The 144,179-nt window shown below is 36.1% G+C and overlaps 2 protein-coding genes across 7 annotated transcripts; one reads left to right on the top strand and one right to left on the bottom strand.

The window, feature by feature from the left end:
- Window positions 1–27,669: 27,669 nt before the first annotated feature.
- On the top strand, window positions 27,670–108,862 carry TEX9 (testis expressed 9). 4 transcript variants are annotated; one of them, XM_082733841.1, is made up of 12 exons: window positions 27,670–27,844; window positions 27,948–28,039; window positions 35,654–35,717; window positions 37,638–37,717; window positions 43,293–43,338; window positions 44,305–44,387; window positions 46,052–46,230; window positions 49,060–49,142; window positions 49,552–49,725; window positions 62,937–63,071; window positions 91,307–91,441; window positions 92,303–92,717. In XM_082733841.1, the coding sequence occupies exons 1-12, from the start codon at window positions 27,776–27,778 to the stop codon at window positions 92,378–92,380; spliced, it is 1,218 nt and encodes a 405-aa protein (XP_082589967.1). In that variant the 5' UTR covers window positions 27,670–27,775; the 3' UTR covers window positions 92,381–92,717. The 4 variants fall into 4 exon arrangements, with proteins under 4 accessions (XP_082589967.1, XP_082589970.1, XP_082589968.1 ...); XM_082733844.1 differs by lacking the exon at window positions 92,303–92,717 and adding an exon at window positions 108,539–108,862 and having other exon boundaries at window positions 27,683–27,844; XM_082733842.1 differs by lacking the exons at window positions 62,937–63,071; window positions 92,303–92,717 and adding an exon at window positions 108,539–108,862 and having other exon boundaries at window positions 27,683–27,844.
- MNS1 (meiosis specific nuclear structural 1) lies at window positions 91,201–132,231 on the bottom strand. Of its 3 annotated transcripts, none has more exons than XM_082733835.1 (11): window positions 132,132–132,231; window positions 131,072–131,293; window positions 118,464–118,591; window positions 109,704–109,806; window positions 107,164–107,393; window positions 106,159–106,375; window positions 105,950–106,057; window positions 99,929–100,186; window positions 94,525–94,650; window positions 93,085–93,192; window positions 91,201–91,363 (listed from the first exon to the last, which is right to left on the bottom strand). In XM_082733835.1, the coding sequence occupies exons 1-10, from the start codon at window positions 132,132–132,134 to the stop codon at window positions 93,100–93,102; spliced, it is 1,488 nt and encodes a 495-aa protein (XP_082589961.1). In that variant the 5' UTR covers window positions 132,135–132,231; the 3' UTR covers window positions 91,201–91,363; window positions 93,085–93,099. The 3 variants fall into 3 exon arrangements, with proteins under 3 accessions (XP_082589961.1, XP_082589963.1, XP_082589962.1); XM_082733837.1 differs by having other exon boundaries at window positions 118,464–118,656; window positions 132,132–132,225; XM_082733836.1 differs by lacking the exon at window positions 131,072–131,293 and having other exon boundaries at window positions 132,132–132,217.
- Window positions 132,232–144,179: the final 11,948 nt, after the last annotated feature.

Genomic DNA, 144,179 nt, shown 5'->3' with positions numbered 1-144,179 from the left:
TTAAGAATAGTTAAGACATTAACTCCTCACAGAAATCCACTATTGCTTTCATCTCCTTCAGACTGAAAGTTGGTTAGCTACATGAGAGTTGATTAGTTGTCTCTCCTCTGGGCTTTCAGAGGAACTTGTGTCAAATTTGCTTATAGTACTTATATTTTAATGAAGTTACTGATGTATGTATTTATTTTTCAACTGACTATAAGAATTTGAGCTCAAGGAACCTATTTATCTTTATATTCCTGTGTGTTGTACAAGATCTGGTGCATAAGATAGCTATTTTTCAAAAATTCTGCATTAATAAGATATATTATGCATCTTATAGCACTGTGTCATACTACATAGTTAGATAGATAGAAATAGATAGATAGAGGTAGAGATATATACACACATACAATTGACTCTTAAACAACAGGGGGACTAGGGGTGTCAACTCCCCACATAGTCTAAAATCTGCATGTAACTTTTGACACCCCCCCACATATTTAAATACTAATAGCCTACTATTGACTGGATGCCTTACTAACATGAATAGTCATTAAAATATATGTTGTATGTTATAGGTATTACATATTGTATTTTATAATAAAGTAAGCTAGAGAAAAAATGTTATTAAGAAAATCATAAGAGGGCACCTGGGTGGCTCAGTGGGTTAAAGCCTCTGCCTTTGGCTCAGGTCATGATCCCAGGGTCCTGGGATTGAGCCCCACATCAGGCTCTCTGCTCAGCAGGGAGCCTGATTCCTCCTCTCTCTCTGCCTACTTAATATCTCTGTCTGTCAAATAAATAAATAAAATCTTCAAAAAAAGAAAAAATCATAAGGAAGTGAAAATACATTTACAATACTCTACTGTGTGTGTGTGTGTGTGTGTGTGTGTAGATACACAGATCTACCTATCTATACATATAATGGCTTATCAGTACAGAATGTTCTGTTTTACTTATCAGCACACACACACACACACACACACACACACACACACAGAGTTGGTCCTTGAACAACACGGGTTTCACCTGCATGGGTGTACTTCTACATGGATTATTTTCAACCAGTATACTGGAAATTGGTTAGAGATTTGTGACAAGTTGAAAAAACTTGCAGACAGACCACATAGTTTTGAAATGTTGAAAAAATTAAGCAAAAGGCATGTTATGAGTGCATCAAACATATGTAGATGGTAGTCCATTTTATCAGTTACTACCATAAAATATACTGTCATTTACTACCATAAAATATCTATTATTTACCACCATATACACAAATCTATTATAAGAAGTTAAAGGTTATCAGAATCTATGTATACATTTACAGAGTGTACATGGCACCATTCACTGTTAACAAACTTAAGAAGCAGTATTAAATCATAACTTCATAAAATTGACTGTAGTACATAGTGTACTACTGTAATAATCTCATAGCCACCTCCTGTTGTTGGTACAGTGAACTCAGATGTTGGTAGTATTTGCTTAAAATGCCATGTGATGCTAATCATCTCTGTGTGAGCAGTTTGTCTCTCCAGTAAGCTGCATATTACAGCAAAAAATGACCTGTGGTTCTCACATATTTTTCATTGCGTTTAGTGCAATACATAGACCTTAAGTAATACCATGGGACCCAGACAAAGTGTCACTAGTGGTACTGAAAGTCCTTCTAAGAAACAGAGGGAAGTGATGACAATACAAGAAAAAGTTGAGCTCCTTGATATGTACCATAGATTGAGGTCTGCAGCTGTGGTTGCTCACCATTTCAAAATAAATTAATCCAGCACTGAGGATCATTGTAAGAAAAGAAAAGGAAATGCATGAAACCATCAGTGAAGCTATACCAGCAGGTGCAAAAACCTTGCAATTTTTGCAAAATACTTTTTAATCTCATATTGAAGGTGCAGCATTGGTATAAGAAAAGCATACCTATAGTGGCGCCTGGGTTAAAGCTTCTGACTTCTGCTCAGGTCATGATCTCAGGGTCCTGGGATCAAGCCCCGCATCAGGCTGTCTGCTCAACAGGGAGCATGCTTCCTCCTCTCTCTCTGTGCCTACTTGTGATCTCTCTCTGTGTGTCAAATAAATAAATAAATAAAATCTTAAAAAAAAAAGCATACCTATAGACTCTGATGTAATTCAGGAAAAAACAATCATTATGTGACAACTTGAAGCAAAAGGAAGGTGAATGTTTTAAATCTGGAGAATTTAATGCCAGCAAAAGATGGTTTTATAATTCTAGAAAGAGGTTTAATTTTTTAAAATTAAAATTAAAGGAGGAGCAACTTCTGCCAAACAAGAGGCACAAGAGAAGTTCACATATACTATTAAGTATACTATTAAGAAAATCATTGAGAAGAAAGGATATCTGCCTGAACAGATTTTTAATGCAGATGAAAGTGCCCTGCCCTAGAAAAAAAATGCCATGAAGGACATTTATTGGTAATGAGGAGAAGTGAACACTGAGATTTATAGCAGGAAGGGATAGGCTAACTCTACTATTTTGTGCAATGCAATCAGATTTACGATGGGGACTATTCTCATCTGCAGAGCTGCGAATCCCAAACCTTGAAGGGAAAAAGTAAACACCAGCTACCAGTCTTTTGCTTGTATAACAAGAGGGTCTAGACAATGAGAACACTATTTCTTTTTTTTTTTTTTTTAAGATTTTATTCATTCATTTGACAAACAGATCACAAGTAGGCAGAGAGGCAGGCAGAGAGAGGGAGGAGGAAGCAGGCTTCCCACTGAATAGAGAGCCCTTTGCAGAGCTCGATCCCAGGACCCTGGGACCATGACCTGAGCCAAAGGCAGCGGTCCAATCCACTGAACCACCCAGGCACCTCAAGAACACTATTTCTTGATTGATACATCAGTGCTTTGTCCCTGAAGTCAGGAGGTACCTTACCAGTAAGGAACACTCTTTCAAAGTTTTTTTTGATAGTGGACAAGGCCCCTGGTCCTCCCAGAACCCCAAAAATTCAACACTGAAGGTGTCAAATTGTTTACTTGCCCCCAAATACAATATCTCTAATTCGGTCTGTAGATCAGAGGGTCATAAGGACATTTAAGGGTATTACACATGGTCCTCTATAGAAAGGAATGTCAAAGTCTTTGAAGAGACTGATAGAATATTATGAAAGCCTCAAGGATCACACCATTGAAAATACCATCATTTATAGAAAAGCTGTGAAAAATCATCAAGCCTTAAATAATAAATCCCTGTTGTAGAAGCTTTCCAGATGCAGTACATGACTTCACAAGGATTACAACAGAACCAATCAAGGAAATTATGGAGATTGTGGATATGGGGTGGGGGGAAAGGTGTGGGGGTGATGGATTTCAAGATATGGACCTTAGAGAAATTCAAAAGCTAATAGACACTTCACCAGAGGAATTAACAGAAAACCACTTGATGGAGACAAGTATTTCCAAGCCAGTGCCGGATGATGAGGGAGATGTAGGAGAAGTGGTGTCAGAGAATAAACTGATATTAGAGAATGTGGGAGAAGAAGAAGAAGAGCACTTTGGCTTCTTCTACAACATGGGCCTTTCTATGATACAGACACTGAAACTAAAGCAAATGGTGGAAGAATTCGTACCATATAGAAACATTGGAGAGAAATGAAAAAAAAAAAGGTCAGACAGAAATTACAATGTATTTCCATAAAATCACAGCAAATGTGTCCCCTCCCACCTCCTGCACTTCTTTCCCCTCTGCCACCACTGAGACAACAACCAACCCTTCATCTTCCTCCTTAGTCCACTCAGTGTGAAGATGATGATGATGAAGACCTTTATGATGATCCACGTCCACTTAAAGAATAGTAATAATCATTATGCTGTAAATTCAATAAACTTTTCTGTTGTGTATGTGTCCTCATATGAAAACCTAATAATTATATGACAAGAACTGTGTGAGACGTTTTTGTGTTACCATTACCACTGTTGCCCAAGATTTCATCATGTAGAACATTCCATATGAGACTGGTATGGAAGTGGATGGCCTATACACACATAAGTGTAAGATAAGTGATAGTTAACATAAAATTAATCATGTGTTTGTTCTCTTACTGTTTTATAACTTTACTTTCAAAGATTTACATTACCATACACTATGCCTCTCTCTCTCTCATAGTTGGAGAAGCTGCATATCAGCCAATCATTGTTGGTAATTGTTTTTTGTTGTTGCTGTTGTTGTTTTAATGTAGCAACATGGGGACACCTGGGTGGCTCAGTTGGTTAGGCCACTGCCTTCGGGTCAGGTCATGATCCCAGGGTCCTGGGATCAAGCCCTGCATTGGGCTTCTTGCTCAGTGGGGAGCCTGCTTCTCTCTTTGCTTCTGCCTGCCACTCTGCCTGGTTATGGGTGCACTCTCTCTCTCTCTCTGACAAATACATAAAATCTTAAAAAAATAAAATAAAATGTAGCAACTTTTCTAATACACTGTCGTGAATGGGACTGTAATACATGTATGTCATAAAAATTTTATAACAATTTATTCATTAATGTATAGTTTAGGCTGCCATGAAGCAGTCATATTGCTGCTTCTTCATAATCAAAGCATGAATCATTATCCCTGTAAATAAATACAAATTTTTTTTATATTATCTTTTTCAGTAGTCATGTCTAGTGATAGCAACATGTGTAACATCTACAGTGTTTAATAATAAATAAGACACTATCAGTGTAGGTACTGACAGAAATGAAAAAGAAGTCATTTTATTAATAGACATTATAAACGTATGGTATTGATAACTACAGTACAGTACTGTAAATGTTTTTTCCTTTTGATTTTCTTAATAACATTTTCTTTTCTCTAGCTTACTTTATTGTAAGAATACATTATATAGTACATATAGCATACAAAATGTGTGTTAATTGACTGTTTATGTTACTGGTAACACTTTCAGTCAATAGTAGGGCATTAGTAGTTAAGTTTTGGGGGAGTCAAAAGTTATACACAGATTTTCAACTTTGAAAGTTATACACAGATTTTCAACTTTGTGAGAGATTGTTGCCTCTAACCTCCACATTGTTCAATGGTCAACTGTGTGTTTGTATATAATTTATACATAAATTTTTATACATATATAATTTATATATACATTATTTTTGTGATTCTCCTCATGTTGGTAAGTGTGTAGTGTCCAGATATTCAAACCAGAGTCCAAGAGGACATGTCCAATATAACTCTTAAGCTTAGTAATCTTAGGAAGGTTATGGAGACAAAAATGTTCCAGAACCAGCAGTGGGAATGACAAAACTAGAACTGTTACAGAATCTATCCTGTCCAGCAGTCATTAGTGGCAGGGGTCAGAGAAGAAGGCAGCCACATTATGGATCTATAGGTGCCTGGAGTTTTCTCATTCCATTCACACCAGCCAATTCAAAATTCTATTCACTTAGTCTGGAATAACCTTAAAACTAAATGAGTCTGACCTTTAATCTAGTGATCTTCAATGATTAAAGTTTACTCTGCTAGGGGACACATCAATCCTGGTCCCACAAATGTCATAAATTTTATTCATTTCATTAGGCCTTGAACCTGTATTGGTCCTTAAAAGGTCCCTAAATAGAGTGAAAATACCCATGGGAAGGGTAATAGTTTAAAAGTTAAAAGAAGTTAATAGTTAAAGATAGTTAATTAATTGATATCTAGCTGATGCCAAGATCAGGCAAAAATGGACATAGGACTTCTTGGTTCTTTCCACAGTTTGGTGACCGTGGCCATTGCTGCTATAAACATTGGGGTACAGATGGCCCTTCTTTTCACTACATCTGTATCTTTGGGGTAAATACCCAGGAGTGCAATTGCAGGGTCATAGGGAAGTTCATTTGTATGTCTTCATTGGAGAAAGGTCTGTTCATATCTTCAGCCCATTTTTTGATATGGTTGTCTGTTTTATATGTGTTGAGTTTGAGGAGTTCTTTATAGATCCTGGATATCAATCTTTTGTCGGTACTGTCATTTGCAAATATCTTCTCCCATTCTGCGGGTTGCCTCTTTGTTTTCTTGACTGTTTCCTTTGCTGTGCAGAAGCCTTTGATTTTGATGAAGTCCCAAAAGTTTATTTTCGCTTTTGTTTCCTTTGCCTTTGGAGACATATCTTGAAAGAAGTTGCTGTGGCTGATATAGAAGAGGTTACTGCCTATGTTCTCCTCTAGGATTCTGATGGATTCCTGTCTCACGTTGAGGTCTTTTATCCATTTTGAGTTTCTCTTTGTGTATGGTGTAAGAGAATGGTTGAGTTTTATTCTTCTACATACAGCTGTCCAGTTTTCCCAGCACCATTTATTGAAGAGACTGTCTTTTTTCCACTGTATATTTTTTACTGTTTTGTCAAGATTATTTGGATAAGGAAGATGTGGTCCATATACACTATGGAGTAATATGCCTCCATCAGAAAGGATGAATATGCAACTTTCATAGCAACATGGACGGGACTGGAAGAGATTATGCTGAGTGAAATAAGTCAAGCAGAGAAAGTCAATTTTCATATGGTTTCACTTATTTGTGGAGCATAACAAATAGCATGGAGGACATGGGGAGATAGAGAGGAGAAGGGAGTTGGGGGAAATTGGAAGGGGAGGTGAACCATGAGAGACTATGGACTCTGAAAAACAATCTGAGGGGTTTGAAGTGGTGGGGGGGGGTTGGGAGGTTGGGGTACCAGGTGGTGGGTATTATAGAGGGCACAGATTGCATGGAGCACTGGGTGTGGTGCAAAAATAATGAATACTGTTATGCTGAAAATAAATAAAAAATAAATTTTAAAAAATGGACATAGGAGAAATGTATATAATTGTTGAATCATTATATTATATACCCAAAACTAATATAATGTTGTATGTTAATTATTCTTAGATAAAACAATTCTGAGTATAGCATGTATGGCAATGGAGTGGGTATGATGGAAGAACAGAAACTATAAAACATTTCCATAGCTTTATGGAGGGTCACTATTTGAGAAGATCATTAGTCAATTTTCCCTTCATAGGATTCCAAATCCAAGACACTTAGGGTACAATGAATTTTTTTCCTCTCTTTGATAAAAAGATGAAAATCATTTGTGGTTGTAGATCATGATTCGTGAGTAAGTCTTATTGATGAACAGGACACCATTGGTGCAAAGTAACTGAAATTTATGCCAGGTTGCAGTTTATTATCTCCTGTAAAGGACAAAGAAAGACCTGCTGAATAATCTGTCTCAAATGAGATAATGGAGTTAGGATAGCACATATCACTGTTGAACATTTCATCCCAAAAAGTAATTATAAGAGGATTTAATTTTGAAGCAATATAATTTCTGATGTGACAACAAATATGTTTACTGCTTTCCAGTAACCTGATATAAAGTATGATATGGTAAGAATACTAAAAACAGAAATAATAAACAAAAATAGAAGGGCCATCAACCTCTGCATTGCCAAAGGAAGAGTAAATTATTTTTTTTAAATATTTTATTTATTTATTTGACAGAGAGAAATCACAAGTAGATGGAGAGGCAGGCAGAGAGAGAGAGAGAGAGGGAAGCAGGCGATGTGGGACTCGATCTCAGGACTCTGAGATCATGACCTGAGCCGAAGGCAGCAGCTTAACCCACTGAGCCACCCAGGTGCCCAAGAGTAAATTATTTTTAAAAGTTTATACTAATGAAAGACACATGGCAAAGCTTGAAACAGAAATGCAGCAATCAACATCTGGGTATGCCTTTTACACCCAGTTATTCAACATTTTCCAACTCACTCCTGTCAGATTCTTTTTAAACCTATGCATGCTAACTTCTTGGAAATCAAGTTCATTCCCCAAAGTATTGAAGTTGCTTCCTTTTCAATCTTGTCCACATTAGAATAGCTTTAAGCTCTACTACAGGGATACATTCAGACCAAGAGCTTCGTTACATACTTACCATAAATCCTCTCCTATTCATCTCAAGTACTAAGGAGGATAACAATAGTGTCTAAAGTGACTTAGAGAAATCTAAAGAAAGCATTTTAAAATACCTCCCCTTGGTACTTTAGCTGAAGAAAAAAAAATTCTGAATTAAAGAAATACATGATGCCAAATAACATAGCAGTTCTTTCACATGTAGGATATTATTAATCCAAACTTTGTGACTAATTCAAAATGATTTTATGAAACTGGAAAAATTTTTTAAAAAATCTGATTTATTCATTTGAGAGAAAGTAAAAGAGAGCACCCCACTAGCAGGGCTGGGTGGCAGATGGAGGGAGAGGGAGAACCAGTTCTCTGCAGAGCAGGGAGCCCAATGCAGGACTCCATCCCAGGACTCTTTTAAGCACACTAATTCCATTCATGAGGGCTCCACTCTCATGACTTCGTGTAATCCTAGTTACTCCCAAAGATTTCACCTCCTAAATACCATCACATTGAGGGGGACAATTTCAATATATGAATTCTGGGAGGACACAAACAGTCCATAGTAAATATATCGATGAACGCCACAATCTCTTCTGTAATATTCCTAATGTGTGTTTTCATTTGACCTCTGTGTGAATGCTTATAAAGTGATGAAGAATTAACTAGCCTACAAGACAGTCCATTTTAACAATATGATTATGAGGCCTCAGAGAGGAAGGACCTAAATGTACAAAACTATGAACTGTAGAGTGTTTAAAAATAATCATACCTATAGACCACATACTGGGTCACAAATCAGGGCTCAACTGATACCAAAAGATTGAGATTATTCCCTGTATTCTCAGACCACAATGCTTTGAAACTGGAACTCAACCACAAGAAAAAGTTTGGAAGGAATTCAAACACTTGGAAGCTAAAGACCATCCTGCTCTAGAATGTTTGGGTCAACCAGGAAATCAAAAAAGAACTTAAACAATTTATGGAAACCAAAGAGAATGAAGACACTTTATTTCAAAACCACAGCAAAGGTGGTCCTAAGGGAGAAATACATAACCATGCAAGTCTTACTCAAAAAAATTGAAAAATCCCAAATACACCTACCCTCTTTACACCTTAACGAACTGGAAAAATCAACAACAAATTAAGCCAACCCCATGCCCATGAAGGGAAATAATCAAGATCAGAGCAGAGAACAATGAGTTAGAAACTAGAGATACAGTAGAACACATCAACGAAAGTAGAAGCTGATTTTTTGAAAGAATAAGATCAATAAACCATGGGCCAAACTAATCCAAAAGAAAAAAGAGAGGAACCAAATTAATAAAATTATGAATGAAAGGGGAGAGGTCAGGACTAACACCAAGGAAATAGAAACAATCATCAGAAATTATCATCAATAGTTATATGCCAATAAGTTAAGAAATCTAGAAGGAATGGATGCATTCCTGAAAACCTATAAACTTCCAAGACTGAATCAGGAAGAAATTGACAACCTAAATAGACCAATATCTAGTAACAAGATTGAAGCAGTAACCAAAAACCTCCCAAAAAAGAAGAGCCCAGGACCTGATAGATTCCTCGGGAAAATCTACCAAGCATTCAAAGAAAAAATAATACCTATTCTCCTCAAGCTTTTCAAAACATAGAAACAGAAGAAGAACTTACAGACTCTTTCTATGAAGCCAACATTGCCCTGTTCCCCAAACCAGGCAAAGACCCCATCAAAAAGGAGAATCTCAGACCCATATCCCTGAAGAATATGGATGCCAAGATTCTCAAAAAGATCCTAGCTAATAGGATCCAACAGCACATTAAAAGGATTGTCCACCATGACCAGGTGGGATTTATCCCTGGGATGTAGGTGCAGTTCAACATACACAAATCAATCCATGTGATAGAACAAATCAATAAGAAAAAAGAGAAGAACCACATGGTCCTCTCAATTGATGCAGAAAAAGTATTTCACAAGATATAGAATCCATTCGTGATTAAAAAGATGCAAAGTATAGAGATAGAGAGAACATTCCTTAACTTCATAAAATCTAGCTATGAAAAACCCACAGCAAATATCATCCTCAGTGGGGAAAAGCTGACAGCCTTCCCTTTGAGATCAGGAACACGGCAAGGATGTTCACTGTCGCCACTGTTGTTCGACATCGTACGGGAAGTCCTAGCAACAGCAATCAGACAACAAAAAGAAATAAAAGGTATTCAAATTGACAAAGAAGATGTCAAACTCTCTCTCTTTGCAGATGACATGATACTTTTTATGGAAAACCCAAAAGACTCCACCCCCAAACTCCTAGAACTCATACAGCAATTCAGTAATGTGACAGGATACAAAACTCAATGCATAGAAATCAGCTGCTTTCTTATACAATAACAATGAAAATATAGAAAGGGTAATTAGAGAATCAATTCCATTTTCTATAGCACCAAGAACCATAAGATACCTTGGAATAAACCTAACCAAATAGGTAAAGTATCTGTACTCAAAGAACTACAGAACACTAATGAAAGAAATTGAAGAAGACACAAAAAGATGGAAGACCATTCCATGCTCTTTGATTGGAAGAATAAACATTGTTAAAATGTCTATACTGCCTAGAACAATCAATACTTGCAGTGCTATCCCAATCAAAATTCCACCAGTATTTTTCAAAGAGCTGGAACAAATGATCCTAAAATTTGTATGGAACCAGAAGACACCCTAAATTGCTAAGGAAATGTTTAAAAAGAAAAACAAAACTGGGGGCATCACGTTGCCTGATTTCAAGTTTTACTACAAAGTTGTGATCACCAAGACAGCATGGTACTGGCATAAAAACAGACACATAGACCAGTGGAACAGAGTAGAGAGTCCAGATATGGACCCACAACTCTATAGTCAAATAATCTTTGACAAAGCAAGACAAAATATACAGTGTAAAAAAGACAGTCTCTTCAATAAATGGTGCTGGGAAAACTGGACAGCTATATGTAGAAGAATGAAACTTGACCATTTTCTTACACCGTACACAAAGATAAACTTGAAATGGACAAAAGACCTCAACGTGAGGCAGGAATCTATCAAAATCCTAGAGGAGAACATAGGCAGTAAATCGGCGACAGCAACTTCTTTCAAGATATGTCTCCAAAGGCAAAGGAAACAAAAGTGAAAAGGAACTTTTGGGGCTTCCATCAAGGTCAAAAGCTTCTGCACAGCAAAGGAAACAGTCAATAAAACAAAGAGGCAACCCACGGAATGGGAGAAGATACTCACAAATGACACTACAGACAAAGGGCTGATAGCCAAGATCTATAAAGAACTCCTCAAACTCAACACTCAAAAAATGGATAATCACGTCAAAAAATGGGCAGAAGACATGAACAGACACTTCTCCAAAGGAGACGTACAAATGGCTAAGAGACACATTAAATAATGTTCTCCATAATTAGCCATCAGGGAGATTCAAATCAAAACCACATTGAGATACCACCTTACACCAGTTAGAATGGTCAAAATTAACAAGACAGTAAACAAGTGTTGTAGAGGAGTGGAGAAAGGGGAACCCTCTTACACTGTTGGTGGGAATGCCGGTTGGTGCAGCCACTTTGGAAAACAGTGTGGAGATTCCTCAAAAAATTAAAAATAGAGCTACTCGATGACCCTGCAATTGCACTCCTGGGTATTTACCCCAAAGATACAGATGTAGTGAAAAGAAGGGCCATCTGTACCCCAATGTTCATAGCAGCAATGGCTGTAGTCACCAAACTGTGGAAAGAGCCAAGATGCCCTTCAACAGACAAATGGATAAAGAAGATATGGTCCATATATACAATGGAATATTATGCCTCCATCAGAAAGGATGAATACCCAACTTTTGTATCAACATGGACCAGCCCGGAGGAGATTATGCTGAGTGAAATAAGTCAAGCAGAGAAAGTCATTTTTATATGGTTTCACTTACTTGTGGAGCATAAGGAATAACATGGAGGACATTAGGAGAAGGAAAGGAAAACTGAATTGGGGAAATCAGAGGGTCAGATGAACCATGAGAGACTGTGGACGCTGAGAAACAAACTGAGGGTTTTGGAAGGGAGTGGGGTGAGTGGATGGGTGAGCCTGGTGGTGGGTATTAAGGAGGGCATCTACTGCATGGAGCACTGGGTATGGTGCATAAACAATGAATCTTAGAACACTGGAAAAATAAAATTAAATTAAAAAAATAAAAAATAAAAATAATCATACCTACCACCTATTGATTGTCATAACACTATGATCTGGGTTTTCCTATTTTACAAATAAAGAAATTAAGGCTCAGGGTAGGTAAGTTATTTTCCAAAGATTGCACAGCTATTAGGTGGCAGATCCAGGAAACCTCAGATCTCTCTGAGTCTAAAGAGGATGTTCTTTGCACAATACCATATTGTCTTTTAAAATATACTTTTGTTTCTTTCAAATACTTTAAAGGTCTGGATTACCAAAATAGTTTCTTAGCTAAGACCCCTGCATACACTTTCTCTCCTCCTATTCATTTTATTCACTGCTGTTGGGTGAATTATTCCTTCAGAAAAACTTTTTTAATTATCATACCATTCCCAGTTCCAGAACCTTCAGTGTTTTCTTTTTTTTTTTTTTTTTAAAGATTTTATTTATTTATCAGAGGGAGAGAGAGTGAGCACAAGCAGACAGAGTGGCAGGCAGAGGCAGAGGGAGAAGCAGGCTCCCTGCTGAGCAAGGAGCCCGATGTGGGACTCGATCCCAGGACGCTGGGATCATGACCTGAGCCGAAGGCAGCTGCTTAACCAACTGAGCCACCCAGGTGTCCCCCTTCAGTGTTTTCTGATTAATATTTGCACCTTATTGTTCACTGTGCCCCACCATAGACCTCCGTTCTGGGCATATCAGACTTCTCTTCCTTTCACTCTACATCCACATGATTCTTTTGTTTCTCAGCACTTGCCAAATGTTATAGGTCCCTTATGGACCAGACCAAATGTTTTCTTACCCAGGAAGTTTGTCTTGTTTCTCCGGAATTCTAGGAGTGTTCCCTTCTGGAACTCCTACAGTGTCGATTACATGCTCTAGCCTTTCCTTAATCACATAGTCAATCATATTGTTGTCTTAACTTCTACAATTTTTCAGTCTCATTTCCTCCAACATCATTTTAAACATTTTATGAACTGCTAACACACAGCTTTATATGTAACGGATTTTCCTATCCAGCCTGGTTTTAACCCCTGAAATGGCAGGTATTTTATTGGTACACTTTTTTTGGCTATACACATAACATCAGAATAGGGTTCTTTTCCCCCTTAAACTTTGTATTTTTGTCATTTCTAAGGGTGAAATTTTGATTGTGAAGCATGTTAGAGAAAATACATGATTATCTTGGTTATAAAATTAAAATACTACTCTAATTAAAAATTTTTTGTAGTAAAAACAGAAATGGGGTTGGGTCATAAAACCTAGCTTTAATCCCAAATCTACTGCTTAGGAGCCACATAACCTTGAATGAATTTTTAAATCTCTCTAGAGATTGATTTCCTTATTACTGTAGAATGAAGGGCCTATACCAGATTATGTACTGCCCTAAAATAATATGATTCTGTAGTATAATTTCATCTGAATTTTAAAAATACTTTATTTTAAGTAGATTGGCATTCTGTTCTAGCTAATAATAATGATATCTTAGACACAATTTCCAAGTTGTTTTTGCTTCGTGAATACATTTAACTAAATTCCCGTTAGCTTCCTCCTACCCATCCCCATAAGACTTTTATGTATCCCTATGTACTTATTAGCTCCATACTATTGAATCAACTACAAATATTTATTCAGGTCACACTCAAAGTGATTAACTTTATTGTATAAGGATCCTAATTTCACAACACCCTTTAAATTCCTGTTTGTTTTCACAATGTTTCCGTAGCAAAATGCTATATTTTACACATTTTCATTACTGTGAGACATTATTTCAAAGCAGATGTGGTAGCTACATTAACCATCTAAACATTCCTAATTTTTTTCTCAAATAATTGCAGAATTGAATTATAGAGGACTAGTTGTGACTTTTCAAGTTCCATCCAAAGTAGAATAAATCACAAGCACTGTTTATTTGAAAAATTTATCACAAAGTACATCCCATTTAAAAGTGACACGGGGAGAGACGGTTTGTGCCATCCGTGACTTGACTTGTAGCTGAGTCTAATCACTTAGTAGAAAGCAAGTATTACTGAAAAGCACCAGAAGATTGGTTTTTTCAGGGAAGGACTTGAGGAGATCTCTGTCACATGAGGGATGACATATCAAAGTATGGTGCAACTTTTCAACGAGATCTAATAATTATTGCATATAAACATTGACATAAAGAAGATTTTTAATAAATACTGGTAATGCTCTGCTTTTTCTCAGGAAAAGTTATGGATTTAACACACTCTTGTCTGACTTAATCTCACCTGAATTACACAATATTTGAAGGTAGGGGACAGCTGCTGAAAACTATGTAACAGAGAATAAGGGGTGTGGCTGTGTCTTGTTGCTTGTGCCAGTTGTCAGTCTGTTGAGGAAAAACATCCAGAAATTATATCTCCCTCCCAAAATAGATTATATAACATGTTTAGGGACCCTAGTGAGATGGAAAGAATTTTTTTGATTCTTTTAATTTTTTTGATTCTTTTAATTTTTTTTAAACGTGACTCTCACAAGAAGTTGACTGTTCAGCAGTGATTATTATATAGCATTAGATTAGTCTGTTTCTTAAAGCTTAAATTAAAAAATATTTTTCTGATAATAATTTTAAGGCAAATCATTTTAACAAACAGCTTAGACATCTATATTTATCATAAAATATTAAAAAGATAATCCCTATTTTAGTAACAGTAGCTTTTTCTATAGGTGAAGAAAAAGTGGAAATTCCCTATATGAATGTATGTTATAAAGTTCTTTGATAACAAGCTGGAAAGCACATTTAAAGCCTTTCTAGTAAACTTATAACCAAGAAGAGATAAATTAAGACTAAACTGGTTGTGTAATCCTCCTCTTGTCTTGACTAGACTGGCCTTGTTTTCTTTTTATCCACTTGTAACTACTTTATACATTTTAATGTATATTTGATTTATTTTATTGTTTGCGATAAAATTTTATTGTTTGTTGAGAAGGATTCAGAATATATAAGCTTATTTTAATGAAATTAATGTTCATGCTGTTTTTCATTCTGGTTGTTTACCTTAAAGAAAGTCTGTTGAAAAATGAACAGTCACATCCTAAGGATGCCAAAAAGAAATGTTGAGCTCTGGATATTTTTAATGAAAAAAATGAAACCAGCAATTATTGCTCAATATAGCACTCCTGGGGAAAATATAAAATATAAAATCACATCAGCACTCTAAATTAATAAAAGGCGCTTTTGAAAGATACAATCTATGCCTTAGAAATCATGAATAACAGCTTCTTTATAATTCACCTTAATAGAAAGGGGATCAAATAATTATTAAAAGAAGTTTTTGACCATGATTGAAATGGTGACTAAAGTTACTTATTTAAAAGAAAATCTAATAAAAAGTGGAGAAAAATTCTAACAGAGAGAGATGATGTGGTACAAATTAAAGTGGCATAGATGAAGAAAGCTGGACAAATCAATTCAGTTGGTCAGGCCTAAGCTTTGGGTTTTCAGATTCAAGAGAAGTATACAACCATCCTTTGGCACCAGGCTCCTCCAGCATGCTGTTGGCAGTAATTGCCTTCCACTCATTCCCTTCTAACATGGCTTCTAATTCTTCCACTTCACTGTAAATACCCTTCCTGAGGCCAGTCGCTTCTGTCTGGCCAAATCCAGAGGCCTCTTCTCAGTCTGCCTATAGCTCAGTTTTTCCATGGCATTTCAGATGAGTAACCCCATGTTTGTTTCACCGTTTGAATTCTAAATATTGTAAGAGTAATATGTGTTCTTTGTAGTGAGTTAGAAAATACAGACTTTTTTTTAAGATACTCAATTTCCATAAACATTTTAGTGGAATCGTTTGTTGTTGTTGTTGTTGGGTTTTGTTTTTGTTTTTATTTTCATTTTAGTGGAATCTTTCCTAGCTTTAAATACCATTTATACACTTGGCATATTTGAATCCTGAGTTAGGTTTGTTGGGGTCAGATATAGGAGTCATTCCTTCTTTACTAATCAGATGTCTCTGGCTTTTGCTGCACCTGCTTACAGAAGATAGTACCCACTCTGCAATGTCCTTCAAGTATTTCTGGGGGCTCTTAGGGGGTGTCTTTCCTATATTTACAAACAAGTCTTTTCTTAAAGGTGCCGCTACTGTTCTGTGGGGTATCTAACCTCCCTCCCATCCAGCATCCTGGACTCTGCGGAACACCAACTTTGGCTTTCTAGAGCCCGTGAATTGTAAAAGGTGGGCTGAGCTCGAAAAGTAAAAAATAGACCTGGAAAGTGACTAATCAAAAAATAGTCAAGTTAGTTATACTACTAGATAAAATTGACTAGAAAGCATTATTGAAGATAGATTATTACATAATAATAAAAGGTTTGTTTCACCAAGACTTAAACTTTGTTTGCTTCTCCACATTTAAATTCCAAAACGTCCTCCTTTTTTCACTTTTTAATGTATCTGAAGTCAGAAGGCATCTTGTAGGGGCACCTGGGTGGCTCAGTGGATTAAAGCCTCTGCCTACGGCTCAGGTCATGATCCCAGGGTCCTGGGATCGAGCCCCACATCTGGCTCTCTGCTCAGCGGGGAGCCTGCTTCCTCCTCTCTCTCTGCCTGCCTCTCTGCCTACTTGTGATTTCTATCTGTCAAATAAATAAATAAAATCTTAAAAAAAAAAGGCATCTTGTAGTTAAAGTCAGATTAGCAGCAGAAACAAAAAAGGTTTGCTTATAATTACCATTCATATTAAAAGATGTAGAATTAGGGGGGTGGAGAAAGGGTGGTTGGGATGTGGACATTGGGGAGGGTATGTGCTATGGTGAGTGCTGTCAAGTTTGTAAACCTGGCGATTCACAGACCTACCCCGGGGGCTAATAATATGTTATATGTTAATAAAAAATAAAAAATAAATTTTTAAAGTTGCAGAATGGGTGTCAGAGGCATGAAAGAAAATTCTGGACAAAATAGTGGACCACTCTTAATAAATGCTGCATACCCCACACTGTGATGATATTATATGGAGATAATACTATATGGAGAAGCGTGGACATTGATGACTCTTAGATGAAAAGTAATTCCAATAAGTCAAACCAAATTGGAGGAGTTTTTTGGAATATCTTAACCAATCTTTTTCCCCCCACAGTTTTTTTGAGAAATAATTTACACACAATAAAATTCACCAATTTGTGTAGCTTAATGCGTTTGGGCATTATCTATAGCTATATATCCACTACCACAGTTAGGAACATTTCCAACAATTAAAAGTACCTTGTGGCCCATTCCAGTCAATGCCTTCCTCCCAACTCCAATTTCAGGCAACCATTCATTTGCTTTCAGTCACTTTGGTTTGCTTTTTGCAGAATTTAATATTAAAGGAATTATATAGTATTTAGTCTTTTGTGTTTGATATGTTTTTCATTTGTCTTGGTTAATTATCTAGATTGTTGTGTTATATGGTAACTATTGGTTGAAATTTATAAGTCACATTCAAATTGTTTCTTAGAGGGTATGAAGGAGAAATCAAAGTTAACTCTATTATATGGATTTATAATTACTCCAGGAATACTTTTTAAAAAAATATTACTTCTCCATTTAGTGCCCTTGTACTTTTATTAAAATCTGTTGGTCTGCTCTTGGGCTCTCTTTCCTGTTCCATTGGTCTATATGTCTAGTTTTTTCACCCCCAGTACTACATTGACATTAAGGTAGGACATTACCTGACATTAAGACCACAGTCTTAAGACCACAGTGACATTAAGATCACTGTGGTCTTAATGTCAGGTATTGTGAGTCCTCCAACATTGCTGTTCTTTCTCAAAACTGTTGAGCCTGGTGGTGGGTATTACGGAGGGCATGTATTGCATGGAGCACTGGGTGTGGCGCATAAACAATGAATTTTGGAACACAAAAAATTTTTTTAAAAATTAAAAAAAAAACTTTTGGCTAGTGTAGTTTCTTTGTCATTTCATACAAATTTTATAATCAATTTGTTAATTTTGACAAAAATCTTGCTAGGATGTTGATTGGAAAGAACTGGTATATTCCTAATATTGAGTCTCCTAATCCATGAATTTAGAATATCTTTACATTAAAAAAAAGAATATCTTTACATTTATTTGTTATTCTTTGGTATCTTTCACCAGGGTTTTGCAGTTTTCAGCATATGGATTTTGCACACATAGATTTATACTTAAGCATTTCACGTTCTTTTGGTGCTATTGTAAATAATACTGCATTTCAAAATTCAATTTCCAACTGTTCATTGTTAGTATTTACAACTACAGTTAGTTTTTGTATATCTTACAGCTTTGCTAACATCTCCAAATAGTTCCATGGACTTTTTTGTGTGTAGCTTATTTGGAGTTTTTCAAATAGATAATCGTGTCATCTGTGAATAGAGACAATTTTATTCTCTCCTTTCTGAAACAGATGGATTAATTTACCTTATTGCACAGGTTGGGAGCTTCAGTTCTCCAGTATGATTATGAATGAGTGGTAAGAATGGAAATTCTTGTCTTATTCCTCATATTAGGGGGAAAGCCTTTGCTTTTTGGTCATTAAATATGAAGTTAGATATATATTTTTTTGAGATGCTCTTTATCAGTTGAAGAAGTTCCTTTTTATTCCTAGTTTGATGAGAATGCAATGTTTAGTCTTCCTTTAAAAAAAACTCCACAAATTAGACATTATTATTAATGGGAATTTTAGAGACATTATTTATTTTAGACCTACTACATGTCTACCATTTTATATGCTTACTATTCTTCTGGCATCTCAAAGTGTTCTGGTATGATTTTCTTTCTTCCTGAAGCACATCTTTTAGAAGTTCCTTTAGTATGTGTATGTGGGTGGTGAATCTCTCTGGTGTTATTTATCTGAAAATGTCTCCATTTCCCCCTCACTCCTGCAGTGTAGTATTAGTAGTGAGTGCACAGGTCTAGACGGAAGTTCTTTTTTATCACTTTGAAGATACAATTAAATCCTCTCAGAATATGATTAATGAAGATGAAAATTTCTAACTGTGTAAAAAGAAGAGAGGGCTTATTGTGGAAACTTGAGAAATGAGTCACCTGAGTCTGTCTGGTTGGTTGACTAGAAGTTTTAGTGGTCTGGTTCTACAATTAAAATCTTTGCTCCTCCTTTTTTCCCCAAGATTTTATTTATTTATCTATGTATGCATTTATTTGACAGAGAGAGAGGGAGTGCGGGAGCATAAGTAGGGAGAGCTGCAGGCAGAGGGAGAGGGAGAAGCAGGCTCCCTGCTGAGCAGGGAGTCCTATGCTGGGCTGGATCCCAGGACCTTGGGAACATGACCTGAGCGGAAGGTGGACACTTAACCTACTGAGCCACCCAGGCGCCCCAGAATCTTTGCTTATCCTGATTGTGGTTCCGCACTACTTGGAGGTGGCTGTCTGATTCAAAATAAACACCAGCTTGGTGGTGGTGTTGCCAGTTCTGGATCCCATCTCACTGGCTAGAACTTGCAGGACAGTGACAGCATTTATAGTCATTTGTAGTAATCTCCGATATAGCTGCGGCCCTATATTCTCTTCAGTCTAATCAAAGGGGAATGGTCTAGAAGAATACAGGCAATGAAGGACTCACCCTCTCCTTTGTGTCCTGACACAGCATGCTTACTATTTCTCTCCAGCCTTTACATCCTCTTTCTTTCTCTTTCCACATCCTCTATCTGCTCCACTCAGAAGATAAAAGTTTATCCCACCCCGTTTGAAAATGGGGGCTAGAGAGAAGGCAGCCAATCATTAATGATTAATTGGTGATTAGTCATCCATCAGTACGCCATCCAATTCTCGTTATAATGAGGCTTACTATTCTGGGATTTCACTCATTATTTTACTGTCTTCTGGGTTCCACCATTTCTATTAAAATACCCGCTTTCAGTCTAATTCCTTCTTTGTAGGTTGTCTTTTTTCTCTCTGGATGCTTTAAAGATCCTTTAAAAAAATCTTTTGGATTTTATAACAGGTCTAAGAATAGATTTTTAAAGATTTTATTTATTTATTTGACACACACACACACAGATATCACAAGTAGACATAGGCAGGCAGAAAGAGAAGGGGAAGCAGGCTCCCCACTGAGCAGAGAGCCAGTGCGGGGGTTTATCCCAGGACCCTGAGATCATGACTTGAGTCGAAGGCAGAAGCTTAACCCACTGAGCCACCCAGGCGCCCCTGAGAATAGATTTTTAATTTCATCCTCCTTGTGATAGTCTGTGCTTCTTGAATCTATACATTCCTGTCTTTCTTAAATTCTCAAAAGTTCTGAGCAATTAACTTTTGTAATATTGCTTCTCAGCATTTAAAATCTGATTATTTATACGTCAGATCTTCTCAGCCTAACTTCTATAATTGTTTAACATTTCTCTTATCTACTGTGTCTTTATTCTCTATTCATTCTGGATAGTTTTCTTAGATATTATACAGTTAACAAATTATCTGCGTAATGTGTGACATTCAACCCATCCACTGAGTGTTTTTATTTCAACAAATACATGTTTACTGTGTGAAACTTCATAGGATTATTTGTCACATCTGCTTGATCATTCCCGATAGTCCTTCATGCTTGCTCATCACTGTAACTTATCCTTTATTTTTAAAAAAATTTTCTAAATAGATATCCTGTATTTCACATATGATAAAAATTTTGATATCTCACTTTCTTGGGGGTTTCTCAGGGGTTATATTTATTATTTCTTTTGATTTCTTACTCATGGTGACCTGCTTCCTTTATGCCTGGTGATTTCTGATGGTGCATTCACATTTTCTTGATCTTAATCCAAGAACCTGGGCTTAATTAGAGATATTTTCTCGGAAGAGGTTTTGTGTTTGATTCTGCTGGGAGCCTAGGTCCATTACCAATGTGGAACTATTTTAGCCTTTATCAGCTAGTTTGGTAGCTTACAGCAAGGGTCTCAGATTCAGCTCCTCCATATTACTGTTGAGCTAAACCCTCTTTTCTGAGCACAGTTCTTTTATGTGCATTTTCTTAGGTAGTCCGTTTTATTCTTAACTGCCTATCTGCAGAGTCAGTTTTGTGTATTTGAGGGGCCAAAGATATGTCAGGAGGACACAGAAATTTTCCTTACCTTTGCAGACTGAGCAATGCATATATTTGTTTGTTTGTTTGACAGAATCTGGTGGTTGTACAGGTTGAGGGTGTGCCAGATGACCTAGCTCACAATTCTGCTAAAGAAGTCTCTTTTAGCTTGTTTTTTTTTTTTTTAATATGGTTTATTTTTTAGAAGAGATTTAGGTTTAAGGAAAAATTGAGAATTTAGTATAGGGAGTTTCCATATACCCTGAACCCAGTTTACTGTATTATTAACATCTTACACAAGTATGGTACACTTGTTAGATCTAATCAACCATTTTTGACACATTATTATGAACTAAAGTCCATAGTTTATCCAGATTTCTGTGTTGTTTTTTACCTAATTCATTTTCTGTCCCAGGATTCTATATGGAATACCACTTCACATTTTGTTGTCATGTCTCCAGAGGCTCCTCATGGTTGTGACCGTTTCTTAAGCCTTCTTTGTTATGGAAGACCTGGATAGTTTTGAGAAGTACTGATCAGGTATTTTGCAGGATGCCCCTCAACTGGAAATTTTTTATTGTGGTTTAAAAAATTATATATATATACATATATATATATATATATATATATATATATGTATATATATATACACATATTTATATATGACATAAAATTTACCATTTTAACTATTTTTATGTGTACCATTATATATGAGACATAAAATTATATATATTTTGTGTACCATTATATATGACATAAAAATATATATTTATAACATATATAAATTATAATATATAAAATTATATATAATAAATATATAAAATTATATATATTATAAATATATATATAAATTATATATATTATAGACTATTTTTTACATATATCATCAGGTGGCATTAGGTACATTCATAATGTTGTGCAATTGTCACTATTATCCACTTTCAGAACTTTTTCATTATCCTAAACAGAAACTCTGTCCCATTAAAAAATAAGAGGGACCCAGTCCCTCTCTTCCCATTCCCCATTAATCTCTAGTCCATATTCTGTCTCTGAATTTGCCTATTCTAGGTATCCCATATAGATTAGAATCATTTAATATTTCTCCTTCTGTGTCTGCTTTGTTTCACCTCACATGTTTTCAGAGTTCATCCATGTTAAAATATGGATCCAAATTTCTCTGTGTATATATATCACATTTTGTTTAAAAGTTTTATTAATTGCAGGAAGTTTGTTTGCTGATTCTTTGGAATTTTCCCCATAGATACTTATATCATCTTTGAACAAAGACATTTTATTTATTCCTTCCCAATGTATAACTTTTATGTCCTTTTCTTGTCTTATTACCAGCTAGGACTTTAGCTATGATATATAAGAATGGTGAGAGAGGATGTCCTTATTCCTGATCTTAGGGGAACTATTCAGTTTCTTACCATTGAGTATGATGTTAGCTGTAGGGTTTTTTGTAGATATTCTTTACCAAGTTGAGGGAGGATGTTTTCGTCCAAGAATTTTTGCTGAGAAATTTCCTACCCTAAAAGTTGTTCGATTTTCTCAAAAGCTTTTGCTGCATCAATATTTATGATCATATGATTTTTTTCTTCTTTATTGTCTTTATGTGCTGAATCTCATCAGTTTTAGAATGTTGAATCATTATTGTATACCTAGAATAAATCCCCTACTTGGTTGTGTTGTTTAATTCTTTTTGTACATTATTGGATTCTATTTGCTAATATTTGTTGAAAATTTTTGCATCTATGTTCATGAGAGATATCAGTGCATTGTTTTCTCTTATAATGTGTTAAACTACTTTCATTATTAAGGTAATGCTGGACTAAGAGAATGAATTTAGAAGTGTTCCCTCTATTTCTATTTTCTAGAAGACATTGTGGAGAATTGGTACCAATTCTTCTTTAAAGATTTGGTAGAATTCACCAATCAAACCATCTGTGCCTGGTGCTCTTTCTCAGTTATTGACTCAGTCCTTGACTATTCAGATTATCCATTTCTCCCTGTGTGAATTCTGGTAGTTGCACCTTTCAAGGAATTGGTTCATTTCATCTAATTTATCAAGTCTCTGGGTATAGAGTGGTTTATAGTATGCTTTCATTATACTTTTCATGTTCCTGGGATAATGGTGACCCCTCTTCCATTTCTGATTCTGGTATTGTATTGCTTATATTTTTAAATTTTCTGTGGATTATGACATTTTGACATCTTAAAAAAATCTTTCTGCCTGGTGAGAGACTGTCTCTTCGGGGGCTAGCCAATTCTCAGAGATACCAAAGGGCTCAGCCAGGAGCATGACTTTGGTATGCAAATTAACCAATCCAGAGTCATATCTCCTTTACCTGTACTGTACACCCCAAGAGGGACTATTCCTCTGCCTTAATTGTCCCGGTACCAGATTCCACAAAATAGGGACAGCCTCTATGCCCCAAAGCCTGCTAAAATTATTGAAACTAGCCAATCCTAAACTGCCTTGCCTTTTCTGTAGAAACCCCAATATCTAGCTAGGTTTTCCCCTTGCCTATATTTTCTATCTTCTTACCACCTGAGGCTTTCCTATGTAGTTCTATGTGGTATACTATGCCTCCTGTTTCTCTCCTGTGTCTCTGCTTGTGGTCATACCTGACTGACCATCACATAAAATGACACAGAATAGGTAATTTTATGTCTTCTTTCTTTTTCTTTGGTTAGCATGGCTAGAAGTTTATTGATTTTGTTAATTTTTCCAAGAACCAGATTTTTGGTTTCTGAGATTTTCTCTATTGTTTTTCTGTTTTCAGTTCCATTGATTTCTGTTCTAATTTGTATTTCTTTTTTTTTTTTTCTCTTTAAGCTTAAATTGCTCTTCTTTCTTTCACTGCCTGAGGTGGAAACTTTCATTGCCAATTTTAGGTTTTTCTTCTTCTCTAATATATGCACTTAATGCTAAGTATTCTAAGCACTGTTTTTGCTGTATCCAACAAATTTTAATAAGTTATATTTTCCTTTTCATCTAGTTCAAAATATTTTTTAAAATTTCTCTTGAGGCTTCTTTGACTCATGTATTATTTAGAAGTATGCATTTCATCTTCAAATATTTTGAGATTTTTCAGTTACTTTTCTGTTATTGATTTCTAGTTTAATTCTATTGTGGGCTGAGAACATAGTTGGTAAGATCCTGTTACAGATTGAATTGTGTCCCCTCAAAAGATATGCTGAAGTCCTAAACCACACTTCCCATATCTGTACGGGCTTGTGACAAGCGTAGGTAGTGTCCCCGGGCATTCCTAGCCAATAGCATCACTACTGGTAGGCTAACATCACTACTGAGATTGACATGAGACAGTGTCCTTAGCCAGTATGACTACAGTCTTTATGAGAAGAAATGCCACATGAAGACAGAGACACTTGGGGAGAACATTGTGATTTCAGAGGCAGAGATTAAAGTGTCACACCTGCAACCCAAAGAATGCCGAGAAGTGACAGCAACCACCAGAAGCTGGGAAGAGTCAAGGAAGGATTCTCCCCTATGGTTTTCAAAAGGAGCACTGGCCCTGCCAACACCTTTTGGACTTCTGTCCTCTAGAACTGTGAGATAATAAATTTCTCCTGTGTTAAGCCACCCAGTTTGCAATACTTTGTTACAGCAGCCAAAGGAAACTGATATAAATTCTATTGAATTTATTAATATGCATTTTATGGTCCAGAATGTGGTCTATTTTGGTAAATGTTTTCTGTGACTTTGAGGAGAATGTGTATTCTGCTCTTGTTGAAGGGAGTATTCTCTAAATGTCAATCAGATCAAGATGATGGATAGTGCTATTTGGGACAATTATATCCTTACTGATTTTCTCCCTTTTTAAATTCTCTATTATTGAAAAAGGGTACCAAAATCCCCAAATATATTAGTGGGTTTATTTTTAACTCTGCAGTCTTTTTAGGTTTTGCCTCATGTATTTTAACACTAAATTGTTTGGTGCACATATATTAAGGATTGTTATGTCTCCATGCGGTGTTAAACTCTTTATGTAATGCTTTTTTTTTGTTGCTGATAATTTTCCTTGTTCTGAAGTCGGCTTTGCTTGAAATTAATACAGCTACTCCAACTTTCCTTTGACTAGCATTGGTATGGTGTACTCTTGTCCATCCCTTTAACTTTTCCTTTTAATAACTTGTTTCTGGGGAGGACGCCTGGGTGGCTCAGTGGATTGAGGCCTCTGCCTTCGGATCAGGTCGTGGTCCCGGGGTCCTGGGATCGAGCCCCGCGTTGGACTCCCTGCTGAGTGGGGAGCCTGCTTCCACCTCTCTTTCTCTGTCTGCCTCTCTGCTTGCTTATGATCTCTGCCTGTCAAATAAATAAATGAATAAAATCTTTTAGAAAAAAAATAATTTTTTTAAATGTTTTAATAACTTGATGTATTTCACATACCTACCATTCACCCATATAAAGTGTACTACTCATTGGATTTTAATATAGTCAAAAGGTTGTGCAACCATCATCACAATCAATTTTAGTCCATTTACGTTACCCCCACCAAAAAACCTTGCAATATCTTAGCCAATCCCCCATCATCTTTCAAATTAGGCAACCAGTAATCTACTTTTTGTCTGTATGTATTTTTCTATTCTGGACATTTCTTGTAATAGGTGGTTATATTGGAATGGAATAATATAATATTTGGTCTTTTGTGAATTGCTTCTTTCACACTTCATGTTTTCAATGTTCGTATTGTAGTATGTATCAGTACTTTATTCCTTTTTGGTGCTGAATAGTATTTCATTCTATGATTATATCACTCTTATTGCCCATTAATCAGTTTATGATCATTTGGGTTACCATTTGGCTATTCTGAATAATGCTTCTATATAAATATTTGTGCGCAACTTTCTGTGAAGGTGTATGTTTTCATTTTTCTTGGGTATATACGTAGAAGTAGGTTGCTAGATCATATGGTAACTCTAAGAGCAACTGCCAGGCCGTTTTCTGCAGTGGTTCCACGATTTTATATTCCCACCAACAGTGTATGAGGGTTTGAATTTCTCCCAACTCTTGTTATTGTTCATCTTTCACTTTATTTATGGTATGCTTTGAAACAAAATGTATTTGATTTGATTATGTTTATTGATTTTTCTTTTGTGGCTTGGTTTTGGTGTTATAGCTAAGAGAGCATTTCTTTTTTTTTTTTTAAGATTTTATTTATTTATTTGACAGAGAGAAATCACAAGTAGACGGAGAGGCAGGCAGAGAGAGAGAGAGAGGGAAGCCGGCTCCCCACCAAGCAGAGAGCCCGATGCGGGACTCGATCCCAGGACCCCTAGATCATGACCCGAGCTGAAGGCTGTGGCCCAACCCACTGAGCCACCCAGGCGCCCAAGAGAGCATTTCTTAATTCAAGGAGATGAAGATTTTCACCCATGGTTTCTTTGAAGAGTTTTATAGTATTATCTAAGATTAGGTCTTTGATCCAATTTGTGCCAGTTGTTATACCCATTGGGAGGTAGGGGTCTAATTTCATTCTCATGTGCATATCCACTCATCCCAGTGCCATTGGTTGACATTATTCTTTCTCCCACTGAATGGTCTTGGCACCCTTGCCAAATGTTAACTTTTGTGAAAATTAATAAAAGGAAACTTTGTTTAGAATGGAGTCAGGAGACCAGTAGGGGGAGCTCTCAAATTCCAACAGGAAGAGGCCTACTTGCACGTGGATATTCTTTACTATCCCAGTAGGAGGAAGGGTGTTCCTCATACTTTGGCAACAGCCCAGCCAATAAGAGGCTGTCACTGCTCAGCCAATGGAAAGCCATTATACTGCAAACTCCCAGTTTATGTCAATGGACTGTTGTTTGTAATAGCTTTCTCAACATCTCCCTTTCCTGTATGAGAGCAGTTCTCGCTTTTGTTCCGTGGACTTGGCCTATAGTTCTGCTTCAGTTTACTTGTTCCAGATTGCAGTTCTCTGCTATTCCCAAATAAACCCATTTTTCCTAAAATAAAACAGTCTTATCTTTTAAGGCTACCACCCTAAATGTGAAGGTTTACTTCTGAGCTCTCAATTTTATCCCAAAAGAGCTGGGAAATTTAACCACTTACTGTGTTTCAGCCACAATCCTAATCATGAATCCACTTCTCCTAGTAACTCTATGAGATGGCCACTATTCTTACCCCCATATTGTAGGTGAAGTAGCCAAGATACAGAGTGATTTTTCCCAAGACTAAACAACTAGTAAGTGGCAGAGCCAGGACCTTGTTAGGTCCTACAACCTGAACTTAGGATGACTGATTTGAGAGACCGAGCCCTTAATCATGCTATAAATAAATGTGAGAAATTAAAACTTAGAATTCCAACGAAGAGTTTGTTTAAACAACAACAACAACAACAACAACAGATGGAGGTCGAAGTGGTCAATATATTTGGAAAAGCACAAGAGTAGAGGCTTTACTAGCTAGCTAGTTTTAGAAACGAATCTGCCTGCCTTGGTTGAAACCTTTCCAACCCCAGCTTTAAGAATTTCCAAGCGGAAGCACCGGGGAGGCTTCTCTGGTTACTGGGGCAGTGCACAGGTGCGGTCGCTCTTTCCGCCCACAGTCCCGCGGTCCGCCCACTCCCCTGCCCCCAGGCCCCACCCCATCCTCAAGCGGCTTTCGGTCGAGAGCCCAGGAGAGTTTGGAGTCTGCGCTCAAGGCGCTGTGCTGTCCGGGATGTGATAAATCTCGCGGGAAGATGCGCTCGTTGCCTCGGTTACAGCGTCCGTGGTCCCGAAAGATGGCGGGGCGAAGTGTTGGTCCTCGGGTCAGTTCAAACAGACTCCGGGGTAGCGACCAGCTTCTTAGCCGGCCAGAGAACGCGGAACCTCATTTAAATTCGGGTCTGAAAGTCTCTTTCTCTTTTACAGAGACGGAGCGTTTCAGGCGCTCCGCTCCCGCCGCGCGTTCAGCAACCTGCAGCGTCTGGACGGGACCTCCTAGCCAGGGAGGAAGAATATAAGTAAGAAATTAGGCCGTTCAGTTTTTCCTTCTTTCTTTTACCCAAATGAGGTTGCTTACAAGTACTTTCGTGGTGACTGACTGGGTATTTGGGATCACTCACTGTTCACCATTCTCCTTTCACCATCCTGTTCGCTCGTCTTCATCTCTTCTTAGCTCACTTCCTAGGTGTTTGAAAGGGGTGAAAATTTAGCCCAAGTAAACGTGTTCATCAGCAAAATGATACTGCTAGAGGTGATTTGGCTAGCAGGAATTGCCAAATCGTTTCCAGTTCAAGAAAATCCATTTAATTGGGAGCTCTTGGAAGTTTAATTTTGTGACTTTCTCCTAGGCTTGGTTTCTAAACTGAAAGTGTACTCCTCCTCCTCCCGGTTGGCATTCCCGTTCTCTCCACATTGGTGGTGGTAGGAGGCTGTCCTTTCCTTCTCGTCTCTCCGTGTAATTGCACCTATTCTGACAACACGTGCTTTCGTTCTTGGACTAGTTCCCTCTTCATCCCACAGTTTTCGCACAGAAACCAGAGTAATCATTTAATTTGATCAAGTCAGTTTTTTGCCTGAAGCTTTGCAGTGGTTCCCTGCTGCACTTTAGTAAGTCGGTTAGATCTGACTCCTGTATCTTGTTTGATCTGGTGCCCTCTCTTTTTTTGCCTCACAGGCCTTCTGAGTTTCTCAGGCTTTTCCCTTGAGGGCAGTCATACTCCAGCCTTCCACCTGTAATGCTAAGCGTGGTCTTCCTGAATTATGTTAAGCTTCCTAGTTACTCTTTTTTTACTGACTTCATATTCTTTGCAGTTAGCATAATGGTTACACATTAATTTGTTAGTGTACTTTTTGTCTGTTTCCTCCACTGGTCTGTAAATTCTTCAAGTCAGAGGCCAAGTCTATTGTCATTGCATATACCCTTATAAAATACCCTTATTTTAACAACTCTTTTTCTTTATAATTTACCTAATTTAAATTAAAATTTGAGAAACATTGTAGCACTACTTCATATTGTTTAACATAAAGTTACCACATGATCTATACTTAAAGCATATTTATTTTTATTTTCTGACCAATTTACTCTTTTTTATTTTTATTTTTTAAATTTTTAAAAAAGATTTTATTTATTTATTTGTTAGACACAGGTAGACAGACAGGCAGAGAGAGCGGAGGAAGCAGGCTCCCTGCGGAGCAGAGAGATGGATGTGGGGCAGAGAGCCGGATGCGGGGCTCAAGCCTCGGACTCAGGGATCATGACCTGAGCATAAGGCAGAGGCTTTAACCCACTGAACCACTAAACTGGGCACTAAACAGGTGACCAGTTTACTCTTTTTTAAATTCAAGTTAGTTAACATACAGTGTAGTATTGCTTTCAGGAATAGAATTTAGTGATTCATCACTTATACGTAACATCCAATGCTCATCTCAACAAGTGCCCTCCTTAGTGCCCATTCCCCCACCTAGCCCGTCCCCTTCAGCAAACCTGTTTGTTCTCTATATTTAAGAATCTCTTATGCTTTGCTTCCCTCTCTGCTTTTATCTTATTTTATAAAACTAAAGCATATTTAAAGTTAAAATGGAACTGTACTGTCTTTTGATAAACTAGGCACTTGTTAATTTGCCATTGCAAATAGGAAGATAATCATTCTCCTCTATTTAATAAAATGAGCTCAAAAGTGTACCTAAGCAACTGATCTCTTGTCCTTGCTCAGGTCTGAATTAGCTTGCCCAACCACAAATGGTTATTTTCTTTATCATATACCAGATAGCACCAAATGCCTGTACTGGTTAGGTTAAATCATTTACTTACTTAAGGGTATATTTTGCACCTGGCTCTGGTGTGTTGTTATGGTCCTGCTTAAAATCATCTTAAAGACATCTACAGAAGCTGTTCTATTTCAGCAGAAATCATTTTGTGGTAAAGGTGGCCAGTTGTTACTTGTTCTGTTATCTTTACTGGGGTGTGCAGATCTGAGGCATATATGAACAGAGGAGCTCCCAGACTCAGCCTGAAGCTGTAGACTACTACTGTGCCAGGCAGAAATGAGTTAATAAGAGAGTATTAAGCCACATGTTCTTGGTAGTAAGCATATATGGGATGTCTTCATTCAGCAGAACACAGCACTTCTTGGGAATCCCAATCCAAAATCTTCTATAATCAGCTCTTGTCGAATATTTGGAGGAAATAATCACTGAGAGGATAGATTACAGAATATGCTGATGGCTCAAGTCAGTAGGTTTTCCATGCTTCATGCCTATGTTCTAAAACCTGAAAGCTAAACAATAAGACTATGTGTCATCTGTTTTAAATGTCCTGATAGCTGATAGGGCAAGCCCCACCCCTCCCTATAGCCCATGCCCATAAATGCCAATTACATTTACAATTTACAATTACATTTACAAGGACATTATTTCCTTTAATTCCTATTTTGAAGAATGTTAAATCTCATCAAAACTTTTTTCCCAAATTAATTTAGGTGATTAAATGCCCTGTCCCTCACACTCACACACACACACACACACATTTAATGTTTTAATATATTGAACTACCAAGCAGATTTTTAATTTTCCTTTAAAGACTGCTGGATTTGATTGCTATAACTTTATGTAGGTTTTTCGCATCTTTGAACAAAAGTGAGATTGGCCTTATACTTCTATCTTGTTCTTTTCCTTCTGGTTATTCTCCTAGCCACATGAAATAACCGAATAGTTTTCCTTTTTGATTTTTTCTGTTCTTGGAAGCTTTTTGTAACCAGGGATCATCTACATTTTGGTTAAAATTGTGAAATTGAGTATGATTTATTTTTTTGATAGAATTTTTTTGCCTATCAATTCAGTTTCATTAAAGATTATTCATTTTTTTAAATGTACTAGTGCTTCCAAAATAAATTTTGGTTATTTGATAGTTTTCTAGAAAAATGTCCACTTCATGTAGGTTTTAAAAGGTAATAGCATAAATATGCTCTAATATGCTAATTTTTTTCATTTTAATAATAGTTAATGCTTTTTGAAATTCCAGTATAGTTAGCATACAGTGTTATATTCATTTCAGGTTTACAATATAGTGATTCATCAATTCCATATATCACCTGGTGCTCATCACAACAATTGTACTTCTTCATCCCCATCACCTGTTTCACTCATCCTCCCACGCCCTCCCCTCTGGTTAAGAATCTGTTTCTTGGTTTCTCTTTCTCTCTTTTTCTCCTGTTTGCTTATTTGTTTTGTTTCTTAAATTCCACATATGAGAGAAATCATGTGATATTTGTCTTTCTCTAACTGACTTAATTTCACTTAGCACAATACTGTCTAGCTCCATCCAGATCTTGCAAAGGGCAAGATTTCATTCTTTTTTTTATGACTGAATAATATTCCTGTGTGTGTGTGTGTGTGTGTGTGTATACCTTATAAGTTTTAAGTCTTGTCTGTAACCTTATACACATCTTTTTGAAGCTTTCCAGTATTATTTACTTTTGTCTTTTTATCCATCTTGCTGGAAGGTTTATTTTATTGGTCTTTTCAGAGAACTAGCTTTTGATTTTGTTGCTAATCTATGTAGTTTTTTAAAACTTCATTGGTCTTTAGCTCTTCTAATTATGGTGGATTTTTTTTTTTTTTTTACTTTTTAGTTTAGTTCTAATTTATATTTAGTTTACTTTTATTTTTTTTTTTTTAGTTTTTTCTTATTTTTTAATAAATACATTTAATTTCTGTAAATTTCTCTCCAACTACAGCTTATTTGTATTTCAGGAGCTGTTTTGATATGTATTTCTTTTGTGGTTATTTAGTTTTAAATAATTTATGATTTTCGTTGTGGTTATTTAGGAGTTTTGTTAGTTCCCAAGCATATTGGGTATTTGCTTGTTTTATTTTTGTTATTCTAAATTTATTTTTAATTGCACTATGATCAGAGAATTATTTACTACTGATTTTTAAAAATATATTGAAACTTGTGAGCAGTACATAGTCAACTTTTGTAAATGTTCACGTATTCTTCATAGGAAGGATATTTACTATTTGATGAATCTCTTAGCTCAAGCTAATTAATTTGGCTGTCCATAACATCAGTATCCTCACCTTTTTCCCTGCTAGCTCTGCTGATTCCTATTAGAGGTGAATTAAAATAAACTATAACTGTAGTTTAAAAAATTCTCCTTATAATTGTGTCCATTTTTGCTTGGATGCTATATTGCTGGATTTACTTAAATCTTTTAGATGAATTCTTCTTTTCCTTACTATTCACAGCCATTTTTTTATTCCTTTATTTACAAGCTTCTTATGTCATTTAGCTTTAACAGCATCCTTTTTATGTCCTGTCTAATCATTTCTGCCTTCTGATAGGTGAGTTTATTTATATTATTGAGTTATTAATTTGAAGTTATTTGAGCAATCTTATTTTTTGTGTTTTCTTTTTACTACCGCTTTTCTTTATTTTTTCTGTCTTCTGTTGGATTGATGGAATTTTTGCTATGTTTTTATTTTTCTTTTTCTGGTTTGGAAGGCTCTTAAAATACTTGAACTTGGTTTTCCCATCTGTTAGGTTAGGTAATGATTTACTTCCTGTTTATCCAGGTTATCATTAACATTTTTATATTATGTACTAATTTGGATTTATCATATTTTCAGGTTTTTTTCCTCATCATGATTTTTTTTGCAGGTTCAGCTTCTTCCTTCCTGAAGTATAGACCCTTCATTACTTTTGAGTCTCCTCTTTTCTGAAAATTTTGTTACATGACATTTATTTTTCAATGAGTTTTGCTGCACATAGGATTTTATCCCACTGAGCCATCCAGGTACCCTGCTGCACATAGGATTTTAAATGGTCTGTTTTCTTCCTCCCCAGTCCATTAAAGATAACACTTATTTGTCCATTGGAATCTAGAGATGTTGAAAAACCATCTTAGGTTTTTAGAACATAATGCCAGTAGACTATTTTTCTTGGTTCTTTTATAATAATTTCTTCGGTAACTTGAAAATTATTTTTGTCCTTGAAGCTCTGCAATTTCACTATGATGTATACAGCTGTGGGCTTGTTTTCTTTCTTTCTCTCTCTCTTTTTTTAAAGATGTAATTTCTAAGTAATCTCTACGTGCGGGGCTCATACCTACAATCCCAAAATCAAGAGTCACATGCTCTACCAACTGGGCCAGCCAGGCGCCCTGTTTTCTTAATTCTACTTGAGATTCATATCTTTCCTCAATTTAAGAAAACTCTCAGTATTCATTATTGACATTCCCTTCTTCTATGGAATTTCCTTCTGCAACTTCTATTAGGTAATTAGACATCTGTCTTTGTCCTATAGTCTCTCTTCAATGCATGTTAACCTCTCTTTTTTTTTTTTATCTTTTTGTTTCTCTATCTCTTTTAGGTGAATTTTCTCCTGTCTTCTCACTCATTTCCTTTCCAGTTCATGGTATTGTTCAGTGTATCCATTGAGTTTGAGTTTTTAAGTGCAATGATTATGTTTTTCATTTATGTAATTCTGTTTGGTTCTTTTCTAAATTCAGTGTTCTTTTGTAATAAATACTTCTTCTTGCCTCATGGTTTCTATTCCTGCTTTTGAGGGAGTGGGCAAATGAAAAATGCTGATTTAAAAATCTTTTAAAAATAGATTTTAGGGGCGCCTGGGTGGCTCAGTGGGTAAAGCCGCTGCCTTCAGCTCAGGTCATGATCCCAGAGTTCTGGGATCGAGTCCCACATCGGGCTCTCTGCTCAGCAGGGAGCCTGCTTCCTCCTCTCTCTCTCTCTCTGCCTGCCTCTCTGCCTAATTCTGATCTGTCAAATAAATAAATAAAATCTTTAAAAAAAAAAAAATAGATTTTAGATTTAGATGATCCTGTTACTGTGGTCTAAATTTTGTTGTGTCTACTAATTCTCTGCCTCCGTGATTGCTTTCTTTATGCAATTTGTTGTCTTTGTGAAGTCATTTTTAGCAGGCTTTGCTTTCTGAGAGAGTTCCATATATTCTAGGTAAGTGTCCTTGTAGGTTGATTTCACATTTACTTTTCCGGGCTTATCAGAGTTTTGGTGTGGTGTGGTTTTGGTGTGGCTTTCTGTACTAAAATTTGGCATAGGGTCTCTATACCATCTGAGTAAATGAATTTGCTGTGTTTGCTCACAAGAGTCTTTTCCACCCATGGCTCCAGTTTCATTTCCGTTTACCTAAGGTTAGGGGTAGTGTTTTTGTAGTCTGTGTTTCACAGGTGTAGCCTTTCATGACTCCCACACATGCATCAGTTTTTAGCTGTTAGATACTTTTGGCTTCTGTTCCTGTTTACTGCTCTCACTTTGAGTTGCTGCTTTATTTTTAGTGCCAGGGTATTTCCCTTGCCTGAGCTGGAGATTAGCAGTATTTCCTACATTACATTTTATCCAACACGTCCATTGGTTTGGAGCAGAATAGTGTTCTGTGTCACCTCAGAATACTGTATTGACCAGAAGCTTCTATTTAAGTTCTTGTGATTCTTGTTAAGGGAATACGAAAAAGAAAGTAATGGCATATTAACTGCAACTTCAAGTCTTTATTAAATATTTTTCTTTTGATTAACTCATCCTAAGATGTAAAATATTTCTTAGAACATTAGGCTGTTTTAAGAAGGGATATAGTGTTACTTTTTTTTCCCCTGGGAGTGGGGATTGTCAGTGATTTTTGTTATTTCTGACTCACCTATTTAAGTAAAACAAGATGTTTTAAAAATTGCTCTACATGTTCCTTTCATATAATTTCAAAAGAGCCTAGATGGTCTAGAAATGTGAGCTATGAGTAAAACTCAAAAGTTTTATGCTGTTGAAGATGTTTACTATCATGTTAACCTTTAAAAGTGAAAAAAGGACTTTGACAGTAGGAACAGTTGAGTACATTATATTAAGTGCAACTCATTACAATATTGTTTAGCTGTTTAATGCATGGATTATAGATTATGCAGAGCTAAACAATTCCTTCTATATTAGTATGGGAAAACATAGTATAGGTGAAAATTAGAAGGGATATGAAAACTAGGAACATTTAGATGATGGTGATAGGATTATGAGCAATTTTATCTTTAAAAACCATTTCCTTTAGTGATACTGCCATTCTTCCATTCAAGTTGGGCCATATAGTACTCCTGTTCTTTGCCAGCTTCCAAATAGATAGAGGGGAGGAAAAGGAGTGGCAGGTGGTGGTTCAGACAAGCACCTTTGTTTCTGAAGCTGATACTGAAGTAACTGAGATGTGGGCCACATTAGCCCTGCTCACTAAACCCCAGATTTACCTCCCCAGTTGCAGCAACACCCCCACACCAAAGTAGGCCTCTCCCCCATCCTGCCTCATTCCTGCCCCCATTTGGAGTTAATCCCATGAAGATGAATAGTGGAACTGAATTCAACCTACCCAATTTATTCTACCCAAATAAATCATTACACTTGAAGTGAGGGCCAGAGACCAAGAGTTAGTGTTTGAATTTCTACCACAAAAGATCATGAGTTGGAGGTAAGTGTTCTAATAGTAATGGTAATTTTAGAGTAAAAAGGTCATGTGAATGTTTTGGCATTTCTCGATCAGTTAAAGTGTAGTTATTAAAATTTAATTACTTTTATTTTTGTTAGAATCTTCAGTATATCTCAAATACTAAATTATTTTTTGCTTTTAGGCGCTTGAATGCAGAATTAGAGGCAAAAACAGCTGATCTGGTTCGACAAGCTGAGGAAGTAATAGTAAGTGAATGCGCGATTATTACTTATTTCCTACGAGTGCTAGTTTTTTTTTAACTTTCTAAAGTGCCCAAAGCATAAATTTTTAGGTCAATGAATTATCACAGATTGAATATGAACATATGAATAGATGCATATATGCACTTGTGTTTCTGATATGCACACATTTCCTAAAAGCCACTGAAAAAGTGTTTTCCATTTAGATGTCCCAACCATCTAATTAGTAAGAACATTGATATTTAATAATCTTTCCCACTACTTTAAAATTAATATTTGAGAGAAGATGTATAGAATAAATGCTGGTAATTCAGTAAGGTTAGACATAAAATGGGCTCAGGACAAAAGTTGAATAAAGGATAACAATTATCACTAATACTCATGATAATTTGTTTCTTAAATTCTGCAGTTGGATTTAATTCAAATTTTTAGGGCTAGACTAGTCAGATTTATAGTTAGAAAAAAATGTAGTGAAGTTATATCACTAGACAAAGTCAGTGTATTTTGCCCCATTCTGGCTGCCAGATTGGTTGTTCCAACTTTAAGCAGCAATTTAAGAATTAGCATTCCCATTATTTATTGATAGGCTATAGTAGTATTCCTTAGACAAAGAAAGTAGCTGTTTTCAAACTTTTTTCAATTTTTACTTTTTTACCCTAAAAAATTATATTTTTTTCTTTTAAATTCTCCACCCATCCTTCTTGGAGGTGGTAGTGAAAAATAGGCAAAAATTTGTTTTAATGCCTTTTACAGATCCATCATTATTTGTTAGTTTTGTAATAAGAATATTTCAGGTAATATAGATAATGGTTACAGATTTGCTAGTTTCATTTATAATCAAATATTTTATTAAAAATTTTTACATTGGGAAGGATATGTGCTATGATGAGTCCTGTGAAATGTGTAAGCCTGATGATTCACAGACCTGTATCCCTGGGGCAAATAATACAATATATGTTAATAAAAATAAAAAATAAAAATAGAATAAATAAAATAAATAATAAATTTTTATTATATCTTTTAGTTTTTGCCAGTGTTAAAGAGCAGGAAAATAATTAACAAACCCAGTGTTAGAGGAGAATGAAGGACTCATTATACATTCTGCTCCGAGAATCCTCTAATAAGGATGATTCCCTTTCCACTTCCTAAAAGAGTAGGGTAGAAGCCTGGGAAGTGTGGGGTAAAGGGAGAGGACATTCCTGCCCCACAGAAGCTAATGGATATAACTTTGCTGCATTGAATTTTTGTTCACTCATTTTCACTTTAGTTCACTTCAGTATCATTGCCAAAAGCTTTCACTCTTAGTGCTCTTGGTGCTTTAGTGCTTCATGGTCTTCACATTGATGCTCTGGGGCATGGGTGGCTCAGTCAGTTAAGCATCTGACTCTTGATTTCTACTCAGGTCATAATGTCAGGGTTGTGAGATCGAGCCCTGCGTTGGCCTCTGCACTGGGTGTGGAGCGTCCTTAAGATTCTCTCTCTCCCTCTGCTCCTCCCCCTCTGCCCCCACCCAAGTGCATTCTCTCTCTCTTTAAAAAAAAAAAAATTGAGCTTTGCCCAATTTAAGACAGTTTTTCCACCCATTAAATGAACTTATGCTCTAATTTCTTGTGAGTCTAATTTCCTTTGTGTGTTAACACAAATTGGAAGACTGATGTAGTGGGCAAGCAGGAGGTTGATAAGATCAGATAAAGGCATTGATACATTTTTCCCTTAGAATTGACTTTCTGAATCCAGAATGAATGAAAGGTGAAACTACATTGTTACAGACCTTATACTCATACCATACATAGCATTTGAGTTCTACGCCTTGATTTCATGGAAGCTGTGGACAACTCTGAAATGATTAATGATCAGAAAGGGACTTGACAATATCCTGGTTTTGTGGTTTCTCTCTATATTATTTATCTTTATTCATTTAACTAGAGAGATCACCAAGAAGTACAATCAAGGCCGGTTTCAACACAAATTAAATCCTATGAAAAGGAAGAGAATTGCAGTTTAAGGTAAGTAACTTAAATTCTCAAAACACCATTTTTGGATGATGTATGTGGATCTTTTGTCATGTAAAGTCTTTTTTGCATGTATTAGAAATCTATGTAATATATAATATACTAATAGAATCGAGGCTTATATGAACCAGACATGATGTAAACCCTTTACCTACTTTATGTCATTTAGTCCTCGAAGTATTATTTTGATACAAATATTATTGTCTTCATCTTACAAATGAGGTAATTGGAGCTTAGCAAAGCTCAGTAGCTTGCCCAAGGATATATAGGTTATATGTGATTTCACCGAGATGCAAACCATAGTTGGTAAAGATTTCTGAACCTGTTCTTAAATAGTATACTGCCTTTCTTTTAAAATTTCATATGAAAATTAGATTAAAATGTTAGTAAAAATAAAATAGATCTTTTTTTCCTTGAATTTCATGTGAACTTCAGGTATGTCAAAAAAAAGGAGTCAAGATGCCTGGGTGGCTCAATCAGTTAAGTGTCTGCCTTCGGCCCAGGTCATGATCCTTGGGTCTTGGAATTGAGTCCCACATTGGGCTACTTGCTCGACAGGGAGCCTGCTTCTCCCTCTGCCTGCCACTGCCCCCTCCTTGGGCTGTCTCTCTGATAAATTAATAAAACCTTCCCAAAAAATAGGGTATCAAGATGTATTTAGGAAAACAAAGGATCTGTGTGAATATTACTATAAAATCCTACAGCATAGGCAATGGTGTTTAGTCTACATTCTAAGTCTCTTACTATGAGCTAAAGTCAGATTATTCTCTTCCAAGCCAGCAGATAGGAGTTGTATTTTGAACCTCCAGCTGACTCTTTCTCAGCCATGATCAGTGAAAATGTAGTTGATGAAACCTCCCAGCCTAGTCTCTGGGTGACCATGTGGAACTTATGGGGAAAAAAGGGCTCTCTATCCCTCTTTACTGCCACCAAAATTTGGGGGTTGATTTCCTACTTATCCTAATAATAGAGCAACTGGTATTGAGAATCAGGTGGCATATGACAAAAACTTGGAAAGTGTGGCTTTTGCTTTGTAGTTAGGTTGTAGCCAGCAAGGAAATTGATCCTGGAGGCAGGAAAGGTAGAGAAGCACTATTAATGTCATGACAATGGGTTTAGTAAAACTGCCATCTTTGGTAAAGGCAGGACAGATGTCAAATGAACTTGTGCTCTCAGAGAAAGAGGTTGGAAAACAGAATATGAGTAGGATGTGCTGTTATTATTAGTTGTATTCTTTCCCCACAGAATGCTCTTGCCAGTCTTTCAGAAGTTAGCTGGCCAGAGGCATGTGGTTTTATTTGTGGACTCCCAATTCTATTCTATTAATCTATATATCTGTTCTTATGCCAGTACCACATGGTCTTGATTACCGTTGCTTTGTAGGATTATCTGCTTTTCGGCCAAAAAAATTACGAGATAAAATTGAGAAAGTCTTTGAGGAACAAAAGTCTATTAAAGCTCAGCCTTGAAGCAAAGATGAGACTAAAGATGTGGTCTTCATGCTATTAATAAAACTTTATAATGGATTAAGGTTCTTCAGGGCAAGGATCATTTTGAATGGCACCTAGTGAAACTTCCAATTTGATAAAATGGCTCCAGGCAAAGCTCTGCCTAAAGGTATAGTCTCCCCATAGAAGCCTCACAATCTCAAAGTAAGCCATTATTAAAGTGGGTGAGATGTTCAGTATAAAGAAATATAGTCTTGGAAGGAACTGTGGCTAGAGTAATGGCACATGGAACTGACCAGAATCAGATGTGAAATCCACTAATTTTGGGGGGAGTTGTGCCCACTAATAAACTTTGAATGATAGACTGAAACTGTGACTGTTTAAATCTCAAAACAGCTGTAGGTCCTCCCAGTCTTCTAAGATGAAGAAGCAGGCTGTAGCAGGATAGAACGTTTAACACCTTACGGGGCTTACAAACAAAAAAGGAATGTGTTACTTAAGCAGCAGTGTATTTAGCTCATACTTGAAATATTGGGACATTATTTACTTAAAAGTACTGCATATGATCCAACAGTTCCCTTTTAGGTATTTACCCAAGGGAAGTGAAGACACATGTCCAAGCGAAAACCTGTATGCGAATGTTTATAGCACTTTTATGCATAATTGCCAAAAACTGGCAACAGCTCAGCTATCAAGTGGTGAACAGATAGGATAAGCAGATTATGGTATATCCATGCAATGGAACTACTTGGCAGTAAAAAGCAGTGACCTACTGATGCAGTGACAACATGGAAGCTAAGTGAAAGAACACAGATTAAAACATATGTGTACTGTGTGATTCCATTATTTTCAAGGGTTGTTTTGTTTTTTGAGCTTTTATTTAAGATCCAGTTAGCATACAGTGTAATATTAATTTCAGGTGTAGAATTCAGTAATTCATCACATATACAACATTCAGTGCTCACCACAAGTCCCCTCCTTAATACTCATCACCCATTTAGTCCATCCCCCTGCTTTCCTCCTCTCCAATAACCATTAGTATGTTCTCTAGCTTTAGAAGTCTATTCTCTGGTTGGGTTGCCTCTCTTTTCCCCCCTGTATTCCATTTATTTGACATTCTGGAAAAGGTAAAACTATAGGAACGGAATCTGATTAGTGGCTGTGTGTGATGGAGGGGAGGAAATTACAAAGGGTCACAACGGAACTTTTGGAGATGATGGAAATATTCTCTGTCTTGGTTGCTGTGGTGGCTGCATGACCATAAAATTTGTTAAAATTTACAGAATTGTTTGGGACGCCTGGATGGCTCAGTGGGTTAAGTGCCTGCCTTCGGCTCAGGTCATGATCCCAGGTCCTGGGATCAAGTTCCACATTGGACTCCTTGCTCAACTGGGAAGCCTGCTTCTCCCCTGCCTGCCACTCCCCTTGCTTGTGTTCCCTCTGTCTCTGTCTCTCTCACTCTCTCTGACAAATAAATAAAACCTTAAAAAAAATCTGTAGAACTGTAGAGGTGCCTGGGTGGTTCAGTCGGTTGCATGTCCTCTTGGTTTCTGCTCAGTCATGATCTCTTGGCTTATGGGATTGAGCCCCTCATCTGGCTCCTTGCTCAGTGGGGAGTCTGCTTGAAAGTTTCTGTTCCCCTGCCCCTCCCCCAACTACGTCCTCTTTTGCTCTCTAAAAATGAATAAATCGTTAAAAACATTTATAGAACTATAAATCTAAAAAGAGTGTATTTTAAATTTTTTATATCATTATACACATGAAACTACATATCCTTATTACATGTAATGCTTTCTGATATTTTATGACAAATGATGTTTAGCAATTATTAAGATTCCAAAATTTGGATTACAAAGATTAAGCATACATTTTATCAAGTAAAGTGAAAGACTGAAATGATGGTAACAACAGTTAATCCCTAGATTCTATTGAAGCAAGTGAGAGACTGATTTCACAAGCATAAAAATAAATCTGTTGGTTTCCTTTCACTAAATTTTCCTTAAGTGCAGAGTGGTGATGACACCTCTGTTTACCTTGATCAGGTGGCTTTTTAAAGAAATGCTACTATTTGAACAGCTGGCTTTTACCACGTGAAACATGCCCCTTGACTATTAGTTGGAAGTTGCTGAAGATGGAGGTAATTCTGTAAAGAGGCAATCCATTTTAGCTTAGAACAATCATTTGTGTAAATGATGGTGGTCAGGCAGTATATATTATAATAAATCTTCAACATTCAAGGTTACTCTGCCAAACAATATGGTCAGGAAACCAGAATCTCGTTTCCTAATAGCACAACATACATATCCTTCAGTCTGCTGGAAGCAAGATTTACCACACAAATCATTTGCTATGTTACACACAAACCTTTCCTGGAGAAGTGTAACAAAAATAGGTAGAATACAGTGTTTTAGTTGATTATTCATGGAACTACACTGACAAAATAATGTCACTCTCCTAACCCTGAGGGAGACTGATAACCGTTAAATGTCTTTTGGCTGATACATATGTGTATCGGGGATGGGAGGTGGAAGATGCAGAAAAGTAAGGAAGTGGCAAATATTAATTTGATATGAAGGCCATTAAAGAGGACACTTAAAATTTGTAGAAAAGTTGGTAACTTTATTTTTCTATTTTATTTTTAAAAATTTATTTATTTGACAGAGAGAGAGATCACAAGTAGGCAGAGAGGCCGGCAGAGAGGGGGAAGCAGGGTCCCTGCTGAGCAGAGATTTGGTAACATTTTAATGTTGTATGTGAGAATGATTAAGTCTGTAATTTTAAGGTATTTTGAAAGCCGCCTTTTTTTCTTTCCAGAGCTATTTCTAGTTCTTTAAAATGTTGTATATGATACTCTCTAAGTATCTGTTTGTGTTTAATATTGAAATAACTTATGTATTACTAGTTGAGTAGGTGGCATATGATGGGAAGTAATTTTGTTTTTGTGTCCTTATTATGGTTATGAATTCTCAGGGGATATGATGGAGTTTTTTGTTTGTTTGGTTTTGTTTTGGTTTTGGTTTTTTGGTTTTTAACAGCAACAATAGATAGTAACATGGTAGATTTTCAAAAATGCTAATACAGGTAATAGGGATAGTCAAGACAATTGATCAGGTGTAGGCAAACTCTTCCAATAAAGAGCCAGATAATAAATATTTTTGTATTTGTGGGCTTTACAGTCTTTGTCATAACTACTCAACTTTGCTGTTACAGTGAGAAAATGAATGTGAAATGAATGGTTGTGGGTGGATTCAGCCCACGGGCCATAAAGTGCAAGACCCCATAAACACTCTTTGTTTTAAATAAAAACATATTTTGAAAACTGCACAAAAAGGAGTGTATTTTAGAGGTCAAACTTCCAGTAATGAGTTAGTCATGGCAATGTAATGTACAGTCCAGTGAATGTAGGCAGTAATAATATAACAGCTTTATGTGGTAAGAGATGGTAACTAGACTTGTTTTGGGGACCATTTTGTAATATATAAAAATACTGAATCACTATGACATACACCTGAAACTAATAGGCTATTGTATGTCAATTACACTTCAATAAAAAAGGAATGTGAAATGTTAAAAAAATGAGTTATATTTTAGATACATTTATTCATGCATTTAACAAATACCCAGTGACCGTTTAAGAGCTCATATGCTAGGTACCATGCCAAGTACTAGGCATAGAGCAAACAAGGCAGAAATGATTCCTACCCTCATGGAGTTCACAGTGTAATGGGGAAAACAGACAGTGACCACGTACTTAAATACATTTCAAAGGATAACATTGGATGAGCTCACACTAAAAGCCTTGTAGTGAATCATTTTGTAAAACCAATAATCCCTGTGGGTTACCAATAATCACTCCTTAGGATTTTTATTTGTTAAAATCTGTGCTCTATTTCCCTACAAAAATACTCATAGTATATCTTCTCCAAAGTGAATTATTTAACCAAAAACTTTTGTTTGTGACACTTATCAAAATTAGTTGACATGTGCATAACTAGAATCATAGAAATGTCTACTTGCCAATTATCTGTTTTCCCTTTTAGATATAATTACTGTTGAATTTTATTGTGTCTCTGTTTAGTAACATCTATTATTAATGTATAATGTTTATTTTTGGTCTGTAGAGATCTGTTGTCTGAAGAGATAGTTCATCTGCATTCAGAAACTAAGGTATGAAATCAAACTTTTGAGGCACCTGGGTAGCTCAGTTGGTTAAGCCTCTGCCTTCAGCTCAGGTCATGATCCAGCATCCTGGGATCAAGCCCTGTGCTGGGCTCTCTGCTCAGTGGGGAGCCTGCTTCTCCCTCTTTCTCTACCTCCTGCTCTACCTGCTTGTGGGCTCTCAAATAAATAAATAAAATGTTTTTAAAAAATTAAACTTTCTATAAATATAATTACATTCTGTAGAGTTTAGGTTATTTTTTAGACTTTTCTTAGAATAAAACGGAGGAGTATGACTATAGAAATAGAGTATAAGCCTTGATACTTAGATGCCTTCATGTTGCTCATAAAATAAATTTGAATGCTTTTTTTTGCCTCATAATTTCACTGAACAGTTTGGATATATATTGGAAAAAATTCTAATTAAAATGAATCTGTAACCTAAGCATTTTTAGTTTTCTCTCTGAAGCCCAAATTTACCACATACACCACCCAAAAAAGAAAAGTATTTCTATACAAAGGTGGTAATTTGAGAGGTTTATTTATTCATTTAGATATTTACAGTGCATAGATAGAACACTCTTGCAGGTGCTAGGCAAATTGGGATCTACAAGTTCCCCACCTGCTGGGATCTAGGCCAACGGAATGGTATATGTGCGGGTCAATCTGGGAAATGATCAGTGAGGAGAACTAAATTCTGTGAGCCAGAACATCCAGTGTAATGTTCACTAGCTAGCTGAATATCCTTGAATTTTGGAGGCTCATTTTCCTTATCATTGAATCTGTTAGTGCTAGTGATATCTAGGTCTTTTCCAGCTATACATTTCTGGGATTCTTTAAAATATAATTTGATTAATAACATGAAAATAGCAATTCTTCTGTGTAGTAAACTCACAGTTCTGTATATTACAAAATTGCTTTTCATGACAAATGATTATAATCTAATTAATCAGTAATTTAATTCTTTTGATGTAGCCAAAGACCAAAAATGTTGATGCAGTAAACAAGGTTCCAAACAAACTGCGCTCTACAAATAAAGGAAGAAAAACAAATTCAAGGTATAGTACAGTTTTAAAATTATTTTCCTTTTTTAGTTTGATGATTCACAGTACCATCATTTTAATTATTAAGCTCTATTGGTTTCTCCAGATCTTTTTATACCTTACACGTGTTTATCTTATCTGCATTGAATAATTTAAAACATGTTCTACTCAGAAATGTCTTATAACAGTTATTAAATGTTTCATGTTTTTCTCTTAAGCAAAATCACCACATTTCAAAATTTTAAGTGTTAAATATTTTCTTACAACTTAGACTAGAACATAGGTGTCCTTCTCTGACAAGTGTACTTTTATGAGCTTTTAATAGAACACTGTACATTATTGCATATATTGACATACAGAATGATCTAGTGTGCTCTAAGTAAGACTATCGTATCATTGTAATTTACATTCTGTTGTTTTTGGTGAGAAATAATTCAAGACTGTTCTTAGTATTTTAAGTTGTAAAGGGGACCAAGATACTCTTTAGAATAGGAGACCTAAAAAAGGAAGGTCACACATGCCATGTATTATACCAACCAGCTTCTTTTTATTAAATGTGTAACTTACCCAAAATGATAATTTACATTACACTCCTAGAAAACTCTTTGTTAATGTTTGTGTCTTTTAATTGGCTAAATAACTTTTTTGTTTTTTGAATAAAAGAAGGAAAAAAGAATGAAGCAATTATTAAGAGAAAATAAATCTAAAATAGAAGAAAAGAGAACAGAACTGCTTATCTTATTTTCAGACTTCAAAATTACTTTTTAAATAAAAGATTGTTTTTCTGAACAAAATTCTGAAGGCTTTGCTTATGTTGTAAAAGTAAGTTAGGCTTTAAGTAAAAAGCTAAAAATAAGGTTTTCAGAACCATAAACTTAATGGATTAGGGCTGGCCCATTCCTTAATGCCTTTACTAGTGACTTTTATTTCATATTTCTTTCCTTGTTAAGAAAATCAAATCTAGGGGCACCTGGGTGGCTCATTGGGTTAAGCCTCTGCCTTTGGCTCTGGCCATGATCTCAGGGTCCTGGGATTCAGCCCCGCTTCAGGTTGTCTGCTCAGCAGGGAGCCTGCTTCCTCCTCTCTCTCTTTCTCTGCTTGCCTTTCTGCCTACTTGTGATCTCTGTCTGTCAAATAAATAAATAAAATCTTTTAAAAAATCTAATCTAATTTTTTTGTTGGCTTTGATTCTGGTTGGGCTATGTTTCTTTAGGTGGAAAAAAAGAGTTGATTTTGATTGAGCAAATAGCTGTTCACTCTAATTTTTTTCTTAAGAGGTATTATTCAGTGTTTGCAGAATGATGGCTAGAAGCAATGTCAATTTATGTAGTTATTCTTGAGCAGCGTGTAATATAAAAGCGACAGTATGGATTTGACCTGGGAGGCTAAGTTCAGCACTCTTGAGTTTTAACATTTACTTGTTTGGAGGCAATGTCTAGACAAACTGGCTTCATAAGCCTTCTCTAACTCTGTTAGCTGTGTGATTCATAAAAATTGAAAGTCGAATAAGTCTTTTATAATATCATCCTTGAAGGTGTCAATTGTAGATTTTATCATAAGTTTAAAATTAATAATTCTGATCTGCTTTGTTATTTGAATAAAAAAGTCCTATCTCCTTTATATATTGACATTGTATATAATATATGAATGTGTACATATATGTGTGTGTTTATTTATAGTATAAAGTTGAAATACTCTGATGTACAGACTGCCAATGATGTTGCTATTCCAGAGGATTTCTCAGACTTTTCTCTTGCAAAAACAATTAGCAAAATTGAAGGGCAACTCGAGGAAGAAGGTTTGCCTGATTGTATAGATGATGATATTTTTTGTGGTGTTAGTAACGACATTGGAATAGGTAAGCTTTCTTTTCTTTTTATCCTTATATCACAGTTACTTAGAAAAAGGTATTTAGGATCAATTTTTTTTTGCATTTAAAAAATGTATTGTGATAACTTGCATTTGTTTAAAAAATCCTCTAGTGGGACATGATGGTAGGAAGACTGAGTGGAATTATAGGTGAAATAAAATTGGTTTTGAGTCGATAATTGTTGAATATGGGTGATGGGAAAGTGGTTTTTTCTTTGATATAATCTCTCTACTTTTACATATGTTTGACATTTTCCATTATAAAAAGTAAAAATGAAAAAGACTATATGGAGGGTGTCTGGATGGCTCAGTTGGTTAAGAACCAACTCTTGATTTCAGCTCAGGGCATGATCTCAGGGCGCTGGGATTGAGCCCTGTGTTAGACTCCCACACTCATAGGGGAGTCTGCTTGAGACTCTTTCTCTCTCCCTGGCCCTGCCCACCTTAATAAATCTTTAAAAAAAAACAAAAAAGGCTATATGGTATCAGTTTCATTAATAACATTGCAACTAAGGTTAACATGCCCCATAGCTTATTATTAAAACATTAAAATAATTTGGGGGGGGGGCAAAAAGAGAAGGAGAGAGAGAATCTTAAGCAAGCTTCATGCCCAGTGCAGATCCCAACGCAGGGCTCCATCTCACAACTCTGAGATCATGGCCAGAGTCAAGAGATGCTTAACCAACTGAGTCACCCAGGCGCCCCACATTAAAATAATTTTTTAAATCCAGTATTTCTTTGAATTTCTTTCATTTATTGATATTATATTTTACTTACTGCATGTTCAAAGGATAAATGAATGATTGATGTGGCATCAATTAAAATAATCACATTAGTTTTCTAGTAAATGTAATTTTCTTTCTTATAAACTCATTCTCTGCATATCACTTTGAAAAATAATACTAAGTTTAGATCATCTAAAAACAGAATTTAGTTACCAGTAATACCTCTAGAACTGTTGATTTTGTGAGGAGCTACCCATGTGTTTATAAACAGAATAAGACAATTACCTGTATTTGAACATGGTTAGTACTGAACTATATTGTGACTTCAAGTCACTTAGCCTCTCTATAATAGCAATTTCCTCATTTCAAAATATAGCAGTTTGTATGAGATAGTCATAAGATTATCTTTAAAATTCTGTTGATTCTGTGAAAACCATAACAATTTATATGTGTAATGATTATTTTGCTACATGCTAGTCATAAATGAGCAACTTATTTATGAATTTATTACATTTACTGACTTATCTAAGCTTTCTGGGGGTACTTTTCAGAAGAGAAGTTAAGTGAAGCAGGAAGTTGCCTTTATGTCTCTGTCAAGACGCCTTCAAGGACACAGTGGTCACACCTTGACTGTTCTTCAGGAAACAGTCACCCATGGCCCTGTTAGAATTATTCCTGCTTTTAGATACATAGAACCAGTACAAACTACCTTAAATTGCTACTTCCTTTTTATTGCTGAAGCATCTCTTGGCCACTTTGCCTCCCTGCCTTCCCTTTCCAGACTATTTGGCCAAGGTATCGCCCCTTCTGGGGGAGTTTTCTCTTACTCCATATGATTGCCTGAATAGCTATATAGGCAAGAGGAAAAGATCAAAAGTAGCTTAGTAGCACATGCTGCTCTCTAGGACTAAAGTCAGAGGGAGATGGGCATGGGAAGTTAATGCTCTGGGCCTGCAGAGGTGAGAGCGTTCAGCTCCTTTGTGACACTGAGGTAGTTGAGGGAGAGAAAGAGATGGTCAAGTCATGCTCTCCCATTCTTCCTCCTTCCTCCTTTGCAGATCTGCTACTGCAAACTACACATTTTTAAATGTATCATTTCCCTTCTATCCTGTACATGAGAGGCTTGAGGGGAGATTTGAGACTAAAGAGGTCTAGGTAGGTTAGAGCCAGTCACCATTAATTAGCTCCATGGTAACACTGGGAGCATTTAGTAAGAAGAGCTTTGGAGTGGGAAGTGTGTATGGAGATGTTTTGTGCTCTGTTGGGATATATCCTAATGACTCTTCAGAGACAATTCAGAGTGTTTGTTCAGGATAAGATCCATTAAGGCAAAGCTTGTCTTTTCCCTACTATGCCTGGGACATTACAGAGACTTAATAGATATTTTTTAGATAAATGATTAAATGAATTATGGAGTGAGTTTTGAGTTCATTTTTCACTTTATTTACTTATATAGTTCTGGAAATATCAAAGATTTATTGCTGATATCACTGAATAAAGATTTTTAGGTAGCAATGAAATACCAAAGGTAGATCTTAGGGACTGTGGGAGAAAGCTTCAGCAGTAAGGTATTTCTTTGCTTCTTAGGCACATAGACTACATTTTAACTTCTGTGAAATCGGGATATGTGTTGTGGTCACTGGTATTTTGTAATCCCAATGGCTGAGATTGAAGTTGAGTTTTGCTAGAGAGGTTTTATATTTGTTTCTGCCAAACACCTAGGGACATTACCAGCCTGAAACCCCTTTAAATTCTGACTGAGGTATTTTGAATCATGTTGGTAAAGTACACATTGAATCTGCAGACTTAATGTGAGTACTGGATTGTGGTTCAGATTCTCAGGAGAGTTTTTGGTTGTTTTTTCTTTCTTTACTCAGTTTCAGGCTGAGATGTGAACAGTTCCTCTCTGTTGGGTGGATTTGTTTTTCATTTATCTTTATAGTATGGGTGTTTAGTGCCTTTAGTGTTCGCAGAGAGGGATCTCCTGATAAATTCCCCATCTTCCACATTTTTTCCTCATAAAATAATGGTCTGTCTTGCAATTGATCTTAAATTCAGTGAAAGACAATAAATGTAATTATTTAAATCTGCAGAAGCCCAGAACAGATTTCTAAAGGCCAAACTCCGTGTTATGCAGGAAGAATTGGATAATGTTGTATATGAATGCAATAAAAAGGTAAAAACCTCTCAAAATAAATTCTCTAATATTCAAAGATTTTTAGGAGCAGTTTCAATTATTTTTAAAATGTATTCATTGAGATGTAATTTACAGTTAAATTTTGAATTAATTGTATGTAAATACTGAATTTTATTCTATTTTGAGATGTTGAATTTTTCTGAGTTAGAGTTAAATACTTGTTAGCAGTTAGAATTTTCTGTATAAGATTTACAAATGTAAGCTATTAAATAAAAATAAAACATCTGACTTCCGTTTTTGAGGATGAAAATGGAATGCAGTTTGTTTTTCTTTGTGGAGTGTATATAAATATCTCAAATCATATGACGCTCCATTTTGTTTTCTGCTTTATGTTGTGATACCAAACCTTTTGCATTTTTTCATATAATCTATAATTTCCTACATATAGGAAAATGAAATTCAGGATTTAAAGTCTCAAATAAAAAACTTTGAAGAAGATCGTGTGAGACAGCAACGAACAATTAATTTGCAACAGTCTCAAACAGAAAAATATAAAACTCTTTTTGAAGAGCTGAATAAAAAATGTGATGGATTACAGCAACAGCTGTCTTCAGTAGAAAAGGTAATAATTTTGCTTGCTTTCTGGACCTAATGTTAAATATACTATAAAACATTGAAGTTACATGTTTGTGTGGGCACCACTTTTGTTCAGTTATTTTGTTAATATTTACTAAAAAGTCTTTCACCTATAAGAATATTTTTAATAGCTTTATTGAAATACAGTTCACATGCAGTATGAATCACCTTTTTGAAATATACAGTTCGGTGGCTTCTAATATATTCAAGGGCTATGTAGCTGTCCCCATGATGAGTCTTAGAACATTTTCATCACCCCAAAAAAGACACACCATACCCTTTAGCCACTGTACCCCCCAGTCTTCTCTCAGTCCCCTCCAGCTCTAGGCAACTTCTAATCTGTTTTCTGTTGGTAGATTTGCCTCTTGGACACGTGGACATGCTATGTGTAGAATCATATGATATGAGGTATTTTGTGACTGACATCTTTTAAGAATGTTTTTGAGGTTCACCCATGTCGTAGTACATATCAATACTTCATTCTTTTTTATAAAGTAATATTCCATTCTATGGATATAAAACATCTGTTTATCAGTTGATGGACATTTCTGTCATTTCCGCTTTTTGGCTATTTTGAATAATGCTTCTGTGAACATTAACATACAAGTTTTTGTGTGGACATATGTTTTCATTTGTCTTGGGTATATACCTTAGAGTAGAATCATTGAATCATATGGTAACCCTGTGTTTAACCTTTTGAAAAATTGTTGACTATTTTCCAACTAGCTATATGATTTGTCCATTTCCACCAGTAGTGTGTAAGGATTCCATTTTCTATACATTCTTACTAACACATGTTAGATTATCTTTTTGGTTATAGCCCATGTGAGGTGGTTGAATCATTTTGATTTGCATTTCTCTGATAACTAAAGATATTGAGCATCTTTTCATATGTTTATTGGCCATTTGTATATCTTCTTTGGAGAATGTCTGATCAAATCCTCTGCCCACTGTTTAAATTGGAATTTTTAAATTACTGAGTAGTAAATGTTTTTTAATATATTTTAAATACAAGTCCCTTATCACATATATGATTTCTAAATACCTCTCCTATTATTAGGGTTGTCTCTTCATTTTCTTTACAGTGTCCTTTGAAGCATAAAATTTTTAAATTTTGAAATCTAGTGTATCTAATTTTTCTTCGGTTGTTTGTGCTTTTGGTGTCAAATCTAACTGGATAATATATTTTAAATAAGCTGTCTCATTAAAAAACTTATATTAGTGTACCATTGAGATAATAAAAACAAAACATACTGTACAGTATTACTTTGTAAGACTTATGATAAAAATACCATATAAGAGACTTAAGGAGTAAGAAATTTTGCCGTCGTTACTGTATTTTTCTTTAGCATGTTCATGAAAAAGTATGTTTCTGACCATTTTGGTCTTGTATAATTAGCATTATCTCTGATAATAAATTTCTTAACATTGGCTTTATTGAGATAAAATTTGTGTATAGTAAAAACCCATTTTAAGTATACAGTTCTGTGAGTCTCAACCAATAGTTATTTAACTGTCACCATAATTGAGATACAGAACAGTTCCACCATCCCTAAGAATTCCCTTGTGAATTTAGTCAAGTCTTCCTCCTACTTCCAGTCCAAAGCAACCACTGATCTGGTTTTTGTTCTTACATTTTGGTCTTTTCCAGCATGTAATGTGAATAGAATCACATAGAATCAACAGGCTTTTGAGTCTGTTTTTTTCACTTGTGTAAGGCAGTTGAGGTAATCCATGTTGTAGTTTATTCCTTTTCATTACTGAATAGTGTAACATTGATGGATATACCACATTTTGAGTACCTATATATCTGGAAATCAAATAATTATAGTATCTAATAGTGTAAGTCAGTACTATCCAAGTTGGTAGCACACTGTATGTGACTAGTCCAAATTGTAGCATGCTGTAAGTTTCAAGTAAATATCAGACTTTGAAGTCTTAATGAAGAATAAAAAAAGTATTTTTATATTGATTACATACTAAAATATTTTGGATATATTGGGATAAGTGAAGTATAGTATTAAAATTTTACTTGTTTCTTTTTAAAGTATCTGCTAGAAAATTTAAAATTACATATGTGATTCATATTATGTGGTTCATATGTCGGTCTAAAAAATATAGACAAGTGTTCTAAGGAAAAAATTGTTGTATCTGGGAAACCATTGTTTTTATTTTTTTATCATTTGTCAACATGCTACCAAGTTTCTGGTCATCTCATCATTGCCATTTAACATAATCTTGAAACCTTACCTACATCTTTCTCTTCTTGTTCCTGGCCTTTATATCCAACCTATGCATTCTTCAAATGTTTTGCATTCATTTTTTCTTTTCAATTTCCATTGTCCCTTCTTGATTCAGGCTATTATCTTGTTTCTGAATCCTCCTCACTGGTTATTTTATGTCCTCTCTTTTTTCCTTACCCATTGTATCTTGTACTCTAGCAATAGATTAATGTTCCCAAAAGACTACATTGATTATAACTCTACCTTTGTGTGGGCAGAAAAGAAACTAACTTTTTTTTTTTTTAGTACTATGTGTCAGGCAAAACATTTTACAGAAAAGAAACTGAGTCTGAGAGGTGAAACAAAGTGCCCAGGGTCATACAGGTAGTGGCAGAATAAGATTCAAACCATGTTCATCTGACTCCAAAGTCTCTGTTCTTCCTACAAATCATGTAGACTCTTTCTCCAGGCTCTCAAAATTAAGTGTCTTAAACACACAGGCTGTTTAGAGTTAAATATTTGAAACCTTTGATTCAGTGAGCATTCTAAGCTGTTATGATACATTGACTATCTGAAGATTTTTATGACTTTCATTAGCTCTGAACTTCTCATCTGAATCCTTATCTACCTACCAGGAAGAGAGGTCTAACAACTCTCATGGGTTGTGTGGAACTCAAGAATGAATCTTTTTTTTTTTTTTTTTTTTTTTTTGCTAATTCTGCTCACTATATATCTCTAAAAACAAACCTCAATGTACAGTTGATAGAAATGCAAAACAGAGCTTGAGTTTGATGGAACTACTTCTATAAACGTATAAAAGCCAACTATCTGAAAAATTACTATACATATTACACTAACAGGTGGAGTTATTTCTAAAACATAAAAACAGAAAACATTTTATTTCAGCCTTGAATTTTGTTTTTCAGTTAAAACTTTTCTGAGAAATAAATACAATTAAATATACTTGTTTTGATTGTACAGTTCATTGAGCTTTGACAAAATAGTGTATCCTTATAACCACCACTGCAATCAAGATAGAATTTCTATCACTTCCCCAAAATTTCCTTTGTCTCCCTTCCCCTAATTCTGCAACCTCCAACCATGGCGCAACCAGTGATCTGCATTCCTTCATTACAGACTAGTTTTCCCTGTTCTAGAACTTCATTTAGATGGAATCATAAGTATATACTTTTTTATGGCTGGCTTCTTTTGTTCAGCCTAATGATTTTGATATTCGTTAACGTTGCATATTTTGTGGTTCATTCCCTTATATTACTGAGTAGTGTTTGTTTATAGATGTACTTTATTTTTTGGTAGGCATTTGAGCTGTTTTTAACTTTGGACTATTAGAAATAAAGCCACGATGAATTTTCATATACAAATTTTTATATAGATACATGTTTTTGTACAGGGACATCCAACATCACTCCTGATTTCTGGGTATAACAGAAAGTATATGTTTAACTTAATAAGAAACTGCTAAACTCTTCCAAAGTAATTGTACCATTCTTCATTCCCATCAGCAATATATGAGAGTTCCAGTTAGTCTGTGTCTTCATTAGCACTTGGTATTGTCAGTCTTTTAAATTTTTACCATTAAACCATTTTAGCTAGATTAGTATGTCATTATTATTTTAATTTGTATTTCCTTTATAACTATTGGTCTTGAGCATCTTTTCATATGCATATTGGCCATGCATATATCTTCTTTTGTCTGTTCAAACCTTTTGCCCATTTAAAAATGTATTGAGTTGAGGTAGGACTTAATTATATTTCCTTCTATAACTCTTCTGCTAGAATATATATAGTGAATAGTTTCTTCCAATCATACTTTTTTTTATTTTCTTGACAGTGTTTTTCAAAAGTTTTAAATTTTGATGAACTCCAATATTTTATTTTACTTTATTTCTAGTTTGTGCTTTTTTCATCTTATTCAAGAAATCTTTGCCCACCCCATGAGAGAAAATCTTCATGTATTCTTACAGGAGCTTTATGGTTTTAGCCTTTATGTATGTGTGTGTGTGTTTGTATACATATATATAGTACATGGATAAATCTGTAATCTATTTTAAGTTAATTTTGTTTATATGGCATGAGAATAAAGGTCAAAATTTATTGTATTTTTCATACAATCAGCATTTGTTGACAATACTAGTCTTTCTCAATTTAATTACCATGGCACCTGTGTAGAAAATGAATTGAACATATATGTGAGTCAATTTCTAGACTATTCTGCTACATCGATTTATATGTTCATTGATCTATAGTTTGATACACGTGATCATTCAATAAAACCATGTGGAGTGGAGTTTTCTTTTTGGAAGGATTCTAATGATCAGTTTATTTAGTGGATGAGTCTATTTTGATTTTTTATTACTGTTTGAGTTAGTTTTGGTAATTTGTGTTTCTTAAGAAATTTTTCCATCTCATTTTAGTTATCAAATTTATTGGTATACATTTGTCCTTAATGTTCCCTTATTATATTTATAATGCCTGTGTTATCTGTTCTAATGACACCTATCTCACTCTTGATATTAATAATTTCTCTTTTCTGTGAGTTAGCATTTAGCTTCATTGACTTTTCTGGGCTCTTTTTGTCAGTTTTCTATTTCATTGATTTCTACCCTTTAGCATTTCCTTAATTCTTATTTGGGATTAATTTAATTTCAGAATTCTTTTTTTTTTTTTAAGATTTTATTTATTTATTTGACAGACAGAGATCACAAGTAGGCAGAGAGGCAGGCAGAGAGAGAAGGAAGCAGGCTCCCCGCCGAGCAGAGCGCCTGATTCAGGACTTGATCCTAGGACCCTGAGATCATGACCTGAGCCAAAGGCAGAGGCTCAATCCACTGAGCCACCCAGGTGCCCCTTGTTTCAGGATTCTTAAGACAGAAGTTTAGACAACTGATTTTCTACTTTTCTTCTTACATAAGCATTTTAAAGCTATAAATTTTCCTCTAAGTGCTGCTTTATCTGTATTCCATAAATTTTGATGTTGTCTTTTTATTTTTATTAAGTTCAGAGTGTTTTCTAATTTTCTTCATGATTTTTCTTGAACTTTTAGATTATTTAGAAGTATATTTTTAAATTTCTAAATAATTGGGGATTTTTCATGTCTTTCTGTTAATTTCTAATTTAATTCTGTGGTATGAGAACCTACATTTTATGATTTCATTCTTTTAAAATTTGTCTTCACCAGTTTTACAGGCCAGCATTTGGCCTCTTTTGGTGAATACTTCATGTAATTTGAAAAGAATATATAGTATGCTGTGTTGGATGGAGTGTTCTATAAATATTAGGGCAAATATGTTGATAGTGTTGTTCAAGTGTTCTGTCAGTTATTTAGAGAGGTAGGTGCTGGTGCTATAATCTCTGACAAGAATTGTGGATTTGTCTTATTTCTCTTTCAGATGTATTTTTAGTCTCTGTTTTGAATGCCTGCACATTTGGGATTATAGTGTTTTTGATTAACACGTCTTTATAATTACGAAATACTTTTAAAAAAATCTCTAATAACATTCCTTGTTCCAGAATCTGCTTGCTTTGTCCGATATCAGTGTAGGAATTCCAGCTTTATTGTGCTTCATGTTTGCTTGGTATATCTTTTTCCAACTTTCTACTCTTCATCTGCCTTTATATTGACAATGGGTTTATTTTAGCCAGTGTATAAATTGGGTGTTGGTTTTTCATCTACTTTGATGGTCTCTCTCTCTTATTGGCATGTTTTTAGACCAATCACATTAATGCAATTTTTGATGTTCTTATTTAAATTTATCATCTTGCTGTTTGTTTCTTGTTTTTTTCTAACTGTTCTTTGTTACTTTTTTTCGATTCTGAATTGAATATTTTTTTAGTATTTCATTTTTTTTCCCATTGTTGGCTATGTCTCTTATATTTTTATGATATATTTAACTCAAAAAACATAAAACATATTTACATGCATAAATTATATAAAACACAAAAAGCATACTTACCATATCACAGTCTACCTTCAAATCATGTTATATTCTTTCACATATAAGACCCTCACAACAGTATATTTTGTTTCTGCCTCTTTTCCTTTATGCTTTTACTTTTTTTTTTTTCTCAATTCATTACTTTAATACATTTATGTTGCTTGAGATATGGGATGCTGAGGAAGGCATGCACATAAATCAAGGGTAAAAACATAAAACCAAATCCAAAGATAGATATTATGGCTGTAAATTCAACCTGACTTCAGGGTTAGTATTCTGTTTTTTAAAATTTGTATTTATTTTATTTTTATTTTATTTTTTATTTTTTTATTAACATTATAATGTATTATTTGCTTCAGGGGTACAGGTCTGTGAATCATCAGTCTTAAACAGTTCACAGCACTCACCATAGCACATACCCTCCCCAGTGTCCATCTCCCAGCCACCTTATCCCTCCCTATCCCTCCCCTCCAGCAACTCTCAGTTTGTTTCCCGAGATTAAGAGTCTCATGGTTTGTCTAACTCCCTAGTTCCACCTTGTTTCATTTTTCCCTCCCTTCTCCCCACACCTGCCCTGCCTCTCAAATTCCTCCTATCAGAGAGATCATATGATAATTGTCTTTCTCTGACTGACTAATTTCACTTAGCATAATACTCTCTAGTTACATCCATGTCATTGCAAATGGCAAGATTTCAGTTTTTTGATGGTATTCCATTGTATATATATATATATATATATATACCACATCATTATCCATTCATTTGTTGATTGACATCTAGGCTCTTTCCATAGTTTGGCTATTGTGGACATTGCTGCTATTGGCGTGCATGCCCCTTCAGATCACTACATTTGTATCTTTGGGGTAAATGCCCAGTAGTGCAATTGCTGGGTCATAGGGTAGCTCTATTTTCAACTTTTTAAGGAACCTCCATACTGTTTTCCAGAGTGGCTGCACCAGCTTGCATTCCCACTAACAATGTAGGAAGGTTCTCCTTTCTCTGCATCCTCGACAACACCTGTTATTTCCTGGCTTGTTAATTTTAGCCATTCTTACTGGTGTGAGGTGGTATCTCACAGTGGTTTTGATTTGTTTTTCCCTGATGCCTAGTGATATTGAGTACTTTTTCATGTGTCTGTTGGCCATTTGGTTGTCATCTTTGCAGAAATGTCTGTTCATGTCTTCTGTGCATTTCTTTGTGTGTGTGTCTATGTGTTATTTTTGGCACCATAAAATACATCATTATTTTTAATGATGTATCTTAGTTTTTGATGCAGTGTTCCAAGATGCGTTGTTTATGTACAACACCCAGTGCTCCATGCGTACGTGCCCTCCTTAATACCCACCACCAGGATCACTCATCCCCCAAACTCCTCCCCTTTAAAACCCTCAGTTTGTTTCTCATGGTTCATCTCCTGCTCCGATTCCCCCAATTCACTTTTCCTTTCCTTCTCCTAATGTCCTCCATGTTATTTCTTATGTTCCACAAGTATGTGCATTTCTTGGTTGGATTATTTCTTCTTGGGTGTTGAGTTTGATAAGTTCTTTATAGATTTTGGAATTTATCTGATATATCATTTGCAAATATCTTTTCCCATTCTGGCGGTTGTGTTTTGATTTTGTTGACTGTTTCCTTTGCTGTGCAAAATCTTTTGATCTTGATGAAGTCCCAGTGGTTCATTTTTGCCCTTGTTCCCTGACCTTTGGCGATGTTTCTAGGAAGAAGTTGCTGTAGCTGAGGTCAAAGAGGTTGCTGCCTGTGTTCTTCTCAAGGGTTTTGGTGGATTCCTGCCTCACATTGAGGTCTTACCCCAATATTTCTTTAAATAGTTATATTTTAAAGAGCTTAACATATGAAATGCCTTTTATATTTGCCATTTCTGGTATTCTTCATTCTTTAGATCTGTTTTTCTATATGCCTGCTTGAAATAACTACCCATTTAATCCTTGTAGTGCCAGTTTGCTAGTCACTGATTCCTTGTTTTTGTTTCCTTGAAAAAAGACTGTTCCTTATTAATTTTTTTTTTATTTTGAAAATTACAGATTCACAGAAGCTGCAAAAATAGAGGTCCTGTGGACCCTACACTCAGTTTCCTTCATTGGTAGCATCTAATATATTAATAGGTTAGTATTAAAATCTAGAAACTGACAGATTTCACCAGTTTCAGATGCAATTGTGTGTGTTTGGGTCCCCTTAAATTTTTAAAGGATATTTTCTTTCTTTTTTTTTTTTTTTAAAGATTTTATTTATTTATTTGGCAGACAGAGATCACAAGTAGGCAGAGAGGCAGGCAGAGAGAGAGGAGGAAGCAGGCTCCCTGCAGAGCAGAGAGCCCGATGTGGGGCTCGATCCCAGGATCCTGGGATCATGACCTGAGCCGAAAGCAGAGGCTTTAACCCACTGAGCCACCCAGGTGCCCCTAAAGGATATTTTCTACTAGATACAGAATTATCAATTCAAAGTTTGTCTTATTTTAGTATTTTAAAGATATCATCCCATTGTCCTCTGGGTTATGTCATTTCTGACAGAAAGTTCACAGTAATTCTTTTCTTTCTACCCTTCCATTTTTATGTCTTTTATCTTTGTTTTTAAGACATTCTCTTTGTTACTTGTTTCCAGCAATTTCATAATGATGTGTTTTCTCAGTTTTGTGTAGGAAGTGTTTATTCTGCTTGAAGTTTGTTGAACTTTTTGAATCTGTGGGTTTATAAGTGTTCATCAAATTTGGAAAATTTTGACCATTATTTCTTGCAGTATTTTTTCTGTACCCTGTCTTTCCCTCCCCCAATCTGTAACTTAAGCTATACTTTTGTTAGAATACTTGATATTATCCCACTGATAATATATCAGTGACATTAGGTCACTGATGTTCTTAGCCCTTTTTTCTTTATATTTTTTATTTGAATAATTTCTGTTGCTGTCCTCAGTAGTCCACTGATCTTTTTTTTTTTTTTTAAGATTTTATTTATTTATTTATTTATTTGACACAGAGATCACAAGCAGGCAGAGAGGCCAGAGAGCCCCACGCGGGGCTCCATCCCAGGACCCTGGGATCATGACCTGAGCCAAAGGCGGAGGCTTTAAGCCGCTGAGCCACCCAGGCACCCTTACTGATCTTTTCTTTGCAGTGGGTAGTATACTCTTAACCAAGTGAAGTTTTCATTTTGATATAGTATTCATCTGTAGAAGTTCCATTTGATTCTTTTTTATATTCTTAATTTATGTCCTCATTATATTAATATATATAATTAAAATAGCTGTTTTGACTGTCTTGTCTGCTGGATCCATTGTATTTCTCATTTATGGATTTCTTTCTGTTGAATATTTCTTCTGGATATCAATCACATTTTTCTGCTGCTTGGTTTAGTTAGTGATTTTATACAGGATACTAGACATTGTGAATATTGTATTGTTGAGTATCTGTGTTTAATGTGCTCTTTGAAAACAAGTCATTTTTTTTGCCAGTTTAGTCCCATTGAGGCCTGTTTTTAAGTTTGGCTTGGGTGTGTCTAGAGTAGTCACTAGGTGAGACCTAGTTCTCAGTATACTCAAAGGATATACTGTGTAGATTCCTAAAGCTCTCTCCTAATGGAGTTCCTCCTCCTTTGAACTCTTCTTAGAATTCCAGCTGCCTCAGTCTTCTCCAGCTTCCATTGCTATTTCCTCAGCTTGGCAGATTTGGCTCTTTTCTCCTCCTCATACCCACAGTGTGGATATTGCCTCCAGGCAGAGCGCTGGGATGATTGTAGGACTACTCCATTTATTTCTCTTCTCTCAGGATTCATAATCCTATTATCTTCCTTTATCTCTAAATAGTTATTTTACATGTTTTGACTATTTTTTTGGTTGTTTACAATGTGGTTTTATGTTGGGTTCTTACTGTATCATAATGGGTGGAATCCTTAATCTCTGATTTGTTTTGTTTTGTTTTGTTTTGTTTTTGGTCAAATTAAAGTCAGTAGGTACATTCCACAAGTTTCTCTAACCATGGGTTATGTCACACAATGCTTATCATTAGTAACTCACACACAAAAAAAAGTCTGCTCTCTTTTTATCTTTCACTCCAGTTAAAATTGAGGTTTGTATCATTTCCTAAAGATGCTTTTGTTCTTTGTTTCTGTAGCAAAACTCTTCAAAAGCATTTTGCTAATTTCTTCAGGTCTTTATCTTGCAAAGAAAGCTTTTAAATTTTTTATTATATGTATCCTGCAAAGCCATGATATTAGTGGCCCTTATCTTTGATTAATATTATATAGTTTACAAATTGCTATCACATACATATGATAGTTGTGTGTAGTCATATGTTTTTATTACATAGATCTGCACCCTGTTCTTTATTCCCTTCTCCCCCAGCTTACATTTCATGGTGTACTACTTAATTATCTATTATATATATTCTTTTTTTTTTTTAAGATTTTATTTATTTATTTGACAGAGAGAAATCACAAGTAGATGGAGAGGCAGGCAGAGAGAGAGAGAGGGAAGCAGGCTCCCTGCTGAGCAGAGAGCCCGATGCGGGCCTCGATCCCAGGACCCTGAGATCATGACCTGAGCCGAAGGCAGCGGCTTAACTCACTGAGCCACCCAGGCGCCCATTTTATATATATTCTTAATTTTGTGTGCCCATCGTTCATGTAGAATGGTACCTGGTACATAGCAAATCCTCGATAAATATGAATAAGTAATTAGGTATAGATCTCATTACTACCAATTTCAGATGCAGAAACTGTCTACCACAGCTCATAGGTTCTCTGAGTCCAAGTTTATTGCTTTTTGTACCTTAGCCACTTATTTCTAGAATTTCCGATCACTTATTTGTTCTCATCTGGTTATTCCTCTTCTGAATTACTGTGGCAATTTGTGTTACTCTTAAAGCGTTTGCTATCATTTTGTCAGTGCTGTGGCTACTGATACATAGCTCTGTCTGTTCTTGCCTTCTCACAGTTCCTTATGAATGCTTTGAAAGTTAAGAGAGAGTGGCAAGTTATTTCTCATTGCATCTCGTAGGATTTAAGTTTTAAAGTGAGATTTTAATTTCTTTAGGCGATCTAGATTTTTCTTTTAAAGCTAATGTAAAATTCAGGGCTTGAAATCTTTCCTAAAAGTTTTCTCTAACAACACGTAGACTGCTTAATTTTTTTTGTTAACAATAGATTTACTTTATTATTTTCAGTTTATAACCTCTCTCATAAAAAATATTGGTATCTTGTTTGCGCTTTGTAAAAAGTACTTGAGTGTGATTGAAAACAGAAATGTTTTCAAGTTTTTTGGTGAGGTTTTCCCTTTCCTTAGTGGGTTTGCTCATATGGGAATACTTTATTTTGTATTTTACTTTTCTAATGCTTATCTTTTTTCTTTTTCACTTCTCCCAAGAAGGGGGCCATGTTGATTAATGGGTAGAAGAACATAATGTGGTGTTGGATGGTTTTCATTTTTCTACGAAGTAGGTTATAAAGTCACCAGCAGGAAAGAGAAGGGCAAAGATTTATTTTCCTATTCTTATGGGTGGAGGCTAAAATGAGGCAGCTAGAACTGTGGACTTTGTAGCTAATGAGAATCTCTGCCTTTTCCATGTGAACAGTGAGATAAATCAAGCTTGCTCTTACTGTAGCTACCACCCACAAAGCTGTGAAGAAGGCTGGTGATAGCAGATGGTATTCATACACAGTTTGATTTGTTTAAAAACCCACATAAAGAGCAGCATGTGTTTTGTTGTGTTTTGTTTTGTTTTGCCCTTAATTACTTAGGGCCAGGGAGATCCGTTTTCAAATAAAACACAGTGATACAGCCAGGAGGAAAAAAAAATTATAGAAGAAGAAAACAGACAACTGTATTTTTAACTGCATCATTTCAATTCCATGATATTTATTGAATATCTGTTGTATATAAGGCTCTGTACTAGGCACTGTAGGGGATGCAAAGAAAGAGTGAGTTAAATATTACAAAAAAAATTCAGGTGAATAAATATGTCATTAGTGCCTCTTCTATGCCACTGAAGTTCTAGGAATACAGAAATTAAGACCGTTTCTGTCCTCAGTGAGCTTATATTAATTGTGGGGAAAATGAAGTAAACTGATAGTTTCAGTTCTGCACAGCAGGTACTGTGACATATGTGTGTTAAGGTGTTGTGGAAGCTCTGAAAAAAGGGTACCTAATCTACCCTGGGAGTAGAATGAGGGAAGGCTTCTTGGAGGAGGTAAAACCTTCCTGTACACCCCTTGTTGAGTCTTAAAGGATGGATGGATGTTGGCTAGGTTAAAATGAGGAGCAGGGAGGAGGGATCAGGGCAGAAGGAAGAGCATGAGATAAGCAAAGGTTCAGAGGCAAGAAACATCATAGCTATTTGGGAGATATATCTGAAGGTAACAGCTTGCAGGAGATGAGATAATAGTGCCAGATTATGGTAGAGTTTGGAGTTTATCCTACATATTCATGTTTGTTCTGTAGATTCTCTGCAATAGCATCTCTTAGAATATTTACAGAAATGCAAGTCTAAACCTACCCCAAGACATGGAACATGAATCCATAAGGTCTATTGTTTTTGCTCAGAGTTGGGATTTTCCGTTTAAGGCTAATGTAGAATGCTCTGTTTTTAACAAATATTTCTTACATGATATACTTTGTTAGGTTTATACAAGCACAGTATTTAATAGAGTTCGTGCCTTACATAGCTGTTTTGGGGGAGGTTCCCAAAGGAAGAACTATAGTGACAAAGAGTTGCTTATAAAATAAATATAGAGGACCTCTATACTATATAAAAAGAGATAGAAAATTCTAAACAAAAAGTAATTTGAAAGCCTAATTCATGACTATGTCTTTAAGGATATATCTTTCTAATACCAATTCAGGGTAAGAATTTCCTGAGACCTCTGTCATTCAGTGCTCAGACCCTAGCCTTTGGTATATGTGTGTATAAAATTTGGGAGAAAGCAAGGAATATGGAAACGGAAAATGTTGTAGAATAATAGAGGGAACTTATGATATATTTATAAATGTTCCATATATCTTTTACCATACAGGAATTAGAGAGTAAAAGAAGACAACAAAAACAGGCTGCCAGTAACCAAAGTGCTACAGAAGTTCGGTTGAACAGAGCTCTAGAAGAGGCAGAAAAGTATAAATTGGAGTTAAGTAAATCAAGGCAAAATAATAAGGTATGGAAATATTGAATAGTTTTGGTAGTGGTCACCTTTGGTACCTTCTTTTATGCAAGAGTAAAAAATACAGTTTTTAAGTTATAATTTTTTTTAAAGATTTTATTTATTTATTTGACAGACACAGATCACAAGTAGGCAGAGAGGCAGGCAGAGAGAGAGGGGGAAGCAGGCTCCCTGCTTGAGCAGAGAGCCCGATGCGGGGCTCGATCCCAGAACCCTGGGATCATCACCTGAGCCAAAGGCAGAGGCTTAACCCCCTGAGCCACCCAGGCGCCCCTTTAAGTTATAATTTTTGATGTCATGGTGAACATTTCTTTTTTCAGAAGATGTGCATTCATTATTGATATGTCTATTTTCAAAAGTTAAAATTATATTGCTTGGTCTATTAGCATAACTGGGTGATAGCCCAACTCTTTGGAGGATTCAGTCATTTTTTCATCCAACAAATTTTTATTTTGTGCCCATATGACATGCCAGACATTTTTCTAATCTCTGGGGATAAATGATAGGAAAAAGTCTCTTTGGTATCTCAAGTCTTTTTCCTTCTCTGAGCCCCACTTTTCTAATATAGAATGCAAAGGACTACTTTATAGGGAGGTGGTTCTCAAACTTGAGTAAGTATCAGAATTACCTGGAAGGCTTGTTAAAACATAGGTTGCTGGGCCCCAACCCCAGAGTTTCAGATTTAATAGATCCGGGGGTGAGGCCCATTTTAACTAGTTCCCCGGGTGATGCTGAAGCCACTGGTTCTGAGATGACATTTAATATTCACTGTTACATAGTTGTAAGGAACACTGTGGTATCCCAATATCTAGTCAGTGATCGGCATAGAATTAGCACTCGGTTCCTGAAATATCTGTTGAATAAATGAAGGCTTAAGGATCATTGTGTATGAAAACATTTTGTATACTCTATAAATTTTGGCTATTAGTTTTTGGTTCTGTGTCAACCTCAAAGTGATGCTCCATTGGAATCTCCCCCTTATTGTATATTATATTGAATAATTTAACAGTGGCTTGGATGTTGAAGTTAGCAGCCACCTTCATTACATACACAAATGATACATTTCGAATTAAACTAATAACACTTAAAAGGACATAGAAATAAACTGAACTTGATAAATCCTCCAACATTTAACAAATGCAAAAATGTTACAGAGACTACAGAGTTTTGTGATCTCTTCTGTGAGATAGTTTATGTTGAGCGATCAGATTGTGTTCATGTTCAAGAGACATCAATGATGGCATGATGGGAGTTTATTAATAGAACTTACTAAATGAACAAGTTCGGAAGTCATCTTTATAACTTGCCAATAACTAGTATGCTATTGGAATAGTACTTCCAGTTTGGTTCACTCTGAAGGGATTTTGAAGCAGATCAAATGGAATAACCACGTATATGTCAGAATTTGCTAATTCTTGGTTGTAGATGTGATCTCTGTTTTAGCACACACCTTAGAGAAGTAGAAGGAAAAATTTGTTTCCATGACAACAATAATCCTAATCAACTGTTTTACAAATTGACATACCAAGTCCTCATTACTTAGTTTAAAATCATCAACACTGTAAAAACAAATATGTTCAAGACAAATTTCTGATCCCAAGTCTGCATTATGGATGATCAGTTTAAACATAGTGGGAGAACATTTTGTGTAACTATTTGCAATCAAGTGGACATTTTGAGATCAGAGTTCTTAGATGTAACTTATTTCAGATTTCTGAAAAAGTATGTCTGCGAGTCTTCAGTTTTTAATTTTTCAATTATTTTGCTTCATTTCTAATTTCTGTCTTTAAAAGATGTTTTGGGGATATGCTATAAGTTTTTCCTTATAGTCTACTCTGTATATAAGTTTTTTGTGAGGAAGTATACTTTTTTCTATTTTCATTCTTTGTGCCTTGCTTCTCATTCTAATCAAACATAATTAGGTAGATAATTAAAATTATTCATGTCTGTATGCTTAAGAAAAAGTAAGTCTTTCTTAAAATAGAGTAAGATTGCCTCACAGTGTTTAGAAAATTAAGGATTTATTTTTTAAAATGATAATATTCTCCACAGAGGTTAGGAATTAAGTAACTTGGCCTTAGAGTAAGAGTAACTCTTGAAACAAAAAGTCAAGTTAACCAGATGCTGCATGAGTGTAGGTACCCTGACTGCCTCATTCACTGCTGTGTCTCAGTGCCTTGAACATAGTAATTGCCTCTGAAGCATGCTGCAGGAAGGAATGTGGAAAGACAACTATGTGATGCTTTAATTGGAATTCTTCTTAAAAACAGGGCATTTGATTATATGGTTTGGTTGAGGTCCATTTAAAATATGTCACCAAGCCCATGTCACTTTCTTTAGGAATAGATAATTTCTAATTCTTCCTTAATTCATTAAGAAATATTTATGAGGGCCTTCTAGGTACCTGCCAGATCTTTACTAGAGGTTGGAGATATAAAGGTGATTAAAAAATAAATAAATTAATGTGGTCTGTGTAATCATGCATTTTGTAGTGGAGAAGCTATGTGTTATTTAGACAATTCAAGCAAAAGTGAGGGACAACCGTTCATTCAAGGAATGCTTTTTTAAAAATGCAATTTTAAACTAAGATCTGAATAATATTAACAAGTTATATGCTCGGAAGAGATTATGGACAAAAGGAATCTCGTGTAAAAAATGCGGCAGGAAGTGTGGCTCTGTGGCAGGAAAAAAAAGACAAGGTCATGAAAGTAGGGGATGGAAGTGAAGGGAGTATTGCCAAGTAGAGGCCAAACCTTTTAGATCCTTTAGACGGTGTTAAGCATTTTGGCTTTTGTCAAAAGAATAGTACAAAGCCACTGCATGGTTATTTCGAACAAAGTTGGGTGAGACCATGCCGTGATCATATGAGCACCTGGAAAGTATTTTTGTTTCTTGTAGAGAATTCACTGGAAGGAGGCAAGAATGGATTTTGGTTAAGAATATCAGTGTGAGGGGCACCTGGGTGGCTCAGTGGGTTAAAGCCTCTGCCTTCAGCTTGGGCCATGATCTCAGAGTCCTGGGATTGAGCTCCACAGGGCTCTCTGCTCAGCAGGGAGCCTGCTTTCCTTCCTCTCTCTGCCTGCCTCTCTGCCTACTTGTGATCTCTCTGTTAAATAAATAAATAAATAAATAAATAAATAAATAAAATCTTAGGGGGGGAAAAAAGAATAGCAGTATGAGAGATGATGAGGTAGCTTGGCCTAAACTGATATTGGTAAAAATGGAAAGAAAATAAGTACCAAAATACATCAAAGAAAAAATCACTAGGACATGGTGATGGACTGGATATGGAATTGTGGGAAAGGGAAGCTTTCAAGAGGATGTTTTGATTTTTAATTTTCAGAACCAGATAGATATTGCCATTCACTGGAAGAGGTTAGGAAAGAAGATGGAGTTATTTTTTGATATCTTGAGATTGATCCCATTGTTGCATGTGACAGTAGTTCACTTTTAATAATTTTACACAAGGTATAAATAGACCAAGCAATACCACCTTATCTATGGACTTAGTGTTGTTTGCCAGTTTTTGCTATTACAAATAAAGCTGCCATGAACATTCACATGTAAGTCTTTGTGTAGCCATCTGTTTTCATTTTTCTTGAGTCAATATCTAGAATTAAATGTCTGGGTTTTATTATAGATGTACATTCATGCCAAACCGTTTTCCCAAAATGTCTCTAACAACTTATATTCCCCACACCAGCATATTAAAGTTTTAGCTGGTCCATATCTTCACCAGCATTTAATATAGTCAGGCTTTGGGGCGCCTGGGTGGCTCAGTGGGTTAAAGCCTCTACCTTCGGCTCGGGTCATGATCCTAGGGTCCTGGGATTGAGCCCCGCATCGGGCTCTCTGCTCGGCAGGTAGCCTGCTTCCTCTTCTCTCTCTGCCTACCTCTCTGCCTACTTGTGATTTCTGTCTGTCAAATAAATAAATAAAATCTTTAAAAAAATATATGTAGTCAGGCTTTGACATTTTACTGTGCCAGTGGGTGACTAATGGTATCTTATGTGGTTACTTTACATAATGACCAGTGAATGATACTGAACATCTTCATGTGCTTATTTGCTATCTTGATATCTTCTTTCCCCCCCAGTTTTATTGAGATGTAATTGGTATACAGCATTGTATAAATTTAAGGTGTGTAGTATAATGATTTGATTTATGTATATTGTGAAATGATTACCACACTAAGTTTATTTAATATCCATCATCTCATAGTGACACAAAAAAATAAGAAAAGCTTTTTTCCCTGGTATTGAGGATTCTTAGGATCTACTTACTTAACAACTTTGAAATGTACTATGTAACAGTTAAGTGTAGTTACCATGTTGCATATTATATTTCTAGTTCTTTTTTATGTTTTAACTGGAAGTTTGTAACGTTTGATCACTTTTCTCCAATCCCCTCCTTCTGCCCCCTGCCATCCCCTGCTTCTGTTTTTCTAATGCATTTTTTAGAATACTTTTTCAAAAGATTTTTTTAAATATGAGTAAGACCACACAGTATTTGTCTTTGTCTGACTTAACTTCACTTAGCATAATGCCGTCAAGGTCTATCCATGTTGAGAATGGCAGAATTTCTTTTTTTGTGGCTGAATAATATTGCACCAATACCACAACATCTCTATCCATTCATCCATTGATGGATACTTAGGTTGCTTCCATGTCTTGGCTATTGTAAATAATACTGCCGTGAGCATGGGGTTGCAGATATCTCTTTGATGTGGTATTTTCATTTCCTGTAGATACATTCACGGAGGTGGAATTGCTGGATTATATGATAGTTGTATTTTAAATTTTTTGAGGAACCTCTAAACTGTTTTCCATAGTGGTTTTACCAATGTACAATCCCACTAACAGTGCACAAGTATTCCCTTTTCTCCACATACTCTCCATCATTTGTTATCTCTTGTTTTTTGATGATAGCCATTCAAACTGGCATGAGGTGATTTCTCATTGTGGTTTCAATGTGCATTTCCCTGAAGATTAGTGATGTTGAGCACCTTTTCATGTAGCTGTTAGCCATTTGTATTTTATCTTCTTTGGAAAATACCTTCACGTCCTTTGCCCATTTTTTAAATTGGATTATTTGTGGAGTATTTTTACTATTGAGTTGTATGATTTCTGGACATATTTTAAATGTTAACCCCTTATCAGTTATATGGTTTGCAAATACTTTTCCCCATTCTGTTTTCATTTTGTTGATTATTTCTTTTGCTGTGCAGAAGCTTTTTAGTTTGATGCAGTTCCCTTTGTTTTTCATTTTGTTACTGATGATTTATGTGTCCTATCGAAAAACTAATAGTCAAGACCCATGTCAAGGAGTTGTTTTCCTATACTTTCTTGTAGGAGTTTCTGGTCTTACATTTAAATCTTTAATCCATTTCCAGTTAATTTTTGTGAGTGGTGTAAGATAGGAACCAAGTTTCGTTCTTTTACATGTGAGTATTCAATTTCCCCAGTACCATTTATTGAGAAGACTATCCTTTTCCCATTGAGTGTTCTTCCTCCCTTGTGAGCTATTAGTTGACTGTACGTGTGTGGGTCAATTTCTGAGCCCTTGATTCTGTTCTCCTGGTCCAAGTGTCTGCTTTTATGCCAATACCATGCTATTTTAATTACTACAGCTTTATAGCTTGTAATCAGGAAGTGAGATGCCTCCCACTGTGTTCTCCCCCCCACCCCGGGAGTGTTTTGACTATTTGGAATCTTCTGTGGTTCTATATAAATTTTAGGATTGTTTTGCTTATTTCTGTAATAAGTGCTATTGGAATCTCGGTAGAGAAGATTGCGCTTAATCTATAGATTGTTTGGTAGTATGGAAATTTTAAAAATAGTCTTCAAATCCATGAATACAGGATACCTTTCCATGCATTTGTATCTTTGATTTCCTTCGTATCTTACAGTTTTCATTGTACATGTGTACAGTTTAGTTTATTCCTAACTGTTTTATTGGTTTTGATGATATTATAAATGAGATCATTTCTTTTTCAGATAATTTTTTTTTAGTGTATATAAACATTACTAATGATTGAATGTTAATTTTGTATCCCACAACTTTACTGAATTTATTGATTACATCTAACAGTTCCTTGGTGGAGTCTTCAGGATTCTCTTTTTCCCCTTTCTTTTTTATTTTAAATTCTGTGTAATTAACATTCAGTGTTATACTAGTTACTAGGTGATAGTTACAATATAGTGATTCAGTAATTCCATGTATCACCCGAAGCTCATCACAAGTGTACTCCCTAATCCCCACTGCTTGTTTTACCCATCCCCCAACCTACTTCCCTTCTGATAACCATTACTTTGTTCTCTGTACTTAAAAGTCTGTTTCTTGGGGCTGCCTGGATGGCTCAGTGGTTTAAACCTCTGCCTTTGGCTCAGGTCATGATCTCAGGGTGTTGGGATCAAGCCCCACATCGGGCTCTCTGTTCAGTGGGCAGTCTGCTTCCTCCTTTCTCTGCCTGCTTGCCTCTCTGCCTACTTGTGATCTAAATCTCTGTCAAATAAATAAATAAAATATTTTTTTAAGTCTGTTTCTTGGTTTATTTCTGTTTTTCTCCTTTGCTCATTTTTTTTTTGGTTTTGGGTTTTTTTTTTTTCTTAAATTCCACATATGAGTGAAATCATAAGATGTTTATCTCTGACCGACTTATTTCACTTAGGGTTACACTCTCTAGCTCTATCCATGTGATTGCAAATGGCAAGATTTTGTTCTTTTTTATGGCTGAATAATACTCTATCATGTGTACATGCATATCTCCTTTATCCATTCATTTATGAATGGACACCAAGGCTGCTTCCATAATTTGGCTATTATAAATAACGCTGCTATATATAAAATCATGTCATATGCAAATAGAGATAACTTTACTTCTTCCTTTCCAATTCTGGTAGCTTTTATTTCTTTTTCCTGCCTGATTGCTCTGGGTATGGCTTCTAGTACTTTGTTGAATAGGAGTAGTGAGAACGGGCACCCTTGCCTTGTTCTTAGTCTTAAAGGAAACTCTTTTATCCTTTCACCATAACTATGATGTTAGCTATTGCAGCTTATCATATATCTGGCCTATAATATGTTAAGGTACATTCCTTCTAAACCTAATATATTAAGAGTTTTTTTAATCATGAATGAATGTTGAATTTTGTCAAATGCTTTTTCTGTGTTAATTGAGATGATCATGTGCTTTTTTTCTTTCATTCTGTTGTGATGTATCACGTTGATGGATTTGTTTATGTTGAACTATCCTTACATCCCTGGGTTCAAACCCACTTGATCATGATGAATAATCCTTTTATGTGCTACTGAATTTGGTCTGTATTATATTGAGAAATTTTGCATCTGTATTCATTAGAGACATTGTTAGTATGTAGTTTTCTTATAGTGTCCTTTTCTGGTTTTAGTATCAGAATAATGCTGGCCTTGTAAAATAAATCCTTTTTTATTTATTTATTTATTTATTTATTTATTTATTTATTTTTGTGGAAGAGTTTGAGAAGGTTGGCATGATTCTTTAAACATTTGGTAAAGTTCACCAGTGAAGCCATCTGGACATGGGCTTTGCTCTTGTTGGGAAATTTTTGATTACTGATTCAATCTCCTTACTAGTAATTGATCTGTTCAGATTTTCTATTTCTTCCTGATATAGTCTTGGTAGGTGGTATGTTTCTAAAAAAGTTCTCCATTTCATCTAGGTCATCCAGTTGATAAATAGTTATTCACAGTAGTTTCTTATGATCCTTTGTATTTCTGTCATATCAGTTGTCTCCTTTGTCATTTATAATTTTGCTGATTTGGGGACTTCTCTCTTTTTTCCCTGATTAGTCTAGCTAAAGGTTTCTCAGTTTTATCTTTTCAAAGAAACAACTCTTGGTTTTGTTCATCTTTTCTATTTTCCTATTTCTATTTCATTTATTTCTGCTCCAATCTTGTCCTTCCTTCTGTTAGCTTTGGGCTCAGTGTGTTCTTCTTTATCTGGTTCTTTGAATCATAGAGTTAGTTTATTTGAGATCTTGTTGTATCTTAATGTAGGCATTTATTGCTGTGAACTTCCCTCTTAGAACTGCTTTGCTATATCCTGTAAGTTTCTGTATTTTGTGTTTTCATTTTTTTTGTCTGAAGATACTGTTTCCCCTTTGATTTCTTCTTTGATTTATTGGTGGTTCAGCAGAGTCTGGATATCTTATTTGGAGAAGTATATGTAACAAGTTTTTTATTCATTTAAAACAATTTTTAATGAAGTTTAATTTTTAGATAAACATTGAATTTTGAAACACTGCATCAAAAACTAATAATATGTTTTATGGTGAATAACATAACAGTAAAATCTTTAAAAAAATGTTTTAGATTAATATTAAAATTAGAAAGCTAGTACAGAACATTTCTGTAATCTCCAAACACAGTTTCCTCTGAAACTAACATATACATTAGCAGGTACATTTAGTATGGTTAATGAATGAATTAATAACATTATTAACTAAGGAGTATATTTTATTCACCTTTCCTTAGTTTTTATTAGTTTGGTCCATTTAAAAAAATTGAGTTGACTTATTGTAAGTGAGTTATAAGAGTAAAAATTGAGTTGACTTGTTATTATAAATGAATTATGAAAGTTTTATGTATTCTAACTACATGTCTTTTATCAGATATATGCCTTGCAAGTACCTTATCCCTTTCCTTTTATTTTTGTAACATTTGTTTTAAAGAGTAAAGTTTTAAATTTTGATAAAGCCTAATCTATTGTTTTTCTTTTATAATTTGTGCTTCTTTTGTCCTGTTAAAGAATTCCTTGCCAATCAATCTAAGGTCACTAAGATTTGCTCTTATGTATTGTTATAGAAGTTGCATAGCTAGAGCTTTTAGAATTTTTGTTTATAATATAAGGGTCAAGGGTCATTACTGGCATATGTGGGGCACTATTTTTTGATAAGACTATCTTTTACCATTGAATTGCGTTGACACCTTTGTTGAAAATTAATTGCCCAGATACATGTGGCACTATTTCTGGAATCTTTCTTCTGTTCCATTGATGTCTGTGTCTTTCTTTACACTAACAACAGTCTTAATTATTACATCTTTATAATAAAATCTTGAAAGCATGTAGTATGATTCTGTTATTTCCAGAAATTGCTTTGGCTCTTTTAGGTCCTGTGCATTTTCATATAAATTTTAGAATCACCTTGCCTATTTCTACAAAAAATCCTGTTGAAGTTATGTTTGGAGTTGCACTGAATCTATGGATCAATTTGGGGGAAAAAAAATGACACCTTAACAATACTTTGTTTTTCACATCATGAATAGAGCCTATCTACTTTGTAAGCCTTTTTCATTTTTAGTAGGCAGTTTTTTTGTAGTGAAAACTACATAAATACTGAAAAAAATACATACATACTGAAAAGTATACAGGTCATGCATCTTTTTTTTCAAACTTAGTCCTTAGTATTTAATCTTTCTTCATGTTCTTATAATTTTTTAAAATTTCAATTTCCAATTATTTGTTGCTAGAAGATAGAAATAGAGTTTTATTTATTCTTGAAACTTTGCTAAAGTCACTTTTTCTGGAATCCTTAAGATTCTACATAGGCCAAAGGTAGGCATACTTTTTTTTATAAAGTGCTAGCTAATAACTATTTTAAGTTTTGTGGGCTACATATGATCCTGGTGGCATATTTTTCATCAGATTTCTAGTCTATATAGAGACTAACTATACCTTATTGAGTCTTTCAAGGACTCTGTCCATTTTATCTATGTTGTCAAATTTATTTTTATGGTCTCACTTTTTTCTTATTTGTTATTCTCTTATTGCCCTTTAAATAACTGTAGAATCTATAGTGTTCTTCCCGCATTCTCATGGGTTTCCTTTTCTCCCTCATTCTTGATATTGGTCATTTGTATCATATTTTCCTATTCAGTTTTACTGGAGCCTTACTATTAATTCCATAGTGGACATATAATAAATTTGTTTTTTTTTTTATTTTTTAAAAATTCCAACATAGTAATATACAGGGTTATATTAGTTACAAGTATACAATATAGTGATTGAACAATCCTATACATTACTCTGTGCTCATCATGAAAAGTGTTTTTTAATCCTCATTACTTATTTCACCCATTGCCTTACTCACTTCCCCTCTAGAAAACATCATTAACCTATAGATAACTCTTGGTTTCTCTCTTTCTCTCAGTCATTCTCTCTTTTTTCCCATGTTCATTTATTTTGTTTCTGACTTTCCACATATGAGTGAAATCATGTGGTATTTGTCTTTCTCTGACTGACTTATTTCACTTAGCATTATACTCTCTTAACTCTATCCATATTGTTGCAAATGGCAAGATTTGCCAAAAGATTTCATTCTTTTTGTGGATGAATTTCAGTGTGTGTGTGTGTGTGTGTGTGTGTGTGTGTATACCACCTTTTTTTTTTTTTTAAGATATTTGTCTCTTTATTTACTTATCTATCTGACAGTGAGTACAAGTGGGGGAACTGCAGAAAGAGGGGGAAGCAGGCTCCCCACCGAGCAGGGAGCCTGTTGTGGGGCTCAACCGCAGGACCCTCGGATCAGGACCTGAGCTGAAGTTAGATGCTTAACCAGCAGTGCCACCCAGGTGCCCCTATACCACTTATTCTTTATCCTTCATCAGTTGATGGTAGCTGGGCTATTTCTATATTTGGTTATTTTAAATAATGCTATAATAAGGAGATGCATCTATATCTTTTTGGATTACTCTTTTTATATTCTTTAAATACTGAGTAGTGGAATTACTGAATCATATGGTATTTCTGTTTTAGAATGTTTGAGGAACCTTCATACTGTCTTCCACAGTGGCTGCACCGGTTTGCGTTTTCACCAGCAGTACACAAGGATTCCTTCTTCACCACATCCTCAGCAACACTTGTTTCTTGTGTTTTTTAATTTTAGCAATTCAGGCATGTATGAGGTGATACCTCCTGTGGCTTTGATTTGCATTTCCTGGATAATGATTGATATTGAGCATCCTTTTATGTTCTGTTGGCCACGTATATGTCTTCTTTGGAGAAATGTCTGTTCATGTCTTCTGCTCATTTGGTTTTGGGGTTTTGAATTGTAGAAGTTCTGTATATATTTTGGATACTAACCCTTTATAGGATATGTCATTTGCAAATATCTCCTCCCATTCAGTAGTTTGCATTTTGTTTCCTTCACTATGCAGTAGTTTATTTTTGCTTTTATTTCCTGTGCCTCATGAGTCCTATCTCTAAAAATGTTGCTATAGACAGTGTCAGAATTACTGCCTGTCCTCTCTTTTAGGATTTTTATGGTTTTAGGTCTCAAGTTTAGGCCTTTTATCCATTTTTGTTTTTTGTTTTTTTAAAGATTTCATTTATTTATTTGATAGAGAAAAAGAGAGAGAGATCACAAGTAGGTATAGAAGGGTCGGGGGGTGGGGGGGAATGGCTCCCCACTGAGCAGAGAGCCCGACATGGGGGCCAATCCCAGAACCCTGAGATCATGACCTGAGCCGAAGGCAGAGGCTTAACCCACTGAGCCACCCAGGTGCCCCAGGCCTTTATCCATTTTGAATTTATTTTTGTGTATGGCATAAGAAAGTAGTTCAGGTTTCATTCTTTTGCATGTACCTGTCCAGTTTTCCCAATTTTACTTGTTAAAGAGACTGTGTTTACCTCGTTGCATATTGTTTCCTTCTTTGTTGAAGATTAGTTTGACTATATAATTGTGGGTTTATTTCTGGGCTCTCTGTTCTGTTGACCTGTTTGTCTATTTTTGTGCTAGTACGTTGAAGTCTTCAATTGTGATACCTCTAGTTTTGTTTTTTTCTTTTTCAGGAGTACTTTGGCTGTTTGGGGTCTTTTGTGGTTACATATGGATTTTAGGATTGTTTGTTTTAGTTCTGTGGAAAATGCTGGTGGTATTTTTTCTTTTTAATATTTATTTATTTATTTGAGAGAGAGAGCCGGGGGAGGGGCAGAGGGAAAGAATCTCAAGCCGACTCCCTTTGAATGAGTGTAGATTCCCGAAGCTGGGATGGATCTCATGACCCTGAGATCATGACCTGAGTCAAAATTAAGAGTTGGATGCTTAACCAACTGAGTCACCCAGGCGCCCTTGCTGGAGGTATTTTGATAGGGATTGGATCAAATCTGTAGATCGCTTTGGTAGTATTGACATTTTAACAATTTTTTTGTAGTCCATGAGCAGGGAGTGTCTTTCCATTTCTTTTTGTTTTCAGTTATTTCCAACAGTGTTACATAGTTTTCAGAGTATAGGTATTTCACCTCTTTGCTTAGGTTTACTCCTAGGTATCTTATTGCTTTTGGTGCAGTTGTAAATGAGATTGCTTTCTTAATCTGTCTTTCTGCTGCTTCATTATTAGTGTATAGAAATGCAGCAGATTCCCGTACATTGATTTTTGTATCCTTTGACATTACTTAATTCACTTACCAGCTAGTAGTTGTTTGATGGAGTTTTTAGGGTTTTATATATAGGTATTGTGTCATCTGCACATAGTGCAAGTTTTATTTCTTTCCTAGCAATTTGGATGCCTTTTGTTTCTTTTTGTTACCTGATTGCTCTGGCTAGAACTTCCAGTTCTATAGTGAATAAGAGTGACAAGAGTAGACATCCTTGTCTTGGTTCTGACCTTAGGGGAGAAGCTCTGTTTTTCACCATTGAGTATGATGTCGGATTTCATACAAGGTCTTTATTATGTTTAGGTATGTTCCCTCTAAACCTAAATTTGTTGAGGTGTTGTTTTTTTATCATGAATGGATGCTGTACTTTGTCAAATGCTTTTTCCTGCATCTGTTAAAATGATTATATGGTTTGTATCCTTTCTCTTAGTAATGTGATCTGTCATGTTGGTTGATTCATAAATATTGATCCACCTTTGCATCTCAGGGATAAAGCCCAACTGATTGTGATGAATGATCTTTTTTTTTGATGGATTGTTGGATTTGGTTTGCTAATATTTTGTTGAGGATTTTTGCATATGTGTTCATCAGAGATATTGGTCTACAGCTATTTTGTTTGTTTTCATGGTATCTTTATCTGGTATTGGTATCAGAGTAATCCTGACCTTACAGAATGAATTTGGAAGTTTTCCTTCCTCTTCTATTTTTGGAGTAGTTTGAGAAGAATAGGTAATAATTCTTTTCTTAAAGGTTTGGTAGAATTTTTCTGTGAAGTTCTCTGGTCCTGGACTTTGGTTTGTTGGGAACTTTTTGATTACTGATTCAATTTCATTGCTGGTAATTAGTGTCTTCAAATTTTCTATTTCTTTCTGTTTCATTTTGGTAGGTTATATGTTTCTAGGAAGTTTTTTATTTCTTCCAGATATCCAATTTGTTGGCATATAATTTTTCATAATATTCTCTTAAAATTCCTTGTATTTATGTGGTGTTGGTTGTTATTTCTTTTTCATTTGTGATTTTGTTTGCGTCCTCTCTCTCTCCCTTTCTCTCTCCTTTTTTTTTTTTTTTTGGTAATTCTGGCTTGAGGTTTATCATTTTGTTGATCTTTTCAAAGGACCAGCTCCTGGTGTCATTGATCTGTTCTATTGTTTTTATAGTTTCTGTATCATTTATTTCTGATGTAATCTTTATAATTTCCTTCCTTCTGCTGCTTTTGGTTTTGTTTGTTCTTCCTTTCTAGTTTTTTTTTTTTTTTTTTTGGTGTAAGGTTAGGTTGTTTATTTGATATTTTTCTTATTTCTTGAGGTAGGCCTGTATTGCCATAAACTTCCCTTTTAGAACTGCTTTTGCTGCATCCCAAAGATTTTGGACTATTGTGATTTCATTTTCATTTGTTTACATGTAATTTTTTATTTCTCCTTTGATTTCTTGGTTGACCCATTCATTTTTTAGTAGCATGTTATTTAACTTCCATGTATTTATGCTCCTTCCAGATTTTTTTCTTGTGGTTGATTTCTAGTTTCATAGGACTGTGGTCAGAAAAGATGCATGGAATGACTTTGATCTTTTTGAATTTCTTGAGACTTGTTTTGTGACCTAAATGTGTTCTGTTCTGAGAATGTAGAATGTTCCATACGTGCTTGAAAAGAATGTTTTTTTTAAGATTTTATTTATTTATTTGAGAAAGAGACAGAGACAGAGTAAGAGCACATGAGAGGGGAGATCAGAGGGAGAAGCAGACTTCCCATGGAGCTGGGAGCCCGATGTGGGACTCGATCCCAGGACTCCAGGATCATGATCTGAGCTGAGCCACCCAGGGACCCAAGAAGAATGTATTCTGCTATTTTAGGATGTTCTGAATGTATCTGTTAAGTCACTTGGTCCAGTGTGTCATTCAAAGCCACTGTTCCCTTGTTGATTTTGTTTAGATGATCTGTCCATTGATATAAGTGGAGTGTTGAAGTTCCCTACTATTATTGTGTCACTATTGATTAGTCCTTTGTGTTTGTTATTAACGGTTTTATTTATTTGGGTGTTCCCATGTTGGGTATATAAATATTTACCCAATACAAATAATTGTATCTTCTTGTTGGATTGTCCCCTTTATTATTATATATTGTCCTTTGTCTTGTTACAGTGTTTTATAGTCTATTTTTTCCAATTTAAGTACTATTACCCCAGCTTTCTTTTGACACCCATTTGCATGGTCAGTGTTTCTCCATTCATCCATCTCCCCTCACTCTCCATCTGAGGTATCTGGTTCTAAAATAAGTCTCTTACAGGCTGCATATAAATGGATTTTGTTTCTTACCATTTTGTTACCCTGTGTTTAACTTGGAGCAGTTAAGCCATTTGCATTCAGAGTAATTATTGATAGGTATTTGTTAACATTCTATTACTTGTTTTTTGTGGTTATTTTTGTAGTTCTTGTCTGGTTCTTTCTTGTCTTGCTCTCTTCCATGGTTTTCTGACTTTCTTTAGTGATGCACTTGGATTTCTTTCTCTTTATTCTTTGCATACTTATTAATGTTTTTAGGTTTATGGTTACCATTAGGTGTGTATATAACATCTTCAGCATGTAACAGTCTATATGAAGTTGGTGGTCATTTAAATTTGAATCCATTCTTTTCTCCTACCCTGTTTTATATTTTACATCCTTCCATGTTGTGAATCCCTTGACTGAGTTTTATAGATACACTTAATTTTATTGCTTTTGTGTTTTCTACTTTTCATGCTCTCACAAATGGTCTTTCCTTTCCACTCAAGGCGTCCCTTTGAATATTTTTTGTAGGGCTGGTTTAGTGCTTATGAACTCTTTTAGCTTTTGTCTGAGAAACTCTTTATCTCTCCTTCTGTTCTGAGTCTTACTGGATTGAATATTCTTGGCTACACATATTTCCCTTTCAGCACTTTGAATATATCATGCCATTCTCTCTGGCCTAAGTTTCTGCTGAAAAATCTACTGATAGCCTTAGGGGTTTTCCTCTTATATATAACTATCTTCTTTTCTCTTGCTGCTTTTAAGTTTTCTTCTTTATCACAACTTTTTGCCATTTATTTTATTTTTTAAAAGATTTTACTTACTTATTTCAGAGAAAAAGAGAGCTGATGAGTTGGGGGAGATGCAGATGGAGTGGGAGAGGCAGACTTCCCCACTGAGCAGGGAGCCAGATGCAGGGTTCAGTCCCAGGACCCTGGGACCATGACCCAAGCTGGAGGCAGATACTTAACTGAATGAGCCACTCAGATGCCCCTACTTTTCCCATTTTAATTATTGTGTGTCTTGGTATGGACTTCCTTGGGTCAGTTTTGTTGGGCAATATCTGTACCTTCAGGATCTGGATATCTGTTTTCTTCCCCACTTTAGGGAAGTTTTCAGCTATTATTTATTTAATTAAATATTCCGCTTCCTTTTTTCTTTCTTCTTTTGGATCCCTATAATGAGAATGTTATACATGGGGAGTCACTGGGTTCCCTAAGTCTATTCTCATTTTGCATATTTTTTTTTCTCTCCTTTGCTCCACTTGATTACTTCCCATTACTCTGTCTTCCAGGTCATTAATTTGTTCCTCTGCTTCCTCTAGCCTGTTATTTATTCCATCAAGAGTATTTTAAATTTGAATTATTTTTTTCTTCATGTCTAATCAGTTCTTGTTTTATCTCTGTGTTGTGGATCTCACTAATGTCCTTCACTCTTCTCAAATCCAGTGAATATCTTTATGATCATTACTAAATTCTTTGTCAGGCATATTTATCTGCATTTCATTTGGGGTCTTGCTGTGATTTTGTCCTATTGTTTCATTTGGGACATATTCCTCTGTCTCCTCATTTTGCCCAACTCTTTGTTCTTGTGTGTTACAAAGTTCAACTATTTCTATTGCTCTTGAATGTAGTAGACAGGGTGTGTACTTTTAATGACATGATGTCAGTATTCTTCTACAGGGGATGTGCAGCTACTGGGGAGACTAGGCAATTGGGTTGCTCTGCAAGTTGGAGAGGGTCAGGCAGGTGAGGGGTGCAGTTTTACCAGTATGTGTGTCCTCCATGGGAGGTTGGAAGATGCAGTGTTGGCAGTTTGCACTGTTCTCCTGGGGGAGAGGACCTGCAAGGAAGGGAATCCATTTATGGCTGGAGGTGGCAGGGCACAGTGTAAGCAAGTTAGATAGTGAACACTTATGCTGAGCTGATTCCCACAGGTAGCCATGTGATAATGCTTGGGGGCAGGGGAGGGATATGGAGCCTGCCACTCCTTTGTTCCTAGAGAAGTTCCTCAGGGAATTCTGAAATTAGTAACTAACTCTCCCACTTGTTTTTCTTTTTTTAATTTACAATTTCATTTTATTATTTTATTAGAGTGAGTGAGCAAGAGAGGGAGCATGAGTTAGGGGGAAGCACAGAGGCAGAGGGAGAAGCAGACTCACTGCTGAGCAAGGAATCTGATGTGAGACTCTATCCCAGCACTCGGGATCATGACCTGAGCCGAAGGTAGACGACATAACTGACTCAGCCACTAAGGTGCCCCCAGATGTTTTTCAAACTGCTGCTTCTAAGCTGTATCTCTGGTGCTGTTTGTTGTGCTGTCTCTTTAAGGGTGGGGACTCAACTTCCTTTTGTTCCCTGGGCTCTCCCATAGCTGAGCCTGCCAATTTTTAAAGTTCCAGGCTTTAAAGACCCACTGGTTGTAAGAACTCATGAAATTTGATCCCTCTGATTTCACAGCCAAATGCCATGGGACTTTGTCTTCCTTATTCAGGCTCCTGTTTCTCATCTCCTTCATGCGTGTGTCTTTCTTCCCCTGGTGGCCAGACCTGTGGGGTTTAGCTTCTAACTGCATCTCTACCTTTCCCACCCTTTTTGATGTGGCCTTTTTCTCTGCTTTCTCTGTGGAGTTTGTTCTGCCAGTCTTTGGGTCATTTTCTGGGTTATCTGTACTGATGTGAGTGTAATCTAGTTGTATCTGCAGGACAGGTTAGTTTAGGGACCTCCTATTCAATCTTCCCTGGACCATTTGTTCTTATTTGAACCACTATAAATTTATAGAGATTCGTTTTGTGGCCTGGAATGTGATTTAAATTGGTAAATGTTCCCAGTGCCCTTGAAAAGAATGTATATTCTGCCTTTGTTGGGAGGAGCATTCAGTAAATATCAATTATGTCAAGTTGCTTGATAGTATCATTCAAATCTTCTTTATCTTTACATATTTTAGTTTACTTGTTCCATCAGTGACTGAGAGGGATATTGATCTCCAAATAAAATTGTGGATTTGTTTATTTTCCCTTTTTCAGTTTGTCAGTTTTTATTACATCATATACTTTGGAGGTCTATATTTAAGATTGTTATGTCCTCATATTGAGTTGAACCCTTTATTATTGTGACACACTTTATATTCCTCATAGTAGACTTTGTTGTGATATATACTTAGATATTAAGTAACTATAGCATTTTTTAGCTTTTTTTTTTTTTTTAATGGTAGGCTCCATGCTCAGCAAGGGGCTTGAATTCACAACCCTTAGTTTCAGAGTCACATGCTCTCCCAACTGAGCCATCCAGGCACGCACTTAAGCTTTATTTTAATTAGTGTTAGCATTAGTTTATCTTTTGCCATCCCTTTACTTGTAACTCCTTTATATCTTGTAGGCAGCGTATAGTTGAGTACTTATTTTCTCACTTGTTTATTCATTTGTTTAATGCAGTCTCTGACTTTTCAAGTGGGATATTTAGAACATTACATTTAATGTGATTATTAATATGGTTGTGTTTAATTCTGTTAACTTCCTGTTTGTTTATTTGCATATTTTCTTTCTTTCCCTTTCTTCTCTCTCTCCTTCTTTTGGATATTCTTTTAATGATTCCATTTTATCTCCTTATTCTCAACTCTTTTCTATGCACATTTTAGCATTCCTCATACAGTTCTTTATCATTGTCTACCTTCAAGAAATATTACAGCACTTTATGAATAATTTAAGAACCTTTTAGTGGTATATTCCATTTACTCTTTTCTGCCATTTTTGCTGTTGTCATACATTTTACATATACACAAATTCCACACTATATGGTTAGTTTTTGCTTTAAAGAATTATCTTTTAAAATTAAAAAAAAATAGTTTTGGCATAGTACACATAAAATTTACCCTGTTGTATTTTAAATGTACAGTTCATGGTGTTACGCACATGCACAATGTTATGCAGCCAAACACCAGAACTCTTCTTTCATCTTACAAAAATTGCAACTCTGTGTCTATTAAATAGCAATTCCCCATTCCCTTCTTCCCCACTCCTGACAACCACTGTTCCGCTTTCTATCTTTATTATTTTGACCACTCTAGGTACCTCATAAAAGTGAATTCATACAATGTTTCTCTTTTTGTGATGGGCTTATTTCACTTAGTATACTGTCCTCCACTTTCATCCATGTTGTATCATGTGTCAGAATTTCATTCTTTTTAAGGCCGAATATACTCCACTGTATGTATATACCACATTTTGTTTATCAACTAGTCTGTGGATACTTGGGTTGCTCTTGTCTTTTGGCTATTATGAATAATCCTGCTATGAGCATGAGTATATAATTAATCTTTTTAAGACCCTGCTTTCTGTTATTTGGGGTGTATGTCCGGATGTGGAACTGCTGGATCATACCATGTGGAATTGCTCTAATCATAAGATTAAATTAAATTTTTAATTTTTTAAGAAAAAAAAATACTGCTTTTCTGCAGCAACTGCATCATTTTACATCCTCACCAATGGTGCATTAGGGTTCCAGTTTCTCTGTATTTTCACCAGTACTTGTTTTTTGTTTGTGTGTGTGTGCATGTTTTGAGTTTTGTTTTTTTTAATAGTAGTCATCCTTGTGTTTATTAGATCATTCTCTCTGTGATTTTGATTTGCATTTCCCTAATGACTGGTGATTTGATCACCTTTTCATATGCTTGAAGTAAGCCATTTATATATCTTCTTTAGAGAAATACCTAAAAAAATATACAGTGTACTTAAACAGTTGGTGGACTGTTCTCTATTACTGATTTGGAGGAGTTCTTTACATATTCTGGATATTAACCCTTTATCAGATACATGATTTGCAAATATCTGCAAACCATTCTATAGGTTGGCTTTCTCTCTGTTCATTTTGTCCTTTGATGTAAGTCCAGTTTATTTTTCCTTTTGTTTCCTGTACTTTTGGTGTCCTATCCAGGAAATCACAACCAAATCCAATATCATGTACCATGTCCTCTGTGTATTCTTCTAACAGTTCCATAATTTGGGAGTTTACATTTAGGTCTTTGACCGAAGACCAAGGCGTTTGAGTTAATTTTTGTATATGGTATGATATAGGGAGTATAGGTTCATTATTTTGCTTGGAGATAAAGTTTCCTAGCACTGTTTATTCCCAGTGAATGGCTAGATACCCTTGTCAATAATTATTTGTCCTTGTGTACATATGTTTATTTCTGGGATTTCTTTTCCATTGGTCTATATTTTATGAAGGTATCATATTGTTTTGATTACTGTAGCTTTGTAATAAATTTTGAAATCAGGAAGTGTGAAACCTCCAAATTTGTTATTCGTTTTCGGGATTGTTTGCCTATTTCTGGTCTTTTGAGATTCCATATGAATATTAGGGTAGATCTTTCTATTTCTGTAAAAAACACAATAGGAATTTTGATAGAGATTATGTTTAATATATAACTATCTTTTGGGTAATATTGGTATCAGAACTAATATTAAGTCTTTCCAATCCACAAACACAGAATTTCTGTCCACTTATTTGTGTTTAAATATTTTCTGCAGTGTTTTGAAGTTTTCAGTGTAAAAGTCTTCCACCTCCTAAGTTATGTTTATTCTAAAGTATTTTATTCTTTTTCATGGTCATTACTTTTTAAGAATGTTCATTGTTAGTATATGAAAATATAACTGATTCTTATGAATCAATTGATTCTGTATCTTGCAGTTTTACCAAATGAATTTATTCTTACAGTTTACTTGTGGAATCCTTAGGGTTTTCTACATTTATGTGCTATCTGTGAATAAAAATAAGCTTTCTTCTTTTTTTATGTGGGTGCCTTTTAATTATTTTTCTTCCCTAGCTGCTCTGACCAAGACTTCTGGACTAAGTTGGATGAACGTGGCAAAAGTAGGTAACTTGGGGTGCCTGGGTGGCTCAGTGGATTAAACCTCTGCCTTCAGCTCAGATCATGATCTCAGGGTCCTGGAATTGAGCCCCGCATCGGGCTCTCTGCTTGGCAGGGAGCCTGCATCCCTCTCTCTCCCTGCCTGCCTCTCTGCCCATTTGTGGGTTCTCTCTCTGTGTCAAACAAACAAAGAAATCAATCAATCAGTCCAAAAGGAGGTAACTTGTGTTCTTCCTGATCATAGAGCTAAAGCTTCCAGTCTTTTACCACTGAGTCTGTTAGCTGTGGGCTTTTCCTATATGGCTTTTATTATGTTGAAGTAGTATCATTCTGTCATGATAATGTGTTAAATCTTCTCATATGCTATTTCTACATCAATTGAAGGGATTGTGAGTGTTTTTTTCCCTTCCTTCTGTTAATGTGGAGTGTTACGTTGATTGATTTTCATATGTTGAACCATCCTTGCTTCCAGGAATATATCCCACTTGGTTGTTCTGTATAAACCTTTGCATGTACTGCAGAACTCAGTTTGCTATTATTTTGTTGGGGATTTTCACATCAGTATTTCTGAGGGATATTGTTCTGTGGGTTTTTTTCTCATGTTTTTCTCTGGCTTTGGTAATGGACTAATGCTGACTTTCACAGAATGAGTTTTGGTCTCTTCAGTTTGTGATAAGAATTTGAACATGATTGGTGTTAATTTTTCTTTATTTTTTAATATAAATTTTATTTCATTTTTTAAATTAACATAATGTATTATTTGTTTCAGGGCTATGGTTCTGTGATTGATCAGTCTCAAACAACACTCAGTGTTCACCACAACACATACCTTCCCCAGTATCCATTACCCAGCCACCCCATCTCTCCATTCCCCTCCCTCCAGCAATACTCAGTTTGTTTCCTAAGATAAGAGTCAGTTATGACTTATCTCCCTCTCTGGTTTCATCTTGTTTCATTTTTTCCTCTCTTCCCCTGTGATCCTCTGCCTTGTTTCTCAAATTCCACATATCAGTGAGATCATATGATAAGTATCATTCTCTGATTAACTTCTTTCACTTAGCATAATACCCTCTAGTTCCATCCACATCATTGCAAATGGCCAGATTTCATTTTTTGATGGCTGCGTAATATTCCTGTGTGTGTGTGTGTGTGTGTGTGTGTGTCTGTCTGTGTGTCTGTCTGTCTGTCTGTCTCATCTTTATCCATTCATCTGTTGATGGATAGCTGGGCTCTTCCCATAGTTTGGCTATTGTGGACATTGCTGGTATAAACACTAGGGTGCAGGTGCCCCTTTGGATCACTACATTTATATCTTTGGGGTAAATAAATACCCAGTAGTGCAATTCCTGGGTTGTAGGGTAGCTCTCTTTTCAACTTTCCAAGGAACCTCCATACTGTTCTCCAGAGTGGCTGCACCAGCTTGCATTCCCACCAACAGTGTAGGAGGGTTCTCCTTTCTCTGCATCCTCGCCAACATCGGTCATTTCCCGACTTAATTTTAGTCATTCTAACTGGTGTGAGGTGGTATCTCACTGTAGTATTGATTTGTACTTCCCTGATGCCGAGTGATGTTGTATACTTTTTCATGTGTCTGTTGGCCATTTGGATGTCTTTTTTGAAGAAATGTCTGTTCAGGTCTTCTGCCCATTTCTTGATTGGATTATTTGCACTTTGGGTGTTGAGTTTGGTAAGTTCTCTATAGATTTTGGATACTAGCCCTTTATCTGATAAGTCATTTGGAAATACCCTCTCTGATCCTGCCAATTGTCTTGTTTTGTTGATTGTTCCCTTTGCTGTGCAAAAGCTTTTTATCTTAGTAAAGATCCCTGCATGTGGCTGTCCAGTTTTCCCATCACCATTTGTTGAAGAGACTGTCTTTTTTCCATTGGATGTTCTTCCCTGCTTTGTGGAAGATTAGTTGACCATAGAGTTGAGGGTTCACTTCTGGGTTCATTATTCTATTCCATTGATCTATGTCTGTTTTTGTGCCAGCACCATACTGTCTTGATGATTACAGCTTTGTAATAGAGCTTGAAGTCCAGATTTGTGATGCCACCAGCTTTGGTTTTCTTTTTCAACATTCCTTTGGCTATTTGGGGTCTTTTCTGGTTCCATCCAAATTTTAGGATTATTTATTACAGTTCTGTGAAAAAAAGTTGATGGTTTTTTGATAAGGATTGCATTGTGTAGTTTGCTCTAGCTAGCATAGACATTTTAACAATAGTTGTTCTTCTATTCCATGAGCATGGAACTTTTTTCCATTTCTTTGTGTCTTCCTCAATTACTTTCATGTGTATTCTATAATTTTCTGGGTACAGATCCTTTGCTTCTTTGGTTAAATTTATTTCTAGGAATCTCATGGCTTTGGGTGCAGCTGTAAATGAGATCGACTCAATTTCTCTTTCTTCTGTCTCATTCTTGGTGTATAGAAATGCAACTGATTTCTGTGCATTGATTTTATATCTTTTTTTTAAAAAAGATTTTTATTTATTTGACAGAGATCACAAGTAGAGAGGTAGGTGGGGGTGGAGGGGATGCAGGTTCCCTGCTGAGTAGAGAGCCCGACGTGGGGCTCAATCCCAGGACCCTGGGATCGTGACCTGAGCCGAAGGCAGAGCCTTTAACCCACTGAGCCACCCAGGTGCCCCTTGATTTTATATCTTGACACTTCATATGAATTCCTTTATGAGTTCTGGCAATTAGGGGGTGGAATCTTTTGGGTTATCCACATAAAGTATCATGTCATCTGCTAAGAGTGTTTGACTACTTCTTTGCTGATTCAGATGCCTTTATTTCTTTTTGTTGTCTGATTGCTGAGGCTAGGACTTCTAGTACTTGTTGAATAGCAGTGGTGATATTGGACATCCCTGCCGTGTTTCTGACCTTACAGGAAAAGCTCTGAGTTTTTCCCCATTGAGAATGATATGTACTGTAGGTTTTTCGTAGACGGTTTTATGGTATTGAGGTATGTTCCCTCTATCCCTACACAGTGAAAAGTTTCAATCAAGAAAGGATGCTGTACTTTCTCAAATGCTTCTTCTGTGTCTATTGAGAGGATCATATGGTTCTTGTCCTTTCTTTTATTTATGTAGTGTATCACATTGATTTACCGATGTTGAACCCTTATAGCCCTGGAATTAATCCCAGTTGGTCGTGATGAATAATCCTTTGACTGTATTGTTGGATCCTTTTGGCTAGTATTTTGTAAGAGTTATTACATCCATGTTCATCAGGGACATTGGTCTGTAATTCTCCTTTCTGATGAGGTCTTTGTCTGGTCTTCGGATCAAGGTAATGCCTCAAAGAAAGAGTTTGGAAGTTTTTCTTCCATTTATATTTTTTGAACAGCTTCAGAAGAATAGGTGTTAATCCTTCTTGAAATGTTTGGTGAAACTCTCCAGGGAAGCCATCTGGTCCTGGGCTCTTGTTTTTTTTGGGGGGGGGGGGAGATTTTTGATTACTGCTTCAATTTCCTTACTGGTTATGGATCTGTTCATCTTTTCTATTTCTTTTTGGTTCAGTTTTGGTAGTTTATAAGTCTCTAGGAATGCATCCATTTCTTTCAGATTGTTTGATTTGCTGGCATATAGTTGCTCATAATGTGTTCTTATAATTGTTCGTATTTCTTTGTTGTTAGTTTTGATCTTTCTTCTTTTATTCATGATTTTGTTTGGGTCCTTTCTCTTTTCGATAAGTCTGACCAGGGGTTTATCAATCTTATTCTTTCAGAGAACCAGTTCTTAGTTTCATTTATCTGTTCTACTGTTCTTTTGGTTTCTGTTTCATTGATTTCTGCTCTGATCTTTATTATTTCTCTTCTCTTGCTGGGTTTAGGCTTTATTTGCTGTCCTATCTCAGCTCTTCTAGATATAAGTTTAGCTTCTGTATTTGAGACTTGGTTTCTTGAGAAAGACTTGTGGTGCTATATACTTCCCTCTTAGGACTGCCTTTGCTGCATTCCAAAGGTTTTGAACAGTTGTGTTCTCATTTTCATTTGTTTCCATGATTTTTAAAGTTCTTTAATTTCCTGATTGACCCATTGGTTCTTTAGTGGGATGCTTTTTAGCCTCCATGTATTTTTCTTTCCAACTTTCCTCTGGTCATTCAGTTCAGCTTTAGGGGACAAGAATGAAAATGGCGGCCTCCCAATCTCTGGCCCCAGAGAAGCCGAGAACTTGGGATCCCACTCCTCAGTGAGCCCTCAGAGAAAAGCAGTCAGTCACTCCTGTCTCCCTGGTTTCTGGCTGCACCCTATGCTCTAACTCCTAAAAGTTCTGATTTTGTGCTCCGCTGCTCTGTCACTTGCCAGTAGCCAGCTGATGGAAGCTCCCTCCCCGCTATGGTGTGTCTTCCCATATATCACCTCATACTCACTTCTCCGTACCACCTACCTTCCAGAAACTGGTCACTTTTCTGTTCATAGAATGGCTGCTACTCTTTTCTTTGATCTCTGATTGAGTTTGCAGGTATTCAGAATGATTTGATAGCTATCTAACTGAATTCCTGGGACCGGATGAAATTAAAGTCTCCTACTCCTCTGCTATCTTGGACTCTTCTTGGTGTTAATTTTTCTTAAAATATTTGGTATAATTCTCCAGTAAAGCCATCTGGTTCGGGGATTTCCTTGCTGAGAGGTTTTTGAGTGCTCCTTCAGTCTGCTAACTAGTTACATATTTGTATTGCCTGAACTAATTTCCTATTTCTTCATCATTCAGTTTTAGTAGTTTGGTAGTGTCTAGGAATTTACTTCATCTAGGTTATCCAATTATTGGTGTATCATTGCTCAGAGTATTCTCTTATCCTCTTTATTTCTGTGGTTTTAGTTGTAATGTCTACTGTCCCATTTACAATTTTATTTCTGTAAGTCAGTTTTAATATCCCCTTTCATTTCTGCTGTTATTTGAGTCTATCTTTTTTTGCCTAGATAAAGTAAATTTTGTTGATCTTTTCAAAGAACCAACTCTTAGTTTCATTGATTTTTCTCTACTATTATTTTATTCTCTATTTATCTCTGATCTAATCTTTAGTATTTCCTACTTTCAGCTAGCTTTGGGTTTAGTTCTATAGTTTAGTTCTTTAGTTGTTATGATTTGAGATCTTTATTCTTTTTTAACATAAACATTTGTAGCTATACATTTTCACATTAGCATTGCTTTCATTATATCCTGTAAGTTTTGGTACATTGTGTTTTAGTTGTCATTTATCTGAAGATAATTTCTAACTTCCCTTATGATTTCTTCTTTGATCCATTGGTTAAGAGTATATTGCTTAATCCCCACATATTTATAGATTTTCCAGTTTTCCTTCTGATGTTGATTTTGAGTTTCATTTAGTGTGAACAGAAAGTTTGTATGGCTTCAGTCTTTTAGAATTTACTAAGACTTGTTTTGTGGCCTATGATCTGTTTTGGAGAATGTTCCATGTACACTTAAGAAAAATGTGTATTTGGGGCCACTTGGGTGGTACAGTCAGTTGAGTGTTGACTCTTGGTTTCAGCTTCAGCTCAGGTTATAGTCTAAAGGTGGTGAGATTGAGCCCTGTCGGGCTCCACATTTAGCACAGTCTGCTTGGGTTTCTCTCTCCCTCTCTCTCTGCCCTTCACCCCTGCACATGCTCACATTCTCTCTCAAATAAATAAATCTTTAGGGGTGAAACAAAGGAAAAATGTGTATTTTGCTTTTGTTGGGTGGAATGTACTATATACATCTTTTGGGCCCAGTTGGTCTGCTGGGTTGTTCATGTACTGTTCTTAATGCCCTTCTTTCTTGTTGTTATATCCATAGGTGGGATATTGAAGTCTACTATAATCACCGAGGTTTTTTTTCCTCCACCAGTTCTGTCAATGTTTGCCTCATATATTTAGGAACTGATGTTTGGTGAATATACAATTGTTGTAATTTCTTGGTGAATGAAGCATTTTATTACATAATGGCCTTTTTGTCTCTCATAACTGTTTTGACTTATAGTCTATTTTGTCTGATACTATTATAGACCCCCCTGTCCTCCTTTGGGTACCATTTGCATGCAGTGTCTTTTTTCATTTTTCCAATGTAAGTCCTTATATCTCTTGTAGACAATATACAGTTCAATCTTATTTTTTTAAATACAATCTAGGGGAAGTTTAATTCATTTACATTTCCAGTTATTGCTGATGGGGAAGAACTTCCCATTACCGTTTTGATTTGTTTTCTGTATGTCTTAAAGCTCTTTACCCTGTCATTTAAATGTTTAACTTCCTAGGAGCCTCAGCCCTGCTTCTTCTCTGGGCCTTCAATGTTGCATTTTATTCCTCAGCCCATAATCTCTTGTACCTAGACATTCATGGTTATGCAGACCCTCTGTAGGCCCTATGTGCAGCAGTTCCCACCACTGCTTCCAGCAGCCTCCAGCCTGATACATAAACTGTGTCACCATTCCATCAGTGCTCTGAATCAGGTGAGACAGTCCCTCAGGCAATCCCCAAACAAGTCAGACCATTACAGGCAAATTCTACTCTTCTTTCCACGAATTGAAAAGCTTCCTTCCATTATGCCAGGAGGGTAAGGGGGAAAAGGGTGAGCATAAATGCCATGAAATTTCCTATCATTTTTGAATATGGCTTTTTAGGTGTTTGCTTGGCTGTTACTGCTTAGTTGGCTTCTATACTGCTCACAACACTACAGTGTCTTCAGTGTGTGCATGTGTGTTTGTTGGGGGACAAGGGCCCGGAACTTTGTAGTCTGCCATCTTCGTGACATCACTATCAATTATCTTTTAAAGAGATTTATTTTAATAAGAAGTCTACTAATATTTATGTTATTATTTCTGTTACTTTATATATGTATGTAGATTCAGATTTCCTCCTGGTATCATTGCCATTTTGCATGAAAGGCTTAACATTTATTTAAGTATAAGGTCTTCCTGTACTTTGTTAAATTCTAATGACCAAAGTTCATTGTCCTTCTTTTCCATTGTCCAAACTGATGCTGAGCCCATTTGGATAAATTTTGCTAAGATCACAAACTCTCTCTCCCTTGTCAGGCCTGTGGCTGAATTCTCTGCTCAGCTCTTTAGACCATAGCTGTTGCCTTTCATGTGTTCCTAGGGGTCTCACCCTGCCCACGGGGTATTTGGGGTATTTAAGTGTCTACCAGGGATTTGAGGAAATTTTGAGGGCTCCATTCTTTCTAGGATTTGTCAACTGAAAATTTCTGCCACCCTGGCAACCCTGTTTTCTCATTTCTCAAACCAGTAAGACTGCTACTTTTTCCTCGAGGTCCATCTCCTGTGAACCCATGAAGTAGAAAGTGCTCTCAGAAGCCAGCTGACTATAGAAGAAGAAAAAAAAAAAAAAAAAAGCCAGCTGACTATGGACTTCAGCCAGTATATTTCCCTTTTTTCAAGGAGCATTATCACCTCCAGTTTCTGCTTACTACTGATTATTCATCTATACCTTCAAATATGTTTTTGTTAACCCCAGAAGAGTTGGTCTACTACAAACTGGCATTACTGGAATTAGAACTAAATTATTTCTAAAATGTTTGAGAGATCATTAAGTTATCAATGTTAGTTATTCAGTAATGCAAAGAAGAAAATTTGCAAAATTTTTATATTTTAGTTAAAGATATTTATTACTAATGTGACAATATTTTTAATAATTTTTTCCAGTAAAGACTGAAGACTATATGGAAGTTTCTTCTCTTTTTGCAGGATATAGCCAATGAAGAACACAAAAAAATTGAAGCACTAAAATCAGAAAACAAGAAGCTAGAAAAACAAAAAGGAGAATTAATGATAGGGTTCAAGAAACAGTTAAAATTAATTGATGTTTTAAAAAGGCAGAAGGTGAGTCTGTCCTTAAAAAACACAGTTAAATCATGGGTATTATTTGGGCCACTCTACTAAAACAGTTATTATTTCTACTTTAGATACGTTTTTTGACACACGTAGGCACAAAATTTTTTAAAGATTTTTTAAAAATTTATTTGACAGAGAGAGATTACACGTAGGCAGAGAGAGAGGAGGGAACAGGCTCCCTGCTGAGCAGAGAGCCCAATGTGCGGCTCAATCCCAGGACCCCAGGATCCCGAGCTGAGCCGAAGGCAGAGGCCCTAACCCACACTGAGGGATCGAGAGATCCCTCGATCTCCCGAGGCACCCCAGGCACAAAATTTTATCTATTAACATACATAATAAGATTTATATACAATGTGTCATCCAAGCAAATGGATATTTTCATGCAAGTATATTAGTAATGTTGCAAATGCGACTAGAAATACTGTATGGATACTCTTTAATTAAAGAAAGTATGTACAAGAATAACTATTATCTTAGGGGATTAGTTTGCCTCTTGAAACAGGGAAGACAAAATTGAATCCCAACTACTGTTTCCTTCTGTCCACAAAGTTACATGGTGGTGAAAAGATACGGAGTCATGGTTCTGCCACTCTCCCTTTTTGCCAAGGCTAGGAATTAAAATGTTATTATTCTCTCAACATGTTGGTTCAGTAACAACCATGGACAAAATAAGTTTTTACAAGCTGACCACTGAATGTAATTTCAAATATCATGTTTATTAGAATTTGAGTACACATTCCAACAGACCTTATCAATTTGATAGCATATATATGTACACACTTTTATCAATTTCCTGTTGTTCTGTGGTCTACGCTTAATACTAAAACAATATTGATTTGTTACAAACAGATGCATATTGAAGCTGCCAAGATGTTGTCTTTCACCGAAGAGGAATTTATGAAGGCACTTGAATGGGGAAATTCATAAATTATCTACTTTATATAGACTTTGTATGTCTAACTGTATGACCCATATATATTTTATTTTAAGTTTTAATGCACTATTTTTACTCTAAGTAATGAAGACATTTGGTAATGAAATCAAAGTAATTCCAGTGAATTCCCTGTTCAGATTTAAGGGATACAAAATTGATATGTAAAATAATAGGAATTTGTTTCTTTCTTGTGACCCACTTGCCATTTAATATAAAGTACTTTATATTAAAGTACTGTAGATTCAGCTCTAGTTCATAAATGGTAAGTTTATGTTATAGAAATTCTGTTTTTAAGTTTTCATTGACAATAAAGCACTTTGAAATTCCTCACTCTTATTCTCTTTCCTTATAGTAGAAAGAAAAAGATACTTTGGCTGGCCAAATCCTGGAAGTAAAGTTCCTAAAATACCAGTGGAACTGTAGTCTGAATGGAGATGCAGAAAAAGTTCTGAGCAGCAGGAGTAGTATGAAGAAGTTAGTCTCCTGGGTTTGGCCTGTAACGTACTTATATATACATGGACTGTTGTGATGTGGTACATAACTCAGATCTTCAAATTATCAGTACAAGAACGAGTTTGACTAAGAGTAATTATGAATTAGAGACACTTTAGAAAATCCAAGTAGATTAAAGATTCAGTATTAACTGTAAAACAAAAGTTACAATGACATCTAGTGGTGAAAACAATCTAGTTTTTACCTAATCTTGATGGTGTCATTTCTCTTCACAAATTTCACTCCTTTTCTGATATACTTTCCTGAACTCTTCACCAAGCATATCGATATCATCCTCTTTTTTAAATACTCCCTACAAGAAAAATATTTTGTGGGTTACTTCAAATGCTAGAGTAGTTCACCAAATGCTAACAAATATATAGACTACAAATTTATGAAGTTAAAGCTCTAAGATATTGTAATTTAATGCATTTATGAAAAAAATCACTGTTCTCTAAAATTATGATTTGATATATATACTGAATATTCTTTGATTTCCTGACTTATCTATCAGCTCCAGTGTAGGAATTTGTAATAGGAATCTGGGCTCTTCTCCCTTACTACTGCAGGTCACGACTGCTAGGATTGGCTGAATGAGAAAGAATTTAATAAGGTCTGAGAGAGGTCAGGGTGAAGAGACTGAGCTTTGCCAGGCTCATGGATGAGACTGGCTTTTGCCTCCATTCTGTGGCTGATCAGCAAACCTTCAGTCTTGCAGGAAAGGCTCCAAGTTTGGAATTAGACCATTTAACCAAGCCCTTTGAAATTCTGCATGCTTTTATTTACTTTTCTTTTCCCTTATACTATACAGTAAAAGCCTCTTAAGTATTTGCTTATATAATTTAAAGGACCTAAAGAATAATTTAGGTCCTTTGGGGATATATCAGGTTTGTTAGGCTCTCCCCATCTCCACATTTACTTTTAAAAAATATCTAAATCCCAGACTCTCCAGAACTTATAAGGTGATGTATTAATTTAAAAAGAAGACTAAATTAATCCTATCAACCAATTAGACTGTAACAACCTCTGGACAAGCAATAATTACTCAATCCCCTTTCTCCCTCCTTAGCACTGCACTAAAAAATAAGCACTTGATTCTTTCAGATGAATAAATTGAATGACATTTCTAAATTTAAAAGATGGAAATTTTATTTACATGCATCCAGATGTTTATATGGCTTATGAAACTCAGTTGTTACTTCATTTATAGTCAGAATGTATCTCACTTATACATGAAAATCTTATCTTTTGGAAGTACTTTCAAAAACAGGTTCCCTAGTACTTATTTAAAACTTCCCATTAGATAGCAGATCTGTCTCAGACTTGGTTCAAGCATGTGTCTGTTAGCAGTGTTACCAATTACAAGACTTTCCTGTATGTCATCAGCTTTAGTGTACAAAGTATCACAACTGATTTCAAGTAGTTTAGTTTTAGACTTCTAAAATTGAAATTCAGAAAATCTAGCACCTGCTTCTAAGAATGTGCCAAGACCAACTCTCTCATTTTAGAGACAGATGTCAATGACTGCTTAAGATCCTACTGCTGCTTTAAGCAAAACCTAGACTCTCTGAAATCCTAGTTACCATGTAATTTTCCCCACTATTGGAGGTCAGGAAGATTATACCTTGAGTTAAATCTCACTTACTTTAGGGAGATAGCCTAGTAATTTTGTAGCATGTTCTTTGAGAAGTTTTAGTCTTTCTTCTTCTATAATTGCATTAATACATCCTTGTCTTCTTTGCTGCAACTGCCATTCTTCTAGTTCACGTTGCTGGAAATGTAAATAAAATTTTATTGTCACAGCATACATTAATCTTTTAAGAAGTCATTAAACCTATTCTCATAATGAATTAGACAAAATTGATGAACTATTTTTGATACTAACTTCAGAATATACCATATTCTGAAGATAGATATATCTTATATTTATTATATATACAATATATACAACATCTATCTTTTAAAGTTACGAAAACAGTAGTCATGACTGGGTTTTTAGGGAGGCAAGTATATATTTCTAGGACAATATACCTTCATTACCAAGGAAAACATTTTCAAAGAAGGGATCTCCTAATTTATTCAGATATTTATATAATGTTAACCATATGCCCAGTGCTGAAGGCAGTTTACTGTATAAAACAAAATAGGGAGGCACCTGGTTGGCTCAGTAGGTTAAACCTTTGCCTTCAACTCAGGTCATGATCTCGGGGTCCTGGGATCGAGTCCTGTATCAGGCTTTCTGCTCAGGAGGGAGCCTGCTTCCTCCTCTCTCTCTCTCTCTGCCTGCCTCTCTGCCTACTTGTGATCTCTGTCAAATAAATAAATAAAACTTAAAAAAAAAAAAACCAGGGCGCCTGGGTGGCTCAGTGGGTTAAGCTGCTGCCTTCGGCTCAGGTCATGATCTCAGGGTCCTGGGATCGAGTCCCGCATCGGGCTCTCTGCTCAGCGGGGAGCCTGCTTCCTCCTCTCTCTCTCTCTGCCTGCCTCTCTGCCTACTTGTGATCTCTCTCTGTCAAATAAATAAATAATATCTTTAAAAAAAAAACAACAAAAACCAAACAGGGATATCTAAAAGGTAAATAGTTCCAACAGAAGAATCAGTGTTTCAGAGCACCTGGGTATCTCAGTGGGTTAAGCCTCTGCCTTTGGCTCAGGTCATGGTCCTGGGGTCCTGGGATTGAGCCCCGAATTGGGCTCTCTGCTCAGTGGGGATCCTGCTTCCCTCTCTCTCAGCCTGCCTCTCTGCCTACTTGTGATCTCTGCCAAATAAATAAATAAAATCTTAAAAAAAAAAATCCAATCTTGGGACTTGCTGAGCTTTAAAAAAAAAAAACAAAAACTGGTGTTTCTCAGGAGAGAGTTTTGAATGCTCTTATATAACCACATCAAACTTCTGTACCATATACTATGGAAGAGAGGACCAGCTTTAACAGTTTTAGGGCTTAGGGGCGCCTGGGTAGCTCAATGGGTTAAAGCCTCCGCCTTCGGCTCAGGTCATGATCCCAGGGTCCTAGGATGGAGCCCCACATCAGGCTCTCTGCTCAGCAAGGAGCCTGCTTTCCTTCCTCTCTGCCTGCCTCTCTGCCTACTTGTGATCTCTGCCAAATAAATTAAAAAAAAAAAAAAAAAAGTTTTAGGGCTTAAAAGAACTCTTATGGAGCCATACCCAAATAATCCTGTTGGAAAGGGTAGGGTGCTAAAGGCAGACCACTGAAGTGGTGAATTCCCACCTAGAATTAAAGTAATGTTAATGTTAAGCGTGTCTTTGTAGTAACTATCGTTTCCTAGGCTCATTATTTTTTCAGACCAGTCCTTATCAAAGTCATGTGAACTAGAAAAGAGTATGTCTGTTTTCCTACAATGGGAGACCAGCTTCTACATAACCTAATAACTCTTCATAGTTACCAATGAAGAAAAACGGGAATGCTAGGACACAGCCATTTCCAGTGCCACTTAAACATGTAATTGCTTCTCATGAAAGTATTTCATCTACTATAATACTATCTGCATTACAGAATCAGACATAGCATTGATAACAGCTAATTGAGAAAAGACATTCTCATCCATCTTGTTTTTGAATCAAAGAGTTGAGTGGCCCTTATTTATGTTACCTCTAAGATCAAATAGGGTAACAGAATCTGCCATGGAATTGTTACATCTGAGTTGTTGTTTTTTGTTTGTTTGTTTGTTTTGAAGACTACATTTCTAAGGCTCCCTTACAGTCAGGTGTGGTCAAAATAGGACTTGGTTTCTGCCAACGGAATATAAGCAGATAGTTTATTCTTTCTCATAAAAGTCTGTATGACCTATCTACTAAGACACCATAAATTTGGTCTCTGTACCTGTAGCCAAACCTAATTCTAACTGATATGTTCCTTATAAAAAGGAGATACAAGAAAGTTCTATAATGTTGTGAGAAAAACTCACTTGTTAAATTTTTGTCCAATGATGTATAGTCTCTAATTTGGGTATAATACAAGATTTCTCTTCTTAGGATGTGGTAAACACATTAAATATCCTAATAAACATTTTTATACTAAACTAGGATAAAAAGTTTAGAAAACTCTGAAATTTAGGACAAATTCTGAATAGCTGGTAGTAGGAAACTGCTTCCTGGGGAGTTTCAGATTTTTGTCTGCCTAAACATATGATTTCTTAAAAAGCTAGACAGTATTATAGATACCTATTTAGGAATATCTTCAAAATCTAGAAATCAGTTAGAGCCTCATAGGATTATAATGGAAAGGATTATCATGTTCCATGATAATGAAAATCCACCCTTGCCTTGGGATGTGACCCAATCTTAGACACTTGAAGCACACAGCTTCATACTAGGAATATTTACATTAAAGAAAATTAAGACAAATTGTTTCCAACTTTGTCATTTAGACATCTGGAAATATGGCAACAGAACTGTGGTGTGACGTTAAGTAAGAAGAGAGGTGAGCCAAAGTATCTCAACACTTCATGGAGCAGGCAAAAGACAGAACTGATCTCTCTTGGTTTTCTGTGATACACCATCCAGATTCTCTTGCCTTTCTAACCATCTCTTGGTCATGTCATTGTTTTCTTCCTCCTCCTCCTACCATCAAGTAAGAATGTTCACCAAGACTTGACTGGCCCTTCTTACTGGAATCATCTTAGCTTGAACCTCTCTCTGTGCTGCTTAATGCGAGATATGTATTTGTAGGAAAATTTGACCTAAGCTTTGTTCTTCTGGGTCAACTGCCTTAAGAATATTTTCAATTTGCATTTCCATTTCAAACACACCATGATTTAAACTGAAGTATTATATCTTTTTTGTTCTACCTCATAACACAACAGCATTTGGTAGTCTTTGAGTTTCTAATATTTAAAACCTTGGGAGTTATTTTGACTCCCTCCTCCACTCTACCCTTCATGGTCCAAAAAAGCTATACCAGTCTCATCTTACTTTAAAAATATTTAAACTCTTCCCTTTCTTGCTTCCATTGCTTTGTGAACCTATTCCAGGTCCTCATCACCTCTTTCTTGAATTACTACCTTCTCCTCTTGCTAAAGATCATCAGTTTCCTATTGTATCTTATCTAGACTCCTCTGCCTATCATTCAAGTTTCTGGTTGTGGTATTTCTATATGTTGCCAACTTAGAATAGCCTTCTGCTTTTATTCATCTTTTATGTATTTCCAGGTAAACCCACATAGTTCTGCCAGAAATGTCCAGTTGACCCATGAATAACACAGGTTTGAACTGCACAGGTCCCCTTACCAGTAATTTTTTTTTTCGATAAATACAATATAGTACTGTGAATGTATTTTCTCTTTTTATTTTCTTGATAACATTTTCTTTTCTCTGGCTTACTTTGAGAATGTAGGGTGTAATACATATATAAAATAAGTGCTAATTGAATCTTTATGTTATCAGTAAGGCTTCTGTTCCTCAGTAGGTTATTAAGTTTTGGGGGAGTCAGAAGTTAATTGTGGATATTTGACTGGGTGAGGGGGATGGTTCAGCACCCCTCACCCATGTGCTGTTCATGGGTCAACCATATTGCACAATTAGTAAATTACAACTACCAAATTCTATAAATGTTTACATAGTACATTTAGGAAATGTACTCTTAGTATAATTTTATATATAATCAAGTCTTTTACAAATTTGTACCCTATTTTTTGCACTACCCTAGAAGCTACCAGAATTAATTTTTATTTTGTTTCCTTCACCAACACTCAGCAGCATGCCTAACAGGTCAGTATCTGTTGATTACAAGAATATCTCAAGATTTCTTCCTGCCCACCCATACAGGAAGAGATCATCATTACCATAAGTAACTTTATTAATCCCTGCTCTGCTAGTTACTTGCTGTGAAACCTTGAGCAATATATATGTCATCTCTCTATGCCTTAGTTTCCACATCTTTAAAATGGGGGTAGAATAATACCTAACTCACAGGGTTGAAAATTTAAAGTTATCACTTTGCTTATAATGAGCTTAGAATAGTAAATGATGTATGTAAACAATAAATTTCCATTGTTAACTGCTACCACTTCCATTAATCAAATATTTACCATATGCCTAATCTGTATTCTTCATATTTAGAGTTATTTGTACTTACAGAGTACTTATATATTATTTGGTTCTTATAGCTCAACACTCTAGTAAGGCAGATTATTTAAGTATTATTTCAGGTTTATGAATGAAACATATGTGTCCAAAGGCACAAATCTAGTTCCCTCTCCAACTCTGAAATCTACATTGCCAGCTAAGAAATCTCCCCCTGGGGCCTAAGAATTAATGTGGACAAAATGGAATTATATATCCCCTTGAAATCCATTTTTCCTTGTTTTCTTTAGGACCTCACCCATTCACTGAAGATGGTAGCAGTAGTATTATTTAGTAGTAGTAGCAGCAGCCATAATCCTGCTCTTACCTCTCCAGACCTAACTGGTCACCAAGCCCCATCAAAGCTATCTCCCTCATATCTCCCCCTTTCTCCATTTGCATGGGTTTTCCCCACCTCTCACTGACTTACCATAGTAATGTCCTAACTGGTCTCTTTGTCTCCAGTCTTACTCCCCTCACTCTACCCCAATATCCCTACTCAAGTCATCTTTCCAAGTGCAGAACTTAACCATGTAGCCTACTTAATTCTTCAGTGGGTCCACCTGGATAAAGAACACTTTCCTTAAAATAGCATCCAGGGCATTCATGATCTGTGTCCCCTCTACCATACCAAGATGCCCATACCTGTATAATTATTATCACATGTACATGGCCTATCTTTATAATGATTGCTTTTATATATTTTTATACAAGACCATAAACTCATAGATATCATGGACTTAGTTGTATTTATGTTCTCAACACCAGCCAACCAGTGTCTAGCACAATGGAAAGCATCAATAAATATATTCTAGATGCATTAAGGAATGATTGGTCAGAAAACGTCTATACCATATGTTAGTAAACAGATAACCTAACAGCAAGGGTCTCAGTTAAATGCTTAGTGGAGGAACAGATGAGCTGATTGTTGGTTCAGTGATAATTAAAAAAACAGAACACTTTCTTACTTTGTCTGCAAGGAACTGGTTGCGACGCTCTTCAATGAGTTTTTCCACAGCCCTCCTGTGTTCTAGTTGCTTCATTCTTTGTTTCTGAGCATTCATCAGTTCTATCCGATCATCCTCAGCAAGCTTAGCTAGCATAGCCTTTCTGAAGGTCTCCTCTTCCTCTTTCGCAGCCTGGAGTACTAATTCCTTCAGGGCCATTTGTTCTATAAAATCTTGCTTCAACTCCCTTTGCTTTCTCAATTTCTCTTCTGCTTCCTCCTAAACAACAATCCATATAAACATTAATTCGGTAACTGTTTCTTTACAGCAGATTTACAGAGAAAGGGTGGATAGAGTTTGGTTGAGTGCAGTGTTAAAATAAGAAATAAAACTGAAAAACTAACTTTTTCAAGATAACACTTTTCCCCATCCTTTTAAGACTCACTGGATAAAGGACATGTTACCTATGGATTGCCTTCTTTTCTTTTTAAATTTTAATTTATATATATTTTGGAAGGAACTGATATAAAAACTTTTTTACACACCTGAGGTTATTAAATCTGTGAAATATTATTTACCCACTATGAATCATTCTAGAATCTTGCCTGAAACTGTGGTTCAAATCACTGGTAAATATTTTTCAGAATAACAATCTAGAAATGACAATCACAAGTTTTTTGGGAAAATTCAAAATTACTTGGCACAGTTAAAGTCTTTTCCTACAAGCTTTAATTTTCCTAACATTTTATTAATAAAAAATTTTAAACATAACTGAAAAATGTTTACAGTGACCATCCATCTAACATCTAGATTCTATTTTTGCTTTATTGTTATCCAATTAGGACTGATATAAATTTTAATTCCTTCTCAACTGTAACCAGCCTTGCCTAATTCTAACACAATTTCCAGGAGGTAAGCCATATCCTCAAGGCATTCAAAATACTGCCTTAACAACAGCTGTGTGAGCAGGGCTTTACATGTAACACAAACTATAAGGGATTTACTACAGGCCAGCAGATGGCATAGAGGGCCAGGGAACCAGCTGCCATCTTGGTTACCATCTATTTTTTGTAGAGTTAACCATCATGGCTCAAATTCCATGATGGTAACTACCAAAACTATTCCCAACGACCCAGTCTTCTATGTATGATTTGCAACCTCACTTCGCCTACTTCTGTCTTCACACCTTTAAGTGCAAGGATAACTCGGGAGATTACGTAGGTCGTATGAAGAATTATGGCTACAAGAAGAGAAATGTGTTTTTAATTTTATAGTCTTTATAATAAAGTAAGACAAAAAGGGTAGGAGTGGGTTTTAAGTGAATCAGTCTGTAATATCAGTGATGGTAACTCTGTTCATTATCTTGAATATTCAACCTCTTTGTCCTCACTTACCTCTATCTAATCTGTTCAGATCTCACCTCCAGAAAGTCTTTTCTAATCACTCTAATTCCTTTTAGGAATTAGAATTCTCTTTTGGGCCTTTGATACCATTCAATTTTCCCAACATTTAATTTTATTTGATATGCCTGTGCCCTATCTCCTCACTAACTATAAATTCTAGAGGGCATTTTAAAAAAAATTTTATGTATCATATCTGTTATTTTAGTTTATGATACTGGGCACGGTGTTATAATATTACAGTTTGTGTTCATCTGCCATGTATGATATAGAAGTCAGAAGGCTCAGTGAAGGCAGATACTGTCTCAGCTTTGAATTCCTCCAGAGCTTATCATAATACCTAATACACCGAAAACACACATTGAATCAAATGAATTGATGACATCTCCTGGGACCCATCTCCCATACAAATTTTAGTAATGGTAAAGACATCTGGGTAAAAATCAGGGAAGTGTTAGCAAAACAAAACAAAACAAAACACAATTCTGCTTTTTTCTACTAGAAAAGTGTTCCTGTACTCTTAGATCTGTTTGGATCAGGATTTTATACATATAAGTAATATGGACTGCATAATTTTACAACCCATAATGTGGTTTAAGAAATAGCTTTTTACTGAAGGTTTGAAATAATTTGCTGTAAAACTACTCTGAGTCTGGAAACTTTTAGAGGTATCTTGGTCTGGGTTCTCCTATGAAAGCAGAGCCTTACACAAATATTTGTGTATACATATTTTATGAGAGAAGATCTCAGGAAGCATCAGTGAGAGAAAAGCAGAGAGAAATAGAGAAGGAAGAAAAGCCAACACATGGGTACATCAGTTAACTGGTTACTATGTGGGCAACTGTGGCTTAATCCTGCCAAGACCTTGTGAGGAATGCATGGAGCACCTTTCAGGTCTGTCCACAAGGCTGACAGGAAGAAGCATTCATCCCTTAATTTCTGTCCCCTCTTGGCTGAGGAATTACCCCAAGGGTGTTAACTCCCAGCCCCCACCAACTCCACCACACTTTAGTTCCTTAACTTTTTTGGGTAACTTGATACTAGATATATATAAATCGATTACATTGTTTTTAAAAAGAAATGTACATATTTTACATTTCTTCTATGCAGTTAGTCATTAAGAATATATATGCAATTGGTTTTTATATCAATACGTGGTTTTTGGTTTCCTCCTCACTGATGAAACAGTATCTAAAATGATCTGTTTTAATATAGCTGAAAAATATTAAAAATAATACTAAAAGCTAACAATTTATTTTATATTGGCTACTCATATATTTGTTTAATGAAATGTTTGTTCAGATTTCTTGTTCATTAATAAACACTGGGTTCTTTGTATTCTATTATTGAGTTATAAACATTCTATGTTCTGAAGAAAAGGTTTTGTAAGATACATGTAGGGAATACTGTTTCCCAGACTGTGGCTTACATTTACATTTTCCTAAGTGTTAGGAAGTTACTAGTTTTGATGAAACCCAATTCAACTTTTTCCTTTATGGAAAAGACCCTTTATGGGTCTTGCCTTTTTAAACTACTAAAATATCTTCACCCTTCTAAAGGTTATAAGGTCTTTCTGCAGTGTTTTCTTCTAGAGATTTTGTAGTTTCAGTTTTTTTGTTTGTCTCATTCATTTCAGTTAATTTTTGTATATAATAAGACAGAAAATAATAAGCTGGAGGGCAGGGAAAATAGGCAGAGGTTGGTAAAAGGGTACAGAGTTCAGCTATAAGATGAATAAGTTCTGAGGAGCTAATGTAAAACATAGTGACTATAGTTAAATAACACTGTATTGTATAACAAAATTTGCAAAATTTAAATGCTCTCATCACAAAGATAAACATGTGAGGTGATAGATATTAATTAAGTAGATGGAGAGAATCATTTCCCAATGTAAACTTTTATCAAATCACCGTATACTGTATACTTTAAATATCTTACAAGTGTATATGTTAGTTATACCTCATGAAAGCCGATATTAAAAGTCAGTAACTTGAAAAACCAAAAGCAAGAGTGACCATAAAATAGAAACACATTACCAATATCAGAAATGAAACATGGGATACCACTAGAGACCCTGCAGACATCCAAAGGATAATAAGGGAATTGTATGAACAATTCTACACACACAAGTTTGACAACTTAGAGAAAATGGATAACTTCCTTAAACACCAGTCATTAATACTAACCAAATATGAAATAAGATCATTTGAATTGCCCTATAACTATTAAGGACATTGAATTAATAATTTAAAACTCCGGGGCCAGATAGTTTCATTGGAAAATACTACCAAATGTTTAATGAAGAATTAAAACCAATTTTATACAATCTTCCAGAATATAGGAGAGGAGGGAAAACTTTCCTTTTTATTTTATGAATATCGTATTATCCTGACACCAGTATAAAAACAGAAAACTTAAAACCAATATTCCTCATAAATATGAGTGAAAAAAATCCTTAGCATAATATCAGAAAATAGAATCCAGCCATACATTAAAAGAATTTTATACCAGTGGGATTTATTCCAGTGAATGAAGACTGTTTCAGTATTCAAAAAAAAAAAAAAAATCAATGTAATCCACCAGGATAAAGAAGAAAAAGCACATGATCTTATCTATAAGTGTAGAAAAAGCATTTGACAAAACCTTCATGATAAAAACCTTCAGAAAAATAGGGATAGAAGAGAACTTTAAGTTAATAAAGAACATCTGTCTACAAAAAAAAGTACAGTTAACAGCATGCTTTCCCCTTAAATAGGCAACAAAGAGAGTTGACGTCTATTTCGTCACTCTTATTCAACATAGTGATAGACAAAGCTAGAAGTTTCAGTTAGTACAATAAAGCAAGAAAAGTAAATTAAAAAGATAAAGATAAGAAAAAAGAAGACTCCCTACTCGCAGAAAACATGACTGGTTATGTAGGGGAAAAAAAAAAAACTCCTACAAGTTACTAAGTGAATACGGGAAGGTTATGAGATACAAGATCAATATAAAGTTAATTCACTAATAATGAGTCCATGGATACTGGAATTAAAACAAATTCCATTTATAATTGCTCAAAAAAATGAAATATTTAAATATAAATCTATAAAGCATATACAGGATTTATATACTAAAAACTATAAAACACTGAGGAAACTATTCAAAGATAATATAAATGGGAATCGTATTATGTTCATGGACTGGTAGACTCAACATTGTGAACATGTCAATTCTCCCCAAATGGATACTCAGATTTAATGCAATTCCTATCAAAATCCCAGAAGGCTGTTTTTGTAGATAGAGATAAGATTATTCTAAAATATATATGGAAAGGCTAAAGTAAATTTGAAGACTATAGCTACAGTAATCCAATTCTGTGTGGTATGGGTGGAGGGATAGATACATAGATCAATAGAGCAAAACAGAGGTCCAGAAACAGACCCATACAAATATACTTAACTGTTTCAATAAAGTTCTAAAAGCAATTTGATGTAAGATAGAAAATCTTTTCAACAATTGGTAGGGGCAACGGAACATCTAAAAGCAAAAACCATGACCCAAGTTTCATACCCTATAAGAAATACTAACTGAAAGCAGATCACAGATACAAATGTAAGAGTAAAAAGTTTTAGGAAAAAAAATTCGTCAGGATTTAGACAAAAACTTCCTAGAATTGATGTCAAATTATGATCTATAAAAATTGAAATTGGTGAACTGGACCTCATAGAAACCGAAAACATTTGCTTGGAGAAAGACCCTGTAAGAAGATGAAAAGGCGAGCTACAGGTAAGAGAAAATTTGTAAACCTACAAACCTGACAAAGGACTAGTAACTAGAATAACATAAAGAACTCTCAAAACTCTACAATAAACTAACAACTCAGTTAGAAAACTGGCACGTCATCCTGACATGAGGTCAGAATACGATATTATTCAACCCTGTTTCCTGTGGTTTTCTGACTATTCTATACACTAATAAGAAGGAATATTGAAATCTTCAACTATAATTATAGATTTGTCTCTTTCTCCTTTCAGTTTTATTTCATCCATTTCGAAGCTTTATTTAGGCTCAGCCACCTGTAGGGCTGTTCCAGCCTCTAGATGAATTTATCCTATTGGCATCATGATTTCCACCCTAACTTGCTTTTGATTAGTGATTAGTAAATCTCTCCCCATCCTTCTGTTTTTAAACTATATGTCTTCATACTTAAATTGTGTTTCTCACAGGGGAGACAGTTGAATCACACCTTTTACGCTGTTAACTGCTGCCTAGGACTAGCTTTTTTATCCAGCCTGAAAATTCTTCTAATTTTAGTGGTGTTTTGTTTTGTTTTAAAAGCTTTTATTTACTTATCTCACAGAGAGAAGGAGACAGAGAGTGAGAGAGAAAGCATAAGCAGGGGAAGGAGCAGAAGGAGAGGGAGAAGCAGGGAGCAGAGAGAGCCTGATACAGAGCTCAGTTCCAGGGCTTGGAGATCATGACCTGAGCTGAAGGCAGACGCTTAACCAACTGAGCCACCCAGGTGCCCCTAATTTTAGTGTTTATACTATTTACACATACTATAATTACCAATATAGTTGGATTTGGATCTACCATTTTTCTACTGCTTCATCCCAAAGTGATATGCTCTATTTTAATCATTCTTTCCATTTCCAAAACTTACTCTTAGTTTCATCCTATGTATTTCAGCTTGCTCTTCCTCGTATAATTCTTGTCGCACTTGTTCCAAATCTTCACGTTGCTGCAGCATTTCTTCCAATTTCTGAGTCAACTATTAAATTTTAAAGAAACACACAAACGTTAATAGGAAACAAATTCTATAACAAGTATTTCAGAATTTCTCTAGTGTTAAAGAAGTGGCTATTTTCTTACCATGTTCTGAAGCTGTAGTCTTTTCTCTTCATTTTCTTGAACTTTTGCCATCCGATCTTCTTCTCTTTGTTGCTGCATGTTGGCGAATTCTATAATTTTTCTGTTTTCTTCTTCCATCTCCTCACGTTTCTTCTTTCTCCAGAGAGCCTGCTCTTTCTGAAACTCTTCTATATACTTTCGAGTTACATTCATTTTTTCTAACTTTTTCTGTCTTTCCCTAAAAAGCAATAATGAGTAGTTTTATAGTAATAGAAATAATATTGGAAAACGTGTCATTTCCTTCAGTTGATAATAACATGGGCAAAAACAGCTTTTCTATTTACTTACCTATTTATTTGAGAGAGAGAGAGAGAGAGAGAGAGAGCGCCGCGCACGTGCGCACAGATGAACAGAGCGAGGGACAGAGGGAGGAGAATCTCAAGCAGACCCCCCACTGAGCCTGGAGCTTGACATGGGGTCAGTCTCACAACCCTGAGATCATGACCTGAACCGAAATCAAGAGTCAGATGCTTAAATGACAGAGCCAAGTAGGCGCCCCACAGCTTTTCTACTTACAGTTTATTCATTCATTAATACCACAAACATTTTGAGTATCCACTGTGTACCACTAAATATAATGACAGGTATGAATCTTCTGAGTGAAATACTACTTATACCTCTCTTCTAAACTATTAATGAAGTTTTATGCATCTCACTTCAGAAAGGCCAACAACCTGCACTTCCACGGTCTAGCCAAGAAATGATCAGAATACAAGTCCTCTGACACGATATGTGCATATTTAAGAAAAACAAAGGTTTCATCATTTTGTTACTTAATGAACATTTGTTATCAGGTAACTGTCATGCTTACAAAGATAAACAAGAGTTCTAGTTTATATGATTATAACATTTACTGAGGACTTACTACGTACTAGGCACTGTTCAGTTGCTTTATGTCTTCAAAACGGGCTTAAGATCAATTGAATCTCAATGTTTAGACATGGAAAAAAGCTGGGATAAACTTACAATTGATCTTCTTCATAAATTTTCCTAACAATTTCATCAATCATGAGTTTCTCTTTTAGTAACTGCTCATATGCTTCCTGTTTTTTCTTCTCTTGTTCTTCAAGTTGTTTCTCTAAGTCAAGATAATACTGTGCTTTTACTTGATTCCGTTTGTCTTCCGCAGCACTCTCTTCCTTTACTGCTCTCTCGTGTTCCTCCATCATGGTTTTGGCTATTTCAGCATCACGTTTCTGTTATTAAAACAAGATTCATCTTTCCATTTTCAAATGTGAGCACAGTATGATAGAATATTTCAAAACAGATGTAATGGATTATTATAAAGCCTACTGCATAAAACATTTTCATCTAAGGGAAGTTACTGTCACCTGAAGGGTTTGAATGATGAGTCAAACCTTAAAGAGGCTTTCCCATTCCTTCAAGTAGGTCTCAAGGAAATACAGGAAAAGGATAACTAGTAACTCCACATTTTACAAACAGCAAATAAAATTAGAAGTACCTAATCAATACTATGTTTAAAAAGCAGCAGTCCCCTTTTTCTTTTATTTAAAAGCATATAGGCAATTCTTAACGTCATTGTGTATCAGGTGCATTTACAACAAGGTTGGTACTCTTTTTCATAGAGGTCTGCTATTAAACAGCTCTGAGCAACTCTTATTTTCCCAACCTAAACTTTCCTTCTTGCCTCTGGCCCTTGAAGTCCATCATCTCTCGTTTATTAAATGCCCTTCATAATCACTTTAACTTAGAAGAGCCTTATATATTACTGTGTCTGTTTTCTGTGGCTTTTAATTCACTCACTCAAGACAATTCCCTCTGAGTTGGAGACAATCTTGCTTCTTAACTAGGTTAAACCTCTTATTGATTTTGAGCATTTTGAAATCAGTAACCAAATAAATTGTAAATTAAATATATTGAGGCAATTTTTGTTACCTTTTACCATTATGATCACAATCCAAACACTAGAATGGTTAATAGCATCAAACAGACAAGAAGAAGCAGATTAAACTATGAATGCTGAATGCTATTCCTGATCCAACTGATGCCTTCACACCAAATGCACTATTAATAGGACTTGACCAAAACTCTTTCTCTGCTTCTATTTTCTTACCACATGCTGTACTAGGTTCTTTAAAAAAAAATGTGAAATGATAAAAACATTTATGTACACATTGCCGTAGGTGCCATACACATAGTCAAGTTCTAGGACTATTTGAGTTTAATCTTTATGAACCAATTTTATTTAGAAAATAGAGAAAATTCTTTAAGGAGTCAGATTAAAAGGTACAGTTGCTTTGATAAACCTCAAGTATTGGGGTAAAACTGCAAACTACTAGCCAAAGAGTACATTGTTTATGTTCTACTTTATTTCTTCAAGCTTAGAAAAGAACTATGTGGCTTAGGAAATGAAGTCTCCTCATGCTCTCCTACAACCTGTCTCAACAAAAGCGATGCCAGTCGAGAGCCTGCCGTGCAAAGCTCCCGACTTCTCCCGCACCGACACACGCACACACAGATCACTGGGGCCAGCATCTCATCGTAGTAGATGACTTTATCACATGGCGCTGGTTAAGTATTTTGATATTATTCCTCTAATTGTATGTGTATGTGAACATATATGTGTGTTGAGATCCACACATGGCTGATGTACACATACAGGTTTAAATAAATGGTCTGTGGTATGTATTATTGTCCAACTCGATTTTTCTGTAGCTTTTTTTCTTTTTAGCCTAAAATATATTCAGACCAACTTTAAAAGCCTATTTACCCTACCTCTTCTCTTTAATAGTTGTATAATATCTTTGAAAGGGATCTAGGAGAGAAGGAACTCTACCACCAAAATGCTCTAAATAATAGAGAAACAAGCAGAAGGAACTTACAAAACCATGTAATCAACAGTCAGACCTGTTCATCTACCATCTAGCCTTTCCAAGGGCTCAAATGATGGTGTGCACCCTGCTTGGAAGTATTAACTCAGTAAACCCTATTCTATATTTACTGTATAACACCACTGGTAAGCGTGTCTGAAACTCCTTTGCCCAAGAATAACTCTTGCCCTAACTTGGCAGTATGTCAGGAGTTAAAAGGAGGATAAAAATAGAAAAAGAAGAGGGAGCTACTTAAAAAACAGGCATGTTTCCTGCCTAAAATTATGAAACACTTCAATTTTTAAAACATTTAACACATAAAAAATTTAATAACATTCTAAAATATATTGATCACACTAACAATTTGTACTATATTGATTTGTCAAAGAATAATCAGTGAGACCATAGGAATGCTCAGACTGAGTATAACCATTCTAAACAGTAACCTCATTCTTTGGGTCTCTGAAAGGTTCTAATATTAAATTAAACAAGGCTCACTATTAAATAATCTAGGAGTTCCTGTACCTTAAGGATCTGAAAAGTATAAAAGTATTTAAGAAAACTAGCAGTGTAAATTCCTTATCATATATAACAATTTTCACAAAATTGGTCTATTTTTGGTTTCCTAAATGAAGCTAAAAATACAGAAAACATAATGACCAGAAACATGATTACCATTTGCTCGTATTTAATGGCATCTTTCTCTGCAATCTGGGCTGCCCTTTCTTTATTCATGTAAGCGGCTTTTAATTTTTTCTCCAATTCTCTGAGCTCAATACTGTTAAAAAAAAAAAAAAAAAAAAGAAATATAAAATTGAGGACCATATTTCTTCCTATTTTAGAAGTCTAGATCTGAAGTTTAAAAGAACTTTTTTCCTAAATGTCAAAGATATTATTAAATACCTTGAAAACAATATTCTTTCCTCCCTTCACCCAAAGAAAACTCAGAATGCATATGAAGTGACGTATTATAATTAATTTTCTAGACAAAACAACCCTTTTATTTCCAATAATCATCACTAAAAATCCTTTTGCCAGAGTCACTTAGAGAAGATGGTTTATCAATATTTGTTAAAACTTCTGTCCAGCCACTAATGCTATTGAGCTAAAAGAACTATAGTGGAGTGCTTTAAAGCAAATGACTTAAATTTTATACCTCGGTTTTGTTACCCGTAGAAGGGTTAGCTATGGGAATTAGTTAATGTGTATAAAAAGCTTAGAAAAGTACCTGTTACACAGTAAACATTCTATGAATTGAATATAGAATATAAACATTCTATGAATATTTTTTGATAACGATGATGAAGAGGAATGACCATGGGCAAGTTTGCTTCAATTCTCTGTTTGCTTATCTGTTAAAAATGAGGATTGCCCTCAGATAATCTCTAAACTGCTTTTGAATGAATTCTTTCCCTAGCTTTAGTGGAAAACAATCTGCCATATATAACTTCTTCTTCTGCCAGAATTCTGAACATGAGAATTCTGAGTTGGAAGGGTCCTTAGATGGTTACTTGGATGCACAAATTAATTCTTTTTTTAAAAAAAATTTATTATTTATTTTAGAAAGAGAGAGTTGTGGGGAGGCAGAGGGACAGAGAGTCTGAAGCAGACTCTGCACTGAGCCTGGAGCCCAGTGCAGGGCTTGCTCTCACAACCCTGAGATCATGGCCTGAGCTGAGCCACCCAGATGCCCCAAACACATCTTAATTCTTTCTAGAACAAAGGCACTCACCTAATTATAAACAACTTATAAGTACCCTATACCTCCAAAGAGACAGTCTTCATGGGTAAGCTATTCTTGGTGTTGTGATGTGTCCTTCTTGCCCTTACTATTGTAGGTATAAATGTATATGACACAAGATCGCTTTCTTTCATAAAAAATAATAACTTAAATGAGGATTAAGTTTCTAGGTTAATCTACATATTTTACTCTAATAGACTGCAATATATTTATAAGGAGTTTTGTTGGAATTAGGTATTAGTATCTGTAAACCAACATATGAACCCAATCACAATTTATAAAATTACCTCTCTGAGGCAAAGTCCATCAAATTCCGAAAACTAACATGCAAATAAGTGACTTTTGTTTGAAGGACAAGTACACACATTTCTATTGGATATTTACCTAGAAGTGAAACATCTGAATCACAGGGTAGGCTGTGTTCCAATGCAGTAGAAAATGCCAGCTTTCTAATGCTTTGCACAGCTTCATACTCCTAGTGCTTACACTGCTACACATCCTAGTAACACTCTTTAGTCTTGTCATTCTTTTTCGCTTTAACCACTCTTGTGGGTGTGTAATATATCATTAGGGTTTTAATTTGTTTTCCTAAAACTGAGACCTTCCCATAAGTTTGAGTCATTCCTACATCTTCTGTGAAGTTATTGTTCAATATTTTTTTGCCTGTTTTTAGACTACATTGTCTACTTCTTACTGCTGCATAAAAGTTATTTATAAATTCTTGATATAAGTCTTTCGTTGCTTCTATGCACTGCAAATGTATCATTCCAGTCTGTACTTACTCTCAGTTTCTTTAGATGAAGAGAAGTATTCTAATACACCAATCTTTTTCTTCATTGTCCATGACTTGTGTCATGTTTTAAGAAATGTTGCCTACTGCACAGACATAAAGGCATTTTCTTATATTAGTCTCTCAAAACTTTGTTTCACTATTGACTTTTAGACTACAATCATTCAAGAATTGATTTTTGTATGTAGTGTGAGGTGAAAATCAAGTTCATTTTTGTACATATAGCTATTGAATTGATCCAGTACCATTTTATAAAACTCTCCATTTCTGATTGCTCTGCAGTACCAGAACAGTGACAGTTCTCTGCAATGTCATAAAGTTCAAGTGTACATCTATGCATGGATCCGTTGTTGAATATATCCCATCCTTCCTCAGCTGGGGTTCCCTAAAAGAAATTAGCCCCATGGAAGACTGAGTAACTGTATATTAATTTTCTCATAGGTCGTATATAGTTGGCATTGTTTTAGATTGATAGGAGGTTAGTTAATTCACTACAGATAAAGGATGCCTTAGGCCATTAGGGTTTAAATTTTCTGGGTGAGAAGATCGGCTCCATTCCATTCCATTGATCCATTTGTTTATTCTGTGCTAAAACCACAGAATATTATCATGATTATTGGAGCTTTATAATTTTTCACACCCTAGAGAATAAATCTCCAATTTTGGTCTTCTTAAAGATCATCTTAGTCATTCTTGGTACTTTGCATTTCTATATACATTTTAGAATCAGCTCTTCAAGTGTCACTATAAACAATACTGGCTGAAATTCTGAATAGGACTATACTGAATCTATGAATGAGTATTGACATTTTCCCAATACTGAGTTTTTAATTCAGTTAAGCTGGTATATCCTTCCAATTATTTAGGTTTTAAAAACTATTAATAATGGTTTATTTTGGGGGTGAGTGGGTGGCTCAGTTGGTTAAGCAACTGCCTTTGGCTCCAGTCATGATCCTGGATCCCCTGGATGGAGCCCCACATGGGGGGGGGCAAGTCCCTGCTCAGCAGGGAGTCTGTTTCTCCCTCTCACCTCTCCCCTTTCATGCTCTCTTTCTCTCTCTCAAATAAATAAACTAAAAAAAAAAAAAAAAAAAATTACAATAATGGTTTATTTTTTTGTTTTCTCTCAGTGTTGAGGTTTTATACCTCTTTTATTAGGTATTTATTTTTTATGCTCTTGTACAAATTATTTTTTAAAATTTTGTTCTCTAATTGTTAATCTATAGAAATACAATTAATGAAGAAATACAAATATTGACTTCACATCCAAAAACACTGCTGAACTTATAATTTATACATAGATTCTTTTGGATTTTCTACATACACAGTGATATCATCTAGGAATAATTAAAGTTTTATTTCTTTACTGCCAATCCTAACACCTTTCATTTACTTTTCTTGCATTATTGCACTGGCTAGTATGTCCATACAAAGATGAGTTGAAGGTATTATAGCAAGCATCCCTGTCTTCTTAAAAAGTGTTTGACATTTGCCATTAAGTATGATGTTACTGTAAACTCCATTTTATTCCTCATTTCCTAATCCTTTTTAAAGTTTTTTAAAATTGATTTATATCAATTGGCTTTTTCTGCTCATATAGTTTTTCTATGATATTCTGTTAATGGGATGAATTGCATGTATTGATTTTCTAGTTAAACCCACTTTAGATTCCCTAGGATAAGTTAAAATTTGGTCAGATGTAATAATATCTTTCTCACTTGCCACTGGATTTGATACTAATTTCTAATTACAATAGCTAAATTCAAGAGAAAAATTAGTCTATAATTTTTAACCCTATTCAGGTACTGACCTGATTAAAAATCAATTGGGAAGTGTTCCCTCTTTTCCCATTCAGCAAAACTATGTGAGACTGGTGTTATTGAGTGTTTGGTAAAATTCATCAACCACCTAACCACATAGGTTTCTTTGTGAACAAGGTTAATTATCGATGTAAAAGTCTAAAAGTTATAGAAACATTTAGGTTTCTGTTACAACTTGTGCCAGTTTGGTAAAATGTTTATTTATGAATTTATCTAAATTTCCATATTTGTATCAAATTGTTCACAATATCCTATAATCTAGCAAATTTTTGTATGATCTATAGTGATATCCTATCATCCATTCAAAAAAAAATTGGTTATTCATGAATTCTGTTACACTTTATCATTCTTGTAAGGGGTTATCAATTTTACTAGCCTTTTTAAGGCACAATTCTTGGCTTTGATTCTACTTTATGTTTACACCCTCTTGTATTTGTTTCTGCTCTTATTGTTCTTCTATATTCTTTTGTAATCCTTCCAGATGGAAATTTGCTGTTCATTTTCTAATAATTCCAGAGGGAGCCTTCATTTCTAGTAGTCATTTCAGATTATAAATGACTCTTGAGTAACAGTTTTAGCTAAACCCTATAAGCTATAAGCTTTTTTTTTTAATCCTATAACTTTTATTGTGGTAAAATACACAAAACAAAAATTTGCCATTTTTAACTATTTTATGTATACAATTCAGTGATGTTAATTACATTCACAATATTCTACAACCATCTATCACTCTTTCCAGAAATTTTCATCATTCAAAATGGAAATGCTGTACTCATTTAAGTAAATAACTCCCCATTCTTCCCTTTCCCTAACTCCTGGTAACGTCTAACTACTTTTTCGTCTCTATAAATTTACCTGTACTAGTATTTCACATAAGTGGAATTATACAGTATTTATCCTCTTATGTCTGGCTTACTTCCTTAACATATTGCTTTTATTGTTCAACCATATTGTAGCAGGTATCAGAACATCATTCCTTTTCAAAACTGAATGATATTATTTATATCAAAGATTATCTATTCATCTATTGATGGACATTTGGATTGTTCCAACCTTTTGGCTATTATGAATAATAATAATGCTGCATTAAACACTAGTGTAAAAATATCTGATTAAGTCTGCTTTCAGACTTAATCCTTGTGGATACCCACCAAGGCCTGGAATTACTAAATCATATGGTAATTGTATATTTAACTTTTTGAAAATCGCTGAACTGCTTTCCACAGTGCTTGCACCATTTTAAATTCCTACCAGCAATGTCCAAGGGTTCCAATTTCCATTATTTTTATTACAGCTATCCTAGCAATTTCCCTAATGACTGAGGATGTTGAGTGTTTTTGTCTGTCTACTTTGAATAAATCTCTAAGTACTTCGCATATTTTTGAACTGCATTGTCTTTTGTTGTTAAATTGTAGGGATCCCTTACATATTCTGATACATATTATCAGAGATACAATATGCTTTTCTGGCCTGAGTTAGGAGTTATGTGAAATAGAGATAGGCATCTTGTGTTCAATCCTTCAGGCAGCTCCCAAGTAGGTTAAACATACATATACAATAATTTTCTAATAAGATCTGCTCTGCTCTCTCCAGAACCACGGATAGATACAATATGAGCTACTACTGCCTTCTAGACTGCCTCAGAGCTGGGAGGGGAAGAAGCAAGGACAAGTAAAACAAATAATACCACAAACTTTGCTACCATTTCTAAGTTGCCTTTTTCTTGATTCAGCATTCACTAGGTTGCTATAAACCTTTGATTGTTTTAATTGTACTGGCATCAGCAAGGAACTGGTTATGTATTTAATAAGGGAAGACTGTCTTATCTTCTCTTTGAGCTAGTTTTTGCTGAACTTAAATACAAATTATACATGAGATACTTCTTTCCTTTCATAAAACTATGTGTTAACAATGTGACAAATGTACAGTTGCCAATTATGTAATTATAAATTGTGTAATTATAATTATACAATTAATCATAATTTTAAATAATTGACTAAAATTGTTAATCACATGTGTAATTATTAATTGATTCATGCTTTAAGTAAAAAAAGGACTTCTCAGGCACCTGTGTAGCTCAGTGGGTAAAGCCTCTGCCTTTGGCTCAGATCATGATTTCAGGGTCCTGGGCTCTCTGCTGGGCAGGAAGCCTGCTTCCCCTTCTCTCTGTCTACTTGTAATCTCTGTCAAATAAATAATTTAAAAATCTTTAAAAAAAAAAAGAGACTTCTAAAAATAGAGAGTTAAAGCATTTCAAGTTAAAAGCACTGAGCAAGTGTCTTAAATATTTTCTTGGATTAAAAAAAAATCACGTGTTCAAAAATCAAATAACAAAATAATCTTGTAACTTTCAAACTCAGTTATTTTAAAAAAAAATTCAATGAGCTTTCAAAATTGACCCTAGGTTTTAAAAATTCTTTAATTTAAGGAGCTTAATCTTACTATAAATGACTTTCAATAACTTAGGATATATTTTGAGTACCACAGTAAACATTTTCTTGAATTTAGACCTGCCAATCCACAGATGAAAACACTAATTGGAATAATGGTCCATTTCTGTATCAGTCAAAATTCTATCATGGCTTATGCACAAAGTGAAAAACTCTTAGAAGTCTTGACACTGCTTAGAAACAGCATATTCTATTTGAAAAAGTACTCAACTGAATGACTTTTGCCTTAAGTTTGAAGAAACTTTTCACAAAATACAGAATTCTAGATGGTCCATTACTTTCCTTTGCCCTTTCAATCTCCAGTCTTCTCATATTCACTGCTGGCTTTCAAATTCAGTCACACTTCTGATTGCTGCTCCTGTGAAGGTAATCGTCTTTTGTGGGGCTGCTTTTGTGATTCTCATTATTGTTTCCTTTCAAAAGTTTGAGTAGGATGAGTATAAGTATCTTTTCGTCATTTTTTGTGTTTTAACCTGTGGCTTTATTTCCTTTATCATATTTGGAAATTCTTGCCCAGTGTCTTTTCAAACACTGCTTCTGCATCATCCTCTTTTATTTCTACTCCTACAACTAAAATTATACATCTGTTAGAACTTTCCATCATAGACCTTACCTCTTTTAAGTTTTCTTTTCTATCTTTCTACCCTTTTGTCTCTCTGCGCTTTATTCTGGATATTTTCCACTAACATTATCTCTTCATCTGTATCTATCTAATAAAATCTAATTGAATTCTGTATTAGTGACGTAAAACATACACTACAGTGTACAAATCTTAAGCATAAAACTTGTAAAATGATGTTGGACACCTTGCAATATGCAATATGCTTATTGACCTCTCAGCCATCCTTTTGGAATCAGCAGAACCTCCAGGGGAAATGTAACTACAAATGCCAAGCTTACCATTCTGGTTTCCTTCCTCTCTCAGATCTTACTTTTATACTTTCTCCAGATATTCTGTTCTCAGAAAAAGCCTTTATTTGAATCACCTTGTCTAAAAATTGCTAGAAGTAGAAAATTCCTCTATTTAATTTTTAGATCAGTGAATTAGACAAATACATGATGAAATAGTTATTTCATCTCCAGACAACATAAACCCATGAGGAACAGCTAACAATGATTAGAGACTTAATGTCCAAAAAGACACTTTGCAACTAGAATAATATGAAGACGTAAGTCTTCATATTTAAACCTTTAAATATTAGTAATCCCTGGGGCGCCTGGGTGGCTCAGTGGGTTAAAGCCTCTGCTTTCGGCTCAGGTCATCGTCTCAGGGTCCTGGGATCGAGCCCCGCATCGGGCTCTCTGCTCAGCAGAGAGCCTGCTTCCTCCTCTCTCTCTCTCTGCCTGCCTCTCTGCCTACTTGTGATCTGTCTGTCAAATAAATAAATAAAATATTAAAAAAAATATATTAGTAATCCCTTAAAGAATGTGATCAAAGTTATAAACACAGAAAAATACAATGGGTACATTTGTCAAACACATAAATATACTTTGGTGAAGCTCAAAATCCCTGAAGCTCACCCACAGGTCATATAATATCCTACGGAAGTCCAGCTCAGGTAAGATAATACATAACAATTATCAAAGTAAATTTCTAATATATTCAACTATATAACTATAGAATGAGCATTTAGTTAGCCCTGAGTTTTAGTCAACAGTGTGGCATGCCTGCTTCAAAAAGCAATTCCATTCTAAGCAATATTAAGAAATATATTCTAGAACAATGTAGTTAACAGTCCCACTACTAGAAAACACTATCTTGCAACATTATACACAATTATGAGGGCAATATTTTAGAACAATAATTGTGTAAATTACATCTACAGAGAAAAACCAGATGGTGAAGAAACTTGAAATCATATTATATATGGAACAAATGAAGGATATTTATCTTATAGAAGAAAACATTTGGGGAATTCATAAATATGAAAGGATATCCTAAATAAGAACTAAATATGATTTTCATCAGAGCAGAACTGAAATAAATGCATGAAAGTTACAGGGAAATTAGTTTTGAAACAATATGGGAAAAAAGATTATTCAAATTGAGGCCTGAATTAAAAAAGAAGTTTCTATCCCAATTACTAGAGGTATTGAGCCATAGCCAACCATCCACTTGCCAGAAATACTGTAGAAAACTTATGTCTGGGTAGAAAATTAAATTTTGTATCCCCTAAGGTTTCACTTAAGAGTAAGATTCATGTATCATTTTTTAAAAAGATTTTATTTATTTGAAAGAGAGCATGAGCACATGGGTTGGCGGGGGGGTGGGGGGAGAGACAAGTAGACTCCCTGTTGAGCTGGAAGTTTGATGTGGGGCTGTATCCCAGGACCCCGAGATGATAACCTGAGCCGAAGTCAGATGCTTAGATGACTGAGCCACTCAGGTGCCCCTCATGAGTCTATTTTTTAGGTCATTATAAAAAAAGAAACAATTACTATTTATTTTCACCTTAAATACTTCACTTCTTTGAATACGACTTCTTTTCCCAAATGAATATACATAGCATTTAAAACAAAGTATTTCCAGACAAAATATTAACAAAGTGCAATGACATAAAGAAAAAAATTTTTTTCATTAGATAAAAGTTTAAAGGCAAAGAAAATAAATGAAATTTATATAAACCAAGATACCTGTTTTCTCTTACTTGTTGCCTCATCTTTTCATCCTTTAGACTTTGATGTTTTAGTTTCGCCAATTCCATAGCCAATTTTTCTTCTTGTTCAAGCTGGAGTTTCCTCAATCTTTTGTTTTCTTCTGCCTGAATTTTTTTTTTAAAGTAACTTCAGTTATTTGTCCTCCAGAATCAGATGTTTTTCATCAAAGCTTCAGAGCAACAAACATTTGTGTTTTATTTTAAAATACAAAACACTATTTCAATAAGTGCTTTTCCAAACATTTTACCCTGGAAATTTTAATCAATAGTAAGAAGAATATTAAAATATACGCTCAGCTAGCCATCACTCACTTTTAATAACTATCATAATTTTCCAGTCTTCTTTCTCTACTTGTCCACTCCAATTTCATTTTTTCCTTTGTTCTTTTCTGCTAGACTATTTTAAAACATAGGCTAGATACGTCATTACCAAGTAAACAATTCAGTGTTGATCTCTATCTGAAAAGAATTTCATTTTATGTAACAACCATGCCTTTACCATGTCCAAACAGTAATTCCTTAGTAAGGTCTAAAGCCTTGTCCGTTTTCAAGTTCTCCCAATTGTCTCAAAGGTACTTTTTGTTTGCTTTTTCAAATCAAAATCCAAACAAGTGCCACATGTTGCATCTAGCTATTATTTCTCTTATGTCTCTTTCATTCCATAACAGTTGTCCCATATACATACTTCTTTCCTCAAACCATTGATTTGTTGTAGAAATTAGTATATGTAGCCCATAGAATGTCCCAAAACATCCTAAATTTGACTGTTTCCCCAGGATACCATTCAACTTGCTTCTCTTTTGTATCTCCTGTAAAGTGGTAGAAAGATCTAGAGGCTTAACTAAATTCTGTGTTTAGAAAGAATAAGCACATGAGAAGATGTTCAACATCATTAGCCATCCGGAACTGCGAATTAAAATGATAGACCACCGCAGACCTATTAGAATGGCTAAAATAAAAAATAGTGGCAAGGCGAATGTTGGTGAGAAACTGCATTTCTCACCTATTCCTGGGTGGGAATGTAAATTGGTAGTCCCACTCTGGAAAACAGTTCAGTAGTCTGTTATAAAGCTAACATGCAATTACCATATGACTCAATAACTGCACTCACGCATTTAGCACAGAGAAATGAAAACTTATGTTTATTTAAGATCCTGCACCCAAATGTCTACAGCAGATTCATTCAAAACAGCCAATACTGGAAAAAGACATACCTCAACAGGTGACTAGGCAGATAACCTGTGGTACCTCCATACCACAGAGAGCACTCAGCAACAACAGGGAATGAAGTATTGACACTAGCAATAACCTGGATGAATTCCTAGGAATTAAGCTGAGTGAAAACAATCCAATCCCAAAAGGTTGTAGATTGTCTGATCCCATTTATATAATGTTCTTGGAACATGTTCCTTATTTTAAAATTGAGTTTTGATTCCCATAGCATAAATTCACCTTTCACAATTCATAACTCAGTGGTTTTTTAGTATATTCACAGTATTGCGTAACAATCATCACTATCTAGTTTCAGGACTTTTTTTGAACAGACTATTTTTGGAGCAGTTTTGGGTTCACAACAAAACTGAGCACAATTAACAGAGTTCCCATATACCTGCTGCGCCCGTGCATGCGCGCGCATACACACACACAAACACACACACACACTCTCTCTCTCTCTCTCTCTGCCCCGCCTCACTATCAATATTCCCCACCAAGTGGTACATTTGTTAAAATCAACTAACCTACATTGACACAATCACCCAAAGTACATGGTTTACAGTAGGTTTAACTTGGTGGTATATTCTGTGGCTATGAGAAACGTTTAAGGACACAGTAGTTTCACTGCCCTAAAAAGTCCTCTGCCCTGCCTATTCATCCTTCCCTCCCCCAAATCCCTGACAACCTCTGATCTCTTTACAATCCCTAGAATTTTGCTTTTTCCAGGTTGGTATATAGTCGGAATCATGCAGTCTGAAGGCTTTTCAGGTTTGCTTCACTTAGTAATACACATGTAAGGTTTCTCCATGTCTTTTCATGGCTTGATGGTGCATTCTTTTAGCACAGGATAATATTCGATAGTCTGGATTACTGATCCATTCGTCTACTAAAGGACATCTTAGTAGTTTACAAGTTTGGGCAATTATGAATAAAGCTGCTATAAACATCTACTTGTGGGATTTTGCGTGTGGGTTTGTGTTAAGTTTTTAACATTACAGCATGGTTTCCTCAGCCCCAGAAAAACTCCATACCTGTTGGCCGTCACTCACCCGTCCACCTACCTCCTAGCCCCTGGCAACCACTAATCTACTTTCTGTCTCTATGGATTTGCTATTCTAGATATTTCATTTAAATGAAATCATACAATCTGTGGCCATCTTGCCTGTGGCTTCTTTCACTTAGTGTAACTTTTTCAAGGTTCAACCATGTTGCAGCATGTATGGGAACGTCATTCCCTTTTGTGCCGGTATGATACTCACTGTATAGCTAGAACACATGTGGTCTGTCTAGGCACCAGCTGATGGGCACTTGCGTCATGGTCAACAGCCAAATTCCAGCTACTGTGAATAGTATTGCTTTGAATATTCATGTATAAGTTCTTGTGTGAACATGTTTTCAGTAGTCTCGGCTGTATGTTTAGAAGCAGAATGGCTGGGTCACATAGCAATTACATTTAACTTTTTGAGGAACTGCCCGACAGCTTTCCACAGCCACCACAGCATCTTCCATTTCCACAGCAATGTATAAGGCTTCCAGATTCTCTACCTCTTCGTCAACATTTAATGTCCTTTTTAAATTTTTAAAAATATATATAGCATGGGGCGCCTGGGTGGCTCAGTGGGTTAAACCTCTGCCTTCAGCTCAGGTCATGATCTCAGGGTCCTGTGATCGAGCCCCGCATTAGGCTCTCTGCTCAGCAGGGCACCTGCTTTCCCCTCTCTCTCTGCCTGCCTCTCTGCCTACTTGTGATCTCTATCAAATAAATAAAATTCTTAAAAATCTTTAAAAAAAAAATAGAGAAAGAGAGAGAGAGAGAAAGCAAGCGAGCACACGTGCACACAATCTTCATGGTTCTGAAGGGGCACCTAACTGATTTTGATTTGCATCTCCCTAATGACTAATGATGTTGAGCATCTTTTTTTGTGCTTATTGTCCATTTGTGTGTCTTCTTTGGAGAAATGGCTATTGAAATCATCTACCCATTAAAGGATTTTTTTTTGTCTGTTATTGTTGAGTAATATAGATAACATTTTTGAAATGGCAAAATTAATGGTTGCCAGAGTCGGGGATGAGGTAGGTGTATCCAAGAAAGAGATGATGATGTTTATGAAAGGATGAAATGAGGGATCCTTGTCATGGAACTCCCCCGGATCTTGACTGTGGTGTTGGATATACAAACCTCACATGTGATAAACTGTACAGAACTACACACACACACACATACACACAAATGAGCACAACTAAAAGGGAAATCTGAATAAGGTGGGTGGACTGTGACATTGCTGATGTCTTGCTTCTGATATTATACTATAGCTTTGCAAGGTGTGCCATTAGGAAAATTAGGTACAGGGTATATTGGGACTCTCTGTATTATTTCTTACAACTGCAGATGACTCCATAATTATCTAAATAATAATTTCAATTAACAAAAAGCAACTGCAAGTACTGGTGATAACACAAAGCAGCTGGAGTTCTCATACATGACTTGAGGAAATGCAAAATAAAGCAACGCCTTTGCAAAATGGTTTGGCAGTTTCTCACCAAATGAAGCAAACACCTACCATATGACCCAACCATCCTATTCCCAGATATCTAGGCAAGAGAAATAAAAATTTGCTTTCATATTAAAGTTTGTAATAAAAGCTTATAGCAGCTTTAGTTGCAGTTGCCATAAACTGGAAACAACACAGATTTTTTTCAACAGGCAGATGGATAAACAACTGGTACATCAATACATTAGAGTCTGACCATGCCACTCAGCACTAAAAGGAGTAATTCATGCAACAACATGGAATCTTACATTTGGTTTGCTAAGTGAAAGAAGTGAGACCCAAAAGGTGACATATTGCATAATTCCAATAATATGACACTATGGAAAAGATGAACCTAGTGGGACAAAAAAGAAATCAGTGGTTTCCAGGGACTGGGGAAAGAGGTAAGTGAGTGGTTGACTACAAAGGAGCAGCATGTGGGGACTTTTGAGGTGATAGAATTGTTTGCATGACACTGTGATGGTAGAAACTGAAATCTATTCATTTGTCAAAATCCATAGTATATACCAAAGAGAATAATTTTATAACATGCAAATTTAAAAAGAAATCAACCAGTACATTCATACCATGCACTACTATTCACTAATAAAAAAGAATTAACTATTGATAAATCCAACAACTTGGATGACTCTCCAAAGCATTATGCTGAATGGAAGAAACCTTCTCTAAAGGTCACAGACATATAATTCCACACATATATGGATTCACACATGATTACATTGATATAACAGTCTTGAAAGAACAAAATTATACAGATGGAAAACAAATCAGACATAGTGGGGGCTAAAGGAAGTATATGACTACAGTGGGGCAGCATGAAGTGAGGTCTTGGTGGTGATGGATTGGTTCTGGATCTTGAATGACATGGCAGTCAGACAAATCTATACACGCATATTGTACAACTGTCATTTTCTAAGGTTTAATATTGTACTACAGTTATGCGAGATATAGCCACTGGGGGAAGCTTCTGTGTAAGGGCACAAGTGGACCTCTCCATACTGTTGTTGCAATTTTCCAAGAATTTGTGATTATTTCAACACAAAAAAAATTTAAAGAAACCAACTAGATGTGGGGGGAATAAGAGAACACACAATATGTCAAATTAACTGTATTAAAAATCAGAGGGTCCAAGATGGCAGCATAGGAAGATCCTGAACTCATCTCCTCTCATGGATGCACAAAATCTACAGCTACATATGGATCATTTCTGTAGAAAGGCTGACAATACTCCATCTTTGGCCCTCCATCTTTCATGGTTGCTCAATGACCTCTCTTGGGGCTACGTGTTCTGGCCTCTTGGAAATGAATATACATACCTTAGAAATGTCCACAAAGGCTAAGAATCTATTAGAGATAACATAGTCTTTCCCTTTTCTGATGAACAGGTGGGGCCACCTGATCTAATTAAAAGTTAGCTGTCAATTAGATGCATATACTCCCTCTGAGGTGTGTGTGGACCCTTTGATCTTACAGTGCCCTTCTATGTGCCCTTTGCTCTAAAAAAATTTATGGACCAAGGTCTGGATTTGGCAGAGAGTAACTATGCAGTTGCTGTGACTAGTCCTCCATCCAAATCCCCCTTCAGTAAGTTATCTCAAATCAAACTGCATAAACTGGATGGAGTGGCCTACTTCATTTTCAGTCTCAAAGTGCCTTCTCACTTTGGGGGACACTTTATGTCTCTCCTGCATCTTCTAACAATTTCTTTCTGAAAAGGATCTGAAAACTAAAGAACTGCTTCCCTACAACAAAAGATTAAAAGACCACATGGAGAGGGGTAAAGGGACAGAGACATGGTCCTGGCAAAAAACAAAAACAAAAAAAACCCCACCTCCTCTAGGCAGGGAGACACGTAGAGAGGGATCTCACCAGTCCAGCACTTCTGCTAGAGGAGTGGGGGGTTGCTGCCTACATTAGGCACCCCAACATTTCAGAGCTGCACAAAAAATGTCTGGTTTAGAAAACAAAGAGGGCTGACATCCAAGGGACCCAAAGTACTATGGGAAACTGAGAATCTCCTTTTAAAGATCCACTTGCAGTCTCACTCATCCCAGAATCAAGCACAAAAGCACCAATTTGAAAATCATCTGCTGTTTATGTAAAGGAAATTCATTTGCTGGTCTGGGGGAATCTGCTCAAGCAGCAAGGGACAGTTGGTGCTCTAGCAGGGATGGACGCAAGGCAGACAGACTCCTTCTGTGTGCTCTCTACCACTCCCCCCAGAGTAGGAGGGCACGGGCACTGCACCGTCCCACCACCTCACTGAGGCTGCTGAGAGCAAGTGGTCTCAGCACTGTCCCCAGGCTGGACAGTGGGGGCAGGCTAGACAATGGAGGCAGTCATAGCCATCCCCTAACTCCCTGGCCGGCGCTGACAAGTAGGAGCAGTTGTGGCATTCTCCTGCCACCAACCTGGGGCCAGTATAGGCACAGATACAGGGCGCTCTCCCGCAGTAATCATTGAAGCCTTCAGACACCTGCAGTCCAGGCATCTTCCCACTGCCTTGCTGAAGCTGGTGAGTGCCACTTTCGGGGCAGAAGCATGCCAAGTACAACAGGGTTGCCCCTTGTTCACCAGGCTACCAGGGTCGAGGGGCTGGAGTTCTGAGCTCCAAGGACTGTAACAATCAGAAAGACAGTACTTGGCAGGCCAACACCCTCAGGGCACTGCACAGACCTCAGAATGAAAGACATACCTAGTCTCCCTGTGAAAAAGGCTGCCTTATCCTAGAGTTCCAGCCTAACAAACAGGCTTCAGGTTTCCCACACAAGCCAAAGCTATGCAGGCACTCCCCCAGGGATCATAAGTGGGGAGACATTATGATCGCGCCTCCCCTTGGCTCACTGCAGCTCAACAAGACCTCCCAGAAAGGAGCTTATATTCTCATCTGGAGTCCTGAGTTTTGCAACTATTGCCCAGGGCACACCTCCGTCTCTAGACCTGGAGGCCAGCAGGGTTTACAGCTGTGGCCCCATAAGACTGCATATATTTGCATATATTAAAAGCTGCTGCCTGAGAGTCTGGCTTCCATTCAGCCTGAAATTAGGTGCTGAATACCATTCCTCCTCCTTTGAACACTGGCAGGTCTTGACACACCCTCGACAACAGAGAGATATCAAGAATAAATCAGGCTATTTGGACAATCACAAAGGTTCAAGAGACAACCAAGAACTAATCAATGGTGAATGAGAAGTTTCACCACCTACATAAGTCCACTTCTCCAGGACTGAAAGAAGTAGCTGTTTTGCCTAATACAGGGAAACAAACACAGCCAAACAATACACGGAAACAGAGAAATGTGTTCCAAGAGAAAGAATAAGACAAAACATCAGAAAAATACCTTAATGACACAGAGATAAGTAATTTACTGGATAAAAAATACAAAGTAATAGGCATAATGATGCTCAGTGAACTCAGGAGAAGAATGAACAGTGAGAACTTTAACAAAGAGATATAAAATACAAGAAAGTATAAAACAGAAATCAGAGCCAAAGGATATATTAACTGAACTGAAAAATACACTGGGGGATTCTACAGCAGCCTGGATAAAACAGAAGAACGGCTCAGAGAGATGGAAAACAAAGCACTGGAATTCACCCAGACAAAGCAGCAAAAAGAAAAAGGAATTCTAAAAAACTGAAGATAAAGTAAGAGATCTATGAGACAACGTCAAGTGAAATAGTATTTGCATTACAGGGTTCCCAACAGAAATGAAAGAGGAAAGGGGGAGAAAACTTATTTGAAGAAATAATGGCTGAAAACTTACCTAACCTGGGGAAGGAGACAGACATCCAGGTCTAGAAAGCCCAGAGAGTTCCAAATAAAATGAACGCAGAGAAATCCACACCAAGACACATCATAATTAAAATGTCAAAAGTTAAAAAGAAAACTTAAAAGCAATACAAAACAAAACAAAACAAAACCCACAAGGCAGATTGTTCAACAAATCTATGCAAGCCAGAAGGGAGTGACATGACATACTCAAAGTGCTGAAAGGAAAAAACTTCCAACCAAGAATACTCTACCCAGCAAGTTAACACTCAGAAGTGAAGGAGAGGGAGTTTTTCAGATAAGCAAACTCTAAAGGAGTTCAGCACCACTAAATGGTTTTTCAAGAAATGTTAAAGGGACCTTTTAAGCGGAAAAGAAATGGTACTAATTAACAATAAGAAAACATATGAAAGTAAAAATCTCTCTGGAAAGGTAAAAATGTAGTGAAGGTGGTGGATAAATCAACTTATAAAGCTAGTATGAAAAGACAAAAATAGTAAAATAAACTAAAACTACAATAATTAAAGGATACATAAAATAGTGGGTAAAAAGTGACATCAAACTTAAAATGTGGGGCACCTGGGTGGCTCAGTGGGTTTAAAGCCTCTGCCTTCAGCTAAGTCATGATCCCGGGGTCCTGGGATCGAGCCCCACGTCGGGGTCTCTGCTCAGTGGGGAGCCTGCTTCCTCCTCTCTCTCTCTTTGCCTGCCACTCTGCCTAGTTGTGACCTCTCTCTCTCTGTGTCAAATAAAAAATTAAATCTTTAAAAAAAAAATTTAAAAAAACATAAAATGTTGGGGGAGGTGGTAAAAACGTAGAGTTTTGGATGAGTTCAAGTTTCATTTGGTATCAAGATGAAACAGACTGTTCTATTCATAGGATGTTACATATGTTATAAACATAATTAGCCCATGGTAACCACAAAGCAAAAACTTACAGAAAATAAAAGAAAACGAGAAAGGAATCTAAACACAACACTAAAGAAAGAACAAACCACAAGGGAAACAATATCCATGGAAAAGAAAGGAAAACTGGTATAGCTATACTCATATCGAACACAATAAGCTTTAAAACAAAGACTAATAAAAGACAAAGAAGGGCATTACATAATGATAAAAGGGTCAATCAAGCAAGAAGATATAAAGTTCATAAGTATATATGTACCCAGTATAGGACCACCAAAATATATAAAGAAAATATTAATACATTGAAAGGAGGAGAAATGACAGTAATGATAGGGAACTTTAACACCTTACTTACATCATCTGACAGAAATAAGAAAATCCGTAAGGAAACATCAGCCTTAAATACACTGGGGGATACACTTAGACCAAGTGGACCTAATAGATGTATACAGAACATTTCATCCAAAAGCAGCAGAATACACATTCTTCTCAAGTACACATGGAACACTTTCCAGGATAGATCACATGTTAGCCCACAAAAAAAAAAGTCTCAATAAATTCAAGATTGATATTATATCAAGCACCTTTTCCAACCACAATGGTATAAACTAGAAATCAACACCAAGAAGAAAACTGGAAAACCAGAGGCAGACTACCACGTTGTGGAGAGGATCATGTGGCAGGGAATGTCAGCAATCTCTCAGAGATGTGGGCTTCAGTCTTACAACTCCGAGAACATGAATTCTGCCAACTTAAATAAGCTTAAAAGATTTCAGGAGAATGCACTCTAGACAACACCTGGATTTCAGCCCTGTGAGGCGAAGCAGTCAATCCAATGACATACCATGTCTAGATTTTGGTGGGGTAATAAACATTTTTAGCCACTAGATTTGTGGTAATTTGTTAAACAGCCACAGAAAACTCATACAATAAATGAACTGTAGTCTTTAAAGTTGTCAAGGTCATGAAAGACAGGAAAAAGTAAAAAACTCTTACTTATATGTCTCCCTTTCCAGTAATAACTATATTTCAGGTACCAAATAATCCTAGTTGTTGTGGGAAAGTTCTTTACACAGGAATTTCAGCTAATCAAATGTGAAAGGAATAACAAAATTAGAAAAATCAGTGTTTTGCAACCCCTAATGAAAGGAAAGATTCATTGGTGAATAAGGAGAGTAAGGAGACAAGGCAACTAAAGGCAGTTTGTATTCTTGGAACAGAAAACAGAAGTTAATGGGAAAAACTGAAGAGATCTGAATAAATCCTATAATAAAACATATTGTACCAAGGCTGATTTCTTCATTTTGATAATTCTTCTATGGTTATGTAAGATTTTAACATAAAGGGAAACCAGGTAAAGGGTATACAGGAATTCTCTATACAATTTTTTGCAACTCCATTATAAATCTAAATTTATCTCAGAAATTGTTTCTAAATATTATTTCCACTAAACAATAGAGCTCTTTGATATGAAGGCTGACTCTAGGTATGAAGCAAGAAATTCACAAGATGAGCCTTGCATTAGCCAGAGAAAAATAAATGGGATTAATTAGTCAGCTCAAGTGATCCCAAGATCTGAAGGGTCAGTCATAAAGCCTGAGACCCAGGAGAGTGGTTTAGCTCCGGTCTAAGGAGAAAAGCCTGAGAAATAAGAGAACCAATGGTGTAGCTCCTATCTGAAGGCTGACAGGCTTGAAATTCAAAACAAGCTGATACTTCATCTGATACTTCAGGCCTTCATCTGATCTGATGAGGCCCACTCACATTAGAGAGAACAATCTGCTTTACTCACTGTGCCAGTTTAAATGTTAATCTCATCCCAAAACACCCAGGATAATGTTTGACCAACTATCTGTCTGACCACCACATGGCCCAGTGAAAGTCCACACACAAAATTAACCATCACTAGCCCAGGCATTTTGTTCTGACAGAAAGGAAGGAAGCTATCACAGATTAAAGGAATCTTGTTAAAAGGTCACAAAACCAATAAAAGCATCCATTGGCCAAAGATGGGACAATTTGAGCATCAAAAATAATAATAAAGGCAATTAATTCAAGTATTAAAGACCCATGAGTCCATAAAGATTTTTTACAAAAAGAAAAAGTCAAAAACTAAAGAAAACTTTTAAAAACAACATTGACAGACACCAATGGAAGTGACCAGAACACCAACTCTGAAAGTTAAGTATATGTCTCCCTTTCCAGTAATAACTATATTTCAGGTACCAAATAATCCTAGTTGTTGCAGGAAAGTTCTTTACACAGGAATTTCAGCTAATCAAATGTGAAAGGAATAACAAAATTAGAAAAATCAGTGTTTTGCAACCCCTAATGAAAGGAAAGATTCATTGGTGAAACCACAGGTGAAAGGTTCATCAGGAATTTTACAACAGAGGAACCAGAATGCCTCAGTAGAGGTACTAGAATGTACATATTTATCAACACTAGCATCAATACAAGTGGACCAAGCAGACACATCATGTGCCTGCAGATGTGGTACAATATCAAGCATAGCATCACCTATGGAGTGATTGCCAGAAAGTTCTACCTAAATCTAATCATGCCTTTAGGATTAACTTCCATTTTGAAAAAAATATAGACATTAGGGAAACAAATTAAATGAACAAAGGAGAAAGCAAACAGGCAAATTCAGAATATGGGATATCAAAAAACAGCTGGCCTACTTTAACAAGTTAGAAACATGAAGTTAAAAAAAAAAAAAAAAGGGATAGGGATGCCTGGGTGGCTCAATCAGTTAAGCATCTGACTCTTCATTTCCGCTCAGGTCATGATCTCAGGGTTGTGAGACAGAGCCCCATATCAGCTCTGCACTAGGCATGGAGCCTGCTTAAGATTCTCTCTAACCTCTTCCCTCTGTCCCTCCCCCCAGCCTCTTTCTCCCATTCTTTAAAAAAAAAAGAGGGCAGGACCGTTTTAGATTAAGAGGTACCTAGCAGACATAACAACCAAATATACTGTATGAACCTTATTTAGATCCTGATTAAAACAAACCAACTGTTAAAACAGATTTTGACACAATCACAAAAAGTTGATTATGGAATGGCATTAAATAATACCTAGAATTTACTGTTAATTTTAGTAGTTGAGATAGTGGCATTATTCTACTACTATGTAAGAAAGTATCTTTATTTTGTAAGATGTATACTGAAATATACATGAAAGAGGTGATATGGTATCTGGTATTTTCTTTAAAATTAAAGAAAAAATAAGAATAAAAAGAAGAGGAAAATATATAATCCCTAGGATCTTATTGCTCAGAGTTGAAAAATCATATCTAAGCCTTATGAATTTCGAACTCAGAGGAATGGATACCACTTTTAAAAAGTTGCTTTTGCTATTCCTCACAATAGTCTACAAAATGTTGAACATCAGCAGGAACTCAAAAAATTCTGAAATATCAGAGAAACTTTTTCATTTATGAGAACTCATTTCTAATTGGTTTCCCTTTTTTACCACACTCATTCTTTAAAATATTTAGAAGCTTCCATATAAAAATTATCTCATTTTAGGAATTATATACATACTGTACTTGAATTCTTCAAGGCAGTATTTCAAAATCAAAAATAAGTAAATCATACCTAATACATACATGTTCATTTTCTACCACTGAATAATGTACATGTTTAATCTCAGTAAATTCAAAAAAGGTACTCTTAAATTTTTGTCTTTCGAATTTTATGTAAAGTAATTGAATTTTACTTATATGAACAAAACTGTGGAAGTCAGTAATCATGGGTTTCATGTTTGTGAAAAAAAATTAAAAAACAAAAAAAATGTTGAGTCTTACTCTGTTACAGGCACAATTCCAAGTGCTTTGCATGTACTAACTCGTTAATTATTAAAACTCCTACAAAGCGGATACTATTATAATTGCCATTTTATAGAGGAGGCATTAAAGTAAAGTCAGTTTACCTAGGGCTCCAGAGCACGCTTACATACAGCCGTACTAGGATTTAAAATCATACAGTCTAACTCCAAAAACCGAGCTCTTTACCACTACATTGGTCTGACTTATGATGAGACATCCTTTACCTGATCTTATTATCTACTCAATTCCAGCATCAGCAGCTGTTTTAACCATTTCCAAAGAAAAAAAATGTCAATGAATAGTAAAATGTACCTTTTGAATGGCCTCTTCCATATCCAACTCAAATTGTTCATCCTGTAATAATCTGAGGAATCTCTTGCGCTCCACGAGGTCATCATTTTCATTCTGCACCATTTGGTCCCTGATTTGATTTTGTATCTTTCTTACTGACTGGACATGTAATTGTTTGCAGTAATTTGTATCTACTTGTTTCTGATGCCTTTCACTGAAGCTCAAAGTTCGCCTTCTAGAAGCCTGTAATGGGGGGGTGGAGGGGGGGAAGTACGCATACTTTGGTATCCCAATATCTAATTTTTAAAAGTATACCGCTGCAAGCCCCTGGCACAAAAACAGATAACAGAATAAACAAAGGTCCTTTGGCTTCCTTCCTAAATTCAGAGAAATGTAACACAATAAAAAAGTACATACGGTAGATAAACATAATTGATAAATCAATAAATTACTTTTATTATTCCCCATCTTATAGTTGAGACATGAAAAGTAAAAGCAACTTTACCCAAGGTTCCTCGGCTTAAATAAATAGCAGTACTAGTATTCAAAGACACGCAGGTGAGCTCTATAGACCTAGCTCTTTACCACAACACGCGGAATTCCTCTCCTCATTCCCCGCTACGCCCACCCCCGCACCTCCTTTACCCCTTGGCCAGAAAGTATCATTCAGAAAGAAGCCGGTCAGGTTTTCCTAATACAGATTTAACAGGTCAATCTGCTGCTACCTAATTCATCTGCTCTCTCCTGGACTTTCTTTCCCACTTATTTGTTCAAGGTTCTTAATCTTTTCCCAAATTTCCAGAAATGTGGAAAAAAAAAAGGGGGGGGGGGGGGGGTTGCCAAACAAAATTTTCATCGGGCAGATCTAATAGAGTCTGGGGAAAATTTGAAAAAGGCTGGAAGCCACCGCGAGCGTTGCTTAAACAATAGCACAAGAGGCTTCTGAAAGCAAATTGAATCAGTTCTCCCACTTAATTCTCGGATTAGGCACTCCAAATCCTATTTTTAGATGCAGCCTGGCTCTAAACTCCAATTAGATCAATAGATAAACAAGTAGTTTCGAGACCCCCGACAGGCTCACCATCTTGGCAGAGGAAAATCCCGCTCGGAGGATCCAGCCGCCACCACCGCTCGCTGCAAAAGCGACGGCGGGCTGAGAGCTCCGATGTTTACGCGGTTTCCTGGCAACTGCCGCCTCCCCAGAGCGCGCAGGGCCCACCTGCGCAGGGTGCGGTCTCCCATTGGGCGCAGCAAGAGCCAATCGGCACTGAGCTTCTTGGGAGGCTGGCTGGGAGGCCACCTCTCCAGCTCTCCGAGACAGGCGGGAAGTTCAGATCCCGGATCCTGGCGCAAGCACTTTGCAGTGCATAGGGGCTCTCGCGATTTCCCTCAAGCGGCTGAATTCTGTGATTTGGGTGGGGTTGGGAGTCAAGGGGAGGTCTGTGGAAACGGTTTACACAGAAATACGCCAACTCCTGTCTAGTACATTGTGCCGAAGTACTTTCTACTCAGAACATCCTGTGCCCTCGATGCCCATTCTGCCTGTGTTGAGGGCTGGCTGCATCTCTAGCAGGAGGAGGCACGGTCACCGTCCCTCTAGCTAGGTAACTGGGAGGCTTTTTGGGTAGCGTGTACTTGCAGCCGCCTTCACCTCAACCCCCGACAGATGTTGGTAAACTCTGGTAATAAAATGTATGGGTCACTGGGACGCTCTACCGTGGAACACATGATCCAGCTGCCAGTGAGAGAGCAGATAGATGGAGGCAGCAGTGATCAAGTTTATTTCATTGGCCGGTAGACGCTAAAGTCCATTTAAAATGGAAGCATTTAAGAATAGGAATGGGTCAGGGAAATTAGTAAAACAAATTCATTTTAGAGAGGACAGAGAAATCCCTTAAAAACAACAACAGAGGGGCACCTGGGTGGCTCAGTGGATTAAAGCTTCTGCCTTCAGCTCAGGTCATGATCTCAGGGTCCTTGGATCCAGCCCCACCTTGGGTTCTCTGCTCAGCAGGGAGCCTGCTTCCCTTCCTCTCTCTCTGTCTCTGCCTGCCTCTCTGCCTACTTGTGATCTCTATCAAATAAATAAAATCTTAAAAACACCACCACCACCACAATTAAAGGTAGTGTGAGAACCTGATTTAGTTCGTGTTACCTGATTTGAAGTCCACCATATGCAACAATATGTCTGCTTAAAGATTAAAAGAGATAAAGAGAGCTTCCAGTTTTAGCTCCAAAATGTAAAAACTTGAAGTTATCCCTTCCATCCTCACTACCGGAAGAAGCTGAACAAACGAAAAACTAATGATTTTTCTTGGAGTCATCACAGAACTGAGGTCACAGGACACACCACAACCCTGAAATATGGAGAGATGAGGGGAGTCAGTCATATCCCAGACCCACTTACTTAGAGCAGAAGTCTCTGAAGCCATAATGGACGAATGTTTGAATGGTAATTTTGATGAACTCCTGGAGACTGGGTGGGCATAGGGTGAGTGAAGCTACTGGAGACTGCAGTCTTGGGAGGCACCAACACTTCTATGGTTTTTGTTTCCAGGAGTTCCAGCAAGTTCTCACCATGAAAAACAAAGAAAGATCTCTTGTGGCTCTAGCAGGGGGATAAGATTAATAATTATTGTCAAATACAACCAGAGCCTTCTCCTTAATTAAGGCCTACTTTCCAGAAGAAAAGACTTTAGGAAAGCCATATCCCACCCAGGGCAAGGACAGTTCTCTGACCACAGCCTCCTCCAGCCTTTCTGTCTCTCATAAGTAGAGAGGAGGGAGGTAAGAAACACTTGTGAAGGTCACAGGACACTAAAAGAAGTTTAATGTTAAAATGATAGAATATGGGGCGCCTGGGTGGCTCAGTGGGTTAAAGCTTCTGCCTTCAGCTCGGGTCATGATCCCAGGGTTCTGGGATCGAGCCCCGCATCGTGCTCTCTGCTCAGCGGGGAGCCTGCTTCCCTCTCTCTCTCTGCCTGCCTCTCTGCCTTCTTGTGATCTCTGTCTGTCAAATAAATAAATAAAATCTTAAAAAAAAATGATAGAATACTTTTCTTCCCACACTTTCCCACTGCACCATCAGTGTTCCCATATAATAACAGTTGAGGATAGCTTCAAGGACCGCAAACACACACTAACAAGGAATGCTTAGAGAAATCCAAAGACAGGGGCGCTTGGGTGTCTCAGTGGGTTAAGCCTCTGCCTTCGGCTCAGGTCATGATCTCGGGGTCCTGGGATGGAGTCTGAATGGGGCTCTCTGCTCAGCGGGGAGCCTGCTTCCCCTGCTCTCTCTGCCTACTTGTGATCTCTCTCTCTCTCTCTGTCAAATAAATAAATAAAATCTTAAAAAAAAAAAAAAAAGAAACCCAAAGACAACAGAAGACAAAAACAAAAACACTAGAGGAATTAAAAGCTACAGGAATGAAAAGCTACAGCAAATATTAAACACAACCCAACTCCTAGTCACAGAATAAAAACCCTCACATCCCTATGTACCTCAATCTTGGGTAATAACCCAAGATACCACAGCCAGTTTTCAATAAAGAACAGCAAGGCTAAAGGCAAGAACAAACTCAGTCTGAAAAGCAAAATAAGCATCAGAACTAGATTGAGCTATGACACAGATTTGGAGCATTATTAAACAGTAATATAAAATCACTATGCTTAATATGTTAAAGGATCTGATGGAAAATAGGTTCAACAGATGGGTAATGTATGCAGGGAAATGGCAACTGAAATAATCCAAAGGAAATTCTAAAAATAAGAAACAATGTAACAAATGAAGGGTGCACTTCACAGGCTTATAGGAACATGGACAACACTGGAGAGAATCAGTGAGCTTGAATGTAAGTCAAGAGACACTTCCCAAACTGAAATGCAAGGAAATTAGTAGTAAATAGATAATCCTATTGGGTTTGTGGACTTCATCTTAGAATCAATACATTAGAAGAGGACTGTGTGTTGGGAAGGGGGGATGGTAATTGTCCAAGCTTGTGTATTTTGGCAGATCATATAAATCCAGTTACTACAAAAGCCAAATTGACCATATGGATACAGTGCAAAACATTTTGAAAGCATTTAATCCTGTTTGACGAGAAATTTCAACAAGAATTCCACAAAAAACATGATTTATATATAGCTTCTTATAAAGTAGCCTTTAACTAAAATTTTGCTGGCTGGGCTGTCAGAAACAATTTGTTTTGTTTTGAACACTGATTAGTGCTTAGTATATCATATATGATAAATAAATATTTGTTAAATGAACAAATGACTAAAATTATATTACTGTTATGCACATAGGAGAAAGGTCTACCCAGAAATTACTTTTAAGACGTATTGTTCTTCATCATCCAGAATTTTATCAAATTTACTTATATTTTCAAAGAGCAAACTTTTGGTTATGTGTATATAGTTTGTTTGTTTGCTTCCAATCCCAGTGTTTGCTCCTCTTAACATCATTATTTTCTTTCCTGTTTGCTCCAGGTTTAATTTGCTCTTCTCTTTATAGTTTCATAACATGGAAGCTTAAATCTTCACTTTACACCTGTCAGAATGGCTAAAATAAAAAAAAAAAAAACACAAGAAATAACAAGTGTTGTTGAGGATGTGAAAAAGGAGGAACCTTCACGGACTGCTGGTCAGAATGCAAATTGGTGCAGCCACTATGGAAAATGGTATGGAGTTTTCTCAAAAAGATTAAAGATAGAATTACCATATAATCATATAATCCAGGACTTCTATTACTGGGTATTTTACTTAAAAACAACACCACCACCAAAACACCAATTTAAAAAGATATAGGCACCCCTATGCTTATTGCACATTATTTACAATAGCGAAGGTATAGAAGCAACTCAAGTGCCCATCCATAGATGGACAGAGAAGAGGTGCTATATATATGTATATACCACCTTCATGCAGCCTGACATGGGGCTCCATCTCATGACCCTGAGATCATGACCTGAGTTGAAATCAAGAGTCAGACCCTTAACCTGTTGAGCCACACAGGTGCCCCTTTTACACATTTTTTAGTTTTTTTTTTTCCTTGACTTTTGATGGGTTTCATAATGTTGGATTGAATGCCAGACCTAGAGACTGAGGTAAAGCGTATTTAGGCCTGGAATAAACACCCCTATTCTCCTGCTGTAACATTAGTGGAGGAGGTTGAGCCCATGCAGTCAGGAGTCGAGCTGGATTTGAACTTGGTGTTGCTATGGTTATTTTCAGTACACCGCTGTCTTCACATATCTTCCATGTTTTCTTGTGCTTATGCTGGAGCTAGTTTTCCAGAAGGCTTCTCTCAATGTTCCTGGTTCACCTTCAGCTTAAGGTCTTCCCTATGTTCCTGGCATGTCAGAGACTGTCTCTCTCCACAGTCCAGCTCCCCGCCCCAACTCCACAGGAGATGGCTGTTCTTGGTGCATGGTGGGAAGAGGGGCTTCTCCATTATTCTTGTCCAGTCTCAGTGTTAGGTGGGTTTTGGCAAACTAGTTGTGGGGCCTCATAAATTGGAAAAACTTTCCTTAATGGTAAGTACTCACTGTGTTTTCTTGCTGTTTTTTAAAAAGTCTAAAACCCTTAAGCTGGGCTGTAAAGGCTTGTATGTGTACCTCTTCAGGTTTCTTCTTCAAACTTCAGCCAAAATGGACTTCTTTGAGTTTCTTCCTTCCAGAAGGCCTTTGCATGTGTGGGTCTTTGCATGTGTAGACTTCTTTGAGCTTCTTCCTTCCAGAAGGCCTTTGCATGTGTGGGTCTTTGCCTTAATAAGAGCGTGTGATGACCGAAACCCCACCAGTCGTCTTGTCGATGAGGTAACACATGCTCTGGATGGCAGAACAGAAAAGTAGAACGAGCCTCAGTTCTTCATGACCACAGAGCTACTGTATCAGCCCTGGGCTGCCTGACTCTGACCTCAAACTGTGTGAAAGAAGAGGAAGTTCCTAATTTATCTAAGCCTCTGTGTCCTCTTCTTCACTCAGGATTCTATTATTATTAGCTAAATGCAATTCCTAACAAACCACCATCTCTGTTTAATCTCATGGGTGAAAATGATTAAGAAAAGCAGAGCCACCTGGGTGACTCAGTTAAGCATCTGCCTTTGGTTTAGGTCATGATCCCAGGGTCCTGGGATTAAGCCCCAAATGGGGCACCCTGCTCAGCAGAGAGTCTGTTCTCCCTCTCCCCCTGCTTATGCTTGCTCTATCAAATAAATAAATAAAATATTTTTTTAAAAAAAAGCTTTTTGTAGCATTAATTGCCTTTTTTACATCAATATTTGATTTTATAGATTAGAAGGTAGAGTAGAAAACCTGATTTCCTTTCTCACATTTTCCTCCTAATTTCTAGCATTATCACAGTTTCTTATCACAGATAAGTTTCTTATCACAACTTTTAATCTCAGTTTTGATTTCCAAAATACCCATTGAACATGGTAATAGCTCCCAGAGTCATGTCATTTCCACATTGGAGGAGCATGCCTTTTGTATTTTCAGATACTTCTAGAATAAAAATGTAGACAAGGCTGCAAGAATGCAAGGCCTGACATACATCACTGGAGCAGCTTTTCTGAGGGGAACCAGATCAGCCAACTTTGAGTATGGTCAACTAGCTGCCAGTGCACTAAATTTACTAATATGCTACTAATATTTCCATACCTTTCTGTAAAATTTTAATGGGAGAATTCTCCAAAGAGACTCCACTAAAGTGTAGACACATTAGGATTTCTTCATTTCCCTTATTTGCCTAACACAATCCCATAGACAGCTTAGCAACCAAATGACAGATTTTTTGGTTGCATACATAAATTCGGGTTAACATTATTTACCTGAACTGCTCACAGATCAATAAATATAAATGTCTTAAAAACAGTAACAGGGTACAGATCAGATCATTAAATGTTTATTTACTTGGTAACTAAATATAAGTTTTCTCATATGCAATGGACTTCTAAAACACAAATATATTTATTTTTTCAGGGAAATATATTTAAGTAAAGACTACTTCATTAATCAAATGCACAAAGTATTTCATTCATCAATATATAGATTATCTGTTTAGTTAGGCAGCTAAATAAATCAATCCCATTTGCTTCTTAAAACTTAGAATTAACAATTCAGAACAACACACATGCATAAGCAATAGTTTAAGTGCATTAATAATTATCTAAATTTACCAAAATATGGCTAGCACAGAGCCCTGAACATAGTATAGCTTAATAAATATACACTGAAGGACGGACAATATTTTTAGAATGCAGTGTATTTGAGTGTTAGGATGTTCAAAAGGATAATTCGGATAGGGAATCTAGTGTGTCAGAAGAGGGAAAAGCTTTGCATTTAGCCAGTAGAAATAAACTAAGGTAAAACCATTCAGATGACCAAAAATTATGAGATGAGAGACAAAAGAATTTTGTGGAATGGTTGGCATGCTTTTAATCACAAGAGATGGGGTGAGGGGGTGTTGGAAAAACTAACAGGAGCCTGAACTGGTAGAGTTCAAGTTCTTGGTCTAAGAGTACTCATAATGCCCGCCCTATTGCACTGGCAAAGGGACCCCCTACCTTAAAGTAATGGCGTTATAATGAGAACACTGTGTACTAACAAAGAAAACAGTGATGAAACGTAGGGCCATACACAAACAAGCTAAAATGTGCAACACTCATGGGTTTTTTGTTGTTGCTTTTTTGTTGGTTTTGTTTTGTTTTGTTGCAACATTCATGTTGAAGGAAATTCTGGTGAGGAGTTTAAGGAAGATTTCTAAGTGGTAAAGACTGAGATGGTGAGGAAAAGAATACGAATCATGGGTGAAAAGGTGAACTTGAGCCTTGAAAGAACTTCTGGGAGCTGCAAACCTTTTCCTCCTCTCTCTGTCCTTGGGTGATTGATCACATGGCTGCATATCAATATTATGTCTCCCGCTCTACTCATTGGCAATATTGTCTGAGAGGAACGGAAGGCACAACCTTTCCCTCTTGGTGTTCTGTGTGAATTGACCTGGAAGGAAGAAAGCAGACAGCCTGCTACTCATTTCTAGACATAACCACTTTCCCAAAAGGTTGGGCTTCCTTGAGTGAGGGTAGATGAGGAGGACAGGTTCAGAGTATAACAGGTTTAGTAGAGTAGAATTTGCTAATTCCTTTTTTTAAAAAGATTTTATTTATTTATTTGATAGACAGAGATCACAAGTAGGCAGAGAGGTAGGCAGAGAGAGACAGAGAAGCAGGCTCCCCGCTGAGCAGAGAGCCCAATGTGGGACTCGATCCCAGGACCCTGGGACCATGACCTGAGTCAAAGGCAGAGGCTTAGCCCACTGAGCCACCCAGGTGCCCCGAATTTGCTAATTCCTAATTGGGAAATGTCACATAACATTGGAAAGTATTTTAGCAAATGTATTTTAGCAAATGTGTACTTTCCATTATTTCTTGCTTCTCTGAGGAGCATTATTTTTTCAATTTTTTATTTTTTATTAACATATAATGTATTATTAGCCCTGTGAATCACCAGGTTTACACACTTCATAGCACTCACTGTAGGACACACCTTCCCCAATAGGACCATTATTTCTAAAGGGAATTTTAGTTACATCTTCTTGTTTCCAGCCCACACATGGATATTGTGGAAAGATTCGACAATAATTTATGTGATTTAGTAAGGGATCTGTCAGGGAGAAAGATTTTTGAACTGAATGTTCACCTAAATTGAAGACAAATTTTATAAACTGCAACAATTAGCTATTTTACCTGAAAAAATAGCCTACATTTTTTAAGTAAACTTTGCTTTTTAGAACAGTTTTAGGTTTACAGAAAAGTGGATAGAGGACAGAGATTTCCATGCGTCCTCCCCCCCACCCCCCACGTACTCACACAGTCTCTGTCATTAGCATCACACACAGGTGTGGTACATTCATTACAACTGATGAACCAATATTGATACATTAACTGAATCCATTGTTGACATCCAGATCCCTCTATTTATACAGATCTATGGGTTTTGACAAATGCACAGTGTTGTGTATTCACCATTACAGTATCACACGGAATAGTTACATTGGTCAAAAGAAATCACCTGTGGAGCGGGGGAATCACCTGTGGACCGACTATCTATTCATCTCTTCCTCCACCCTCCCAAGCCCCTGGAAACCACTAATCTTTTCACTATCTCTGCAGGTTTTTTTTTTTCTTTTCCAGAAGTCATAAAGTTGAAATCACACGGTATGCAGACTTTGAAGACTGACTTCTTTCACTTTGTTTATGCACTTAAGATTCCTACATGTGTTTTTGCAGCTTGATAGCTCATTTATTTTTATCACTAAATAATATTCCATTGTATGGCTTTAAAAAAAACCATCATTACATTTAAAGATTATTTTTCCTGATAAATCATTATCATAAATGCTTTTTTATTGTTGAGGAAGGATTTAAGCCCTCTCAGCATTATTTCCCTTTGGAATTTAGCTTTTCACCCACAGGTCTAGACTAAAAGTCTTGTGTATGAAAAGGAAAGAGCTTTTCCTAATAAATGGTGGGTAAAAAGAAACAAACCCCAAAATCTTGCCATTTGCAATGACGTGGATGGAACTAGAAAGTATTATGCTAAGCGAAGTAAGTTAATCAGAGAAAGACAACTATCATATGATCTCTCGGATATGAGGAATTTAAGAGGGAAGGCAGGGGACCATGGTGAGAAGGGAGGGAAAAATGAAACAAGATGGCACCGGGGAGGGAGAGAAGCCATAAGAGACTGAATCTCAGAAAACAAACTGAGGGTTGCTGGGGGGTTCGGGGGAGGGATAGGGTGGCTGGGTTATGGACATTGGGGAGGGTCTGTGCTATGTGAGTGCTGTGAATTGTGTAAGACTGATGACTCACAGACCTGTACCCCTAAAGCAAATAATACATTATATGTTAATAAAAATTAAAAAAATTAAAAATCAATAATAATAATAATAATAATAGATGATGAGTTATATGATTAATATTTCTTAATAATAGTTATAACAGGATTGAACATAACATAGTTCCTGATCTGAAATAAGGCACATTATAGCTATACACTGTAAGTTCTAACCATACATAGAAATTTACAAAATTGTATTACTTTAAAAAATGAAGCAATTAAAACAAAGCAATTTTTCTTTCATTCAGAAAAATGCCCAAATCTAATCTAATTTGCTGCAGCTGGACACCACCTGCAGATGACTGTTTAAGTACTCTGAACATTACACACTTATCTTTTAAATATTGATAATGCCATTTTTCATTTCCTTGACATGAAATCCCACAGGGAATAATTATGCTAATAAACCTTAATGATTCTTGCAAATAAATGATCAAACCAAATTGCTACTGTTGATTTATATTAATGGATGCCTTTAGGATGAGATTTGCCAGTACGGTGCTGCCTCTTGAATCTCAATTCATCTTATTTAGTTGAAGAGTGTACATAGTTTGTTAAGTAGATGAAGTGTTTAAAATATAATGTGCTTGTGCAGTTTCCACACTTCATAATGTTCAAGCATTACCATCTTGCCTTGTGGCAAATCTGCATTTAATGGTTTCATTGTATATAACTTCCTTTCTTACTTTTTCCTCTCTGTGATATGCACTTAGGAAGTGACTATTTCTGGTTGATTCAGAATAAGCCAGTTTCCATATGTTGAATCTGATTGTTTCATTGAGACAGTAAAATCTGTTCCCGGATATTTTAGCCACCATAATCTGGGAATCACATTGACAAGGTGATGATAGAATCAAGCGCTAAATACTGTTTGTGGGGCGGGGGGAGGAAAAGGACGTCGTTAAATGACTTGTCACCCCATTTAAACCTAGATTAGTGGTCCCCTTCCCTGCTCTCTTGCTTTTCATCCTTGCACTTTCATCCTCACCAATTCTATAGGAAATAGCTGACTTGGTAAATTCCAAAGCGACCTTGGAAAGTAACTATAGACATGTTATACATGCATTTCCAAGGTTGGGTGACACTACACAGTAGGAATGCATATTCACTGTGGATATGAATAAAATTTTATCTGGGTAATTTTTTTGAAAGCCACTTTTATTTAAAATACCATGTAGGTCAGGGGCACCTGGCTGACTCCGTTGGTAGGACCTGTGACTCTTGATCTCAGGGTCCTGAGTTTGAGCCCAATGTTCAGTAGAATAATTACTTAAAAAATAAAATAAAATACCGCATAGTTGAAAAAAATTATTATCTTCATATAGGTAATTGCCTCAATTGCCCGTTTTTGTGCATTTTGTCACATTCTAAGCATAAGAGAAAGACGTTTCAGACACAACAGGTACAGGAACAGAAATGAATGAAAAGTGATATAAATTAGTATTAAAATGGGGGATTGGCACATACATATCATGTATATATAAACAGGATATGCAACAGCAAATTGCTAGGGATTTGTCATTTGGTGCAGAGACACTGTAATCTGGTTAGTGATAAAGCAAAGATGCCCATGTTCAATTCATTGCAAAGTACGGAGGAGTCTCTTTCTGAATTATAAATCTCTGATCTTATACAATATGTATGTGCATATTAATACATAAATACACATATATGTGGACTACCTTTAGAAAGTTCTTTTTTTCACTTCTTAACTTTGGAAAAACTACCTAATTTGATCAAATTTGGTGTATTTGTATCATTTTTTTCTAATGGAAAATTAATTAGACCCAAAATTTAAACCACTAAATGCGTTATTTTATTCATTGTGGAATTTTCCAATTTAGCCCCAAAAGGGGGGGGGGTAATGCAAGTATGCAATGATAAGGAAGTGATTAAATAAATAATAGCACATCAGCTATGTACCTAGAGAAATGTGAGTATGTCTGGAAGGCTAGTGGGTCAGACCCAGGAGAGATAATTTGCAGAGAGCCTGAGCAGCCTCCTAGGAAAGGAGAATGACTGGGCACTCAGAACCTGAGCATCCACGCCAGATACTGGAGAGAAAGGGGCACACAATAACCCTTCAGGAGGAATGGCAGATGAAGACAGCAGCTCCCTGAGGAGGGAGAGCAAAAGAACCCACGCTGGCTGTGAGCATTTGAGGCAAGGCAGAGGAGTATTGATGCAAGACTATTTACACTGTCTTAAGACCCAGGCCTGCTTGGTCCGTTGCCAGAAAACAGAGAGGAATTATGGGTAAGAAGAAGGAGACAGGAAAGAAGAGAGGAGAGGAGGGTGGGGGGAGTGAGACAGAAAGAGAGGCTGTATCAGTTCACTAAGAGAGATAACAGACAAGAATGGCCCAGAAATCCTGCAACAACCCTATCTTGAGATGACAGATGACAATGGGTACAAGGAAATGCAGTGCAAAACATCTAGAAAGCATTTTCCTACTGCCTTATATCTACTGAGCATCTACTACATGCCAGTCACTTCATATGTAATATAATCATCGAGACAAACCAGTTCCTTTTACATATGAAGAAAATAAGATTCAAAAGTAGCAACTGGGGCGCCTGGGTGGCTCGGTGGGTTAAGCCGCTGCCTTCGGCTCAGGTCATGATCTCAGGGTCCTGGGATCGAGTCCCGCATCAGGCTCTCTGCTCCACAGGGAGCCTGCTTCCTCCTCTCTCTCTGCCTGCCTCTCTGCCTACTTGTGATCTCTCTCTGTCAAATAAAAAAATAAAATCTTTAAAAAAAAAAAAAAAAGTAGCAACTGGGGTGCCTGGGTGGCTCGGTGGGTTAAGCCGCTGCCTTCGGCTCAGGTCATGATCTCAGGGTCCTGGGATCAAGCCCCGCATCGGGCTCTCTGCTCAGCAGGGAGCCTGCTTCCCTCTCTCTCTCTCTCTCTGCCTCTCCATCTACTTGTGATTTCTCTCTGTCAAATAAATAAATAAAAATCTTAAAAAAAAAAAAAAAGTAGCAACTTGCCAGATTCATGGAAGGGGCCAGTCGTGGGACAGCGTTTCATATCAAGTCTGCCTCCCCAGCTCATGGTCTTTCATAAAGTCCCGTATTTTTTTTTAAGTTTATTTATTTATTTGACAGATCACAGGTAGGCAGAGAGGCAGGCAGAGGTGGTGGTGGGGCGCTCGGGAAGCAGGTTCCCTGCTGAGCAGAGAGCCCAACACGAGACTGGATCCCAGGACCCTGAGATCATGACCTGAGCC

The sequence above is a fragment of the Mustela nivalis genome, assembly GCF_964662115.1.
Source record: "Mustela nivalis genome assembly, chromosome: 6".
NCBI lineage: Eukaryota > Metazoa > Chordata > Mammalia > Carnivora > Mustelidae > Mustela > Mustela nivalis.
Note: the sequence above shows the minus strand (reverse complement) of the source record. Positions and strands in the feature narration are given on the sequence as shown.

What these genes read in the sequence shown, in the direction of transcription:
- TEX9 (XM_082733844.1), top strand. Translation starts at nt 27,776, where the DNA reads ATGCGCTCGTTGCCTCGGTTACAGCGTCCGTGGTCCCGAAAGATGGCG. An exon ending in ATCTGCATTCAGAAACTAAG is followed by an intron (nt 43,339 to 44,304) that starts GTATGAAATCAA and finishes CTTTTGATGTAG; the next exon opens with CCAAAGACCAAAAATGTTGA. An exon ending in AATCAAGGCAAAATAATAAG is followed by an intron (nt 63,072 to 91,306) that starts GTATGGAAATAT and finishes CTCTTTTTGCAG; the next exon opens with GATATAGCCAATGAAGAACA.
- MNS1 (XM_082733835.1), bottom strand. An exon ending in ATTTATGAAGAAGATCAATT is followed by an intron (nt 106,376 to 107,163) that starts GTAAGTTTATCC and finishes ATTGCTTTTTAG; the next exon opens with GGAAAGACAGAAAAAGTTAG. An exon ending in TACTAGGCTATCTCCCTAAA is followed by an intron (nt 93,193 to 94,524) that starts GTAAGTGAGATT and finishes TTTTTCTTGTAG; the next exon opens with GGAGTATTTAAAAAAGAGGA.